The sequence below is a fragment of the Triticum urartu genome, chromosome 3A, assembly GCF_056163025.1.
Source record: "Triticum urartu cultivar PI428250 chromosome 3A, HENAU_Tu73, whole genome shotgun sequence".
NCBI lineage: Eukaryota > Viridiplantae > Streptophyta > Magnoliopsida > Poales > Poaceae > Triticum > Triticum urartu.
Genome location: NC_141875.1, coordinates 133,667,476 through 133,780,242, shown reverse-complemented (window position 1 = coordinate 133,780,242; position 112,767 = coordinate 133,667,476). Strand labels below are relative to the sequence as shown.

The 112,767-nt window shown below is 46.0% G+C and overlaps 3 protein-coding genes across 3 annotated transcripts; 2 read left to right on the top strand and 1 right to left on the bottom strand.

The window, feature by feature from the left end:
* Nucleotides 1–32,239: 32,239 nt before the first annotated feature.
* On the bottom strand, nucleotides 32,240–33,479 carry LOC147978940 (uncharacterized). The gene is made up of 2 exons (XM_087546611.1): nucleotides 32,510–33,479; nucleotides 32,240–32,274 (listed from the first exon to the last, which is right to left on the bottom strand). Exons 1-2 carry the CDS (start codon nucleotides 33,417–33,419, stop codon nucleotides 32,240–32,242), a joined length of 945 nt encoding a protein of 314 aa, XP_087402737.1. The 5' UTR covers nucleotides 33,420–33,479.
* Nucleotides 33,480–55,958: 22,479 nt separating this feature from the next.
* Nucleotides 55,959–60,304, top strand: LOC125543277 (uncharacterized). The gene is made up of 3 exons (XM_048706575.2): nucleotides 55,959–56,130; nucleotides 56,228–56,379; nucleotides 59,966–60,304. The coding sequence occupies exons 1-3, from the start codon at nucleotides 56,034–56,036 to the stop codon at nucleotides 60,044–60,046; spliced, it is 330 nt and encodes a 109-aa protein (XP_048562532.1). The 5' UTR covers nucleotides 55,959–56,033; the 3' UTR covers nucleotides 60,047–60,304.
* A 2,512-nt stretch (nucleotides 60,305–62,816) lies between these two features.
* On the top strand, nucleotides 62,817–66,069 carry LOC125543276 (uncharacterized). The gene is made up of 2 exons (XM_048706574.2): nucleotides 62,817–64,109; nucleotides 64,816–66,069. The coding sequence occupies exons 1-2, from the start codon at nucleotides 63,010–63,012 to the stop codon at nucleotides 64,994–64,996; spliced, it is 1,281 nt and encodes a 426-aa protein (XP_048562531.2). The 5' UTR covers nucleotides 62,817–63,009; the 3' UTR covers nucleotides 64,997–66,069.
* The last annotated feature ends 46,698 nt before the right edge of the window (nucleotides 66,070–112,767 follow it).

The following is a 112,767-nucleotide window of genomic DNA, read 5'->3' as shown; positions in this document are numbered from 1 at the left end:
TAAGAAAATGTGGAATAGTTTCACAACTCACGCCGCCTGGAACACCTTAGCGTAATGGTGTGTCCGAATGTCATAATCGCACTCTATTAGATATGGTGCGATCTATGATGTCTCTTACCGATTTACCGCTGTCATTTTGGGGCTATGCTTTCGAGACTGCCGCATTCACTTTAAATAGGGCTCCATCGAAATCCGTTGAGATGACACCATATGAATTATGGTTGGGGAAGAAACCTAAGCTGTCGTTTCTAAAAGTTTGGGGATGCGATGCTTATGTCAAGAAACTTCAACCTGAAAAGCTCGAACCCAAATCGGAAAAATGCGTCTTCATAGGATACCCTAAAGAAACTATTGGGTATACCTTCTACCTCAGATCCGAAGGCAAGATCTTTGTTGCCAAGAATGGGTCCTTTCTAGAGAAAGAGTTTCTCTCAAAAGAAATAAGTGGGAGGAAAGTAGAACTTGATGAGGTATTACCTCTTGAACCGGTAAGTGGCGCAGCTCAAGAAAATGTTCCTGAGATGCCTGCACCGACTAGAGAGGAAGTTAATGATGATGATCATGAAACTTCAGATCAAGTTGCTACTGAACTTTGTAGGTCCACAAGGACACGTTCTGCACCAGAGTGGTACGGCAACCCTGTCCTGGAAATCATGTTGTTAGACAACGGTGAACCTTCGAACTATGAAGAAGCGATGGCGGGCCCGGATTCCGACAAATGGCTGGAAGCCATGAAATCCGAGATAGGATCCATGTGTGAAAGGGAAGTATGGACTTTGACTGACTTGCCCGATGATCGGCGAGCCATAGAAAATAAATGGATCTTTAAGAAGAAGACAGACGCGGATGGTAACGTAACCATCTATAAAGCTCGGCTTGTCGCTAAGGGTTATCGACAAGTTCAAGGGGTTGACTATGATGAGACTTTCTCACCTGTAGCGAAGCTAAAGTCCGTCCGAATCATGTTAGCAATTGCCGCATTCTATGATTATGAGATATGGCAAATGGACGTCACAATGGCATTCCTTAATGGTTTCCTTAAGGAAGAATTGTATATGATGCAGCCGGAAGGTTTTGTCGATCCTAAGAATGCTGACAAGGTGTGCAAGCTCCAACGCTCGATTTATGGGCTGGTGCAAGCATCTCGGAGTTGGAACATTCGTTTTGATGAGATGATCAAAGCGTTTGGGTTTACGCGGACTTATGGAGAAGCCTGCATTTACAAGAAAGTGAGTGGGAGCTCTGTAGCATTTCTCATATTGTATGTGGATGACATACTGTTGATGGGAAATGATATAGAATTCTTGGAAAGCATAAAGGCCTACTTGAACAAGTGTTTTTCAATGAAGGATCTTGGAGAAGCTGCTTATATATTAGGCATCAAGATCTATAGAGATAGATCGAGACGCCTCATTGGTCTTTCGCAGAGTACGTAGCTTGACAAGATATTGAAGAAGTTCAAAATGGATCAGTCAAAGAAGGGGTTCTTGCCTGTATTGCAAGGTACGAGATTGAGCACGACTCAATGCCCGACCACGGCAGAAGATAGAGAAAAGATGAGTGTCGTCCCCTATGCCTCGGCCATAGGGTCTATCATGTATGCTATGCTGTGTACCAGACCTGATGTAAACCTTGCCGTAAGTTTGGTAGGAAGGTACCAAAGTAATCCCGGCATGGAACACTGGACAACGGTCAAGAATATCCTGAAGTACCTGAAAAGTACTAAGGATATGTTTCTCGTTTATGGAGGTGACGAAGAGCTCGTCGTAAAGGGTTACGTCGATGCTAGCTTCGACATAGATCTGTATGACTCTAAGTCACAAACCGGATACGTGTATATTTTGAATGGTGGGGCAGTAAGCTGGTGCAGTTGCAAGCAGAGCGTTATGGCGGGATCTACATGTGAAGCGGAGTACATGGCAGCCTCGGAGGCAGCACAAGAAGCAGTCTAGGTGAAGGAGTTCATTACCGACCTAGGAGTCATACCCAATGCGTCGGGCCCGATGACTCTCTTCTGTGACAACACTGGAGCTATTGCCCTTGCCAAGGAGCCCAGGTTTCACAGGAAGACCAGGCATATCAAGCGTCACTTCAACTCCATTCGTGAAAGTGTTCAAAATGGAGACATAGAGATTTGTAAAGTACATACGGACCTGAATGTGGCAGATCCGTTGACTAAACCTCTCCCTAGAGCAAAACATGATCAACACCAGAACTGCATGGGTGTCCGATTCATCACAATATAACTAGACTATTGACTCTAGTGCAAGTGTGAGACTGTTGGAAATATGCCCTAGAGGCAATAATAAAATGGTTATTATTATATTTCTTTGTTCATGATAATTGTCTATTGTTCATGCTATAATTGTGTTATCCGGAAATCGTAATACATGTGTGAATACATAGATCACAACACGTCCCTAGTGAGCCTCTAGTTAACTAGCTTGTTGATCAAAAGATAGTCATGGTTTCCTGACTATGGACATTGGATGTCATTGATAACGGGATCACATCATTAGGAGAATGATGTGATGTACAAGACCCAATCCTAAGCATAGCTCAAAGATCGTGTAGTTCGTTTGCTGTAGCTTTTCCGAATGTCAATTATCATTTCCTTAGACCATGAGATTGTGCAACTCCCGGATACCGTAGGAGTGCTTTGGGTGTGCCAAACGTCACAACGTAACTGGGTGACTATAAAGGTACACTACAGGTATCTCCGAAAGTGTCTGTTGGGTTGGCACGAATCGAGACTGGGATTTGTCACTCCGTATGATGGAGAGGTATCTCTGGGCCCACTCGGTAATGCATCATCATAATGAGCTCAATGTGACCAAGTTTTTGATCACGGGATCATGCATTACGGTACGAGTAAAGTGACTTGCCGGTAACGAGATTGAACGAGGTATTGGGATACCGACGATCGAGTCTCGGGCAAGTAATGTACCGATTAACAAAGGGAATTGTATACGGATTGATTGAATCCTCGACATCGTGGTTCATCCGATGAGATCATCGTGGAGCATGTGGGAGCCAACATGGGTATCCAGATCCCGCTGTTGGTTATTGACCGGAGAGTCGTCTCGGTCATGTCTGCATGTCTCCCGAACCCGTAGGGTCTACACACTTAAGGTTCGGTGACGCTAGGGTTGTAGAGATATTAGTATGCAGTAACCTGAAAGTTGTTCGGAGTCCCGGATGAGATCCCGGACGTCACGAGGAGTTCCGGAATGGTCCGGAGGTAAAGATATATATAGGAAGTCCAGTTTTGGCCATCGGGAAGGTTTCGGGGGTCGCCGGTATTGTACCGGGACCACCGGAAGGGTCCCGGGGGTCCACCGGGTGGGTCCACCTATCCCGGAGGGCCCCATGGGCTGAATTGGGATGGGAACCAGCCCCTAGTGGGATGGTGCGCCCCCCCCTTGGGCCTCCCTGTGGCGCCCCCGATTCAATCGTACACTAATCATACACGCAAACGTGTACGATCAAGATCAGGGACTCACGAGAAGATATCACAACACAACTCTACAAATAAAATAAGTCATACAAGCATCATATTACAAGCCAGGGGCTTCGAGGGCTCGAATACAAGAGCTCGATCATAGACGAGTCAGCGGAAGCAACAATATCTGAGTACAGACATAAGTTAAACAAGTTTTCCTTAAGAAGGCTAGCACAAACTGGGATACAGATCGAAAGAGGCGCAGGACTCCTGCCTGGGATCCTCCTAAACTACTCCTGGTCGTCGTCAGCGGGCTGCACGTAGTAGTAGGCACCTCCCGAGTAGTAGTAGTTGTCGTCGACGGTGGTGGCTGGCTCCTGGACTCCATCGTCTGGTCGCAACAATCGATTATAGAAAAGGGGAAAAGAGGGAGCAAAGCAACCGTGAGTACTCATCCAAAGTACTCGCAAGCAAGGAGCTACACTACATATGTATGCATTGGTATCAAATGGAAAAGGCTATCATATGTGGACTGAACTGCAGAATGCCGGAATAAGAGGGGGATAGCTAGTCCTATCGAAGACTACGCTTCTGGCCACCTCCATCTTGCAGCAGGAGAAGAGAGTAGATGGTAAGTTCACCAAGTAGCATCGTATAGCATAATCCTAATCGATGATCCTCCCCTTGTCGCCCTGTGAGAGAGCGATCACCGGTTGTATCTGGCACTTGGAAGGGTGTGTTTTATTAAGTATCCGGTTCTAGTTGTCATAAGGTCAAGGTACAACTCCAAGTCGTCCTATTACCGAAGATCATGGCTATTCAAATAGATTAACTTCCCTGCAGGGGTGCACCACATAACCCAACACGCTCGATCCCATTTGGCCGGACACACTTTTCTGGGTCATGCCCGGCCTCGGAAGATCAACACGTCGCAGCCCTACCTAGGCACAACAGAGAGGTCAACACGCCGGTCTAAATCCTATGGCGCAGGGGTCTGGGCCCATCGCCCATTACACACCTGCACATTACGTACGCGGCCGGTGAGCAGACCTAGCAACCTCCATTACAAAGGAAGTTGCGTTACGCGGTCCAACCTGGCGCGCGCCGCTCAGTCGCTGACGTCACGAAGGCTTCGGCTGATACCACGACGTCGAGTGCCCATAACCGTCCCCGCGTAGATGGTTAGTGTGTATAGGCCAGTAGCCAGACTCAGATCAAATACCAAGATCTCGTTAAGCGTGTTAAGTATTCGCGAACTCCGACCAGGGCCAGGCCCACCTCTCTCCTAGGTGGTCTCAACCTGCCCTGTCGCTTCGCCTCAAAGTAACAGTCGGGGGCCGTCGGGAACTCAGGCCCACCACTACCTAGATGGAGCCACCTGCCCCTTCAGCCCCCATCTCCAAACAGTATCACCAGGAATGTAACAGTGTAAAGTATATAGTATATGCCCGTGATCACCTCCCGAAGTGATCACGGCCCAGTAGTATAGCATGGCAGACGGACAAGAGTGTAGGGCCACTGATGGAACACTAGCATCCTATACTAAGCATTTAGGATTGCAGGTAAAGATAACAACAGTAGTAGCAAGGACAGGCTATGAATCAGGATAGGATAACGGAAAGCAGTAACATGCTACACTATAATGCAAGCAGTAGAGAGAAGAATAGGCGATATCTGGTGATCAAAGGGGGGGCTTGCCTGGTTGCTCTGGCAAGAGAGAGGGGTCGTCAACACCGTAGTCGTACTGGGTAGCAGCGGCGTCGGTCTTGGTGTCTAGCGAGAGAAGAGGGGGAAGAAACAATAAATATAATGCAAACAAATGCATGACGATGCATGACATGACAAAGCAAGATGCTAGGTGTGCCCTAAGGCGGTATGAGGTGGTACCGGTGAAGGGGGGAAACATCCGGGAAAGTATCCCCGGTGTTTCGCGTTTTCGGACAAAGGAGCCGGAGGGGGAAAGTTGCGAGTTTGATATGTTAGGGGTGTGTGGCGGACGAACGGGCCGCGTATCCGGATGCGTCTCGTCGTTCTGAGCAACTTTCATGTTGAAAATAATTTAATCCGAGTTACGGATTAAAAGATATGATTTTCTAAAGATTTTATTAATTTTCTGAAATTTAATTAATTATTTAAATTAATTCGAAAATGATTAATGACCTCAGCATGATGTCATGCTGACGTGAGCAGTCAAAAGAGTTGACTGGTCAACCTGATGTGTGGGTCCCACCTGTCAGTTTTAATTAACCTAAACATAATTAATTAGGGGTGGGCCCCACCTGTCATTGACTGTTTAATTATTTAACTAACAGTTTAATTAGTTTTAGTTAGCTATTAGATTAATCTAATTATGATTAGTTAGTTTAATTAATTTTTTTAGTTTATTTAAACAAAATTAATTAAGTTAATTAATTCTTTAATTAATTAATTAATATTTATTATTTATTCATTTATTATTTAATTATTATTATTATTTTCATTTTTGTTCTTACTGGGGCTGGGCCCCAGCAGTCAGTGGCCCAGAGGCCTAGCGGGTGTGCGGGCAACGAGTGTGGGTGCCGGGCGAAGGCCGTAGCCCACCCGGTTGCGGGGCGCGGCCGTGGCCATCTGGCTGCGGGGTCGCCGGCGTGGGGCTCCGACGGAAGCAGGCAGGCCGCAACGATGGTGAACTCCGACGGGCAGCAGTTGGGCGACGCGGGCGCGGCACGGACGGCGGCGAGCGGGGCCATGCGGACGAAGATGGGGCGCGCGGCGGCACAAGAGACGGTGGGGCGGCGAGCAGCGGCGGCACGACGAGGCCACAAGCGCGCGTCGCGGGCGAGCACGGGGCGTGCGCGGTGCGCGGGCGGCGTGCGCGAGGGGCGGGAGCGGTTGCAGGGCGCGGTGAGCAGGGGAGCGGAGGGAGGCGCGGGCGCGACGCGGGGATGGGCGTGGCCGCGGGGGGAGAGGAGCCGCAGGGGGTGTGCTAGGTGAGCCGAAGCGGGGAAGAGGGCGTGGCCACAGCGCCTGCACGGGCACGGGACGGCGCGGGCGCGCGATGACCGGACGAGGAGAGGGGGAGCTCACGGGGTAGCGTAGGAGTTCGAGGGCAGCGTTGCTTGGGGAGGAGGCCGGGGATGTTGCGCGCAAAGAGGTAGCAGGCCGGCGAGGACGCGCCCCGGGCGGCGACGGACGAAGACAAGGCGGCGGCGCACAGCGGCGTCGTGGGCGACGCGGCAGGCGCGGCAAGGGGCGCCGCTGAGGGAGAGGGGACGGGGGCGCGTGGATGAGGGAGGGGGCCGGCGAGGCGGCGACGGGCGTCGGCGTCGGGCCTCTTCCCGATCCAGATGGGATCGAGAGGAGAGGGGGGAGAGGGAGTGGCGTCGTGGGGAGGAGTGGGAGAGCGGTAGTGGGTTAGGGTTTCCCCTAGTGGGGTTATGGGGGAGTGGGGGTGGCCGGCTTGGGCCTGGCCTGGCTAGCAGCTGGGCCGGTTGGCCCAGTGGGGGGTTATGTTTTATTTTATCCTTTTGTTTTGTATTTCTTTTTCTTTTATTTATTTTCTTGGTTTCCTTTTTTCTGTTTTTCAAAAATGTTTAGACCTAATTGATTTTTATAAAATATGGGAGCTAGCTCATAAATTGTAGTGCATTATATCCTAGCACCAAAAACTAGTTTGGGTGAAATACTATTTCATATTAGATTTAGATTAGTTAAAAGGTTATTAAATAATGTATTCAGCCACTGTTTGAGATTGTTTAAATGACTTATCATATTTCAATAATGTTGTTTACAATTTTATCCTAGCCTCTGATTTATCTACTATTTATTAAACATTTTAGTTTTTAAGTTTGAAAACTTTTGTTGTTTGCCTGATTTTGAATTTGAATTTGAATCGGTTTTAAACTAACGCGAGTTTATCGACAGAAACCGAGGTGACATGGCATCATTAGCAGAGGTTCATTGTAGCTTAATTACCCGGGCGTCACACTCCCCTGCGCCTAGGGTTGGGAAACCCTAGGGGTGGGGGCGCCCCCCACTTGGCTTGGGGGGAAGCCACCCCTTGGCCGCCGCCCCCTTGGAGATCCATCTCCCTAGGGCCGGCGCCCCCCCAAGGCCCCTATATAAAGAGGGGGGAGGGAGGGCAGCCGCACCCCTTGCTCTTGGCGCCTCCCTCTCCCTCCGTAACACCTCTCCTCCCGAGCGAAGCCTTGCCGGGATCCTGCTGCATCCACCAGCAAGCCGTCATGCTGCTAGATCTTCATCAACCTCTCCTTCCCCCTTGCTGGATCAAGAAGGAGGAGACGTCTTCCAACCGTACGTGTGTTGAACGCGGAGGTGCTGTCCGTTCGGCACTTGGTCATCGGTGATTTGGATCACGACGACTACGACTCCATCAACTCCGTTCTCTTGAACGCTTCCGCGCGCGATCTACAAGGGTATGTAGATGCACTCCTCTCTCCCTCGTTGCTAGATGACTCCATAGATTGATCTTGGTGATGCGTAGAAAATTTTAAAATTCTGCTACGTTCCCCAACAGACCGGTGATGGAGATCGGACGCGCCGGCAGCACGGGCGACGCGCCGCTGTCAGGTGCCGGTGGAAGCACGAGCAGCGCAGGAGGCCGGACGATGAGCGGGGTCTGCGGGGTAGAGGGTACTGTTGGAAATATGCCCTAGAGGCAATAATAAATTAGTTATTATTATATTTCCTTGTTCATGATAATCGTTTATTATCCATGCTAGAATTGTATTGATAGGAAACTTAGATACATGTGTGGATACATAGACAACACCATGTCCCTAGTAAGCCTCTAGTTGACTAGCTCGTTGATCAATAGATGGTTACGGTTTCCTGACCATGGACATTGGATGTCGTTGATAACGGGATCACATCATTAGGAGAATGATGTGATGGACAAGACCCAATCCTAAGCCTAGCACAAAGATCGTGTAGTTCGTTCGCTAAAGCTTTTCTAATGTCAAGTATCATTTCCTTAGACCATGAGATTGTGCAACTCCCGGATACTGTAGGAGTGCTTTGGGTGTGCCAAACGTCACAACGTAACTGGGTGGCTATAAAGGTGCACTACGAGTATCTCCGAAAGTGTCTGTTGGGTTGGCACGAATCAAGAATGGGATTTGTCACTCCGTGTGATGGAGAGGTATCTCTGGGCCCACTCGGTAGGACATCATCATAATGTGCACAATGTGATCAAGTAGTTGATCACGGGATGATGTGTTACGGAACGAGTAAAGAGACTTGCCGATAACGAGATTGAACAAGGTATCGGGATACCGACGATCGAATCTCGGGCAAGTATCGTACCGATAGACAAAGGGAATTGTATACAGGATTGATTAAGTCCTTGACATCGTGGTTCATCCGATGAGATCATCATGGAACATGTGGGAGCCAACATGGGTATCCAGATCCCGCTGTTGGTTATTGACCGGAGAACGTCTCGGTCATGTCTGCATGTCTCCCGAACCCGTAGGGTCTACACACTTAAGGTTCGATGACGCTAGGGTTATAAAGGAAGTTTGTATGTGGTTACCGAATGTTGTTCGGAGTTCCGGATGAGACCTCGGACGTCACGAGGAGTTTCGGAATGGTCCGGAGGTAAAGATTTATATATGGGAAGTCCTGTTTTGGTCACCGGAAAAGTTTCAGGGTTTATCGGTGACGTACCGGGACCACCGGGAGGGTCCCGGGGGTCCACCAAGTGGGGCCACCAGTCCCAGAGGCTTGCGTGGGCCAAGAGTGGTGAGGGACCAGCCCTTGAGTGGGCTGGTGCGCCTCCCACAAGGCACAAGGCGCAGCAAAGGAGGAGAAGGGGAAACCCTAGGCTTAGATGGGCCCTAAGGCCCACCCTAGGGGGCGCCCCTCCTCTCCCCCTCTTGGCCGCCACCCCAAGACCCATCTAGGGCTGCCGCCCCTCTAGGGGTGGGAACCCTAGAGGGGGCGCACCCTCCTCCCCTTCCCCTATATATATGAGGCCTAGGGGCTGCCAAATACACGCGATTTGATCTCTCTCGTTGGTGCAACCCTCCCTCTCTTTCTCCTCATATCCCGTGGTGCTTGGCGAAGCCCTGCAGGATTGCCACACTCCTCCACCACCACCACGCCGTTGTGTTGCTGCTGGATGGAGTCTTCCTCAACCTCTCCCTCTCTCCTTGCTGGATCAAGGCGTGGGAGACATCATCGGGCTGTACGTGTGTTGAACGTGGAGGTGCCGTCCGTTCGGCACTAGGATCATCGGTGATTTGGATCACGACGAGTACGACTCCATCAACCCCGTTCTCTTGATCGCTTCCGCTTAGCGATCTACAAGGGTATGTAGATGCACTCTCCCTCCCCTCGTTGCTGGTTTCTCCATAGATAGATCTTGGTGACACGTAGGAAAATATTGAATTTCTGCTACGTTCCCCAACAGTGGCATCATGAGCTAGGTCTATTGCGTAGATTCTATGCATGAGTAGAACACAAAGTAGTTGTGGGCGTTGATATTGTTCAATATGCTTACCATTACTAGTCCAATCTTGTTTTCGACGGCATCGTGGGATGAAGCGGCCCGGACCAACCTTACACGTACGCTTACGTGAGACCGGTTCCACCGACTGACATGCACTAGTTGCATAAGGTGGCTGGCGGCTGTCTGTCTCTCCCACTTTAGTCGGAACGGATTCGATGAAAAGGGTCCTTATGAAGGGTAAATAGCAATTGGCATATCACGTTGTGGTTTTGCGTAGGTAAGAAACGTTCTTGCTAGAAACCCATAGCAGCCACGTAAAACATGCAAACAACAATTAGAGGACGTCTAACTTGTTTTTGCAGGGTATGCTATGTGATGTGATATGGCCAAAAGGATGGGATGAATGATATATGTGATTGATGAGATTGATCATGTTCTTGTAATAGGAATCACGACTTGCATGTCGATGAGTATGATAACCGGCAGGAGCCATAGGAGTTGTCTTTACTTATTTATGACCTGCGTGTCAATATAAATGTCATGTAATTACTTTACTTTATTGCTAAAGCGTTAGCCATAGTAGTAGAAGTAATAGATGACGTGACAACTTCATGAAGACACGATGATGGAGATCATGATGATGGAGATCATGGTGTCATGCCGGTGACGATGATGATCATGGAGCCCCGAAGATGGAGATCAAAAGGAGCAATATGATATTGGCCATATCATGTCACTATTTGATTGCATGTGATGTTTATCATGTTTATACATCTTATTTGCTTAGAACGACAGTAGTAAATAAGATGATCCCTCGTTAAAATTTCAAGAAAGTGTTTCCCCTAACTGTGCACCGTTGCGACAGTTCGTGTTTCGAAGCACCACGTGATGATCGGGTGTTAGATTCTTACGTTCACATACAACGGGTGTAAGCCAGATTTACACACGTGAAACACTTAGGTTGACTTGACGAGCTTAGCATGTGTACAGACATGGCCTCGGAACACAGAAGACCGAAAGGTCGAGCATGAGTCGTATGGTAGATACGATCAGCATGAAGATGTTCACCGATGTTGACTAGTCCGTCTCACGTGATGATCGGACACGGCCTAGTTGACTCGGATCATGTAATCACTTAGATGACTAGAGGGATGTCTATCTGAGTGGGAGTTCATAAGATGAACTTAATTATCCTAAACATAGTCAAAAGGTCTTCGCAAATTATGTCGTAGCTCGCGCTTCAGTTCTACTGTTTAGATATGTTCCTAGAGAAAATTTAGTTGAAAGTTGATAGTAGTAATTATGCGGACTAGGTCCGTAAACTGAGGATTGTCCTCATTGCTTCATAGAAGGCTTATGTCCTTAATGCACCGCTCAGTGTGCCGAACCTCGAACGTTGTCTGTGGATGTTGCGAACATCTGACATTCACATTTTGATAACTATGTGATAGTTCAGTTAAACGGTTTAGAGTTGAGGCACCGAAGACATTTTGAAACATCGCGAAACATATGAGATGTTTCGAGGGCTGAAATTGGGATTTCAGGCTCGTGCCCACGTCAAGAGGTATAAGACCTCCAACGATTTTCTTAGCCTGCAAACTAAGGAGAAAAGCTCAATTGTTGTGCTTGTGCTCAGATTTTCTGAGTACAACAATCGCTTGAATCGAGCGGGAGTTGATCTTCCAGATGAAATAGTGATGTTTCTCCGAAGTCATTACCACCAAGCTGCTAGAGCTTCGTGATGAACTATAATGTATCGGGGACATATATGATGATCCTTGAGATATTCACGATATTTGACACCACAAAAGTAGAAATCAAGAAGGAGCATCAATTGTTGATGGTTGGTGAAACCACTAGTTTCAAGAAGGGCAAGGGCACGAAGGGATACTTCATGAAACGGCAATTCAGCTGCTGCTCTAGTGAAGAAACCCAAGGTTGAACCCAAACCCGAGACTAAGTGCTTCTGTAATAAGGGGAACAGCCACTGGAGCAGAATTACCCTAGATACTTGGTAGATGAGAAGGCTGGCAAGGTCGATAGAAGTATATTGGATATACATTGTGTTGATGTGTACTTTACTAGTACTCCTAGTAGCACCAGGGTATTAGATACCGGTTCGGTTGCTAAGTGTTAGTAACTCGAAATAAAAGCTACGGAATAAACGGAGACTAGCTAAAGGTGAGCTAACGATATGTGTTGGAAATGTTTCCAAGGTTGATATGATCAAGCATCGCACGCTCCTTCTACCATCGTGATTGGTATTAAAACCTAAATAATTGTTATTTGGTGTTTGCGTTGAGCATAGACATGATTGGATTATGTCTATCGCGATACAGTTATTCATTTAAGGAGAATAATGGTTACTCTGTTTATTTGAATAATACCTTCAATGGTCTTACGCCTAAAATGAATGGTTTATTGAATCTCGATCGTAGTAATACACATGTTCATGCCAAAAGATATAGGATAGTAATGATAGTACCACCTACTTGTGGCACTGCCACTTAAGTCATATCGGTATAAAACGCATGAAGAAGCTCCATGTTGATGGATCTTTGGACTCACTCATTTTTGAAAGGATTGAGACATGCGAACCGTGTTTGTTGGTGTATATGCATGAAGAAACTCCATGCAAATGGACCGTTTGGACTCACTTGATTTTGAATCACTTGAGACATGCAAATCATACCACATGGGCAAGATGACTGAAAGCCTCGTTTTTTCAGTAAAATGGAACTAGAAGGCAACTTGTTGGAAGTAATACATTTTGATGTGTGCAGTCCAATAAGTGCTGAGGCATGTAGTGGATATCATTATGTTCTTACTTCACAGATGATTTGAGTAGATGTTGAGTATATTTACTTGATGAATCACGAGTCTGAATTATTGAAAGGTTCAAGTAATTTCAGGGTGAAGTTGAAAGATCGTCGTGACAAGAGGATAAAAGATCTATGATATGATCATAGAGATGAATATCTGAATTACGAGTTTGGCACAGAATTAAGACATTGTGGAAATTGTTTCACAACTAATACAGCCTGGAACACCATAGTGTGATGGTGTGTCCGAACATCATAACTGCACCTTATTGGGTATGATGCATACCATGATGTCTCTTATCGAATTACCACGATAGTTTATGGGTTAGGCATTAGAGACAACCACATTCACTTTAATAGGGAACCACGTAATTCCGATGAGATGACACCGTATGAACTATGGTTTAGAGCAACCTAAGCTGTCATTTCTTAAAAGTTTGGGGCTGCGACGCTTATGTGAAAAAAGTTTCAGGCTGATAAGCTCGAACCCAAAGCAGATAAATGCATCTTCATAGGACACCTAAAACAATTGGGTATACCTCCTGTCTCAGATCCGAAAGCAATAAGGGATTGTTTCTAGAATCGGGTCCTTTCTCGAGGAAAAGTTTCTCTCGAAAGAATTGAGTGGGAGGATGGTGGAGACTTGATGAGGTTATTGAACCGTCTCTTCAACTAGTGTGTGGCAGGGCACAGGAAGTTGTTCCTGTGGCACCTACACCAATTGAAGTGGAAGCTTATGATAGTGATCATGAAACTTCAGATCAAGTCACTACCAAACCTCGTAGGATGACAAGGATGCGTACTACTTCAGAGTGGTACGTAATCCTATCTTGGAAGTCATGTTGCTAGACAACAATGAACCTACGAGCTATGGAGAAGCGATGATGGGCCCGGATTCCGATAAATGGCTCGAGGCCATAAAATCCGAGAGAGGATCCATGTATGAAAACAAAGTGTAGACTTTGGAAGAACTACTTGATGGTCGTAAGGCTGTTAGGTACATATGGATTTTAAAAGGAAGACGGACAATGATGGTAAGTATCACCATTAAGAAAGCTCGACTTGTCGTTAAGATGTTTTCCGACAAGTTCAAGGAGTTGACTACGATGAGACTTTCTCACTCGTAACGATGCTAAGAGTCTGTTGGAATTATATTAGCGATTACTGCATTATTTATGAAATCTTGCAGATAGGATGTCAAAACATTGTTTCCTTGACGATTTTCTTGAGGAAAGGTTGTATGTGATACAACCGGAAGATTTTGTCAATCCTGAAAGATGCTAATAAGTATGCAAAGCTCCAGTAATCCTTCCAAGGACTGGAGTAAGCATCTCGGAGTTGGAATGTATGCTTTGATGAGATGATCAAAGATTTTGGGTGTATACAAAGTTTATGAGAAACTTGTATTTCCAAAGAAGTGAGTGGGAGCACTATAGAATTTCTGATGAGTATATGTTGTTGACATATTGTGGATCAGAAATGACGTAGATTTTCTGGAAAGCATATAGGGTCATTTGAAAGGTGTTTTTCAATGGAAAACCTGGATTAAGCTACTTGAACATTAAGCATCAAGATCTATACGAATAGATCAAAAAAACGCTTAATGGTACTTTCAAATGAGCACATACCTTGACATGATCTTGAAGGTGTTCAAGATGGATCAGCCAAAGAAGGAGTTCTTGCCTGAGTTGTAAGGTATGAAGTTAAGACTTAAAGCTCGACCACGGCAGAATAGAGAGAAAGGATGAAGGTCGTCCCCTATGCTTAAGACATAGGCTCTACAGTATGCTATGCTGTGTACCGCACCTGAAATGTGCCTTGCCATGAGTCAGTCAAGGGGTACAAGAGTGATCCAAGAATGGATCACAGGACAGCGGTCAAAGTTATCCTTGGTAACTAGTGGACTAAGGAATTTTCTCGATTATGGAGGTGATAAAGAGTTCGACGTAAAGAGTTACGTCGATGCAAGCTTAACACCTATCCGGATAGCTCTGAGTAGAGATACCGGATACGTATAATGGAGCAACAATTTAGAATATCTCCAAGTAGAACAGTTATTTGGAATAGCTCCAAATGTAGCGTAGTAGTTGCATCTACAAGATGACATAGAAATTTGCGAAGTACATACGGATCTGAATGTTGCAGACCCGTTGACTAAAGCCTCTCTCACAAGCAACATGATCAAACCCAGAACTCTTTGAGTGTTAATCACATAGTGATGTGAACTAGATTATTGACTCTAGTAAACTCTTTGGATGTTGGTCACATGGCGATGTGACCTGTGAGTGTTAATCACATGTGAAAGTGCGTTATATCGACTAGAGGGGGGTGAATAGGCGATTTTTATGAAAGTCTTCAAAACGTGAGAGTTGTGAAGACAAACAATCAAGATCATGCCTATTACTATGCAGTGGAAGTTAGATTACACCAGGCCAGCCATGGTCATGTATTCAATAGAGTGAAAGCGCAATGACAAACAGCTTCAGTGTAATAAGGATCAGGTAGGAAGAAGTTATGAAGCCGAACAGATCATACATTCATGTTGTGAAGACAAAAGATAAAGCAAGCATGCAATGGCTTCACAATGAATAACTGTAAGTGAAAGGAAGTGAAGATGAAACCAGTGACACGTTGAAAACAATGATTTGTTGGACCAGTTCCAGTTGCTGTGACAACTGTACGTCTGGTTGGAGCGGCTAGGTATTTAAACCAAAGGACACACAGTCCCGGACACCCAGTCAAGGACACTTAGTCCAAGACACCCAGTCCTCACCGTTTTCTCCTTGAGCTAAGGTCACACAGACCTCGCCCAATCACTCAGGTAAGTCTTCAAGGTAGACTCCCAAACCTTCACAGACTTCGTTCACTGACAATCCACAATTTCTCTTGGATGCTCAGAACGCGACGCCTAACCGTCTGGAGGATGCACAGTCCTCAAGCGTAATAAGTCTTCAAATCACACAGACACGAAGACTTAAGTGATGCCCAATTTACTCTGGCTCTGGGTGGTTAGGGCTTTTCTCCTCACTGGGAATTTTTCTTTCAAAGGCTTCGAGGTGGGTTGCTCTCAAACGACAAAAGCCGTGCACTGAAATCTGAGCAGCCAACCGTTTATGGTTGTGGGGGGTGGACTATTTATAGCCACTTGGCAACCCGACCTGATCTGTCCGAAATGACCCTGGGTCACTAAGGAACTGACACGTGTACCAACGGTCGAATTTTGAACTCACACGGCAACTTTACTTGGGCGACAAGTAAAGCTGACTTGTCTGACTCTGGACAAGATTTTCTCTCAAAGTCTTCGCTCGAAGACATAGGATTTGAATTAGGCATCACTTCAGTCATTCTGACTGGTTCTCTTCGACCCCACTTAACAGTACGGTGGTTCCTATGACACAACATGAATGAAATAAAACTACGAAGGATCTAGGTCTTCGAGTTCCAAAAGCTTCATAGGGAGTCTTCTCATGTCATTGTCTTCAATATGAATATCTTCATAAACCACCATTGTCTTCAATGTCTTCGTACATTTTTAGGGGTCATCTCTGGTAGTAAAACCGAATCAATGAGGGACTTCTACCTGTGTTTTCCTGCAATTCTCACAAACACATTAGTCCCTCAGCTAGGTTTGTCGTCAATACTCCAAAACCAACTAGGGGTGGCACTAGATGCACTTACAATCTCCCCCTTTTTGGTGATTGATGACAAACTAGTTGAAGTTTTCAACGGGAAACATAATTTGTGAAATTGTAAAAGAATTGTCTTCATAAGTTGCAAGGGCTCCCCCTGAAGATGTGCATATAAGTAATTTGCTTCTTGAATGCAAATGCACATGGCAGGTTGTACTTGTGGAGATCCACTTCAACTTATGACAATCCACTATGCATGTGAAAGTATATGAAGATAATGACATGCATAATGGAAAATGGACGTCTGCAGAATGAGATGAGTGCGGAATTTATCGTCGCACATGCGGAATTTATCTTCGCAAAATGGAGTGACAAACAGGTAGCAGACGACCATCAAGGCTAAGTGTTACAACTCAATGAAGCAAATGTAGCAAAAAAACGGGAGTTGTAAGCACGAAGCAAAATGTAGCAAAAGATGAAGGCACCCGCCCATAGTGACCCGCTTGAAGACTATAACCATCATATGCTTCTCCCCCTTTTGTCAGTGATGACCAAAAAGGTTTTAAGACATAGAGGTTTCTACGTGTTCCCAGGCGCAGCAGGGTCGGTGGAGTTGTTTGGCGGCGGTGCAGACGAGCTTGGTGCAGATTCGACGCGCGTTGAAGCAGGTGGAGATGATGTCGCGTCGTCTTCTTCTTCAATAATCCGGGCAGACACGGTGGCAGCAGAAGAAGAGAACTCTGACTCTTCAAGTGATGGTGTGCTGCGCATCACCGCTCTTCTTGGAGGCGTGGAGTCAAATTTGAAGTGCTCTGTGAAGCCATCCTCATGCAGTTCAGCTTCAGGGCACATCATGGTGAGGCCCTTCCAAGTGCGGCGATAGGTCTCGTGTGTGACAAATGCATTCTTGGTTGCCAGATTTCTGATGCGATTGACGTCTTGCATGATGCTTCTCATCTGCCTCTTGAGCCAGTCGTGATGCCTATCTTGCTTTTGGTGAAGAGCCACAAGAAGCTCTCTGTCATTGAGTGCACGAGCGCGCTTCTTGGGTCTCTTTGCAGCTGTGCTGTTGGTGGCTTCAGTTGATGCAGGGGCACGTGTGGTGCCAGCCATTGGATACACTCGGGAGAGAGCTTCAACACCTTCAATATTTTGAGTGAAGCTCTGGTGTTCTGCATTCTGAAGACTTAGTGGTTGCTTGGCCGGCTCTGGATATATTGCTTCAGCAGATGTGTCCACATCTGGCAAAAATATCCTATGATTGCGGGCTGAGGGTTGATAGGAGATTGCAGAGTGAAGCTTGATCAGCCTCATAACCCAAGGAGCATAAAACTTTAATCCAAACAGTTCTGAAGCAGACGCTGCAAATTGACGGATGAAGAGATCCTGTGCATTGAAGCATTTGCCATGAAGAATGCAGAAGATGAGAGTCTTCATTGCACCATCAATTGTCGCATATCGAGAGTGTCCCTTTACAGGCCATAGAGTCCGCCTTATGATATGATATATTGTTCTGGGCAAGTACTCTAAGTCTTCAACGAAGAACCTAGTTGGATAGGGTGCATTCGGAGGCAATGGCTTCATCATTGAGAGCATCTGACTCATATCTGGCTCAGGATGCTGAAATATGCTCTCAATTGCTTCAGCATGGAGTTGGCACCCTTCTTCAAAAAATTCGCCAGGAGTGGGAAGGCCGGTAAGCTCAATTAGGTCGAAAGCATTGGCTTCATGATGGATATTGCCTGTCATCCACTCTAGAATCCATGTCTTCGGATCTCTGTTATAGCCTTTGATATGCACAGTGGCATAGAACTGGAGCAGAAGCTCTTCGTTCCAGTGCTCTTCATCGGTGATAAATGGCAGCAAACCCACTTGCTTGAAGCAATCCAGTGCTTCTTCCAGACCAGGCAGACCAGCAACAGCTTCAACCTCAAGGCGCTTGTGAGGAAAGATGCGACCTTGGTTGTAAAGGATGCATGAATAATAGCTGCGTTGTTGATGGCTCCAGAACCTATCTGATACAATCCGTTCCCTTGAATAAGGGTTCTTGGAGCGGTCGAAAAACGTGTTATCTGCCCTGAAGCCGTTGATGTTGAAGGAACCAGGAGCTGATGCAGGACCTGGGAACCTTGGTAGTCGTGGGATCGGCTTCTGGACCTGGGGCCTGTGCGCAATATGATAGTTGAATTGTGGTCCGGCAGCAGACTCAGGCACAGAATGTTCAGGAGCAGTAGCTTCGGTGTCTTCTGAAGCTGTTGTTGGGGAGGGCTCCACACTTGCTTCGGCGTTGTTTGTGGCAGCCTCAACATTTTCAGCTTCAGGCACGTTCTCCTTGAGAACTGCTTCTTGTTGGTGCGGGGGAGTTGGAGCTTGTGGTATTTCTGCTTGCTCTTCGGCTGATGCAGCCGGAATGTCTTCAGCAGCCTGAGCCCTTGGCCCTTTGCGAAGCCTACGGAGTGTAGGCGCCGGTGGAGTTGCAGTGGGTTGGGGCTCATCTTCCTCCTGTGGGCGATCTGCCCACGACGCATCTTGTGTGATTGGCGTCAATGGGCGACCAATACTGATCTGTTCGCTTGTCTCAAGCTGAGGAAGGGCTGCATCACCTTGCACATTGTCTTGGAGACCAATGTCTTCAGCAGCGTAAGGTTCGTCTGCTGGAATGTCTTCAGTGTTGGGTTCATGCACAGTCAACTGACGATCTGTGTCAGGATAGCGGACGCAGAGGGGTTCAACTATCAGGGGCTCTGTGGGAGCAGCCCGAGATTTCTTGGTCTTGCGCTTCTTGATGATGGGTTCAGAAGGAGAGGCTTCAGAATGTTTTCTCTTCTTAGCTTCAGCCTCTGCAGTCCGTGTCTTCTTGTGCTGTGAGGCGGTTGATCGACTCTTTGGCTTCGAGCCAGTCGTTGCAGCGGGGAAGACAAGCGGAGCAGTTTCTGACCTTGGCGCTTCAGGTTCGGGCACAGCCGCCTTCTTTTTCTTCTTCGCGGCCATCCTGGGGTCAATGCTGGGACGCCCAAGTGCCTTGCGCTTTTCTGCCTCATTGTAGGCTTGCACGCAGCGATCAGCCAAAGTCTTCATGCGTTCTCGCGAGCCTTGAGCTTCGGCACGCGTCTTCAGGAAGTTCTCTTTCAGCTCGTGCAACATGATCTTGAAGTTTTTCACTTCTTGCACACTGAGCTTGGCCACGTGCTTCTTGAACTGAGCCTTTTCATGATCAATTTTCTGCTTCAGTTCTACAATTCGCTGGGCTATTGCAAGTTCTGAAGCAATTGCACCTTGAAAGGCAACGCTGAGGCCTATGGGTAGCTGCAGATCATTGAAGCTTATGTCTGGTGTGTCAAACCATTCATCGATGAAGTTGTGGATGATGGCGACATCAAACAGAGGCAGATTGTTGAAGATTTCAGCCTCCTCCTTGCTCTTGATGAGCTGCTCAAGAGCATCATCTCCAAGATCTTCATCGCTTGAGGGATCAATGGCTTCGCAGCGCAGAATGTCAGCAGCTGTGAGCTCTTTGCCTGTGTGTGGCTGAGGCTTCTTGGCTTCTTGGGGCTTGGACACTCGTGATAAGCCTTCTGACTGCACACTGGCTTCAGGAGGTGCAGTTGCTAAAGGCTTCACTCTTGCGATCTTGGGAGAAGCGGCTGGCTTTGAAGATTTTGGAGCTTTTGGCTTCTTCTGCTTTGGCTTCGGAGCAGCAGGGGCGTCATCTGACTCAGTATCTGCTGGAGGGTCATTCACAGCAGTCCCTTGGACTAGGATGCGAGTGATGAGGCCTGCAAGATTGGCATACGGCCCGATGATATTGGGATCGGCGTTGCGTGTGCCATCTGCCCTTGGTGAGGAGGGACCAGGGTTGAAGTCAAGCCCAAATTTCTTCTTGTTTATCTTCGCTGACTGTTGTGCAAACTGAAAGTTGCGCTTGAAGAGATTATCATCGCGGCACCAGAGAAGTGATGATGGATGTGCCTCAGCTGGCTGTGGTCCTCTCACCATGCATGGATAGAAGCCTTGAGCAATGGCTTCGTCTCTAGACCTGGGTATGAGATTTTTGTATAATACATCTCCCCACGGTCTCTTGATGGCGCACTTCTCCGCATATTCCTGAGTGACGAAGCGGTAGTGGAACCATTGCTCTGCCCAATATCTTCGAATCCATTGGATTCGTGTCTTGCGCTGACCATAGCTTTCTTCAGGATCAGTTTTGTACATCTCTGCCAATTCATCAGGCAGATCTTTGGACGTTTCACCACGTCGCTGTCTGCCTCCCTTCCTTGCTGCTGTTTCTGAAGCCATGAATAACTTGGAAGGCTTCAAGATGTTCAAAGGCTTCAAAGGCTTCCTTTTGCAAGAACTGGCTTCAGGCGAGTTGATGTGATGCTGCAAGTACTCTGCAAATGAATGCAGACTATGAGAACCAAAGGATTCTCCCACGGACATGTACCTGTGACAGCATTAAGGTGCGAGGGAAGGGGAAGAGGTCATATGCATTCTCAGAAGATTTTGAAGATAAATCGATTTAGAAGACATTGACCTCATTATGCGAAGACATTCACTTATAGATAAGAAGTTGGTTCCAGATTTGTACGAACCCATAGATCAGTACAAGTGAGGAATCTAACTACTTTATGAAGCACAAGTGAATATACTAGGCATGTTATGAGATGCAGCGAGAGATTTAACTGGTGTGAAGAGAAACTTCTTATGGCAGAAAGTGACTGAACTGTAGGATCAAAAGAGGCTGTAAAAAGAGGTTTTATTTACCACACTTGGAACTGCTAGACGAAGTGAGAGTTGAGGTCGAGCAGTTCAATCCTCCGTGCCCTAACTTGGCAACGGAAGACACCTACGGCGACGGCGGAGAGAGCGATGTCCGTTGTCGGCGTGAAAACGGCGTCGGAGAGGTTGCAGCAGTGAAGCGCTTCGTCGCCGGCGTCGTCGAGTGCTAGCGGTGGCGCTAGGGTTCGTGCGAGGGTGGAAGAAGGAGATAATGACCGCAGTGAATCGTGTATTTATAGGGATAGAGGCGGCACTGCGCTATTACGCAGGTACCCCTGGCGGTTCGCATTTGAGGCACGCGTGGCCAGTTAGAGGAAGATTGGGATTTGTTCCATGTCCCACGCACGCCTAAATTGTCGGGCGGTCGTTCCTTCTTCTCCGGATCTTATGTGGAGGAATGAGCATTAAAAACGGACTTTTATGGTTGTCACTATGTCTTCAGCTGACAAGGACACAGTGAAGACATTTGACAGTTTCAACAGAATGCATATGACTTGGAGAGATAGAGTTTGAGATAGAAAGCATAGAGAGGTTAGGGTCCGATCACATTCACTTAGTTCAAAAGATTCAACCAGGAAGACATAGCTATAAGTGAATGCTGTAGAGGACAGAACATCAGTACATATATATCCATATAATCAACGCAGTGAAGATAATCATGAAGACATATTGAGAATGAAACCAAACCAATTTTGAAGACATTGAGAGGTAACGCCATGAGAGAAACACTTCAAAATGGAACGTTTGGTGGTGGCGTTACCCACCGTATAGGAAGTATTAGACCCAGACACGGCGCACAATTATCGTGGCGCTCCGAAGTCAAATTCCACATTAATGTATTCACACTTAGAATGTATGTCTTCATTGTTTGAAGATATACGCTACTTCGTGTGTTGCACATCTAAGTCATCAATATGCTTAAGTGTTAGGATGTGTGCCTGATCACAGGACATTTGAGGATTCCAAGATATTTAGCTCACACCGTAACTTGCAAAATCTCTTCTCATCCAAGGGCTTTGTGAATATATCTGCCAATTGCTCTTCAGTGTTGACGTGTATGATATCAATGTCTTCCTTCACAACATGATCTCTGAGAAAGTGATGACGAATTTCAATGTGCTTTGTCTTCGAGTGCTGAACTGGGTTGTTGGCAATCTTGATGGCGCTTTCGTTGTCGCAGTAAAGTGGCACTTGCTTCAGATGAATGCCATAATCCTTGAGTGTTTGCTTCATCCACAGAAGCTGAGCGCAGCAAGATCCAGCAGCAATGTATTCAGATTCAGCAGTGGAGAGTGATACACAGTTCTGCTTCTTTGAAGACCAACATACAAGTGATCGTCCCAGAAAGTGACATGTGCCTGATGTAGACTTGCGATCAACTTTGTCACCAGCATAATCAGCATCCGAAAATCCAACTAAATCAAACTCTGAGCCCTTTGGATACCATAATCCTAGAGTTGGGGTGTGAGCCAAATATCGAAGAATTCGCTTCACAGCTAAGTGATGCGACTCCTTTGGTGTCACTTGAAATCGAGCACACATGCAAACACTAAGCATGATATCTGGCCTAGATGCACATAAATAAAGCAAAGACCCAATCATGGAGCGGTATACCTTTTGATCGAACTCTTTACCATTGTCGTCGGGACCCAGATGATGCTTGGCTGGCATTGGTGTTGTGAAGCCTTTGCAGTCTTGCATACCGAACTTCTTCAGGCACTCTTTAAGATATTTCTCTTGAGATATGAAGATGCCGTTGCGTTGTTGCCGTATTTGAAGACCGAGAAAGAACTTCAGCTCCCCCATCATGGACATCTGATATTGCTCTTGCATCATGTATCCAAACTCTTCACTATACTTCTGATTGGTGCAGCCGAAGATAATGTCATCCACATATATTTGGCACACAAACAGTTCACCATCATATGTCTTCGTGAAAAGAGTGGGATCCAGGGAACCAGGTATGAAGCCTTTGCTTTTCATAAAGTACTTGAGTGTATCATACCAGGCCCTAGGGGCTTGTTTGAGGCCATACAGTGCCTTGTTGAGCTTGTATACCATATCAGGATGTTTTGGATTTTCAAAGCCAGGTGGTTGGGCAACATACACTTCTTCTTCAATCTTGCCATTGAGAAAGGCACTTTTCACATCCATCTGATAGAGAAGTATGTTATGATGATTTGCATAGGCCAGCAGTATGCGTATGGCTTCAAGCCTAGCCACAGGAGCAAATGTTTCATCGAAGTCAATGCCCTCCACTTGAGTATATCCTTGAGCAACTAGACGAGCTTTGTTTCTGACAACTTGACCATGCTCATCTTGCTTGTTGCGGTATATCCATTTGGTGCCTATTATGTTGTGCTTCCGTGGATCAGGACGCTTAACCAGTTCCCATACATTATTCAGCTCAAACTGTTGAAGCTCTTCTTGCATAGCTTGAATCCATTCAGGTTCCATGAAGGCTTCTTCAACTTTCTTGGGTTCTGATATTGAGACGAATGCGAAATGCCCACAGAAGTTTGTTAGCTGAGTTGCCCTTGAACGAGTGAGTGGACCAGGTGCATTGATGCTATCCAGTATTTTGTCAATTTGTACTTCATTTGCAACACGAGGGTGTGTGGGGCGAAGACTTTGCTCTTGCTGATCTATGTGGTCATTTGAAGGTATATCTTCAGGCTAAGCATTGTCTTCATGTGGATCAGGTGCTGAGATGATAAGTTCTTCTTCAGGTTGAGCTTCAGAAGGTACAATTTCTCCAGTTCCCATAAGCTTGATTGATTCATTTGCTGGAACTTCATCTAGCACATTTGGCAATAGCTCTCTTTGTGATCCATTGGTTTCATCAAATCGCACATCCAGTGTTTCAATCACTTTGTAGTGGAAGAGATTGAAGACTCTGTAGGAGTGCGAATCCTTTCCATATCCAAGCATGAAGCCTTCATGTGCTTTTGGTGCAAACTTTGAGGTGTGGTGTGGGTCCTTGATCCAGCATTTTGCGCCAAATACTCTGAAATAACTGACATTTGGCTTCTTGCCAGTTAGGAGTTCATAGGATGTCTTGTTCAGAAGCTTGTGAAGATAAACACGATTGATTGTATGGCATGCAGTATCAATGGCTTCAGTCCAGAATTTTCTTGGAGTCTTGTATTCATCTAGCATTGTTCTGGCCATCTCAATGAGTGTTCTGTTCTTGCGTTCGACGACGCCATTCTGCTGTGGCGTGTATGGAGCTGAGAATTCATGTGTGATGCCCAAGGTATCCAGATATGTATCAAGGCCAGTATTCTTGAATTCAGTGCCATTATCACTTCTGATGTGCTTTATCTTGGCGCCAAAATTGTTCATAGCTCGATTTGCGAAGCGTCTGAAGACATCCTGCACTTCAGTCTTGTAAAGGATTATGTGCACCCAAGTATATCTAGAATAATCATCAACAATTACGAAGCCATAGAGGCATGCAGAAGTAGTAAAAGTTGAGTAGTGAGTGGGACCGAAAAGATCCATGTGAAGCAATTCGAAGGGTTGAGTAGTGGTCATGATTGTCTTCGAAGGATGTTTTGCCCTTGTCATCTTCCCTGCTTCACAGGCACCGCATAAGTGATCTTTCTTGAACTTGACGCCTTCGATGCCTATGACGTGCTTTTTCTTCGCAAGGGTGTGGAGGTTCCTCATGCCAGCATGCCCAAGCCTTCGATGCCAAAGCCAGCATTCTGAAGCTTTTGCAAGAAGACATACTGCAAGTTGTGGTCCTGCTGAGAAATCTACCACATACAAATCACCTTTCCTATACCCTTCAAACACTAGAGATTTGTCAGATTCCATTAGCACCAGGCAGCGATATTTGCCAAACATTACAATCATATTCAAATCGCAAAGCATTGAGACAGACATTAAGTTGAAGCCAAGGGATTCAACAAGCATGACTTTATCCATGTGTTGATCCTTTGAGATTGCAACTACCTAGACCCAATACCTTACTTTTACCAGTGTCAGCGAATGTAATGTGGCTCTTGTCGGATGGACGTAAAGTTGAGTCCATAAGAAGGCTTCTTCTGCCAGTCATGTGATTTGTACACCCACTGTCAATAATCCATTCTGAAGACTTTGAAGTCGCTGGTATCGTACCCTACAGTGCAGTTAGGGGGATAGGCTTCACGAAGAGTGTTGTGAAGCATAAACATTTGACGAACCAGTGGGTTATGAAAACTTAGATCCAGATTAGGACTAATGGGGAGAGTAGCATGCGATTCAGGAACGAAGTACATAATGATGCCATTTGGGCAGTTTATCTTGCGCCCCACAAGATTTTTATGGTCCCCAGCAATAGCATCAGAAGATTTTGTTTTTGTGCTGGAGACCTTTCCCTGCAAAAAAAAAGTTAAGCTTTCTTAACCACCCACATCTTCAAGGGTGGCTTAGAAGCTATGAGTCTAAGAGCAGCATCTGAGAATTTTGGCTTTGAAGCCTTAGCAAACAGTCTAGCAGGGGGACAATAATACTCATAGGCATAAGCAGAATAATTTTTGGTCATATGAATATGACGGTTCGATGAACCGCTCTCATATTCATATGCCTGAGTATGGTTTCCCTGCAAAACATTTGCGTTAGTGTGACTCAGGTGAGTCCTCTGTCTGTATGAAGCCTTTGGACCGAGGTTTGTCTTCTTCAAGTGAGGTGTCATGAAGACATTCACAGGAAGATTTTCCAGACATGTTTTCGGAACCCAGATCTTCTTCATAGCCGGTCCATTCCTGCAGTTAGTACCAATGTACCTGGCAAACACTTCACCATTCTGATTCTTAAACAGTTTATAGTTTGCATCAAAGGATTCATCAATGATAATTGGGTTAGCACAAGTGAAGCCAGATAAATTGGATGGATCTGCTGAAAGTTCCTTTGCAGCAACCCATGTAGTTTTGGGGTACTGCTCAGGTTTCCAGTAAGAGCCATCTGCATTGATTTTCCTCACGAACCCAACACACTCTTTCCTAGGGTTTCGGTTCAGAATCTGCTTCTTAAGGACATCACATAATGTTTGATGCCCTTTCAGACTTCTGTACATCTCTGTTTCAAGCAATGTCTTCAACCTAGCATTCTCATCAGCAATAGCAGTGGTATCCTCAGCAGAGGGGTTAGTTGCCACATCAACAGTTGAAGATATTGGAACAGTAGTAGCAGTGGAACGTTCAGCAACAGAATTAGCATTATTACGCTCAATGCATTTAAGACATGGTGGTTCAAATCCTTGCTGAGCGGGACTGATCTGTTCGGTGCGAAGTGACTCGTTTTCCTTTTGAAGATCTTCATGAGCCACCCTCAATTTCTCGAGTTCTTGCTTCCTTTGAAGATAGTCATAGGAAAGCTTTTCATGAGTTGTTGAGAGAGTATCATGACGATCTTCAAGTTCCTGATACTTAATGTGAAGGTTTTTTATGTCTTCAATTAAGGATTCAGATCGAGTCATTTCAGCACCCAACAGATCATCGCTTCTGTCTAACAGTTTTTGAATATGTTCCATAGCTTTCTGTTGTTCAGTTGCAATTTTAGCAAGTGTTTTGTAGCTAGGTTTTGAATCACATTCAGAGTCATCGTCACTGGATGTTTCATAGCGAGTGGTGCGTGTGTTTACCTTGGCACCGCGTGCCATGAAGCAGTAGGTAGGAGTGGAGTCGTTCTTGTCATTTGCGTCGATGTCGGTGATGCAATTATTGACTTCAGTGTTGAAGATGGACTTGGCGACGTATGCTGTAGCCAGACTCGCAGTGCCAGAATCAGACTCCTCCTCAGATTCCACCTCTGCCTCCTCAGATGCGGATTCCTCCTCTGAATCCATCTCCTTGCCTACAAACGCACGCGCCTTGCCAGATGAGCTCTTCTTGTGTGATGAAGACTTTGATGAAGACTTGGAAGAAGACTTTGAGTGTTTCTTCTTCTTCTTGTCGTCAGAATCATATTCCTTGCTCTTCTTCTTCCTTCTGTTCTCATTGTCCCACTGTGGACACTCAGAGATGAAGTGCCCAGTTTTCTTGCACTTGTGACATGTTTTCTTCTTGTAGTCATGAGCAGAGGCTTCATCATTCCTTGAGCTTGATCGTGAAGATTTTCTAAAGCCTTTCTTCTTGGTGAATTTTTGAAACTTCTTCACTAGCATTGCAAGTTCTCTTCCAATGTCTTTAGGATCATCAGAACTGTAGTCAGATTCTTCTTCAGATGAGGAGACAGCTTTTGCCTTCAAGGCACGAGTTCGCCCATAGTTTGGACCGTAGATATCTCTTTTCTCAGAAAGCTGAAAATCATGTGTGTTGAGCCTCTCAAGTATGTCAGACGGATCGAGTGTCTTGAAATCAGGACGTTCTTGAATCATCAGGGCCAGAATGTCAAACGAACTATCAAGTGATCTCAGCAACGTCTTGACGATTTCATGTTTGGTGATCTCAGTAGCGCCGAGGGCTTGAAGCTCATTTGTGATGTCAGTGAGCCGATCAAAGGTGTGCTGGACATTCTCATTATCATTTCGTTTGAAGCGGTTGAAGAGATTGCGAAGGACACTGATTCTTTGATCTCTCTGGGTTGATATGCCTTCATTAACTTTGGAGAGCCAATCCCAGACCAGTTTGGATGTCTTCAAGGCACTCACACGGCCATACTGTCCTTTGGTCAGATGACCACAGATGATATTCTTGGCAGTAGAGTCCAGTTGAACGAACTTCTTGACATCAGCAGCAGTGACACCTTCTCCAGCCTTGGGAACGCCGTTTTCGACGACATACCATAGGTCGACGTCAATGGCTTCAAGATGCATGCGCATCTTATTCTTCCAGTAGGGATATTCAGTTCCATCGAAGACGGGACAAGCAGCGGAGACTTTGATTATCCCTGCAGTCGACATAGCTAAAACTCCAGGTGGTTAAACCGAATCACACAGAACAAGGGAGCACCAAGCTCTGATACCAATTTAAAGTGCGTTATATCGACTAGAGGGGGGTGAATAGGCGATTTTTATGAAAGTCTTCAAAACGTGAGAGTTGTGAAGACAAACAATCAAGATCATGCCTATTACTATGCAGCGGAAGTTAGATTACACTAGGCCAGCCATGGTCATGTATTCAATAGAGTGAAGGCGCAATGACAAACAGCTTCAGTGTAATAAGGATCAGGTAGGAAGAAGTTATGAAGCCGAACAGATCATACATTCATGTTGTGAAGACAAAATATAAAGCAAGCATGCAATGGCTTCACAATGAATAACTGTAAGTGAAAGGAAGTGAAGATGAAACCAGTGACACGTTGAAGACAATGATTTGTTGGACCAGTTCCAGTTGCTGTGACAACTGTACGTCTGGTTGGAGCGGCTAGGTATTTAAACCAAAGGACACACAGTCCTGGACACCCAGTCAAGGACACTTAGTCCAAGACACCCAGTCCTCACCGTTTTCTCCTTGAGCTAAGGTCACACAGACCTCGCCCAATCACTCAGGTAAGTCTTCAAGGTAGACTCCCAAACCTTCACAGACTTCGTTCACTGACAATCCACAATTTCTCTTGGATGCTCAGAACACGACGCCTAACCGTCTGGAGGATGCACAGTCCTCAAGCGTAATAAGTCTTCAAATCACACAGACACGAAGACTTAAGTGATGCCCAATTTACTCTGGCTCTGGGTGGTTAGGGCTTTTCTCCTCACTGGGAATTTTTCTTTCAAAGGCTTCGAGGTGGGTTGCTCTCAAACGACAAAAGCCGTGCACTGAAATCTGAGCAGCCAACCGTTTATGGTTGTGGGGGGTGGACTATTTATAGCCACTTGGCAACCCGACCTGATCTGTCCGAAATGACCCTGGGTCACTAAGGAACTGACACGTGTACCAACGGTCGAATTTTGAACTCACACGGCAACTTTACTTGGGCGACAAGTAAAGCTGACTTGTGTGACTCTGGACAAGATTTTCTCTCAAAGTCTTCGCTCGAAGACATAGGATTTGAATTAGGCATCACTTCAGTCATTCTGACTGGTTCTCTTCGACCCCACTTAACAGTACGGTGGTTCCTATGACACAACATGAATGAAATAAAACTACGAAGGATCTAGGTCTTCGAGTTCCAAAAGCTTCATAGGGAGTCTTCTCATGTCATTGTCTTCAATATGAATATCTTCATAAACCACCATTGTCTTCAATGTCTTCGTACATTTTTAGGGGTCATCTCTGGTAGTAAAACCGAATCAATGAGGGACTTCTACCTGTGTTTTCCTGCAATTCTCACAAACACATTAGTCCCTCAGCTAGGTTTGTCGTCAATACTCCAAAACCAACTAGGGGTGGCACTAGATGCACTTACAACATGGCGATGTGAACTAGATTATTGACTCTAGTGAAAGTGGGAGACTGTTGGAAATATGACCTAGAGGCAATAATAAATTAGTTATTATTATATTTCCTTGTTCATGATAATCGTTTATTATCCATGCTAGAATTGTATTGATAGGAAACTCAGATACATGTGTGGATACATAGACAACACCATGTCCCTAGTAAGCCTCTAGTTGACTAGCTCGTTGATCAATAGATGGTTACGGTTTCCTGACCATGGACATTGGATGTCGTTGATAATGGGATCACATCATTAGGAGAATGATGTGATGGACAAGACCCAATCCTAAGCCTAGCACAAAGATCGTGTAGTTCGTTCGCTAAAGCTTTTCTAATGTCAAGTATCATTTCCTTAGACCATGAGATTGTGCAACTCCCGGATACCGTAGGAGTGCTTTGGGTGTGCCAAACGTCACAACGTAACTGGGTGACTATAAAGGTGCACTACGGGTATCTCCGAAAGTGTCTGTTGGGTTGGCACGAATCAAGAATGGGATTTGTCACTCCGTGTGACGGAGAGGTATCTCTGGGCCCACTCGGTAGGACATCATCATAATGTGCACAATGTGATCAAGGAGTTGATCACGGGATGATGTGTTACGGAACGAGTAAAGAGACTTGCCGGTAACGAGATTGAACAAGGTATCGGGATACCGACGATCGAATCTCGGGCAAGTATCGTACCGATAGACAAAGGGAATTGTATACAGGACTGATTAAGTCCTTGACATCGTGGTTCATCCGATGAGATCATCGTGGAACATGTGGGAGCCAACATGGGTATCCAGATCCCGCTGTTGGTTATTGACCAGAGAACGTCTCGGTCATGTCTGCATGTCTCCCGAACCCGTAGGGTCTACACACTTAAGGTTCGATGACGCTAGGGTTATAAAGGAAGTTTGTATGTGGTTACCGAATGTTGTTCGGAGTTCCGGATGAGATCTCGGACGTCACGAGGAGTTTCGGAATGGTCCGGAGGTAAAGATTTATATATGGGAAGTCCTGTTTTGGTCACCGGAAAAGTTTCGGGGTTTATCGGTGACGTACCGGGACCACCGGGAGGGTCCCGGGGGTCCACCAAGTGGGGCCACCAGTCCCGAAGGCTTGCGTGGGCCAAGAGTGGTGAGGGACCAGCCCTTGAGTGGGCTGGTGCGCCTCCCACAAGGCCCAAGGCGCAGCAAAGGAGGAGAAGGGGAAACCCTAGGCTTAGATGGGCCCTAAGGCCCATCCTAGGGGGCGCCCCCCCTCTCCCCCTCTTGGCCGCCACCCCAAGACCCATCTAGGGCTGCCGCCCCTCTAGGGGTGGGAACCCTAGAGGGGGCGCACCCTCCTCCCCTTCCCCTATATATATGAGGCCTAGGGGCTGCCCAATACACGCGATTTGATCTCTCTCGTTGGTGCAGCCCTCCCTCTCTTTCTCCTCATATCCCGTGGTGCTTGGCGAAGCCCTGCAAGATTGCCACACTCCTCCACCACCACCACGCCGTTGTGCTGCTGCTGGATGGAGTCCTCCTCAACCTCTCCCTCTCTCCTTGCTGGATCAAGGCGTGGGAGACATCGTTGGGCTGTACGTGTGTTGAACGCGGAGGTGCCGTCCGTTCGGCACTAGGATCATCGATGATTTGGATCACGACGAGTACGACTCCATCAACCCCGTTCTCTTGAACGCTTCCGCTTAGCGATCTACAAGGGTATGTAGATGCACTCTCCCTCCCCTCGTTGCTGGTTTCTCCATAGATAGATCTTGGTGACACGTAGGAAAATTTTGAATTTCTGCTACGTTCCCCAACGGGTACGACGGGCGTCGTAGGCGACGGAGAATAGGATGCGAACGGGAAAACGTGTTCGTGGAAGAGGACGTGGCGAGACGTGAGGACACGGCGAGAGGCTAGGTCAAAGCAGCGAAAACCACGATGATTGGGAGGGTACCCGAGGAAGACGCAGGCGACAGAACGTGGCTCGAGCTTATGGCGGGTGGTGGCGGTGACTTTCGGGTAGCAGAGGCATCCAAAGACGCGGAGCTGCGAGTAATCTGGGGCGACGCCGAGCAAAAGTTCATGCGGAATGCAGGGCGCCGAGGCATGGCAGGGCCGGCGATTGAGCAGGTAGGTCGAGGTGTTGAGGGCCTATGCCCAGAAGCGAGCGGGCATGTGCGCATGATAGAGAAGCGCACAAACGCCATCGTTGATCGTGCGGATAACTCGCTCAGCCTTGCCGTTCTGCTGACTGGTGTATGGGCAGGTGAGATGAAAGTGTGTGTTGTGGCGAGCAAGCAGGGAGCGCACGGGTACTCTGTCAAATTCACGACCATTATCCGTTTGCAGTGCAAGTATGGGTAACTGAAACTGAGTCTGGACATAGGCAAAGAAATCAACAAGTATGGGAAGAACTTCATACTTGTGTTTCAGAGGGAAAGTCCAAACATAGTGACTAAAATCATCAAGCACAATGAAGTAAAACTGATAGCCGGATATGCTTACAACGGGAGCAGTCCATACATCAAGATGTAAAAGCTGGAAAGGAAAGAAACTAGCAGTGGTGGATGTCTGAAACGGGAGCCGGGTGTGTTTGCCAACACGACAGGCGGATCACGGCAGAACTCCAAGGACTGATCGGCAGCAACGGTACGGAGTGCGGCAGCCCCTGGGTGGCCGAGACGTTGATGCCACAGGTCGGTCGTGGCGGCGCCGACGAAGGTGCTCGGGGAATGGAGAGACGACCGCATCACGGGATAAAGATCGCCGTCGGAGTCACAGCGGAGAATCACCACCCTGGTTCGTAGGTTCTTGACAAAGAAACCACGAGCGTCAAATTCAACAGAAACGGGTAGGAACGGCAAAGCTGGCGAACTGAAAGAAGGTTTTTGACTAGCGAGGGAGAGACGAGAACGTTGCGGAGAGGAATGGGGGAAGTGCTGGTGATCAGCGCGCCCGTGCCAACATGGGTGATGGGCAGGCGCTCACCACTGCCTACGATGATAGATGCAGCAGTAGAGGACGAGCGAGTGGAGAGGAGATTACCAGGGGAGGATGTCATGTGCGCCGCGGCGCCGGAGTCGAGGTACCACTCCGGTGCGCTTCTAGAAGAGGAAGGGCCGGCCGAGGCGCTGTGGAGGGCGGCCTGGAGCGAGGCCATGTCCCACGGTTGGTGGGTTGTAGTCGACGAGCTGGCACCGGGGTGGCCGTAGCCTGACAGAACCCCGGAGACAGGTGGAGGGACGCCGTAGCCGGGGAGGGGAGTGTTGTAGCCGTATCTTGGGGGCGCAGCCGGCGACGGGGCGGCGAACATGGCCTGCTGGTGCGGCGTACCTGGGCGGGGGCCGAGCACTCCAGCTCCAGGCGCGCGCCAAGGCATCGGCCAAGCCTGGACCATGCCGGTCCATGCGTTGGTGCCGGGTGCAGCGGTGGGGTACGCCGGGGAAGGGCGGGGAGCCGAGGAGGACGGTGCATGCGGGCCACCACTGCCGTTGCCACGCCCGCGGCGGCGTCCGCGCCCACGCCCCTGGTTGGTGTTGCTGGGCGGGGGTGTGGGTGGTGTAGGAGAGCCACCACGCCCGGTGACGAGCGCGTGCGCGGACTGCTGGCGAGCGGACTGCTCTGCTCGGTGTTCCTTAAGCAGAAGGAAGGAGCGCACCTGCAGGAACGAGGGGAGCGGAACCTGCGAGGTGATGTGGGGGATGGCGGAGTGGAACTGCCGGTTCAGGCCGCGGAGCAGGTTGAAGACCTGCCGCGAGTCGGTCATCGGCTGCCCGAGGTCGCGGAGTTGGTCAATGAACGACTTGAGCTTGGTGCAGTACACCATGATCGACATGTCGCCCTGAACGATGGCGTGGTACCCGGCGTCGAGGTAGACAGCGCGAGCAAGGTGGTTGTCGTGGAAGATTCCATCGACCACAGTCCAGACGGCCAGAGCAGTGTCGTTCGGCTGCATGACGGCGTCGAGCAGCTCCGGCGATATGGTGGTGTAGAGCCAGTGGACGATGACGTGGTCAGCCATGCCCCACACGTGGCGCCGTCTGCAGGATCGAGGAGGCGACCGAGGCGGGAGGAGCAGGAGGTGGGACGACGGGCACCGCGGGCGCGACAGGTGCTGCAGCCAGCGGTGCGTTGGCTAGGGGGACAGTGTTGAGGAGGTCGTCGGCGCCGTGCTGCGAGGAGCGAGGGGACACGACGGGGTTGTCGTCCATGGAGGCGGAAGCAGGACCGACGACCTGCGCGAAGGGATTGAGCAGGTCGGGGGAGTCTGATACCATGTAGAAGAAAAGGATTAGGAGGAATGATTCACCACACTTTGATTAAGCTCTCGGCTGGGTCTTATGTACAGGTTACAGGGCCAGCTAGGGAGATCATGGGGTGATCCACTACCTCGGATCGTGCGCCACAATCACTACATGTGTGCGCCACGATCATATACACACACGCTACACCTGATATCTACACAACTACGATATAGCAGTACAGTACAGTCCAACACACTGCAGCGTGGGGATTGACCACGTGGCCTCGGAGCAGCAGGAGGAGGCCGTTGCGGCAGTCCTGTGTCAGGCAGCCGCCGTGCTCGTGTCCTCTCTCTCGCTCTCAATGAACTCACAGGAGACAGTGGATTTTTGCGCAGCGCACAACTTGCTGCTTTTCAGTTTACTCGCTTCCTCTTATTCAATAAGAAAACCAACAGACCTGACCGATTCGCACGCCACAACCCCGTTCCTTCAAACGTGTCATCCCACGTTCACGAAGAGGGCGTGCTCACCGCGGTCGCCTCCTACTCCTAGTCGCGCACTGCACGCACAAACCACGGCCATGCACCTTATTACATGCAAAGCAAAGCTAAAGAACCGGGGAAACCGGCCCAACTACGATCAGTTCAGGGTTTAACTAACATTGCCTCCCTAAACCCTGAACCACTACTGGATTTGAACCACACCAATTTCTTCTCGGAGTTCCTGAAACTTGACACGCCCGAGTGCCTTCGTCAGAATGTCGGCGAGCTGTCCACTGGTGCTGATGAACTCAACCTCAACACGCCCGTCTTCAACACATTCGCGCAGGAAGTGAAACCTTGTGTCAATATGCTTACTGCGATCATGGAAGACGGGGTTCTTGCTGAGGGAGATAGCTGCCTTGTTGTCGATCTTCAGCATGACCTGTTCGGCCTCTTCGTTTTTGATGTCACCGAGCAGCCGAGCGAGCCAGACGCCCTGGCAGGCCGCCGTTGTGGCGGCGATGTACTCTGCCTCACAGGTGGACAGGGCCACCACCCGTTGCTTGTGTGACTGCCAGCTGATCAGGCTCCTCTCGAAGAACAAGAGGACGCCGGTCGTGCTCTTGCGAGTGTCGATGTCACCGGCCATGTCGCTGTCGCTGAACCCGACCAGGGATGCCCCAGTCACTCCCCTTGCGTAGTAGCAGCCGTGATGCTACGTTCCGGCCACATACCTGATAATCTGCTTGACAGCTGCAAGATGCTCCATCGGCGGTGCCTCCATAAACCGGCTCACGTAGCCCACGAAGTAGGCCAGGTCCGGGCGCGTGTGCAGCAGGTAGCGCAATGTGCCCATGACGCTCCTGTACTCCGTCTCGTCTGTGGCCGGAGCTGTGCTCACCCTGCTAAGCTTGAATCGTGGCTCCATAGGAGTGTGACACGAATTGCAGCCTAGCAGGCCGACCTTCTCGATGATTTTGCCAGCATACGCTGCCTGGTTGAGGGAGATGTCGTTCACCGTCTACTTCACTTCAATGCCGAGATAGAAGCTTAGCAGACCCAGATCGCTCATGCGAAAGAGCTTCTGCATCTCCATCTTGAACTTGCCAATCTCGACGTGGTCGTTGCCGGTGATGATCAGGTCATCCACGTACACGCCGACGAGCAGGCGCGTCGCACTCGTTCCCCGTCCGTAGACGGCGTGCTCCGCTGGGCTTCTGCTGAAACCAAGATCCACCAGGCAGCGGTCGAGCTTCGTGTTCCACGCGCGCGGCGCTTGCCGCAGTCCGTAGAGGGACTTGTCGAGGCATAGCACCTTGTGCTCCTGGCCCTCGACGACGTAACCCGGCGGCTGCGCGACGTAGACCTCCTCCTTCAGATCGCCGTTGAGGAAGGCGCTTTTGACGTCCATGTGGTGGACTTGCCACCCCTCGTACGCGGCCAGAGCGATCAACAGCCGCACAGATTCAAGCCTCGCCACGGGGGCAAACACTTCCTCGAAGTCGACTCCTTGCCTCTGGACGCAGCCCTTAGCCACCAGACGCGCCTTGTGTTTCTGGATGTCGCCGTTCGCATCGCGCTTGAGCTTGTACACCCATTTGAGCCCGATCGCCTTGTGGCCTGGGGGGAGATCAACGAGGCGCCAAGTGTTGTTGGAGACGATCGAGGCCATCTCATCCATGGCGCGGCGCCAGGTTCCCTCCCCCTTGGCTTCAGCGAACGTCTTGGGCTCGTCGATCTCACCAAGGTACAACTCGTCGTCGTGGGCGAGCATGACGTAGTCCTCGTACTGCCGGTTTGGCTGTACAACTCCGTCTCGTGCACGCGTCGTCATAGGATGCCGTGGACGTGGAGCCTCGTCGTCGTTGGCGTGGGAGGTGCCAGTGGCCTCTCCCTGCTCCGAGGCGGCCCCTGGGCTCGGTGGCGGCGTTTCCGCTTGCCCTGGCGAGGTCGTCCCAGGGGCAGCGCTTTCGCCGCGCGCGTTCGCCGCGGTTGGGGCGCCTGTGCTTGGTGAAGACGGTGCCGCCGGTCGTGTCACCGTGTAGGAGTAGGAGTCAACGGTGAACTCCACGGCCACCGGAGCTGCTGCATTGCTCTCCCAGTCCCATCGTGCGGCCTCATCGAAGACGACGTCGCGAGACACCTGTACACGATTACGGACTGGGTCGTAGACTCGATACCCCGTCGTTCCAGGCTCATATCCCAGGAACACCATGGGAGTGCTCCGGTCGTCGAGCTTGGCGGTATGTGGTTTCACCACCTTGACATGCGCCACACAGCCGAACACGCGCAGGTGATCCACACTAGGTTTATGCCCATGCCATACCTCGTAGGGGGTCTTGCCATCCATGCTCTTCGTAGGTGATCGGTTGAGGAGATAGATGGCGGTCGCCACCGCCTCCCCCCCCAGAATCTTGCCGGCACCCCCTTCGCCTTCATAAGGCACCTCGCCGCCGCGACGATGGTTTGGTTGCGTCGTTCCACGACGCCGTTCTGTTGTGGGGAATAGGGTGCCATTAGCTGGCGCCCCACCCCCTCATCGGCGCAGTAGGTGGCGAACGTGGCGGCGTGAACTCTCCACCGCGATCCGTGCGAAGAAGGCGAAGCTTGCGGCCGGTCTCGACCTCGACGCCGGCCTTGAAGCGCCTTATCTCCGCGGCCGCCTCGTCCTTCGTAGTGAGCAGCCTCATCCACATGTAGCAGCTCAGATCATCGACAAGGAGGAGGAAGTACCACCTCCCTCCCGCAGTGGCCGGAGCGATCGGCCCGCAGAGGTCACCGTGCACGAGGTCCAGGAGCCCCTCCGCGCGGCGCGTGGCAGCCTGCGGGAACGGCGCCCGCCTCTGCTTGCCCACCAGGCAGCTCTCGCAGAGCTGTTGTGCGTGCTCGATCGTTGGGAGTCCGCGCACCATGCCGTGGCGTGCGAGCTTCCGGAGTGCGTCGAAGTTCAGGTGCCCATAGCGATCATGCCATGTCCAGGCCACCTCACCCGCGTGCGCGGCGAGGCACACCGGCTGCGTGACAGCCAGCGTGACCACGTACAGTCGGTTCCTGGTGCGCTCCACCTTGACCAGGAGCTGTCGCTGCTGGTCATGCAGGCGGAGGACGCCATGCTCGATGAGAGTCTGACAGCCTGTTTCGTTGAGCTGCCCGAGACTGACAATGTTGCTGCGTAGCCGAGGAATGTAGTAAACATTAGTCAGAGCGCGGTGCTCACCATTGCGGTAGGCGAAGAGAATCGTGCCACGCCCCTAGATTTCCACCAACGAGCCGTCCCCGAACTTGACCGTGCCCGTGACGCCGGTGTCGAGCTCGGCGAAGACTCCCCTCACGCCAGTCATGTGGTTGCTGGCTCCTGTGTCGAGGAACCAGACGTTGTCGCCACATCCCTCCTTGGACAGGTGCACCTGGTCCTCGACCAGCTCAACGTGGGTGGGCGCGCCGATGGCAGGCCCGTGCGCCATGGCGGCGCCCTCCTCCTCCTTGTGGGTGCTGGACAGGGGAACCGTGGCCATCAGGAGCGCGGGCTCCCACTCGTGGAGAGTACAAGACTGCGCCAGCAGGAGGCCAGCCTCGTCGTCGTCGATCCGGGCCAGATTGGCCCTTTGCTGGGGCTGGGCCGCCGGCAGCTGGCCCGGCGCGCCCTGTCCTTGTCCTCGCCGTTCACGGCGTGGCTCCTTGCAGTCCCTGGAGAAGTGCCTTGGTTTATTGCAGTTATAACACTTCACCTTTGTCATGTCACGGTCGTGCCGCTGCCCGCTGTTGCCGGGCGGCTTGCCTTGCCGTTGCCCGCCGTTGCTGCTTCCGCCACCATTCGAGCCAGAGCCTTGCCCGAGTTCGCGCTGGTTCCTGCGCGCCTCCCACTCCTGCTCTGTGAACAGAAGTTGGCCGCTCTGGTTCTTCGTGTCGCTGGCGTAACGTTCCTCCGCGGATCGGAGGCGACCAACTAGCTCCTCTACCGTCAGAGTCGACAGGTCAAGGAGCGTCTCGATGGCGCAGGCGGTCTGCGCATAACGCGCCGGCACCACGCGCAGAATCTTCCGGACCACGCGGACCTCCTCCACGTTGTCGCCCAGCGATCGGAGGTTGTTGGCGAGACCGGTGATGCGCATGGCGAAGGCGTCCAAGGTTTCGCCATCCCTGAACGTGATCTGCTCGAAGTCGCTGTGGAGGCGTTGGGCCGTCGCCTCCCTGACACGGGTCGCTCCTAGCCGCATCGTACGCACGACCTCCCAGGCTTCGTACGCGGAGTTCTTGACGGCGAGGATGCCGTGCATCTCAGGAGGCACGGCGCGGATGAGCGCGGCGAGCGCCGCCATGTCCTCCCGATCGGTGACCATGCTCTCGTCGAGCATGGCCTCCCATAGGCCCTGTGCGCGCAGGTTGATCTGCATGATCCGGGCCCACTCGATGTAGTTGGTTGGTGTCAGCGTGGGGTAGACGATCGCGCCGCCGTGCCCGGTTGCCTCCCGGATCACACGCTCGTGGACGATCACCTCGCCCTGGTTTCTCCTGACACGATTGCGTCCGCGGCTCCGTCCCCGCGTCTCCGTGTGCGCCCTTGGCGTCGCCTCCCCGCCGAGTCCCTGGGCAGCTGTGTCCGACACCTCGCCGGTGCCGGCCTCCCTGCTGCCCGCCATGGCCCCTCGTTGCCGGTGGCTCTGATACCAATTGTCAGGCAGCCGCCGCGCTCGTGTCCTCTCTCTCGCTCTCGCTCTCGATGAACTCACATGAGACAGTGGATTTTTGCGCAGCGCACAACTTGCTACTTTTCAGTTTACTCGCTTCCTCTTATTCAGTAAGAAAACCAACAGACCTGATCGATTCGCACGCCACAACCCCGTTCCTTCGAACGTGCCATCCCACGTTCACGAAGAGGGCGTGCTCACCGCGGTCACCTCCTACTCCTAGTCGCGCACTGCACGCACAAACCACGCCCATGCACCTTATTACATGCAAAGCAAAGCTAAAGAACCGGGAAAACCGGCCCAACTACGATCAGTTCAGGGTTTAACTAACATCCTGCACGCCGCAGTCGAACACGCAGGGGGGCGTCCGGGTAGCCGAGGCTGGCGGCGATCCGGCGCGCCGTGGCGTGGCGCGAGAAGAGCGCGGGCATGCATGGGGTGCTCCATCCGCTCGAGGGGCAGGTCCGGGTCGCGCAGCTCGAGGAAGACGCTGTCGAGCGAGAGCGGGAGAAGGTCCGTGCGCAGTAGGCGGTGGCCGTCGACGGTGGCGCGCCATTCCTTGCGGACGCAGCGGCACGCTGCGAGGCTGCAGGGAGGGAGGCGGGCGGCGCAGGACGTCCAGGAGCATGTCCTCGGGTAGCTGCCCGGTCATGTCATGTGCATGTCGATCGATCTGAATTAGGCCGGCCGGCGGCGGGTAGGAATACTGTACCTATATCTGCCTACTACTTACTCGCTATATTACCACATGACGGTTTACGTTACGTGCAGGCCGAGCCGGACAAACTCTTCCGTGTCGGAGTGGAGCGCGACTGCACGTAGACATGGCGCGTCGCCGTGTCGCTCCGTCAGCTCGTCGATCGTAACGTTATGTTTTATTTTATTTTTCGGGTGGTAACGTTATTTCCTTGCTAAACTTACATGCTGCAGATTTTACAAGGACGCCATCATCGAGTCCTGTTTTTTTAACACAGTACAGACGCAAACACTCATACATACGCGCATATGTACACTCGTCCATATGAATGCACACACGCACGTCCTACCCTTATGAGCACCTTCGAGAGACTGAGCTGACATATCATCTTAGTATTTACGAAGTCATCATAAGCGCCTCGTCGTCGACGAAAACGTCTCCTCCCACTGAACCGTCACCTCCCACTGAAAACGCATCGCCGGAAATCCTGAAATAAATACAAAAATAATGCGAGCACCAGGACTTAAACCCTAGTGGGCTGAAATATTACTGTCCCTCTAACCATCCAACCACATGTTGGTTCGCATCATCGAGTCATCTTACAATGTTCTTATTGCAGAAGTCTTGGCCCTCAAATTTGGTCTTCAACTTCTGCATCGGCTGGAAGTAACAGGATTATCGTCAATTCGGACAGCCAGGAACTTATGGATACTAGTAGAATGCCCATGCGTTGCCACGGGCTTTTTTAAAAACTTACTTATTGCATATATAAACATAATGCATGTATACAAAATTGAATTCCACTTTAATTGCAATGTATAAAAAAATGTAATTCAATGACCTATACTGACTCATCTGATGCACAAAATAAAAGAAAGTGGTTTAAGAATATAGAACAGTTTTGCACTGCATCACAAATGATAGATGACACCTGAAAGCGTTTTTATACAGGTGCTATCTAATCCCTCCATTCCTAAATATAAGTCGTTTTCGAGATTCTAACGCAAACTACATACAGAGCAAATAGTTTAACATGTTCATATATTTGGAGTGTTAAATACTTCAAACAAAAGGCAAACAAGCCATCATGTTTGACCACGTAGATTAAAATATCTGAACCATAAATTTCACATATTAAGAGATGAGATTTAAAAATGTGGCGTTACTTATAAATATTACCATGTACAAATAGTTTAACATGTCACATATCATTCTCAAAAAAAAGTATAGATAGATCAATGCCTTTCTATTAAAAAACTTAGCTGCGTAACACGACAACCACAAGGTTTTCGGTAGCCATCTTATGGTAGACTAAAAAAAGAATCCAAATAAAAAAAGAAGACCCTAAGGAAGAGTCCAATCAAAATACATGTGATTATGTTCAATACCAAAAGGAGAAGTCGGACTCCTGCTTCTTTCTTATAACTTACTCAGCTCTTTAAAAGAAAACTTTGTGTACTTAGATTGGAAAATAAATTTGTAGTATACATATCAAAAAAAGCTTGGCAAAGATCAATTGATCTAGATTATAATGGTTGAGATCTAAAGTCTACTAATAGTTATGTACCATGTAATTTTTTGGAAGTTAAAAACAAAGAATTTAGTTTTGGGTCTTCGCCTTCTGGGCAAAGGCCGTGACGCAAGACCCTTAGGTCCTTGTCGCTAGTCCTGGCCTTCTCCTCCCTGAGCCAAGCAAAGGAAGCAAGCAAACGAACCGAGCGATGCAGCGTTGAGCTACACAGGAAGAGCAAGTCAGCGGAGGAAATCCAAACCAGATTAAAGCACAAAATCAGTAAATAAGCCATCCATCTCACTGGTCCTGTCTACAAAAGCAATTTTCCTCATGTCCCAGGTTGGCAACCAATTTGTTCCACATACCAACACGAACCTCGAGCCAGAGCCACATACCAACAGGAAGAGCACGTAAGATCTCTGAAATAATTAGAGGAAATGGACATTGTAGGTTTTAAATAATGCTAAATTGCACGGGTAAACTCAGGAGCGTGTATTATTTCTTCTTGATATTCCTCAAAATTAAATTCACCTGTTGTACTTTCAAAATAGGTGTGTCCCTGAACTAAGAGATACAAAATAATGCATCAATTTGAGAAATCCAAACGATGAGGATGAGCCATCTAGCATAACACAAACACGCACACACACACAAGCACACACGCACACACACACAAGCGCGCGCGCGCACACACACACAGAGAGAGAAGAAAAGCAAAGCATGAAGGAAGAAAAGTGAATATAAATCACACATCCAGTTATGTTTATTATACTGCAATAAATCATACACCCAAATAAGACCCAAAAAAGCCTACACTGTAAGCAACAATGCTAGATACAAAATAAAATGGATATACTGCATAATTTCTCATGTTTGAAGGTGCCACCTCCATTAGTAATGACAGATATGAACTTTACATGAATTAAACAGGATAATTATTTATTTGCTTCACTTCAACCCATGTAGAAATATAATGACTACTTCTTGTAATTAATCTAAATGGTTCCAATAAATTAATATTCAAGGTTGACTACATGGGAAAGTTGTATTTGAAATACATCCATAAGGAAGTTGACTAAAAGGTGAACAATGTACTAAAAAATATCATTAAAAGTTAAGACTTGCAGGTCAATACATATCATTAAAATCTCTAAGATTTATGTTATAACCTACTGGTAGATTTTGAGATTAAAGGTGAGATTAAGAGCATATGCCCTTCTGTTTCAATACCAGTAAATTTTGATAATGGCTTACAATCCAGTCGGGATATACATGCATAGGAAGGCATCTACTTGCTGAACAAGATGTTGTCTGCAAGACTGCAATCAAAACATTGTGTCTCTCACTTAGTCTTTGCATATTACTGACGAATATACAATCTGCAATCAAAATATTGTGTCTCAGTCTTTTGTAGGCAGCATCTAAGATTTTGTAAGCTCCGAGAGTAAAAGACCAACGAGTGCCAGAATTGGAACATAGAAGAATCTTACCTGGGCATGATGCCATCAGGTTCTATGCCAAGATCGAGGTAGTAGAGCTCCCTCAATCTCTCTTGCCAAGCCCTCCCTCTGACCATCAATAGAACAGTCACTCTCGCTTGCCCTGCTTTTGAAATTTCCTTCTGCGCCGCCGCAGATCAGTTGGCAGCATAGGCCGAGCTCTCCCGTGTATCATCACATTGAACAAAATACGCATCTATGCTTACTTCCCTTGTATCATCACAACGGATGCTATAAATTTTCTTGTGTCCTTGTCATAAATCTGAATCCTGCACAATATGAAAAAGAAAGAAAGTCAGATTTGTTAATACAGTACAACATAATGATAGTTCCAAGGAAACAGGTACTACGTCGAAACTGGCCATGATAGTACGGATGTCATGTGGATGGACGTATTTGTGCAGGAATAACCGGGAAGAGTACTCAGAGCTCGATAACCCACCAGAGAGATCAGTGCACCCTACTTTAAACGTAGTTTCGTGGTTATGGCCGAGGCACATGTCGCCACGGTGGTCGATGTTGCAGCAGTACCTGAGTCTGACCTCGAACTTCAAAGAACATGGCGCCGTCGACAACACCCAAGGATGCAGTGAGAGCACGGAGACCGCTCGGCCAAACGGGTTCAACACCACGTTCAGCGGGAACAGGTACTGCCGGCCTTGGGCACGGGTCGAGAAGGCTTTGAAGCCGTCACAGAGCTGGACCTCGACGCACACCCAGGCCCGAAGTTCAGTCGTGCACGGCCACCCTTGCGCGTCGGCGAAGTGGTCCAGGAGCGCCGCCGTGGAGCGAGCGAAACCGCAGTCCGCCTGCGGGCAGTAGCACGGGCAACAGTGGGCGCACGGCACCCGGATGGACTCCATTAGCCTTTCCAATGCGATGTTCCGGCGATAGCCGCCGGTCAACCGGACGTGACACACATGGCACCTCCTTGCCACCATCATCTTGTCGCGGCACCGCGAGCATATGGTATGACCGAAGCCACACTGCACCCGAGCAGAAATGACGTTCCAGTGTTATTGGTACACAAACTTGTGATGGATCGGCCTAGCATGGACGACGAGCGTATGCACTTGGAAGACTGGTGCTTGAGAGGGAGGTAGCAGATGCCGCAGTTGAGGGTATCGGCGTCATCCACTATCACAGTATCATGTTTGCAAGCGCCATGCGCTTCGCCGCCGGCTCCATCGTACCTGGAACCCGAGATGGGCGTCGTTCTTGTTCTTCTTCTCTTGTTTTTTTCCTCTGGAAATACTAACCTCATCTCCTCCCTCTTTGATGGTCTCGGGCCAACACCTTAAATCTGGAGGTGCTGCGGGCGCTCCTCTTGATGCCACAAACTCTCACCGCCGAGTGCCTCACACGGATAGCCGTCCCGTCCCGCATCTTGACCTTGTACCGCACCGCACCGCCGACACCAGCACCACCGATTCCCGTTTCTGACGCCACCCTGCCATCGCAAATTAAATAGGTACATAAATGCTTTCATGATGAGGTTTATTTGTCATGATGGGTATATGCTCGTGCGTTGCATCGCGCGTTGATTTTTTTAAGCGACAGGGGAACATATGGGAACACATCATGATGCAAATCACATAACAAAAAGAAGATTATGTTTTGGTTATGAAGCATAGAACTTCTAACAATTTGTCCTAAGATATACTAAAGCCAAAGAATATCATAGAGGGAAATCAAATTATCTGAACGACATGATGTTATTTCACAAAATAAGTTAAATGTACATTTAAAATTTACAATTGGTTATCTTTGCATGTAAATAAAAAGGTGGGAGTCAATATTACAATACGCTTACCAAAAATGTTCCTCTATGAAAAATTGTCATGAAGAATCACCTACCAAGAATAAAAACTGAGAGCAAGTCTGCAAAATAACAAATTGTTAACAATATGTTCAGTAATATAAATCTCACTGTTCTTGCACACCCTTGAGAGCATACCATTTTTCCCCTTCAGACTATACTCTCGTCTATGAACAGAAAAAGAAAACCATAGAAACTAAATTCAAGTCTGCAGAATAACACAAAGCATCACTAACAGTTCAGTACCATGTGAATGGAGACATACCATACCATCCTTTTTACCTTCTGACTGCACTTCTATTTGTGAGAATTCCAGTAAGTAGATGGGCAATTTAGCAAAATACAACCATTGGAATATGGGAAGCCGTATAAACTGAATAATGTAGATAATATCACATGTGCATTATTGGCCTCTAAGATGGAACAAAACTGAATACTACCCAAAACAACACACAAATCTGACTGACACTTTCAAAATTTCATATCTCTCCTATACTACCTAATAAATTCAAGTTGTATACACCTTTTTCAATTGCACAAAAATTTAATTCAGCTTCTAAAGTTTGCAATACCCCCATAATTCAAAACAGTCTACAATACCCCCATTACTAACTCTAGTTCAGCAAATCCATGAGGAAGAGTCATTGGTGAGGATGGGCTAACTCCGCTATATACCATAACTATTCTCAACTACCATATCCAGAAAAAGTATTGTTAATTTGAGAGGATACCAAAATTGAGTTACAAATAAAAATAACGAAAGTAAAATGTCAAGCATAAGTAGTCTATTCAGAGGAATCATTCCCAAAAGCAATTTTGAGCCAAACACCAGAGCACAGCAAGTTGTGACAACTCACATCCCAAATGATAGCAGATTTATTTAAACTGCCAGTGGCATCACAGTACAAACGTTAAAACCAGTAGCATCACACAGGAACACTGTACAGTCAGTTCCTGCATGCATACCTGCCGGTAACCTTGCTGCCATCACCGCTCACACTCCTCTGTGTGTCCTTCATCGTCATCTTTCCTTCGACCTAATGCTTCTGCAACTCCAACAACACGTTGTTGCTCCAAGAAATCAGTGAACACCACGGAGAGGGGCGTACTTGGATCCTAAACTCCAAGCAAACAATTAATTTAAGATCCCTTGCACGCACGCGCGCGCGCACACACACACAGAGAGAGAAAGAGAGAGAGAGAGAGATCAGGGTATCCCAGGGTGAGGGATGAGAGAAAAAAAAGCTGACCTACGGAGCGCGGCGCCAGCTGTGTGTCGCCGCTGCCGCTGCAGAGATAACATGATCATCGCCGCAAGACGCAGAATCTGTCGGAGCTCGCTCGCTCGGAACCGGCGAGGAACGCCGCCGCCATGAACTTGGAGTTCAAAACCCCGCCGCTGGACCTCCTCCCGTGCTTCCTAGATCGTCTCCACACCGTCCCCAGAACAGGATCCGACCCCTACTTGCCTCCTCAGCCGGATCTGGCCGGAGATCGCCGCCGCCGCGCCTGCCGGCACGCAGCAGCGTGGCGGTGGGTGGCGGGGCACTGGAGGCGGCGCACTGGAGGTGGGGGTGGCACGCAGCAACGTGGTGGCGGGTGGCGGCGCACTGGAGGCGTGGGAGGGGTCGTGCGGGTGGAGGTTCTTTTTTTATTTTCTTTCTTAATTAGGAATGTAATGCGTGCTTTATTAGGATGGAAGGAGATCAATGGGAGAAATAAATCGGAGAGGGAGGTGATTTGTTTGGAAAGAGATCTCCTGTATATGGTATTATTTATGAATTCTTAATTACCAAATATTTACATGATTGATTGAATCGACACCTGCCAAAGCAAGCATGAATAAATGGAAGAAGTATCAGACACGATTCGGTTTTAAGTGTGAAGAAGAAAAAATTAACATGGGAATGGTGGTGGGAGGTGAGACGAAAAAAAACCAGACGAAAGTGGTGGGACTATTCAACCAACTCGTCCATTAGGAGTAGAGATTATAAACAAGGGGGACACTATGCAAATAATGCAGCCGCCATCATTAACGATTGCTACCATTCGGCATGTGATTTCAGTTCAATTCAGTTTGAGTTCTGCCCTAGAAAAGTAAATGGTGTTGCCCATGAACTAGCCCGTGCGGCTAGATTTAGTTTCCGTAATGAGTGGATTGATGATGCCCCGATTGTTTTACTTCCTCTTTGCTACTAAAAAATGTAACTGCTATCACATATCAATAAAAGAGAGAGTTTTAGTTGTAAAAGAGGATGCCGATATAGAGTTGACGTCCACTTACGGAGGCAACATATGCGAACAATCCTTCCCATCGGGTGCGAGCTATGCCTCACTCATATCGAGTCCTAAGAGCAACTCTAACCGGCCCCCCTATAACCGGTTAGAGAAGTAAAATTTGTGGTTTACTTCTTTAAACCGGAACTAGCCGAACTCATATAACTGTTAGGTGAGTACAAATTTTACTTCGAGCGGCCGTGAGGAGTAAATATACTTGACCTATCGGTTGCCGAGTAAAATTTTCCACGCCCATGCACCTCACCTCACCAACCAGTGAAAAGGTCAAATAAAAAATAAAAAATAAAATAAACCTGGAAAAATGAAAGACACTAAGAAACATAAAAATATGAAGAAAAAACAAAAAAAACAATGAAAATACAAAGAGAAAAATAAAAAGAAAAGAAAACCAGAAAACACCTTGAAAAAACCATACGGAAGCTTCACACCAGCGTGGAAGGTTCCTAGAACGTTTCCATCACATAACACTTCACGATTTTGTGATGAGCCGGTTCATTTTATCTAGTATACCTAAATAGTTGATCGTCACTACCTTGAATTCTCTTAACATCCAAGCATTCCGCCTCATCAAGTATGCCACGTCAACATCCACTAACATTATTTTTTAGCCCATGCAAACCGTATCTCATACTTCTAATCTATAATACCTAAATAGCTCATCCCCACTACCTTATTTCTCTTGACATGCATACTATCCACATTAACAGCATGCCACCTCAGCAATTTTTCTCACAAATCATGTGATCAAACTCTGGTAATTAGTCTTTTTTTAGGGGAACTCTGGTAATTAGTCGAAGTGGGCATGTTTTGTCTTCCATTGCCGCTGAATTGGTGTAAAAACTGATAAAATAAGCCCATCGGCCCATCTCCCGTATCTATATACTTTTCCATCTTGGTAGAGCAGGCGACGCCCTCAACCCGCACCCACACACCACCGGACGGCGCCCCAGCCAGATGTTGTGCATGAACACCGCCGCCTCCGACGGACAAGGATTGAGCTTCTCTGTTTGCTCGCCACGAATCCAGGTGCCCGGTCAGATCCGCCGCCAGGAGGTGTAGCCCGGCAGCCACGACGCGCTCAACCTCGGCGACCTCCTCAAGAGCGGCTGCCACCACCGCCCGGTTACCCAGAAGTATGCGGATCCGCCCATCTACGCCACAGAAGAGTAGGCATATCGCTATCCCCATTGAGAAGTGGAGCAGCTCCGCTCCCATTGGCCGTCATCTAAGGTATTTGGTGCCAACGCCCCTGATTGAGTTTCCCTCCTCCTCATCTTCTCCATTCCCTTCATCCTCACCACATCAAGCTGTTCGTGTCCTTCTCGAGATTTGTTCATTTCCGGCCCTAAAAATCATCGCCGTCCATGTGTATCTCCTGCTCGTATTACATGTATCGAACATGGTGAATTTCAAGTCCTCTCGGTCGCCACTGCACCATCATGGCCACCTGCTCGGCTAATCTGAAATTAGCTCATCTTGATCGGCCACCTCTGTCAGGTTTTATATAAATTCAGATAGCTATGTTTATGATCTTCCATCTACACATAGTTGGTTGAAAGTGTCAGATCTGTACTACTACATTTTTTAATGGATCATGTCCTATAAGGGGCTATCTGGAGCTAGATTATGGCAATACTGCTCCATGTACTCTTATTTAGGATCAATATATCTCTATGTAATAATTGTGACATTATGCCCCACTGAGATTAAACAAGAACTGACAATTATGGCATTTTTCCTGTATTATGCTCTTTTGATGTGCTAAAATGTTATGCAGCTGCTAGATTTGACTGATTCTATTACATTGTGCATGCATCCATTGTTACATATGTCCCAGGTTAACAAGAAACACTGTATTCGCATTTGTTTTTAACTAGGATGTGCCCTCCTATGGCATGATCTGTAAGTAACCTCTATGTTTTCGATCATTTTTTGTTAGAAATCTTGATGTATACACAAAAAGGGGTACTGAAGTCACCTCAATTATGTCATTTTTTATGAAGGTAATGCAAGATGACTGGATGTTTATTTTTCTGCATAGTTCTAGTCCATAATACTATAGATATGTTTAGAAGTTGAAACCTCAGATATGTTTAGAAGCAGGAACCTTATGATTCTATCTAGACTAATGACATTTATTTACCTACTTTTTGAGATGAGTCAAAGTAAATGCTATAAGTATATTCCAATGATGGGCTTCCTGAAATTGCCCTAGGTCTTCATGAGCAAGCGAGTTGGATGCACACCCACTTAGTTTTTTTTTGAACTTTCATATACTTATAGCTCTAGTGCATCCGTTGCATGGCAATCTATACTCACTCACATTGATATCTATTAATGGGCATCTCCATAGCCCGTTGATACGCCTAGTTGATGTGAGACTATCTTCTCCCTTTTTGTCTTGTCCACAACCACCATTCTATTCCACCTATAGTGCTATATCCATGGCTCACGCTCATGTATTGCATGAAGATTGAAAAAGTTTGAGAATGTCAAAAGTATGAAACAATTGATTGGCTTGTCATCGGGGTTGTGCATGATTTAAATACTTTGTGTGGTGAAGATAGAGCATAGCCAGAATATATGATTTTATAGGGATAACTTTCTTTGGCCATGTTATTTTGAGAAGACATGATTGCTTTGTTAGTATGCTTGAAGTATTATTATTTTTATGTCAATATTAAGCTTTTATCTTGAATCTTTCGGATCTTAATATTCATACCACAATTAAGAAAAATTACATTAAAATTATGCCAAGTAGCACTTCACATCAAAAATCATCTTTTTTATCATTTACCTACTCGAGGACGAGCAAGAATTAAGCTTGGGGATGCTTGATACATCTCCAACGTATCTATAATTTTTGATTGCTCCATGATATATTATCTACTGTCTTGGACATTATTGGTCTTTATTATCCACTTTTATATTATTTTTGGGACTAACCTATTAACCGGAGGCCCAGCCCAGAATTGTTGTTTTTGCCTATTTTAGGGTTTCGAAGAAAAGGAATATCAAACGGAGTCCAAACGGAATGAAACCTTTGGGAACGTGATTTTTGGAACAAACAAGATCCAGGAGACTTGGACCCTATGTCAAGCAACCAACAGGGAAGCCACGAGGTAGGAGGCGCGCCTACCCCCTTAGGCACGCCCTCCACCCTCATGGGCCCCCTGTTGCTCGACCGACATACTCCTTCCTCTTATATATACCTACGTACCCCCAAACGATTAGAAACGGAGCCAAAAACCTAATTCCACCGCCGCAACCTTCTGTATCCACGAGATCCCATCTTGGGGCTTGTTCTGGAGCTCCGCCGGAGGGGGCATCCATCACGGAGGGCTTCTACATCAACACCATAGCCTCTCCGATGAAGTGTGAGTAGTTTACTTCAGACCTTCGGGTCCATAGTTATTAGCTAGATGGCTTCTTCTCTCTTTTTGGATCTCAATACAATGTTCTCCCCCTCTCTTGTGGAGATCTATTCGATGTAATCTTCTTTTTGCGGTGTGTTTGTTGAGACCGATGAATTGTAGGTTTATGATCAAGATTATCTATGAACAATATTTGAATCTTCTCTGAGTTCTTTTATGTATGATTGGTTATCTTTGCAAGTCTCTTCGAATTATCAGTTTGGTTTGGCCTACTAGATTGATCTTTGTTGCAATGGGAGAAGTGCTTAGCTTTGGGTTCAATCTTGCGGTGTCCTTTCCCAGTGACAGTAGGGGCAGTAAGGCACGTATTGTATTGTTGCCATCGAGGATAACAAGATGGTTTTTTTATCATATTGCATGAATTTATCCCTCTACATCATGTTATCTTGCTTAAGGCATTACTCTGTTTTCATGAACTTAATACTCTAGATGCATGCTGGATAGCGGTCGATGAGTGGAGTAATAGTAGTAGATGCAGGCAGGAGTCGGTCTACTTGTCTCGGACGTGATGCCTATACACATGATCATACCTAGATATTCTCATAACTATGCTTAATTCTGTAAATCACCTCACCTTTTCAGTGGCACTCTTGGATTTCCAAGTTGAGGCCAGGTTCAATCATTCCTTTCCAAATCATGCATATGCATCACATACCGCATCCCGCATATCATACCATGTTCATGTGTGGTTTGTTTACTATGTTGTGTACTTCTTTCCGGTGTTGCTTCTTCGGGTTGGTTCCGGTAACGTCGCGTTTGTGAGGACCCGTTCGACTACGTCCGTTTGTCTTCTTCATGGACTCGTTCTTCCTCCTTGCGGAATTTCAGGCAAGATGACCATACCCTCGAAATCACTTCTATCTTTGCTTGCTAGTTGCTCGCTCTTTTGCTATGCCTATGCTGCGATACCTACCACTTGCTTATCATGCCTCCCATGTTGTTAAACCAAGCCTCTAACCCACCTTGTCCTAGCAAACCGTTGTTTGGCTATGTTACCGCTTTGCTCAGCCCCTCTTATAGCGTTGTTAGTTGCAGGTGAAGATTGGAGCTTGTTACCGCTTTGCTCAGCCCCTCTTATAGCGTTGTTAGTTGCAGGTGAAGATCCTCAGCCGGATCTGGCCGGAGATCGCCGCCGCCGCGCCCGGCGGCACGCAACAACGTGGCGGTGGGTGGCGGGGCACTGGAGGCGGCGCACTGGAGGGGGGGTGGCACGCAGCAACGTGGTGGCGGGTGGCGGCGCACTGGAGGCGTGGGAGGGGTCGTGTGGGTGGAGGTTCTTTTTTTATTTTCTTTCTTAATTAGGAATGTAATGCGTGCTTTATTAGGATGGAAGGAGATCAATGGGAGAAATAAATCGGAGAGGGAGGTGATTTGTTTGGAAAGTGATCTCCTGTATATGATATTATTTATGAATTCTTAATTACCAAATATTTACATGATTGATTGAATCGACACCTGCCAAAGCAAGCATGAATAAATGGAAGAAGTATCAGACACGATTCGGTTTTAAGTGTGAAGAAGAAAAAATTAACGTGGGAGTGGTGGTGGGAGGTGAGACGAAAATAAACCGGACGAAAAAAACCCAGACGAAAGTGATAGGACTATTCAACCAACTCGTCCATTAGGAGTAGAGATTATGAACAAGGGGGACACTATGCAAATAATGCAGCCGCCATCATTAACGATTGCTACCATTCGGCATGTGATTTCAGTTCAATTCGGTTTGAGTCCTGCCCTAGAAAAGTAAATGGTGTTGCCCATGAACTAGCCCGTGCGGCTAGATTTAGTTTTCGTAATGAGTGAATTGATGATGCCCCGATTGTTTTACTTCCTCTTTGCTACTAAAAGATGTAACTGGTATCACATATCAATAAAAGAGGGAGTTTTAGTTGTAAAAGAGGATGCCAATATAGAGTTGACGTCCACTCACGGAGGCAACATATGCGAACAATCCTTCCCATCGGGTGCGAGCTATGCCTCACCCATATCGAGTCCTAAGAGCAACTCTAACCAGCCCTCCTATAACCAGTTAGAGAAGTAAAATTTGTGGTTTACTTCTTTAAACTGGAACTAGCCGAACTCATATAATCGTTAGGTGAGTACAAATTTTACTTCGAGCGGCCGTGAGGAGTAAATATACTCGACCTCTCGGTCGCCGAGTAAAATTTTCCACGCTCATGCACCTCACCTCACCAACCAGTGAAAATGTCAAATAAAAAATAAAAAATAAAATAAACCTGGAAAAATGAAAGACACTAAGAAACATAAAAATATGAAGAAAAAACAAAAAAACAGTGAAAATACAAAGAGAAAAAAAAAGAAAAGAAAACCGGAAAACACCTTGTAAAAACCATACGGAAGCTTCACACCGGCGTGGAAGGTTCCTAGAACGTTTCCATCACATAACACTTCACGATTTTGTGATGAGCCGGTTCATTTTATCTAGTATACCTAAATAGTTGATCGTCACTACCTTGAATTCTCTTAACATCCAAGCATTCCGCCTCATCAAGTATGCCACGTCAACATCCACTAACATTATTTTTTAGCCCATGCAAACCGTATCTCATACTTCTAATCTATAATACCTAAATAGCTCATCCCCACTACCTTATTTCTCTTGACATGCATACTATCCACATCAACAGCATGCCACCTCAGCAATTTTTCTCACAAATCATGTGATCAAACTCTGGTAATTAGTCTTTTTTTAGGGGAACTCTGGTAATAGTCGAAGCGGGCATGTTTTGTCTTCCATTGCCGCTGAATTGGTGTAAAAACTGATAAAATAAGCCCATCGGCCCATCTCCCGTATCTATATACTTTTCCATCTTGGTAGAGTAGGCGACGCCCTCAACCCGCACCCACACACCACCGGACGGCGCCCCAGCCAGATGTTGTGCATGAACACCGCCGCCTCCGACGGACAAGGATTGAGCTTCTTTGTTTGCTCTCCACGGATCCAGGTGCCCGGTCAGATCCGCCGCCAGGAGGTGTAGCCCGGCAGCCACGACGCGCTCAACCTCGGCGACCTCCTCAAGAGCGGCTGCCACCACCGCCCGGTTACCCAGAAGCATGCGGATCCGCCCATCTACGCCACAGAAGAGTAGGCATATCGCTATCCCCGTTGAGAAGTGGAGCAGCTCCGCTCCCATTGGCCGTCATCTAAGGTATTTGGTGCCAACGCCCCTGATTGAGTTTCCCTCCTCCTCATCTTCTCCATTCCCTTCATCCTCACCACATCAAGCTGTTCGTGTCCTTCTCGAGATTTGTTCATTTCCGGCCCTAAAAATCATCGCCGTCCATGTGTATCTCCTGCTCGTATTACATGTATCGAACATGGTGAATTTCAAGTCCTCTCGGTCGCCACTGCACCGTCATGGCCACCTGCTCGGCTAATCTGAAATTAGCTCATCTTGATCGGCCACCTCTGTCAGGTTTTATATAAATCCAGATAGCTATGTTTATGATCTTCCATCTACACATAGTTGGTTGAAAGTGTCAGATCTGTACTACTACATTTTTTAATGGATCATGTTCTATAAGGGGCTATCTGGAGCTAGATTATGGCAATACTGCTCCATGTACTCTTATTTAGGATCAATATATCTCTATGTAATAATTGTGACATTATGCCCCGCTGAGATTAAACAAGAACTGATAATTATGGCGTTTTTCCTGTATTATGCTCTTTTGATGTGCTAAAATGTTATGCAGCTGCTAGATTTGACTGATTCTATTACATTGTGCATGCGTCCATTGTTACATATGTCCCAGGTTAACAAGAAACACTGTATTCGCATTTGTTTTTAACTAGGATGTGCCCTCCTATGGCATGATCTGTAAGTAACCTCTATGTTTTCGATCATTTTTGTTAGAAATCTTGATGTATACACAAAAAGGGGTATTGAAGTCACCTCAATTATGTCATTTTTTATGAAGGTAATGCAAGATGACTGGATGTTTATTTTTCTGCATAGTTCTAGTCCATAATACTATAGATATGTTTAGAAGTTGAAACCTCAGATATGTTTAGAAGCAGGAACCTTATGATTCTATCTGGACTAATGACATTTGTTTACCTACTTTTTGAGATGAGTCAAAGTAAATGTCATTAGTCTAGACAGAATAATAAATAAACGATTCTCTTTTGACGCCAAACACATGTCTATCTGGACCACATTCTAATGTATGGCGTCAAAAGAGAATCGTTTATTTATTATTCTGCTAATCCTTTTTAAGAGACAGCTAGTTTGTGGAGTAAAACATCAATTTTAGGCAATAGTTTCCGCAGCAATGCGCGGGGAATCATATCTAGTTCTCTCAACATGCAAGCCTCTCACTAAGCATGCCACATCTCCCTCCACTAACATTATTTTTCAGCCCATGCAAACCATATCGACATGTTTATTTTTTGTTACTAGATATATGTAGTACATCAGACAATTATTTAATTTGTTTAGTTTTCAAAGATTGTGAAATGCCCCAATTTAATTGTTGCAACTGTACATGCATACCTCTTTACTCACATATAGTGCAAGTATGGAATATTTCTACATTAAAAATATTAGCTTTTGATTTATGTATTTTTCTTCATACATAATTTATTTGTAATTAATTTTTATATTCCCACAACAACGCGCGGGGAAATTACCTAGTTCTACATAGCGGGCGAGTGCAACAATGAGTATCACAGCGAGCGATACATATCAATCACGATCCCCACATTGCAGGATGGGAGGCTAGCAAAGGCGTACCCCATTTCTGATGGGTCGGCCTAATGCAGGGGCGTGAGCCTTTTTTTCCTTGACTAGTAATAATGTACGTGCAATGCACGTTTATATTAGGTAAGATATTAGTTGCATGTTATATTAGGTAAGACATATCTGTTGCATGTTGGTATTTGATAAGATATGAATTAATTTTTTGCGGGAATAGTAGGATATTAATTACATGGCAGATTTCATGGGATAGCGTTGAGTCAAAACGTGTTTATAACCAATGACAGTGATGGGTAACTAGAGCGTTAAACGTGTTTGGTGCTCAACATTGGAACGATTTGAACCGCTAGATAACATGATTTGACGGTCGAGATGGTTTGGATCTGTCCCTTTGAGTCTTTTTATATTGGTACAGATACATTTCCCTTCTCAGTTTTTTTAAAATTTCCTTCATTTTTCATTCTTAACAAAATTCAAAACTATGTTTTGAAATTTGAAGAAATATTCACAAAGATAAAAAATGTAATTTAAAATATTCATGAGTTCAAAAAATGTTAATTTTTTTGAAATAATAATCATGATTTTGGGAAATGGTCGCAAATTTGAAAACAAATTCAATACTAAAAATTTTCAAATTCAAAAAGAATCATGAATTTATAATCAACGTGAATTTTAAAATATTTGCAATTGTGAAACAAAAATTACGAATTTGGAAAAACATGATTTTTTTGCAGATTTGTAAAAGTTTCATGTCATTTAAAATGTTTTATGAATTCATAAAATGTTCACTAACTTAAAAAATGTTCTGATATGGAAAAATGTTCATGATTTGAAAAAATGTTCGTTAATTCAAAAATGTTCGTATTTTTCTAAAAATTTCGTAAATTTGAAAAAATCATTTATTCAAAAAGGTTTGTGAATTCGAAAAATTCTCGCGAATTAGAAAAATAATCGTAAATATATAAATAAAAGAGAAAAAATAAAGTCAGGAGAAACTGGATGAAAAAACGGAAAAAAAAAGATCGGCATAACTAGGCCGGCCTAATAGGCATTCGCAAGCGCCGCTGGAGGGTGCGCGTTTGAGGAGTATCCAGCGCGAATGCGCGATACGCGTGGCTATCCACCCCTCAGTAGATTGTAAAAAAAAAAAAGGATCCAGTCCTCAGTCTCCCCTATGGCGGCCTTGGCCTGTGCATCTAATGTGCGCCGCCTCCTCCTCCACCCCGGCGCCGGAGCTCCGGCGAGATCCTTCTACGCCCAGCCCTACCAAGGTACACCCGCTTAGTTACTTCCCTCCTGATCCGTAAACTTTGTGGTTCTTTCTTCGCCGTTCGTTGCGGTGAAGTGGATTGGGATTCCTGTGCGCAGCCAAGGTAGGCGTGGTGGAGTTCTTGAATGGGGTCGGGAAGGGGGTGGAGACGCACGCCGCGAAGCTGGAGGAGGCCGTAGGAGGCGATCTCCAGAGGCTGCTCGAGACCCGCACGCTACGGCTCAAGAAGCTCGGCGTCCCCTGCAAGCATGTATGTGTCCTCCCTGTTCAAGACATTCCTTTGATTTAGTTTATTGTGTCCTTTGTAGTTTCACAGAAGGCTTGATGTGGTTTTGCTGGCTGCGCCCGGTTTCTTCGGGCATTTTCGTTGTGTAAATGTATAGTTTGGATAGGTTTTGTTCTCCAATGTTGTGATGCTTGGATAAGAGCCATCGGGTTAGTTTGGTATTAGATGGTTCATGTGCAGGAACACAAAGGCCCCACCCTTCTTGATGAAGTAATTTGAGGAAGTCTGGCAAATTTGTTCAAAATGTCTTGACCTGTCGAATGTTCTAGGCATATGATTGCATATAAATTGGCACACACATATCCAGAAAGAACCAATTAAGATGTTCAATAGCATGATTTAGGATAGCATACAAATGCCAGAGTAAACCGAGGTTCGACATCACATTGTTGACTCAGTGTCATACCTGTGTGGAACTCATTAGCATGTGATGGGTCCTTGGAAGACGTTTCCACCAGGTAAGACCTCTCCGGGGTTTAAAATCAGAGTTATCATAACAGAAGTCCCTCGCAAATGACATATCCTATAGCGATGTCCTAATAACCAGCATTTATGAACAATTGCCACAAAATTAGGAAAAACTTTGGGACTGCAATGTCAAAATTCTTTGTTAACTTAAGACTGAGAAAAAGGTGATTCAAAGACGACCCTACAGAAATGTGATAACTGAAGGAAATGCAGAAGTAAACTAAACGAAATTAATCTGAATATCGTATTCAGCTTTTGATAGCATTTTATTAAACCAGACATCTAATAGAAACATCCCAGCTCTATTTAGTGAGGTCCAGTTTGCTTCCAAAGCTTTGAGAAATAGCCTAGTTGATATGTTCATCCACACGCTAATTACAACAATAGGTAAGCATAAAGATTTACCAAGTATGGAATGTTAAATCAACCATATGCAAAAGTTTGAATGGAAAAGAAATGGTTGCTGATTCAGTTGAGTATCTAAGCTGAGCACATTGTCCCATAACATGAAACAAGTTTATAAAGAAATTCTGAGAACATCTTTAGGAGCAGAAACCTGATAGGCTAAGATGAGGAGGAAACTACTTGTTTCATTGTGTATTATTATTCTTAAGCTGCAGAATGGCTCAATGATTCTAATATTTTGAGAAAATAAGTATCATATCTCGAAAACAATTGTTCATACTACTACATCTAGGGAAGTGCATGGATGAACCTGGGTACATATGAACCCACTTTGAAAAACACATTTCTAAATGCTAAAAAAATCCGAAAAACGTGGCATGGGTACGTCTTCATGTTCTATGTGCGTGCATAAAGTTTCACGGAAAAATAACTTTTTTGTGGCCTGTGCAAAAAAGACAAAAAATTGTGTTGTGAAATGCTATTTAGAAGCACTGAAATTTGTCTTTTTTGCGGAGACAAAACGAAAAGACATTTTTTCACAAAACTTTGCGCCGCGCACACACATTTGTGAACATGTATGCTTTTAAAACGTGCTTAAAATGCATATTTTGAAAAGTGGGTGCAGATGCCCCTGGGTTCAGATCGTGCCCACTCACTACATCTATCAGTATAAATGCATTGAACGGCTCTGATCAAGAACTTAATTACTTGGCATTAAATAAAAATTGCAGGCTCCACATAGCAAGAACTGCGAAAACTCCCTGAATCTGTACAAATAAACCCTTAGACAATGTACATGTTATCTAGACAGCATTTTTTTATACAAGCATACAACCAGAGCAGTTGCCATTAGTAAGAAAAACAGAGCATTTGCTGAACTATAGCTTTTCTTGTCAAGCTATAATTGACCATGTTTATTCATTTAAAAACCATAACACCCAACTTCTACTAATTTGAAATCCAAATGACCGCATCCTAGAGTACAGACTGTTTATTGAAGGGCAGCCCGGTGCACGTAGCTCCCGCTTGCGCAGGGTCCAGGGAAGGGTCCGACCACTTTGGGTCTATAGTACGCAGCCTTTCCGTACATTTCTGCAAGAGGCTGTTTCCAGACTGTTTATTCTTCTAAACAAATGTGAGTATAAACTGGAGGGAAAAGAACTAAAACTAAGCTCACATAGATCACTGAATGCAAATGCATGCTAAATAAGTACTGAAGGAACCAAATAATTGTAGCTTCCATCCTACCTGTCTAAATAATCATTTATCAGCACCCTTACTTCAGGCACGGACTCAAGAAAATTGCGGAAATTGTAGCTATCAGTAAGACAGTAACTTTGCTCTGTAACAAATGATGGGTTTTCTCTTGGCTTTTAAGTATGAGATTTTCATCCATTTGTAACCATATAGAAGGTCCCCCCCCCCCCCCCCCCCCCCCAACCATGTCCTGGTGTACCCTTTTCGAACCTTCAGTTCTGAGCAATCAAAAGAACCAAGCGCACATAGTGCACCACCATAGACAGCAACAATTTGTCCTTATAGCATGATCCTGTCTATAAACTTCAGAAGAGAGCATACTTTTGATTTGGGCAGACAGTTTAGCAACTGTATTAACATTATCATCACGTGGATTAATAGCATACAGAGCTACATATTTGTTATAGCATACAGAGTTATAACTGACAATATAGTAGGTGTGCCATGGACTGATAAAATTACAGGATCCTTCCATTGGTTTCATTTCTCCACATTTGACAAAAGCATAGTTTACAGTAATGTCACTGCCGGACCAGGAGTACAACAGGCACTATTTTAGCATATGGGTTATTCAGGCCAATACAGAGGACACTACCAAATTCCAACAGATTTATCAAACGTGCTCCATGAATCCCCGATAATCTGGTAGAATGGAATCTGTAGGTAAAAATGGTAACCAGGAAGGAAGATTCGAGTGCACTAACATTCAGGTAGCAAGTTTGTACTTGTTTGTTTCACCTAGTTACTATAGTCAACATGAAATGGCAGCACCAACGGACAAAGGTTGGACGTCAGTGGAGGCTTGGTCGGAGGACATGACACCCACAAAATATAAGTTGTGCCATATGGTGGGCTGGTGAAGGCACGTTGTGGTGCTGTGGTGGCCCGGCGGAGGAGGAGGAGGCTGGCATATGTTGAAATCTGATTTGGACTTGGAAAATTTTGAGTTGAATGCATTTGCAGTTCAATAACTTCATTGAGGCTGCAAATTTTGATAGAACTACAGTATCTATAATTTCTGAATGTGAATGCATTTGAGGTAATTTCTTCTGTCAATTAACGGCTAGCATACTAACATGTGTGAAGTGTTACTTAGTCGATTGTGATATTTCCTAGGAAGTAGGTGGCTTGTAAATGTGTGGGTAACATTTGGTGGATGTTCCAATTGCTTGTAAAATACCGTGAGCGGTGTTCTAAATAACAGCAGTGCATGAGAAGCATTTCAGATATTCCACATATCCAGGTTGCTAATCCACACAAATTTTAAAGATAGTTCACAGCTTGCTAGCCGCTAATTTCCATCATCAACGTTTACCGTGATATGTTTCTTCTGTTTAATTTCCTTTCTTTCCCAGGCGGTTAATTTATGATTAAATTATGCGAATTAAATTACTAACTTCGTTTCTTTGCCATGGTGCAGAGGAAGTTGATTTTGAGTTTTGCCCACAAGTACCGCCTTGGTCTTTGGAAGCCCCCAGCAGAAGCCAGGAAAGTGCAATAAAGTTCGTTTGTTTTCAAAGTGCCCACTTGGAGAAATTTATGTGATGTTAATGTTATTGGGCCGAAGCATGCTTGGGACATCGAATAGTTGTGTTGTATGGATGCCGCAATTAGAATGTCATCTGATAACTGATAAACTCTCATGCACATCCAACCAATAACTGGCCCACTAGATGGTACTCTTTTGTAGGATTTCTCTTTGTTAGGTTTGGCATCATCACTCTTATTGTTCTGATGATTATACCAGAATGTTACTGTATTATGCATATGTGCGATCATTATTTTATTTTCTTCTTTAAAGCAATAGCATTGGTGGGTCCAATTGTTCTCAACAAAACATGGAATAATCCAGCAGCAGTAGTGGCATAGCCCTACCATCAGCTCATCGCAAATGTGGCTTTGAGGATGCACTGCACGGCAAGCAGCACAGCAACAAATGGAACAAAACAGGAAAAACAACAGCAACGAAGACCAAAAAAAGCTTCCCAAAATAGCCACATGTCTCGAGAGCTGCGGGGTCCTACAAGACCAGCAATTTAGCATGCAGGTAGGCAAGGCAAAAAAATCTGCGGACATGTCTCCGCTTACGGTAGGCAAGGCACCGATCATCTAAGTGTCTGCTCCTGTGTTTTTCGTATACCTAGAGATACGATCGGTAGCAGGTCCGGTTGCACGGCGCGGCGGCGCGCCTCAACTCCCCGTGGGGGATGACACCCATCGAGCTCGTCCTGCCGCTGCTGCCGAGGATGGTGAGTGTGGGATGGCTAGGGAGGACTGGGAGGCGAGTGAGTTCATCGAAGCCGCTGACGAGGAGTACATGGCGGACCTCTGCTGTCAGTCCCCTGAGCTTGTGGAGGCAGAGCGGTCGATCTTCTCAAAGTGTGCGGTCGACAAGGAGGTCATCGTCCTCTCCGACGACAAGGAGCACGGCGTCGATGACGGTGGCAAGAACGAGGAGCAGTTTGACGTTGAAGAGTGGCGACGCATCTTCCCCGACTCCCAGCTACGACGACACATGGCGGGGCCCATGGGCGGTGGGATGCCGCGGGTGGATTGGCTTGCCCTCTACAAGGGTGACGATGACGATGATGTTTAGTTTTGGTTTAAATTTTATGATTAGTTTTTAGTTCTATGTTCATGTTTAGGTTTAAATCGAATGATAGCAGACCCCTTAAAACCACGCGGGCCGTAAAATTTCGGCGACTAATACAGGTTTGGCCCCTTTTTTGGGCCAAGCCAGAGCTTGTATAGTCGCCTCGGCCCGTAAATCTTTTACAGTGGCCCGGAAACCGCCCCCTTGTGCAGTATAACTAAGGGTCTGCGGCTGATATACGGGCCGAACCCTATCCCCGCGCCGCCGCAATCCCTCCTCTCCCCTCTCGATTTTCTCGCCGCCAACGACTCCAATCCGCCGCCCAACTCCACCATGTGGCGCGGGATGTGGTCCTCGTACCGCGGCGCCCGTGGTGGCGACGACCCCGAGTGGGCAGCTCCTCTGCCGATGCGTCGAGCTCCCGTACGGCGCCCACGCCGGTGAAAACAGAGCCGGAGCCTGAGCCGGAGCGGCGGGGCGGTGGCGTCGTCGAGCCGGAGGATTTCCTCCCCCGGCGGAGGCAGACGCCTTCAAGGCCGCCATCCTCGCGAGCAGTGCGTGGGAGGAGGAGGCGGAGCAGCGCCGTCGACAAAGTCCTCCTCGAGCAGGGGCTCTCTAAGGCGCAGGAGTTCGACGACAACTTGGCAGGATGGTACCGCGAAGCCAAGGCGCAGGACAACATCTACATCAACCTCGGCCCCAACGATGAGGATTGAGCTCCTCTGCTGCCGCACCCGGATGGCTCCGCTGAGCCAAATTTTGGCATTAGGGTTAGGGTGGCCGTTACGCCTCCGATCTAGTTTGTAAAAAATGACCATGTATGACTTTTGTATGATGATCAATTAACTATGAATGCTAGTAGTCCTGCTGGAGTAGTTCGATTTCTCACGCCAAGTTTTGGTTTCAAAATTTACAGATTTATTTTAAAGTTTCTGTTTTGCCGCAACTGTTTTCGGTCCGTATCCGAGGCATTGCTGTTAACTCACTCTGTGCATTTAAAAACCGAACCGAAAAACTATACCGAAAATAAACCGAACCGAACTAATTTTATGGTTTTTATGGTTTCTGGTTTTGGTATGATATGAACTTTTCATACCGATTTGAACTTGATTTTTATGGTATATACCGGAAAATCGAACGATTAACCGAATAAACTGAAGTAAAAAAATAAATTTATATTTCTTGAAATGAACAATCATACAAGTTGTTATTTTTCTTGTACATGAGTCAAATGCACTACTAAGCACGCAATTTTTTCTTGTAACATAGTCATTTTTTTATTTTTAAAATGCTAAGCACGTCCATAACCATCAACAGATGAATCAATGCATGCATATATACTTATATATATAGTCATATACTATTTGTGTAGAATAGTATATGTTTTGAGTCATAAATTTGCTAATTATTGTTACGTCATTTCCAAATTCGCGTCAACTTTGGTTTTTATGCTATATACCGAACCATACCGAAATAATTTGGTATATACCGAAACCGAACCGTATTTTAATTTCATATCATATTTACCGACATATTAATACCATACAAACTGAAAAATCGTATAAATCGAACTATGTAAACCGAATAAACCGAACACACAGGATGACTTTAACTATAAACACACCTTTTAGGTCGGCGACATAAGGTGTCCCCTACAGATACTTAGATTTGGCAAAAACAGAGGGAATCACGTAACAAAATTTTTGCAACGAGCCAACGAGCGGGGAGTTCCCAAGATTCCGTGCAAATCCTCTCCTCATTTCTCCGAGACCCCTCCCGCACCTTTTAGGACGAGCAGCCGACTATCCTCCACAGCCAATCCGACGCTAGGGTTCTGCCGCCACGGCCCACCGGCGCCGCGGCCGCCAGAGATGGACGCCGCGGAGATCGCGGAGAAGGTCCGCGCCCTCGAGGCCGCGCTCGCCGCCAAGGCCTCCCGCATCTCTGACCTGGAGGCTAGGGTCTCCCTCCTCGAAGCCGAGAACACGCGCTTCAGGAAGGCCGCGCCCAATGTACAGGCAATGGATCATTCAGGCGACCAGGGCCCAACCTTCGGCCGATTGGACGAGGGTTTCGGCGGAAACAAGCAAAACTCAGCGGGAGGCCATCTGGTAAATGGTTCTACAGAGGTCAGTGACCGCGGGCCAGAGGGGATGGCTGTTGGCGTCGCCATTAGGAGTAGCGCGGAGGAGAGCCTTCTTGCTGTCCCGGCTCCTTGGGAGCGCACAGTGCCGCCGGTGATTGGCGAGAGCGGCGGCGAAGACGAGATCGAGGATGCTGATGTGGGTCTTGAAGACGATGATGTTCCGATTATGCCACGAGGCAACAAGCGTAAAGCGATGATTGCCAGCGATAGCGACGACGAGGACTGGAATGACAAGGATGGTAAAGTGCAGGAGGGGTTGGGTGTTACACCCGGTGGAAAGCGTTTGTTAAGTGGACTCAGTGATGATGAAGATGATGCTGAGGATGTTTGTGTGGTTAGGCCAGAGCATGTGCCATGTGCAGCTGAGACACGGATTGAAGATGAGGAGGACGAGGACGGGGATGATAGAATCGTCATTCGTGAAGTGGTTCAGACGACGAAGGACGAGAGGGGCAGTAGAGATGATGGTGAATTGGGTGAAGAGTATGTGGAGAGTGAGGATGATTCAGCAGAAGCCAGTAGTATGGATGGATTTATAGATGATGAGGATTGTTCAGAAAATTATAATGAAGAGCCTGTTGAGCCAGAAGAGTCTGACGGTGACATGAACTATAAAGATGTTATGGATGCGATACGTCGCAAAAGGAATGCTAATGGTAAGGGGTGGGACAACGAGGCAGAGATGCTCTCAGCATTTGCTGAACAGGATGAACTTTGCTTGAAAGCCGTATGCGCTCTCTACCGAAAGCAAACTGAGGAAGAACAGTCAATAAAAGCCAGCATGGTGCATAACGGACAAGGATTTAGCCAGATGGATGCTGTTAGGTATGCCTTGGTGCAGTTAATTTGCGTGTATGCAGCGCTATTATAAACTGTTACTAACAGCTCTATCTCCATTTTACAATTTTTCATGCTTCATTTGCGATTTAGCTTTACCTCAAAATAATTTGCGCCGCTAATTGCCTGCAAAATGTAGACTTCAGAAGGAGATTTGCCTTATTTGTAATGATAACTTATTAACTTGCATCTACATCTTATCAATTCCAAAAGTAGAGTTGTAGGTAAGAAGAAATTCCCTGAGTGGATTAACAAACATCCCTCATGCCGGCTGATGTGTTGATCATGCCTTACACTGATTTTGATGTTCAGTTGTATTTGGAAAGTGCCTTGGTTTTCATGTGCATTGTAGGGCCCTGTCAGACTACATTGGTGTCAAAATTGAGCTACCTTGATTACTGTTAAGGATCCTCGTAATCAGGTGTACAGGATGTCCTAACTAGTGCTCATTGGTGGTGTATTTATTCTGGTTCTCAAATTTAATTTTTGGTGTATTTGGTGTAGTGGATTAACAAATACCTAACATGATTTCCTTTGTAACGATTGAATAATAATAATACACATCAAGTATATGTAGTATTTACTTCTGTCTTCATTTTTCAACGTATCGCTCCAATCATAAGAGAAGATCAAGTGCTAGAATTCAATAAGAGTTTCTGTTTGTCTCATGATGCAAATTGTTTTCTTTGTTTAGGGGATCTCACATAGCAGAGTTTCTTCTGGATGGTGATGCTCTTGGACCACCTAGGAAAACTGTCGATGATTTGGAAAAATACGACAAATATGCTCTCAAGTTCTGTCAGAAGATCGCTAGGCATTACTCAAAACAGCTTTTTGCGATATATCAGAACAAGGAGGACCCCTACTTTCCCTGAATGGTAATGCTAACTCCAGATGGTGACCTTTGTGTGGCCGTTGTAATGTTTTGCATGCTCAAGCCTGTCCCTCTCATTTTTGTGTATATATACGTTCAGTTCTCGTTTCTTCTGATGCAGTTAGGGCATGCTAAAGTTAGTTTTGGGGGATGGCAACCATCCTATGTAAATCACTAGGATGCATGTTTCTAAGAAAAGTGGTTGTCTGATCTCTGATGCGGTTTCCGCTGTGGTACCAGTGCCTCTTTTGGAGATGCTGCTCAACTGCCGATTCACACACAAAACTGCATATTTATATTTATGTAAAGGTAGTACTTCTTAGTGCAAAACAGGAAAGCGAAAGCGAAAGCGAAAGGAAGAGCAACAACAATGACCCGAACTGAACTCGCAGGAGCATGGGTTAGTTTGCAAAATCCATGTTCACGTTGATTAGCGTCGGTGATGGTCCAACGGCAAGATTTTTGGCATGCTCCATGGCTTGAGGCGAAAACCGGAAGACATTGTCCCTTCCAGTTTTGCAATCTCCAAAGCCACCAATGGTAATGCGAAGAAGGCCTTCGTGGGTGATGCCTGGATTAAGCAAGAGCAACATCAACACCTCAGGAGGTATTAATATGAATCATGTGTAAGAGTTCTCTCCCTTTGGACTATGCTTTAGCATGTGACCCTATACGAAGGGAGGATGGCCGACACTATCACTTGGAAGTTCCAGCAACTACTTGGCATCCTCGGCTTACCATACGTAGTTCGAAGGTATCACTTCGACGGTCATGAGACATATCATTTGGAATAACTTAGGAATGCAATTTCTCTGTGTAGTTAAACTATCAAAATAGAGTGTGGATGGTGATCGCCTACAAAGAAAAGGTTGGCCAAATAGTGGTCTTTGCAAGCTGTGCGGGCAGGAACCGGAGATCACCTCCCACATTCTCTTTAAGTGCCAATTTTTCATTCACTTTTGGCCCATGGTTTGGGTTGGCGCAATTAATTCTATGGTTGGGCAGATTTAATTTATGTTAAGGGTTTGGCCTTCGTTTATTCATGTCGGCCGGAGTAGGGCCATGCTTGTTTCTCAGGAGATATGGAATGTAAGAAGTGTAAGGATTTTTCGGAATCACTCTTTAATGCCTCAAATCGTCATTGCCAAAATTAAAAGGGTGGCCAAAAATTGGTGTGGGCCGGTGCTAAGCATTTGAGATATATGCCGCGAGAGTAAGGTTTTGTTGCCTGCGGGTGTATATTCATATTGATGCTATTTTGAATTTTGGTACACGAGAATAATTACATTATATTGATTCACTAGATAAAAATTCATATAAGAAAAGCAAGATATGAGTGTAAATTTTATATCATACTCCCTCCGTTCTTTTATCTAATGTGTATTTTTATCGGCACAGTGACCAAGGCACGGAATTGTAAAGAATTTAGGATGAAATTACCCTTGGCTAATTTGTTGGTTTACGACAAGTAAATCAATTATTTTAGAAAAAAAAAGATACATGCAATCGGGAGAGAGATACTTTTCATATTTTTCCTAGAAGGAGGGATGTGTGCAATCGGGAGGGAGATACTTTGCTTTTTTCTGGAAGGCTAAAAAAGAAATCATGAGCAATTCAAAGAAATGCACCTTACATTTTGAAGTTTTATGAAAAAACAGATACACCTCATGTAAAGGAATGGAGGGAGTATTTTCTTTTGCAAAAAAAAATCTTGTATATTACTCAAAACTTAGGGATTACAATCAAGTTCACATTACTCCTCTAAAAGGGTGCTAAAGTATGTGCCTCATGAGGCATCTTCGCTCGTGCCTGCCCTCCACGTTGTCTGACCGGCGCATGCCTCAGGTTGTTGCCTGCCTGGCGGCTTTACCCCTGTTTGATCGTGTCGGGGTGTTTTTCACGGCGCCGACGACATCAGTGATCCATGATGTGCGGGACGTGGGCGTGGTCGGTGTAACGCCCACGATGCGGCTATATCTCCCACGTGTCGGAGCACGACTTAGAGGCATAACCGCATTGTAGGCATGTCGCAAGAGGGGTAATCTTTACACATCCCATGTACTGAATAAGAAAGAGGTACATAGTTGGCTTACAATCACCACTTCACACAATACATAAATATAGCATTACATCATCCAGATACAATCAAGGTCCGACTACGGAACCAAAATAAAGACAACCCCAAATGCATAAGATCCCCGATCGCCCCAACTGGGCTCCAATACTGATCGACTGGAAAGGAAACGTAGTAACGTCCTGAATCCTCATCGAACTCCCATTTGAGTTCAGTCGCATCCCCTAGAGTGGCATCATCGACACCTGCATCTTGTTTTTGAAGTAATCTGTGAGTCACGGGGACTCAGCAATCTCACACCCTCGCGATCAAGACTATTTAAGCTTATGGGAAGGAAAAGGTAGTGAGGTGGAGCTGCAGCAAGCACTAGCATATATGGTGGCTAACATACGCAAATGAGAGCGAGAAGAGGAGGCAAAGCACGATCGAGAAGCTACAAAGATCAAGAAGTGATCATAAAACTACTTACGTTCAAGCATAACACGAGACCGTGTTCTCTTCCCGGACTCCGCCGAAAAGAGACCATCACGGTTACACACGCTGTTGATTCATTTTAATTAAGTTAAGTTTCAAGTTCTCTACAACCGGATATTAACAAATTCCCATCTTCCCATAACCGCGGGCACGGCTTTCAAAAGTTCAAAACCCTGTAGGGGTGTCCCAACTTAGCCCATCACAAGCTCTCACGGTCAACGAAGGATATTCCTTCTCCCAGGACGACCCGATCAGACTCGGAATCCCGATTACAAGACATTTCGACAATGGTAAAACAAGACCAGCAAAGCCGCCCGATGTGCCGACAAATCCCGATAGGAGTCGCATGTATCTCGTTCTCAGGGCACACCAGATGAGACATCCTACGAGTAAAACCAACCCTCAAGTTGCCCCGAGGTGGCCCCGCAGTCTACTCGTTTCGGACCAACACTCAGAGGAGCACTGGCCGGGGGGGGGGGGGGGGGTTAAAATAAAGATGACCCTCGGGCTCGCGAAAACCCAAGGGAAGGTTATAGGTTGTTAGGAAAATGTAAAACCAAGGTTGGGCCTTGCTGGAGGAGTTTTATTCAAGGCAAACTGTCAAGGGGTTCCCATTATAACCCAACTGTGTAAGGAACGCAAAATCAAGGAACATAACACCGGTATGACAGAAACTAGGGCGACAAGAGTGGAACAAAACACCAGGCATAAGGCCGAGCCTTCCACCCTTTACCAAATATATAGATGCATTAAAGTAAACAAGATATAATAATGATCTCCCAACAATAAGCATGTTCCAATAAGGAACAAACTCCAATCTTCACCGGCAACTAGCAACGCTGTAATAGGGGCTGAGCAAAGCGGTAACATAGCCAAACAACGATTTATTAGGACAAGGTGGGTTAGAGGTTTGACATGGCAATATGGGAGGCATGATATAGCAAGTGGTAGGTATCACAGCATAGGCATAGCAATAGAGCGAGCAACTAGCAAGCAAAGGTAGAAGTGATTTCGAGGGTATGGTCATCTTGCCTGCAAAGTTCTTCGAATTGACGTAAGCTTGATCCTCGTAAGCGTACTCAACGGGTTCCTCGAACATGTACTCGTCTCCCGGCTCTACCCAAGGAAAGAACACAAGCAAAGGCAAACACAATCAACCACGGTGCAATGCGCAAGCAACATGATGCAAAACATGGCATGATATGTGGGATGTAAAATGCAATGCATATGCGTGCTCCGGAAGGAAAAGATTGAACCAGGCCTCAACTTGGCAAACCAAGTGCGCCGCTAGAAAGATGAGTTGATTTCAGTCGAAATCGATATAAAGATCACCGGAATCGGATGCACGGTTTGCAAATGGCAAGCAAAACAATAATGGCACTATTCTGCGATTAACAGCACGATGCCATCTAAAATGCAACAAGAAACTAAGCTACTGCACTCTAACATAACAACAAAGCACATGGCAGTGATCCACTCAAGATGCTTGACAAAAGATGAACACTGAGCTACGGCTAAATCACACAATAGCAGGTTAAAACAAGCATGGCAAAAGTGCAAAAAAAATATCAGGTTCACAGACTTAGTGAAAATAACAACATGTCAGGATTTAACATCAGGAAGCAATGTTTAGAGCAAGATAACAACATGCTACAGGAACATATCATGGCAAGGCAAGGCATGGCATGAAACTACTCAAAGCATATAACAAAAGTCCCTTACTGATCATAAGCCAAAAAGGATCAGAAGATATGATGGCACCCATGTAAACATAGCAAGTTTCATTAACAGATTCAGACTTAGCAGGAAACTGGACATGGCATAAACAGAGTTATGTAGGCATGTTTGCGAGCTCGATGCACTCACCACAAGGCATTGCATGACTGACTAAGCATACACCCAGTAAGAAGACATGTTCAAGAAGCTAACCATGGCAAGAACCATCTCATAGCATGCATGGATCAACTACAACAACCTTGGCAAAATTGATTAACACGTAAACAATCTACCAGGAACAATTTATAGCAAAAGTAGAGCAAGATTGAGTCATGCTATAATTGCAAACAAAGACATGGGTGGGTAGAACATAACAATATCTCAAAATCATCCTTACCGAACATGCTCAAAAGAGGCATGGATCACTCTGTAGCAACATGAATACAAGGCATAAAAATAACATCAGGGAAAAGACTTAGAAGAATTCTAAGTCCCTGAAATCAGCAACATCATGAGAGCTACTTTGCATGTTTGTGCTATTCACCACATTGATCACAAAAATACATGGCATACATCCCTGTAAAGATGGCATGGCATAGTCCAAAACACATGTAGGGCTCAAGTCTATAGGAGGCACACAACAATCATGGCAAAAATGACAAATGTCCATAATCTGTTAAGGAACAGAAACTAACATTTTATAGCACTCTTGCAACAGCATTTTAGGAATCAAGATGGACTCAAACAAGCATGGTGCAATTAACAAAATGAAGAGCACATCCTAACGAACATTTTGATATATTTGAAGGAAATATGCCCTAGAGGCAATAATAAAGTTATTATTTATTTCCTTATACCATGATAAATGTTTATTATTCATGCTAGAATTGTATTAACCGGAAACATAATACATGTGTGAATACATAGACAAACAGAGTGTCACTAGTATGCCTCTACTTGACTAGCTCGTTGATCAAAGATGGTTATGTTTCCTAACCATAGACATGACTTGTCATTTGATTAACGGGATCACATCATTAGGAGAATGATGTGATTGACTTGACCCATTCCGTTAGCTTAGCACTTGATCGTTTAGTTTGTTGCTATTGCTTTCTTCATGACTTATACATGTTCCTATGACTATGAGATTATGCAACTCCCGTTTACCGGAGGAACACTTTGTGTGCCACCAAACGTCACAACGTAACTGGGTGATTATAAAGGTGCTCTACAGGTGTCTTCGAAGGTACTTGTTGGGTTGGCGTATTTCGAGATTAGGATTTGTCACTCCGATTGTCGGAGAGGTATCTTTGGGCCCACTCGGTAATGCACATCACTTAAGCCTTGCAAGCATTGCAACTAATGAGTTAATTGCGGGATGATGTATTACGGAACGAGTAAAGAGACTAGCCAGTAACGAGATTGAACTAGGTATTGAGATACCGATGATCGAATCTCGGGCAAGTAACATACCGATGACAAAGGGAACAACGTATGTTGTTATGCGGTTTGACCGATAAAGATCTTTGTAGAATATGTAGGAGCCAATATGAGCATCGAGGTTCCGCTATTGGTTATTGACCGGAGACGTGTCTCGGTCATGTCTAATAGTTCTCGAACCCATAGGGTCCGCACGCTTAAAGTTCGATGACGGTTATATTATGAGTTTATGTGTTTTGATGTACCGAAGGAGTTCGGAGTCCCGGATGAGATCGGGGACAATGACGAGGAGTCTCGAAATGGTCGAGACGTAAAGATCGATACATTGGACGACTATATTCGGACATCGGAAAGGTTCCGAGTGATTCGGGTATTTTCGGGAGTACCGGGAAGTTACGGGAATTCGTATTGGGCCTTAATGGGCCATACGGGAAAGGAGAGAAAGGCCTCAAAGGGTGGCCGCACCCCTCCCCATGGGCTGGTCCGAATTGGACTAGGGTGGGGGCCGCCCCTTCCTTCCTTCTCCTTTTCCCTTCCCTTCCCTTTCCTTCCCTCCTACTCCTACTACTTGGAAGGGCTCCTAGTTCTACTAGGGAAGGGGGAATCCTACTCCCGGTGGGAGTAGGACTCCCCTAGGGTGCGCCATAGAGAGGGCCGACCCCTCCCCTCCTCCACTCCTTTATATACGTGGCCAGGGGGCACCCCATAGAGACAAAAATTGATCTCTTGATCTCTTAGCCGTGTGCGGTGCCCCCCTCCACCATAATCCACCTCGATCATATCGTAGTGGTGCTTAGGCGAAGCCCTGCATCGGTAGAACATCATCATCGTCACCATGCCGTCGTGCTGGCGAAACTCTCCCTCAACACTCGGCTGGATCGGAGTTCGAGGGACGTCATCGAGTTGAACGTGTGCAGAACTCGGAGGTGCCGTGCGTTCGGTACTTGATCGGTCGGATCGTGAAGACGTACAACTACATCAACCGCGTTGTGCTAACGCTTCCGATTTCGGTCTACGAGGGTACGTGGACAACACTCTCCCCTCTCATTGCTATGCATCACCATGATCTTGCATGTGCGTAGGAAATTTTGAAATTACTACATTCCCCAACAGTGGCATCCGAGCCTAGGTTTTATGCGTTGATGTAATATGCACGAGTAGAACACAAGTGATTTGTGGGCGATATAAGTCATACTGCTTACCAGCATGTCACACTTTCGTTCGGCGGTATTGTTGGATGAAGCGGCTCGGACCGACATTACGCGTACGCTTACGCGAGACTGGTTTTACCGCCGTGCTATGCACACAGGTGACTAGCGGGTGTCAGTTTCTCCAACTTTAGTCGAACCGAGTGTGGCTACGCCCGGTCCTTGCGAAGGTTAAAACAGCACCAACTTGACAAACTATTGTTGTGGTTTTGATGCGTAGGTAAGAACGGTTCTTGCTTAAGCCCGTAGCAGCCACGTAAAACTTGCAACAACAAAGTAGAGGACGTCTAACTTGTTTTTGCAGGTCATGTTGTGATGTGATATGGTCAAGACGTGATGAGATATAAGTTGTTGTATAAGATGATCATGTTTTGTTGAAGTTATCGGCAACTGGCAGAAGCCTTATGGTTGTCTCTTTATTGCATAAGATGCAAGCACCAAATAATTGCTTTACTTTATCGCTATGCGATAGCAATAGTTGGCGAGACAACCATGTGACGACACATTGATATAGATCAAGATGATGGAGATCATGGTGTCATGCCGGTGACGATGGAAATCATGACGATGCTTTGGAGATGGAGATCAAAGGCACAAGATGATGATGGCCATATCATGTCACACATTTTGATTGCATGTGATGTTTATCTTTTATGCATCTTATCTTGCTTTGATTGATGGTAGCATTATAAGATGATCTCTCACTAAATTTCAAGATAAAAAGTGTTCTCCCTGAGTATGCACAGTTGCCAAAGTTCATCGTGCCCAGACACCACGTGATGATCAGGTGTGATAAGCTCTACGTCCATCTACAACGGGTGCAAGCCAGTTTTGCACACGCAGAATACTCAGGTTAAACTTGACGAGCCTAGCATATGCAGATATGGCCTCGGAACACTGAGACCGAAAGGTCGAGCGTGAATCATATAGTAGATATGATCAACATAGTGATGTTCACCATTGAAAACTACTCCATTTCACGTGATGATCGGTTATGGTTTAGTTGATTTGGATCACGTGATCACTTAGAAGATTAGAGGGATGTCTTTCTAAGTGGGAGTTCTTAAGTAATATGATTAATTGAAATTTAATTTATCATGAACTTAGTCCTGGTAGTATTAGCATATCTATGTTGTAGATCAATAGCTTGCGTTTAGCTCCCCTGTTTTATTTTTGATATGTTCCTAGAGAAAACTGAGTTGAAAGATGATAGTAGCAATGATGCGGACTGGGTCTGTGATCTGAGGTTTATCCTCATTGCTGCACAGAAGAATTATGTCCTTGATGCACCGCTAGGTGACTGACCTATTGCAGGAGCAGATGCAGACGTTATGAACGTTTATAACGTCTGGCTAGCTCAATATGATGAATACTTGATAGTTTAGTGCACCATGCTTAACAACTTAGAATCGGGATTTCAAAGACGTTTTGAACGTCATGGACCATATGAGATGTTCCAGGAGTTGAAATTAATATTTCAAGCAAATACCCGAGTTGAGAGATATGAAGTCTCCAACAAGTTCTATAGCTAAAAGATGGAGGAGAATAGCTCAAGCAGTAAGCATGTGCTCAGATTGTCTGGGTACTACAATCGCTTGAATCAAGTGGGAGTTAATCTTCCAGATAAAATAGTGATTGACAGAATTCTCTAGTCACCATCACCAAGTTAGTAGAACTTAGTGATGAACTATAATATGCAAGGGATGACGAAAACAATTCCCAAGCTCTTCGCGATGCAAAAATCGGCGAAGGTAGAAATCAAGAAAAACATCAAGTGTTGATGGTTGACAAGACCACTAGTTTCAAGAGAAAGGGCAAAGGGAAGATGGGGAACTTCAAGAAGAACGGAAAACAAGTTGCTGCTCTAATGAAGAAACCCAAGTCTGGACCTAAGCCTGAGACTAAGTGCTTCTACTGCAAAGGGACTGGTCACTAGAAGCGGAACTACCCCAAGTGTTTGGTGGATAAGAAGGATGGCAAAGTGAACAAAGCTATATTTGATATACATGTTATTGATGTGTACTTTACTAGTGTTTATAGCAACCCCTCGGTATTTGATACTGGTTCAGTTGCTAAGAGTAGTAACTCGAAATGGGAGTTGCAAAATAAACAGAGACTAGTTAAGGGTGAAGTGACGATGTGTGTTGGAAGTGGTTCCAAGATTCATATGATCATCATCGCACACTCCCTATACTTTCGGGATTAGTGTTGAACCTAAATAAATGTTATTTGGTGTTTGCGTTGAGCATAAATATGATTGGAACATGTTTATTGCAATACGGTTATTCATGTAAGTTAGAGAATAATTGTTGTTCTGTTTACATGAATAAAACCTTCTATGGTCATACACCCAATGAAAATGGTTTGTTGGATCTCGATCGTGGTGATACACATTTTCATAATATTGAATCCAAAAGATGCAAAGTTAATAATGATAGTGCAACTTATTTGTGGCATTGCCGTTTAGGTCATATTGGTGTAAAGCGCATGAAGAAAATCCATGCTGATGGGCTTTTGGAATCACTTGATTATGAATCAGTTGATGCTTGCGAACCATGCCTCATGGGCAAGATGAATAAGACTCCGTTCTCCAGAACAATGGAGCAAGCAACAGATTTGTTGGAAATCATACATACTGATGTATGTGGTTCGATGAATATTGAGGCTCGCAGCAAGTATCATTATTTTCTGATCTTCATAGATGATTTGAGCAGATATGAGTATATCTACTTGATGAAACACAAGTCTGAAATATTTGAAAAGTTTAAAGAATTTCAAAGTGAAGTGGAGAATAATCGTAACAAAAATAAAAGTTTCTATGATATGATCGCAGAAGTAAAATATTTGAGTTACGAGTTTGGCCTTCAGTTAAAACAATGTAAAATAGTTTCACTACTCACGCCACCTGGAACACCACAGTGTAATGGTGTGTCCGAACATCGTAACCGTGCTTTATTAGATATGGTGCAATCTATGATGTCTCTTACCGATTACCACTATCATTTTGGGGTTATGCACTAGAGACAGCTACATTCACGTTAAATAGGGCACCATCTAAATCCATTGAGATGACACCGTATGAACTATGGTTTGGCAAGAAACCTAAGCTGTCGTTTCTTAAAGTTTGAGGTTGCAATGCTTATGTGAAAAAGTTTCAACCTGATAAGCTCAAACCCAAATCGGAGAAGTGCGTCTTCATAGGATACCCAAAAGAAAATGTTGGGTACACCTTCTATCACAGATCCGAAGGCAAGTTATTCATTGCTGAGAATGGATCCTTTCTAGAGAAGGAGTTTCTCTCGAAAGAAGTGAGTGGGAGGAAAGTAGAACTTGATGAGGTAACTGTACCTGCTCCCTTATTGGAAAGTAGTTCATCACAAAAATCTGTTCCTGTGACTACTACACCAATTAGTGAGGAAGCTAATGATGATGATCATGTAACTTCGGATCAAGTTACTACCGAACCTCGTAGGTAAACCATAGTGAGATCCGCACCAGAGTGGTACGGTAATCCTGTTCTGGAGGTCATGTTACTTGACCATGACGAACCTATGAACTATGAGGAAACAATGATGAGCCCAGATTCCGCGAAATGGCTTGAGGCCATGAAATCTGAGATGAGATCCATCTATAAGAACAAAGTATGGAATTTGATTGACTTGCCCAAAAGATCGGCGAGCCATTGAGATTAAATGGATCTTCAAGAGGAAGACGGATGCTGATAGTAGTGTTACTATCTACAAAGCTAGAATTGTCGCAAAAGGTTTTCGACAAGTTCAAAGTGTTGACTACGATGAGAGTTTCTCACTCGTATCTATGCTTAAGTCTGTCCGAATCATGTTAGCAATTGCCACATTTTATGAAATCTGGCAAATGGATAAACAAAACTGCATTCCTTAATGGATTTATTAAAGAAGAGTTGTATATGATGCAACAAGAAAGTTTTGTCAATCCTAAAGGTGCTAACAAAATATGCAAGCTCCAACGATCCATCTATGGACTGGTGCAAGCATCTCGGAGTTGGAATATACGCTTTGATAAGTTGATCAAAGCATATAGTTTTATACAGACTTGCAGTGAAGCCTGTATTTACAAGAAAGTGAGTGGGAGCGCTACAACATTTCTGATAAGTATATGTGAATGACATATTGTTGATCGGAGATAATGTAGAATTATTCTGCAAAGCATAAATGAGTGTTTGAAAGGAGTTTTTCAGAGAAAGACCTCGGTGAAGCTGCTTACATATTGAGCATCAAGATCTATAGAGATAGATCAAGACGCTTGATAAGTTTTTTCAATGAGTACATACCTTGACAAGATTTTAAAGTAGTTCAAAATGGAACAGTTAAAGAAAGAGTTCTTACATGTGTTACAAGGTGTGAAACTGAGTAAGACTCAAAGCCCGACCACGGCAGAAGATAGAAAGAGAATGAAAGTCATTCCCTATGCCTTGGCCATAGGTTCTATAAAATATGCCATGTTGTGTACCAGATCTATTGTATACCCTACACTGTTTTTGGCAAGGGAGTACAATAGTGATCTAGGAGTAGATCACTGGACAGCGTCAAAATTATCCTTAATGGAATAAGGATATGTTTCTCGATTATGGAGGTGACAAAAAGGTTCATCGTAAAGGGTTACGTCGATGCAAATTTTGAAACTGATCCAGATGACTCTAAATATCAATCTGGATACATATTGAAAGTGGGAGCAATTATCTAGAGTAGCTCCGTGCAGATCATTGTTGACATAGAAATTTGCAAAATACTTACGTATCTGAATGTGGCAGACCCGTTGACTAAACTTCTCTCACAAGCAAAACATGATCACACCTTAGTACTCTTTGGGTGTTAATCACATAGTGATGCGAACTGGATTATTGACTCTAGTAAACCCTTTGGGTTTTGGTCACATGTCAATGTGAACTATGGGTGTTAATCACATGGTGATGTGAACTATTGATATTAAATCACATGGCAATGTGAACTATGGGTGTTAATCACATGGTGATGTGAACTATTGATATTAAATCACATGGCAATGTGAACTAGATTATTGACTCTAGTGCAAGTGGGAGACTGAAGGAAATATGCCCTAGAGGCAATAATAAAGTTATTATTTATTTCCTTATATCATGATAATTGTTTATTATTCATGCTAGAATTGTATTAACCGGAAACATAATACATGTGTGAATACATAGACAAACAGAGTGTCACTAGTATGCCTCTACTTGACTAGCTCGTTGATCAAAGATGGTTATGTTTCCTAGCCATAGACATGAGTTGTCATTTGATTAACGGGATCACATCATTAGGAGAATGATGTGATTGACTTGACCCATTCCGTTAGCTTAGCACTTGATCGTTTAGTTTGTTGCTATTGCTTTCTTCATGACTTATACATGTTCCTATGACTATGAGATTATGCAACTCCCGTTTACCGAAGGAACACTTTGTGTGCCACCAAACGTCAGAACGTAACTGGGTGATTATAAAGGTGCTCTACAGGTGTCTCCGAAGGTACTTGTTGGGTTGGCGTATTTCGAGATTAGGATTTGTCACTCCGATTGTCGGAGAAGTATCTCTGGGCCCACTCGGTAATGCACATCACTTAAGCCTTGCAAGCATTGCAACTAATGAGTTAGTTGCGGGATGATGTATTACGGAACGAGTAAAGAGACTTGTCGGTAACGAGATTGAACTAGGTATTGAGATACCGACAATTGAATCTCGGGCAATTAACATACCGATGACAAATGGAACAACATATGTTGTTATGCGGTTTGACCGATAAAGACCTTCGTAGAATATGTAGGAGCCAACATGAGCATCCAGGTTCCGCTTTTGGTTATTGACCGGAGACGTGTCTCGGTCATGTCTACATAGTTCTCGAACCCGTAGGGTCCGCACGCTTAAAGTTTGACGACGGTTATATTATGAGTTTATGTGTTTTGATGTACCGAAGTAGTTCGGAGTCCCGGATGAGATCGGGGACATGTCGAGGAGTCTCGAAATGGTCGAGACGTAAAGATCGATAGATTGGATGACTATATTCGGACATCGGAAAGGTTCCGAGTGATTCGGGTATTTTCGGGAGTACCGGGAAGTTACGGGAATTCGTATTGGGCCTTAATGGGCCATACGGGAAAGGAGAGAAAGGCCTCAAAGGGTGGCCGCACCCCTCCTCATGGGCTGGTCCGAATTGGACTAGGGAAGGGGGCGCCCCCTTCCTTCCTTCTCCTTTTCCCATCCCTTTCCTTCCATCCTACTCCTACTACTTGGAAGGGCTCCTAGTTCTACTAGGAAAGGGGGAATCCTACTCCCGGTGGGAGTAGGACTCCCCTAGGGCGCTCCATAGAGAGGGCCGGCCCCTCCCCTCCTCCACTCCTTTATATACATGGCTAGGGGGCACCCCGTAGAGACAACAATTGATCTCTTGATCTCTTAGCCGTGTGCGGTGCCCCCCTCCACCATAATCCACCTCGATCATATCGTAGCGGTGCTTAGGCAAAGCCCTGCGTCGGTAGAACATCATCATCGTCACCATGCCGTCGTGCTGACGAAACTCTCCCTCAACACTCGGCTGGATCGGAGTTCGAGGGACGTCATCGAGTTGAATGTGTGCAGAACTCGGAGGTGCCGTGCGTTCGGTACTTGATCGGTCGGATCGTGAAGACGTACGACTACATCAGCCGCGTTGTGCTAACGCTTCCGCTTTCAGTCTACGAGGGTACGTGGACAACACTCTCCCCTCTCGTTGCTATGCATCACCATGATCTTGCGTGTGCGTTGGAAATTTTGAAATTACTACGTTCCCCAACAATATTGCACGCGCAAAACGGACCTATAGATGCGGAGTTACGGCATGATGAAAAGTGCTAAGATAATTGCAAAAAGGGGACTTAGTGGAAAAAATGGACCTCGGGATCTAGGGTTACTGTAGCCCGCAGATCGAGGTTCACCGGATCTTGCCGGAGGAGACACGCGGCGGCTAGAGTCGGAGAAGTGTGTGCTCGCCGGAGCGCAGGGACGCCGGATTCAGGCCGGACCTGCCCGGATCTGGCCGGAAGGCGAGGCGGGGTCGCGCGGGCGGCGCTCGCAGGCGGCATCGACCGGCGGAGGCGAACTGCGATGAGGCGGCGGAGGTCACCGGAGACGGCCGGCGAGTGGAGGCAGCGAGGCGCGAGGCGGCGCGGTCGGCGGAGGAGGCGCGGGGCGGCGCGGCTGCGCGGGCGGGCCATGGGGGCCGTCCTCGGGCCTGAGCGGGCCGGCGGCGGCACGCGGTGGCCGGGACCACGTGGCGCGATGGGAGTGGCTGAGGGCGGCGGCGCGATTTCGTCCGGCATCTCCCGGACGTGTCCGGCGGCGCGGAGGGGAATTTTTTAGGGTTTCGTCTATGATTTTGAACGGGGGAGACCTATTTATAGCTAGAGGGCCGGGGGCTAGGAGAGTCCAAATGGAGTGATGTTTTTGGCCACGCGATCGTGATCGAACGACCGAGAGGATGGAGGGGGTTTAGCTGGGTTTTGGGCCACTTTGGAGGGGTGTTGGGCTGCAACACACACGAGGCCTTTACGGTTTCTCGGTTAACCGTTGGAATATCAGACGAACTCCAAATGACACGAAACTTGACAGGCAGTCTACCGGTAGTGAACCAAGGACGCTTGTCAAATCTCGGTCCAATCCGAGAACGTTTAACACCCGCACATGAAAAGAGGCAAAAGGGGGCGCTAGAGGACGTAGGAGTGCCGGAATGCAAAACGAACAACGGGGAAAATGCTCGGATGCATGAGACGAACATGTATGCAAATGCGATGCACATGATGACATGATATGAGATGCATGGCAAGGAAAAAAAGCAAAACTAAGACAAAACCCAACCACGAGGGAATAGCATAACTTAGAGCCAAAAATGGCAAGAGTTGGAATACAAATATGGCAAGTTACATACGGGGCGTTACAACACTCCACCACTACAAAAGGATCTCGTCCCGAGATCTAGGACTGGAAAAACTCCGGATATTCGGAATGGAGGTGGTCCTCGCGTTCCCAGGTGGCTTCACGGTCGGAATGATGTGACCACTTCACTTTCAGGAATTTGATAGACTTGTTGCAAGTCTTGCGCTCGGTTTCTTCAAGAATAGCAACGGGATGCTCATGATAAGACAGGTCTTTTGGAGATCAATCTCTTCGAAGTTGATGGTGCGGTCAGGAGTCTTGAAACACTTGCGAAGCTGAGACACGTGAAACACGTCATGCACATTTGCAAAGTTGGATGGAAGCTCAAGTTGATAGGCGAGGTCGCCTCTTTTTCCAATGATCTTGAAGGGACCCACATATCTAGGGGCAAGCTTCCCTTTGATACCGAAGCGACGAGTACCTTTCATTGGAGAGACACGGAGGTAGACATGGTCTTCGATCTCGAAAGCCAAGTCATGATGCTTGCTATCATAGTAACTCTTCTGGCGCGATTGCGCGGCTTTGAGATTTTCACGAATAACTTTGCACATTTCTTCAACCTCTGTGATCAAGTCATTGCCAAGAAGTTGGTGTTCACTAGTCTCTGACCAGTTAAGAGGAGTACGTCACTTTATGCCATAGAGAATCTCGAATGGGGCCTTGCCCGGACTCGCTTGGAAGCTGTTGTTGTAGGAGAACTCGGCATATGGAAGACAATCTTCCCACTTCATATCGAAGGAAATGACACAAACCCTGAGCATATCTTCAAGAATTTGATTTACTCGCTCGACTTGTCCACTAGTTTGAGGATGAAAGGATGTGTTGAACCGAATGTTGGTGCCCATGGCCTTCTGGAAGGAATCCCAAAACTTAGAGGTAAAGATGCTTCCACGATCTGAAGATATCAACTGTGGAATGCCGTGCAAGGAGACAATCCTGGAGGTATATAGATCTGCCAACTAAGCTGCTGTGATAGATTCTTTGATAGGAAGAAAATGAGCCACTTTAGTGAGCTTTTCGATGACAACGAAGATAGCATCATTGCCACGCTTGTACTTGGGAAATCCAGTCACGAAGTCCATCTCAATATGGTCAAACTTCCATTCTGGAATAGCAAGAGGTTGGAGGAGACCAGCTGGCCGTTGTTGTTCTGCTTTCACTCTTCTGCAGACATCACATTCATTCACGAACTAAGCAATCTCGCGCTTCATTCGAGTCCACCAATACGACTGCTTGAGGTCATGGTACATCTTTGTACTCCCATGATGAATATATAGGAGTGAATTGTGAGCCTCGTTCATAATGACTTTACTAAGGTCACCCTTAGTAACAACAATGCGATCCTCGAAGAATAGAGTATCCTTGTCATCAAGGCAATATCACTTGTATTTGGGTTGGCTCTTGGCAATACCAATCTTCACCTTCTTCACCATAGCATCAAGAAGTTGAGCCTCACGAATCTGATCTTCCAAAGTAGGAGAGACTTGAAGGTTGGCAAGGAATCCTTGAGGAACAACTTGAAGATTAAGTTTGCGGAAAGCTTCACAAAGGTTCGGTTGGAAGGGCTTAAGAATCAAACTGTTGCAGTAAGCCTTCCTGCTCAAAGCGTCAGCAATTACATTGGCCTTTCCTAGAGTATATTCGATACTCGGATTATACTCTTGAATCATTTCGACCCAACGAGTCTGCCTGAGGTTGAGGTTGGGCTGAGTGAAGATGTACTTGAGACTCTTATGATCAGTGAAGATGTCCACTTTCCTTCCCAATAAGAGATGTCTCCATGTTAAAAGAGCATGGACAACTGCCGCTAACTCGAGGTCATGAGTGGGGTAATTCTTTTCGTCGGGCTTCAACTGGCGAGAGGTATAGTCCACAACTTTCTTCTCTTGCATTAACACAGCACCGAGACCTTGCAGGGAAGCATCACAGAAAACCTCGAATGGTTTGGATTCATCAGGAGTAGTCAGAACTGGAGCTGTGACTAACTTCTCTTTGAGGGTGTTGAAAGCGATGTCACAATCAGGCATCCAGACATACTTCACATGCTTCTGGAGAAGGTTGGAAAGAGGATTTGCGATCTTAGAGAAATTCTCAACGAACCTTCGACAATAGCTTGCGAGCCCAAGAAAGCCGCGGAGCTGCTTCACATTCTGAGGTGGTTCCCAATTCACAATTGCAGACACCTTCTCAGGATTAACAGCTATGCCCTTGGCGGAGATGATATGCCTAAGGTAGAGAACCTCATCGAGCCAAAACTCGCACTTTGAAAACTTCGCATAGAACTGATGTTCTCTGAGTTTGTCCAGCACCAATCGCAAATGTTTGGCATGATCCTCTTTGTTCTTGGAAAAGACCAAAATGTCATCGAGATAGACCAAGACAAAGTCATTTGTGTAAGGGTTGAAGATGAAGTTCATCATGCGAGAGAATGTTGGAGGAGCGTTGACAAGGCCGAAAGACATGACATTGTATTCATAAGAACCATAGCTTGTTCTGAATGTTGTCTTGGGGATATCTTGTTCACGAATGCGAATCTGGTGATAGCCCATACGAAGGTCAAGCTTGGAGAATACTTGAGCACCTTTGAGTTGTTCGAATAGCTCATTGATGTTGGGAAGTGGGTACTTGTTCTTTATGGTCTTCTTGTTCAATGGACGGTAGTCGACACAAAGTCGGTCCGTGCCATCCTTCTTCTTGACAAAAAGAACACCACAACCCCATGGAGAAGAACTTGGTCGGATGAGACCCATACGCTCTTGTATATCGAGTTGTTTCTTCAGCTCCTTCAACTCTTCTGGTCCAAGCTTGTACGGACATTTGCAAACAGGTTCCGTGCCAGGCTCAAGATCGATGACGAATTCAACTAGCCGGTGAGGAGGCATTCCTGGAAGCTCTTCTGGAAAGACGTCTTGATATTCACAAACGACTAGAGTCTGAGAGATGGCATTCAACTCGCCCTTCTCATTGAGAGAAAACAGTCGAATGGTATCATCACGAGCGGCAAAGACGATCACATCCTCAGACGAGTGTGTCAATTGAATCTGCCTGGCAGCACAATCAAGTTGAGCTTTGTGCTTAGAAAGCCAGTCCATGCCGAGAATTAGATCAACATCCGAGTTACCAAGAACCATTGAAGAGGACAAAAATTTATAGTCTCCAAACTGAACAGACACATCGGGAGGAACCAAACTAGAAGTCATAAGCTTTTCGGGAGAAACAACTTGCATGACTTTGGACAAAAACTCTGTGTCAACATTGTGCTTCGATGCAAAAGGGAATGACATGAAAGAATACGATGCACCAGTATCAAAAAGAACTCTTGCAGGAATATCATTAACAAGAAGGTTACCCATGATCACTTCTGACGAGTCCTCTGCCTGAGCTGCGTTCATCATGTTGACCTTGGCATGCTTGGGATTATGCTTGACCACTTCATTGCTGGCAGATCTCACAGGAGGAGGAGGCATAAGACGCCTCTGGTTGAAGCATTTGTTTGCATAATGACCCTTCTGCTGACACTTGTTGCACGTTACCTCTGAGAGCGGATGGTGATAAGGAGCACTTGACCTTGGAGCATGATATGAAGCTTTGTTCTGAAATCCTGGGTTGGGTGGGTGGGAAGATCCATTGCCACCTTTGCTCTTCTGCTGAAAAGGCTGACGGAACGGAGGAGGAGGAGGAGGCAACCAGTACTTTTGCTGCTTAGCTGCCACTTGAGTTGAAGAAGAAGAAGGAGTTGCATCCCTGACTCTCTTCTTGGAAGCATCGCACTTGAGCTGAGTGGTCTCTTGCTTTAAAGTCATATTGTAAACTCATCATACTTTTTTTGGCTCAAAAAGCATGAGGGCTAGTTGCAAATATTCTCCGAGGCCACCTCTGAACTGATAAATCATGCTCTTCTTGTCAGGGACGTCTTGCTTGGCGAAGCGAGCGAGCCTCTGGAACAGGATGTTGTATTGGTAAACAGAAAAGCTTCCTTGCTTCAGATTACGGAACTCCTCACGCTTACTCTCAACAACACTGTGAGGAATGTGGTGAGCTTTGAAGTCTTGGCGGAAATCATCCCAGGTAATCACACGACCTCCTCTGAAATTTTTGTATTTTTGATACCACTCAGCAGCTTGGTCTTTGAGTTGGAACGAAGCAAACTTGACAAAGTCCTCAGGCTTGATGTTGCTACACTCAAAATGTTTGCAGATATCCACGAGCCAATCGTCAGCGTCTGTGGCCTTGACACAGTTACTGAAAGACTTCGGCTGGTTTGCAAGAAACTGGTTGAGGGTAGCAAACTGAGTTTGATTGTTGCCATGGCCTTGATTTTCTTGGTTGCGCTCTTGCAAGAGTTGCATAATCAACTGCGTGTTGGCCTTGGTAGCGGCCATCACAGCTTGCCATGCCTCCGGAGGTGGAGATGGTGGCGGTGGTTCCAGATTCAGACGCGTTGGAGGAGCCATCCTGAAGAGGGTGACATCCGTTAGCATCTTGAAAGACATATATTCAAGCTGAATCAATGGATCGAAATTGCAACATATAGCCTTAACATTCGAACAAGAATGAACGAATGAATTCCAAATTAAATGATCACACTTCCATAAATTAAGAAGCCACTTAGATAGAGGTAGATGAATAAAACAACAAGGTATGGATATGAACAAATACTTGGTAAGGATTACCCAATCACGAACCAAATATCTGCGGAAGAAATACTAGAGCTACATGAATTCCCACCTATGAAACTCCCGAAACTTTCTGGCTATGCAATCAGGTGTTGGGGATACAGGGGAAGCATAATATCTCACCCAAAACTAGCAAATCCTACATCCAGCTGTATCCATCCTTCAACACATAACCAAGAAACCTTCGAAAATCATTTACCTCAACCTTCGAAAAGCATCCATTATACGAGTTATGGCAATACTCCCGAACTCCCACCCCAGTACTGGGTGGCGTCGAGGTTATCTCACCAACAACTGCATAAAGGAGATTTTCGATGTCGGCGAAACTCAAGTATGCCAGAACTGCAACGATAAAATTGTGACGACAACACCTCAGAGCTCAACTCCCCAGGACACTGCCACAACCCCTAAATGTCAGGAGGCACCAAGAACAATGTTCTCGTCACAAAACCATCGGAACGATTCCAAGATACCCGCGTGATCCTAATTTTTTTTAGTGAAATTTGAGAAGAGAAGAGTCAAAACTCTACGTCAGGATGCCTCACCAGAGCGACGAAGGGACTGAGGAGTAAAAAGAATCCTACTCTCCGATATATATAATCCTATAAGACTCAAAACATTTTTCTAGACTCAACAACGCCAGCGATTCGATCAAGCAGGGGGCTCCTAAGTCGGGGCTGGCTCTGATTACCAACTTGTAACGCCCATGATGCGGCTATATCTCCCACGTGTCGGAGCACGACTTAGAGGCATAACCGCATTGTAGGCATGTCGCAAGAGGGGTAATCTTTACACATCCCATGTACTGAATAAGAAAGAGGTACAGAGTTGGATTACAATCGCCACTTCACACAATACATAGATATAGCATTACATCATCCAGATACAATCAAGGTCCGACTACGGAACCAAAATAAAGACAACCCCAAATGCATAAGATCCCCGATCGCCTCAACTGGGCTCCACTACTGATCGACTGGAAAGGAAACGTAGTAATGTCCTGAGTCCTCATCGAACTCCCACTCGAGTTCAATCGCATCCCCTGGAGTGGCATCATCGGCACCTGCATCTTGTTTTTGAAGTAATCTGTGAGTCACGGGGACTCAGCAATCTCACACCCTCGCGATCAAGACTATTTAAGCTTATGGGAAGGAAAAGGTAGTGAGGTGGAGCTGCAGCAAGCACTAGCATATATGGTGGCTAACATACGCAAATGAGAGCGAGAAGAGGAGGCAAATCACGATCGAGAAGCTACAAAGATCAAGAAGTGATCATAAAACTACTTACGTTCAAGCATAACACGAGACCGTGTTCTCTTCCCGGACTCCGCCGAAAAGAGACCATCACGGTTACACACGCTGTTGATTCATTTTAATTAGGTTAAGTTTCAAGTTCTCTACAACCGGATATTAACAAATTCCCATCTGCCCATAACCGCGGGCACGGCTTTCAAAAGTTCAAAACCCTGCAGGGGTGTCCCAACTTAGCCGATCACAAGCTCTCACGGTCAACAAAGGATATTCCTTCTCCCAGGATGACCCGATCAGACTCGGAATCCCGGTTACAAGTCATTTCGACAATGGTAAAACAAGACCAGCAAAGCCGCCCGATGTGCCGACAAATCCCGATAGGAGTCGCACGTATCTCGTTCTCAGGGCACACCGGATGAGACATCCTACGAGTAAAACCAACCTTGAAGTTGCCCCGAGGTGGCCCCGCAGTCTACTCGTTTCGGACCAACACTCAGAGGAGCACTGGCCCGGGTGGGGGGGGGGGTTAAAATAAAGATGACCCTCGGGCTCGCGAAAACCCAAGGGAAGGTTATAAGTTGTTAGGCAAATGTAAAACCAAGGTTGGGCCTTGCTGGAGGAGTTTTATTCAAGGCAAACTGTCAAGGGGTTCCCATTATAACCCAACCGCGTAAGGAATGCAAAATCAAGGAACATAACACCGGTATGACGGAAACTATGGCGGCAAGAGTGGAACAAAACACCAGGCATAAGGCCGAGCCTTCCACCCTTTACCAAGTATATAGATGCATTAAAGTAACAAGATATAATAATGATCTCCCAATAATAAGTATGTTCCAATAAGGAACAAACTCCAATCTTCACCTGCAACTAGCAACGCTATAAGAGGGGCTGAGCAAAGCGGTAACATAGCCAAACAACGGTTTGCTGGGACAAGGTGGGATAGAGGTTTGACATGGCAATATGGGAGGCATGATATAGCAAGTGGTAGGTATCGCAGCATAGGCATAGCAATAGAGCGAGCAACTAGCAAGCAAAGATAGAAGTGATTTCGAGGGTATGGTCATCTTGCCTGCAAAGTTCTCCGAGTTGACGTAAGCTTGATCCTCGTAAGCGTACTCAACGGGTTCCTCAAACACGTACTCATCTCCCGGATCTACCCAAGGCAATAACACAAGCAAAGGCAAACACAATCAACCATGGTGCAATGCGCAAGCAACATGATGCAAAACATGGCATGATATGCGGGATGTAAAATGCAATGCATATGCGTGCTCCGGAAGGAAAAGATTGAACCAGGCCTCAACTTGGCAAACCAAGTGCACTGCTGGAAAGATGAGTTGATTTCGGTCGAAATCAATATAAAGATCACCGGAATCGGATGCACGGTTTGCAAATGGCAAGCAAAACAATAATGGCACTATTCTGCGATTAACAGCACGATGCCATCTAAAATGCAACAAGAAACTAAGCTACTGCACTCTAAGATAACAACAAACCACATGGCAGTGATCCACTCAAGATGCTTGACAAAAGATGAACACTGAGCTACGGCTAAATCACACAATAGCAGGTTCAAACAAGCATGGCAAAAGTGCAAAAAAATATCAGGTTCACAGACTTAGTGAAAATAACAACATGTCAGGATTTAACATCAGGAAGCAATGTTTAGAGCAAGATAACAACATGCTACAGGAACATATTGATGACCCACAAGTATAGGGGATCTATCATAGTCCTTCCGATAAGTAAGAGTGTCGAACCCAACGAGGAGCAGAAGGAAATGATAAGCGGTTTTCAGCAAGGTATTCTCTGCAAGTATTGAAATAAGTGATAACAGATAGTTTTGTGATAAGATAAATTGTAACGAGCAACAAGTAACAAAAGTAAATAAAGTGCAGCAAGGTGGCCCAATCCTTTTTGTAGCAAAGGACAAGCCGGAACAAACTCTTATAATAGGAAAAGCGCTCCCGAGGACACATGGGAATATCGTCAAGCTAGTTTTCATCACGTTCATATGATTCGCGTTCGATACTTTGATAATTTGATATGTGGGTGGACCGGTGCTTGGGTGCTGTTCTTACTTGAACAAGCATCCCACTTATGATTAACCTCTATTGCAAGCATCCGCAACTACAACAAAAGTATTAAGGTAAACCTAACCATAGCATGAAACATATGGATCCAAATCAGCCCCTTACGAAGCAACGCATAAACTAGGGTTTAAGCTTCTGTCACTCTAGCAACCCATCATCTACTTATTACTTCCCAATGCCTTCCTCTAGGCCCAAATAATGGTGAAGTGTTATGTAGTCGACGTTCACATAACACCACTAGAGGCTAGACAACATACATCTTATCAAAATATCAATCGAATACCAAATTCACATGATTACTAATAGCAAGACTTCTCCCTTGTCCTCAGGAAAAAGCGTAATTACTCACAAAACATATTCATGTTCATAATCAGAGGGGTAATAATATGCATATAGGATCTGAACATATGATCTTCCACCAAATAAACCAACTAGCATCAACTACAAGGAGTAATCAACACTACTAGCAACCTACTAGTACCAATCCCGGACTTTGAGACAAGAATTGGATACAAGAGATGAACTAGGGTTTGGAGATGAGATGGTGCTGGTGAAGATGTTGATGGAGATTGCCCTCTCCCGATGAGAGGAGCGTTGGTGGTGACGATGGTGATGATTTCCCCCTCCCGGAGGGAAGTATCCCCATCCGAACAGCTCTGCCGGAGCTCTAGATTGGTTCCGCCAAGGTTCCGCCTCGTGGCGGCGGAGTCTCGTCCTGAAAAGTTCCTTTTGATTTTTTTCTCATCGAAAGACTTCATATAGGAGAAGATGGACGTCGGAGAGCCACCAGGGGGCCCACGAGGTAGGGGGGGCGCGCCCCCACCCTCGCGAGAAGGGTGTGGGCCCCCTGGCCTTCATCTTTGGCGAGGATTTTTCTTTATTTATTTTAAGATGTTCCGTGGAGTTTCAGGACTTTTGGAGTTGCGCAGAATAGGTCTCTAACATTTGGTCCTTTTCCAGCCTAGAATTCCAGCTGCCGGCATTCTCCCTCCTTATGTAAACCTTGTAAAATAAGAGAGAATAGCCGTAACTATTGTGACATAAAGTGAAATAACAGTCCATAATGCAATAAATATCGATATAAAAGCATGATGCAAAATGGACGTATCAACTCCCCCAAGCTTAGACCTTGCTTTTCCTCAAGCGAAAAGCCGATAACAATAAATATGTCCTCATGTTTAGAGGTAGAGGCGTCGATAAAAATAAAATACGGACATGAAGGCATCATGATTATTCTCATAACAGCAACATATATAGATTTTGTCATATGATTACTTATGTTCAAGTGATGATCTATTCACAATGCAAAAGTATAAATCATAAACCTTATTGGGCTCCAACAAACTATAATCTCAGTCATTGAAGCAATTGCAATTTATCATGACATCGGAAAGAGTCTATGTCAGAGCTAAAAAGCAAGTCCACATACTCAACTATCATTTAGTCTTCCATAATTGCTAACACTCACGCAATACTTGTGGTTACGGAGTTTTAATCGGACACAGAGAAATATAGGGGCTTATAGTTGTGCCCCACAACCTTTTACCTCAAGGTTAATGTCAACCATAATGGTTCATGCTCCCCTACATCCAATTATATATATATATATATATATATATATATATATATATCATGTCCTTTCCAACATGCTGAGCTTGCCAAAGGATAAAATGAAAAAGAAAAGGTGAAGATCACCATGACTCTTGCATAAGGTAGAAGATAACAATAAAGGATAGGCGCTTCGTAGAGGGAAGCAGAGGTTTCCATGCGCTTTTATGGTTGGATGCATAAAATCTCAATGCGAAAGAACATCACTTTATATTGCCCCTTGTGATATGAACCTTTATTATGCAGTCTGTCGCTCTTATTACTTCCACATCACAAGATCGTATAAAGCTTATTTCTCCCACACCAATCAATCATACACATTCAGAGCAATTTTTATTGCTTTGCACCGATGACAACTTACTTGAAGGATCTTACTCGATCCATAGGTAGATATGGTGGACTCTCATGCAAAACTGGTTTAAGGGTATTTGGAAGCACAAGTAGTATTTCTACTTGGTGCTGAGAATTTGGCTAGCGTGAGGGGGAAAGGCAAGCTCAACAAGTTAGAGGATCCATGACAACATACTTTATCTCAGATATAAGAAAGACATAACTCATTACGTTGTCTTCCTTGTCCAACATCAACTCTTTAGCATGTCATATTTTAATGAGTGCTCCCAATCATAAAAGATGTCAATGATAATATATCTATATGTGAAAACCTCTCTTTCCTTATTACTTCCTATTAATTGCAACAATGACCAAAGCTATGTCTGCCAACTCCCAACAACTTTTGATCATCATACTTGTTGGGGATATTACTACTGGGCGTAAACCGGCCTATCCGGGCCGGGTTAACTTCGTCAGTAGTTAAGTAAGTTAAAGCCCAAGAAGACAGAGGAGGGCTCAAGGCCCATGGTCGGCTCAAGGCCTGCAGCCGTAAACCGGCGTTAGTAGTTAACCTGTATTGTAAGTTAGGAATAAGAAGAGACCAAACCGGACACATCTATGAGCCGGTATTGGGACTCCGTAAGCCGACGAGAGTCACCCGTGTATATAAGGGGACGACCCGGCGGCGATTCAAGGACAACAGACAACAACTGGAGACATAGGCGAAGCTTGTTTGCTCCCTAGTCATCGAAACCCCATCAATTCCATCATAACTAGACGTAGGCTTTTACCTTCGTCGAAGGGGCCGAACTAGTATAAACTCTCTTGCGTCCTTGTGTCCGCTTTAACCCCTTCAAGCTAACCCGTCGCGATGGCTCCATGACTAAGTCCTTTCTCTAGGACATCTGCCGTGACAAAACCACGACAGTTGGCACCCACCGTGGGGCTATCGCACGATGGTTTCCGGTTCTTGGAGGGCCGCTTTGAAGGACTCGAGGGCTACGCTGTAGGCCGGATGACTAAGAGTCGTCACGGCAAGCTCTACATCGACGACACAGGCTGGGGCCCCGAGGCCGGCTCAATTGAGTACGGGTACCGGGTCCCCTTTGGTAGCATTCACGTTTTCATTGGCAAGATCGGTGGACCGGGCCCTAAGCCGGACATCTGCACCGACCTCGTCGAGACGGCTCAGCGTGCGCAATCCGCCCAGGTTAAACCGGCCATGAAGCGTGCCTTCGTGGGAGTCATCCATGGAGGAAGTTATGAGGACAGATCAGAATTTTGCGGGGAGACTGTCGTTTGTTTCGGTGACGAATCTTCGACCGGAGAAACCGAATCTCTTTATCAGCTACAAGATGGCCGGATTGGGAGCTGTTCCGATGGCGACAGTATTCCGGACCCCTCTGATCTGCCCAACCGGGTTGGAATATTCATGGCCGGAACACAAGCAGCGCTTCATTCTTCGACAGCTGCGGCAACGATCTCCGGTTCAGCAGCGGCGACGGCTGCCGGGGCAGGAGGCCCTATGCGCCCGCCGGCTCAGGTTCTATCAGAACTATTTGATGCGTTGGCTGTGCTTATGGCGGAAGTTAATCCGCCAGATCAGGATATTCACAACACGGAGATTGCAAAGGTAAAGGAACAGATCACCCAGGCCAAGGCGGATCTGGCGGCTAAGGACACCAGGATGGCCGCAGAGCGGGCCGCTTTAGACGCACAGGCCTACAGGCTTATGTTGGACCAGAGCGCGTCGCATGAAGTCATGAGGAGGAAGCACCGATCCCGCTTACCTCCGGTTTTCGAGGCCAGAGACCTTTTCAACACTCCAGGACCAAGAGCCGGCAATCCGCTGGAGGGGAACCGGGCAGAAGCCCCTGGGACCGGTGCACCGGTTCAGCCTCGTCAGATGGACCCGCCTCGTTAAAACACCATTATACCTCAGGATGCTTTAACACCTCCGGGTCACTACTCCAACCCAATGGACAATCTTGTTGCCGCTGCTGCACGGCTGGAGGCCATTCCAATTGAAGGTGACTCGCCGCAGGCAGTAGAGACGCGACGGGTCAAGGAACTTCTAAGGACAGCTTTGGCCCAACAGGAAGCGTACTCGTACAGCCGCGACCGGATCCACTCGACCCCCCGTCCAAGCCGGAGCTATAGCAGACATATGGATGAACCAGCAGTGTCGAGTAATGAACGATGTGGAGCACCCCGTGGCAACAACCCGACAGGTGGTGCTGATGACACTCAGGAAGTGGTGGACCGGGCCCGAGCGCGCAGGGAGGCCGAGTTAGCCGCATAGCATCAGGCTCGGCAGCTCATGCCGGTTCGTCCAACCATCTCGATCGAACCTGGTGTTACTTCTAGTTCTTTGGGGGTGCCTTTCCTTATTCCCGCTTTACGCAACGTGCGCCTGCCCAAGGATTTCAAAGGCCCGCGCAAGGTACCAAATTACATGGCGGATCAACCTCCAGAGACATGGGTGGAGAGCTATGAGATGGCCATGGAGATGCTTGATATGGATGACACGGCGTGTGCGAAATACTTCACCATGATGCTTGAAGGAACGGCCCGTACTTGGTTAAAAAGCTTGCCAGCTAATTCTATCAGTTCATGGGCCCAATTACGAGCCCGGTTTATCAGCAATTTCAAGGATACCTGTAAACAGCCTATGTCGATAGTGGACTTAGCTGCACGCGTCCAGGAGGAAGGAGAATCAATGACTCATTGGGTGCGCCGGGTTTCACAAGTGTTGCACTCCTCAGACCGCATCAACGCTGACACCGCAGTATTAACCCTAGAAGGCAACTGCCGGTTTGGGCCCCTGAAGTTGAAATTGGGACGGATGAAGCGTCATTGCACCGACATGGGGACCCTCATGGCCGCTTTGGTGAAATATGCTGATTCTGATAGTACCAAGGATCCCGAATCTGATGATGACAAGACAGGGAAAGGGAAGAAGAACAACAGCTCCAAAGGTCAGTAGCATCACTGGGTAGGCAATGGCGGAGGAGGCAAGCGTAAAGCGGATGGTAACATGGACTTTGTGGCTAATACCAACACACAGGACAATGGCCAGCGACGCAAGGGTAGGCCAAAAAATCATAATGGAGCACCCAACCCTAACCCAAACCGCCTAAACTATCTGCTAAGCCAGCCCTGTCCAAGACATGGGACGAAGGAGGCGCCAGCAAACCACCTTTGGAAGGATTGCTTTATTATGCAGGAGTTCAAGAATTCTAATAATTTCTGGTATGATCATGAATCTGGCGGTGGCTCAGGATCCGGGCCGGGTTACGGTGGAGGAAGTTCCGGTTCAGGATTTAATGGTAATCTGGGCGGACATGATGGTCAAAATAGTCAGAACAACCAGGGTGGTTACAACCAACAGCAGCAACAGTCAGGTTACCAGAGCAACCCAAAGCAGTTGAGTAGTGGGCAGTACCATGTCTTCACCACTAGCTTGGACAAGTGAGACCGGAAGGTTCAGAGGCGGGCAATCAACTCTGTTGAACCGGCCATACCCCGTTATCTACATTGGTCTGAACAGCCAATCATATGGAGCAGAGAGGATCACCCACCCCAGGTCGATAATCCGGGTCAGTTGGCTCTGGTGGTGGCGCTTCAGGTGGGAGGTTATAAGTTCACCAAGGTGCTCATGGATGGAGGGAGCAGCATTAACATCCTGTACTATGAGACCTTCCGTCGTATGGGACTAACAGATAAGAATCTCAAACCGTCTAATACAGTATTCCACTGTGTAGTGCCTGGCAGATCAGCATATCCCGTTGGTAAGATAGCTCTGGAAGTGGCCTTTGGGGATGATCATGATTCCAGGTCGGAGACATTGACGTTTGAAGTGGTGAAAATCCAAAGTCCATATCATGCCCTGTTTGGGCGATCGGCCTATGCCAAGTTTATGGCTCGGCCCTGTTATGTGTATTTGCAGCTCAAGATGCCGGGTCACAAGGGGACAATAATGGTTCACGGAAGCCGCAAAATCGCTTTGGAATGCGAGGAAGGAGATGCGGCTTATGCAGAGTCGGTTTGTGCCACCGAGGAGTTGAAGTACTATAAAGACAATGTTGATCCGGCGGACATGACTCCATTGAAGAAGCCAACTACGGAGCATGATCCGGCCCTGAAGTTCAAATCGGCAGCAGAAACTAAGCTTGTTGACTTCGTACCTGGCGATTCGTCCAAGCAGTTCAGCATCAGTGCCAACTTGAATCCGAAATAGGAAAGCGCGCTCATCGAGTTCATCCGTGAGAATCGGGACATTTTCGCATGGAAGCCCTTCGACATGCCAGGTGTACCGAGGCAACTCGCTGAGCACACACTTAATGTGGATCCTAAATATAAACCGGTGAAACAGTTCCTCCACCGGTTTAACGAAGAAAGACGCAAGGCGATTGGAGAAGAGGTAGCCAGGCTCTTAGCAGCTGGCTTTATTGTTGAAGTTTTTCACCCTGAGTGGCTTGCCAATCCGGTGCTGGTCCTCAAGAAAAACGGCACCTGGTGCATGTGTGTGGATTACACAGATCTTAATAAAGCTTGTCCAGCAGATCCTTTTGCCCTCCCCCGTATTGATCAAATTATTGATGCTACAGCGGGTTGTGAGCGTTTAAGTTTTTTGGATGCGTATTCTGGCTATCATCAGATCAAAATGGCAGTTAAGGACCAGGAGAAGACAGCATTTATAACTCCCTTTGGAGCCTTCTGCTATGTGTCTATGCCCTTCGGGCTCAAGAGTGCCCAGGCAACTTACCAACGGTGTGTACAAAATTGTCTTCACAAGCAGATTGGCCGTAATGTACATGCTTACGTGGATGATATCGTGGTTAAATCCGGGGAGAAGGAGACTCTGATTGATGATTTGAAGGAAACCTTTGATAACCTGAGAACATACAAGATGATGCTTAATCCGGACAAGTGTGTCTTTGGTGTACCGGCGGGCAAGCTATTGGGTTTTCTAGTGTCCAACAGGGGAATTGAGGCTAATCCGGAGAAGATCATGGCTATCACCTCCCTGGCTAAACCGAAGTGTATCAACGATGTTCAACGCCTGGCAGGCCGGATTGCTGCGCTAAGCCGGTTTATCAGTCGCCTGGGTGAGAAGGCAATCCCTTTGTATCAGATGTTGAAAAAGACGGATCAGTTTGTCTGGAATTCTGCTGCTGATGAAGCATTTGAGGACTTAAAGCGGCAATTGGCCAATCCGCCTGTGCTCGCCGCTCCCATTGACAAGGAGCCGTTACTGCTATATGTTGCTGCTAATGTTCGGGCGGCCAGGAAGCATACAAGCAGGAAGGAGCATATGGAAGTTACCTCATATTTATCTTTCATCATATTAACCAGACCGGCTTTGTAGTCACGGCTGGTATACAGCCGGTTCAGATAGCCAAAATGGATATCTTGGGCGGTCAGCGTAGCTATTGTGGTGGAGCGAAAGGAGGCAGGTAAGGAGCATCTGGTTCAACGTCCGGTCTATTATATCAGCGAGGTGCTCATTGAGTACAAGCAAAGGTATCCGCATTGGCAGAAGCTGGTGTATGGAGTTTTTATGGCAAGCCAGAAGCTTAAACAATATTTCCAAGGGCACTCAATTACGGTGGTCAGTTCTGCTCCTTTGGGAGATATCATCCAGAACCGGGAAGCAACTGGCCGGATTGCAAAGTGGGCCATAGAGCTGGGGCCGTACGGTTTGAAGTATGTGCCTCGGACAGCGGTTAAGTCTCAAGCACTTGTTGATTTCATCAATGATTGGACGGAAATGCAAGCACCTGAAGAAAAGTCGGATCATACGTATTGGACCATCCATTTTGACGGATCCAGGCAATTGGAAGGCTCGGGGGCTGGAGTCGTATTAAATTCCCCACGAGGTGATAAGTTTTGTTATGTTCTCCGTTTAATGTTCCCTTGTACTAACAATGCAGCTAAGTATGAAGCCTTGCTCCATGGTCTCCGGATGGCTAAGGAGATGAATCTAAGTCGAGTTAAGTGCTTCGGTGACTCGGACCTTGTGGCTCAGCAAGTGTTTGGCACTTGGGACTCCAAGGACCCACTCATGGCAGCATATCGTCGTGAGGTGGATACTGTCGCAGGTTATTTCAAAGGCTATCAGGTGGACCACGTGGATCAGCGGAAAAATGAAACGGCAGACACTTTAAGCCAGCTGGGCTCTCAGCGCAAATCGGTCCCACCCAAGGTTTTTCTGGATGTGCTGCACAACCCGTCGGTCAAGATCCCGGGTGAAGAGGATTTGGCTATTCCTGATCCGGAGGCTCAATTGGTGGCGGCTCTTCATGTTATTCCAGATTGGATGCTTCCTTGCCTGGCGTACAAGAACCGGGGTGAGTTGCCAGAGGATGAGATTCTAGCTCGGCAGATAATCCGGCGATCCAAGTCCATGGCTATCATCAACGGCGAGTTGCATCATTGCAGTATATCAGGAGCTTTTCAACGCTGCGTGTCTCCTGAAGGAGATTGTGGTCACCACGCCGGTTCAAAGTCTCTGGTGGCTAAAGCATTTCGCCATGGTTTTTATTGGTTAACTGCTCATGCTGATGCGGAGGATCTGGTCAGACGATGTGATGGTTGCCAAAGGTTTTCAAGGCGTGCTCATGTACCGGCTCAAGAATTGAGAATGATTCCAATTACTTGGCCATTTGCGACTTGGGGGCTGGATATGGTTGGGCCTTTCAAAAGGTCCAAAGATAAGAAGACCCACCTCCTGGTGGCGGTTGACAAGTTTACAAAGTGGGTGGAGGCAGAACATGTTAGCAAGTGTGATGCGGCCACGACGGTTCAGTTCATCAAAAAGATGATTTTCCGGTTTGGCTTTCCGCACAGTATTATCACAGATAATGGTACCAATTTGTCCAAAGGTGCTATGAAGGAGTTCTGCGAACGGGAGCACATCCGGCTCGACGTTTCATCAATGGCACATCCACAGTCCAATGGTCAAGCAGAAAGAGCTAATCAAGAGATCTTGAGAGGCATCAAGCCCCGGCTCATGGTTCCTTTGCAGAGAACGCCGGGTTGTTGGGTAGAAGAATTACCATCTGTGTTATGAAGCATCAATACAACACCCAATAGATCAACAGGATACACACCGTTCTTCATGGTTTATGGAGCGGAGGCGGTTCTCCCCAGTGATATCCGTCATGATTCACCTCGTGTCACGGCTTATATTGAAGCGGACAACGAGACAGCACGGCAAGATGCTTTGGACCGGTTGGAGGAAGAGCGTGACATCGCAGCCGCCCGATCGGCGATTTACCAGTTCGTCGTTATCACAGTCGCCGGGTCAGAACTAGAACCTTTCAGGAAGGAGATTTGGTGCTTCGGCTCATCCAAGATCAGACTGATATGCATAAGTTATCCCCACCTTGGGAGGGGCCTTTCGCGGTCAGCAAGAATCTGCACAACGGGTCGTACTATCTGATCGATATTCGAGAGCACAAGGACTCATGTACATCAGAGGAGGAGACTAACAGGCCGTGGAATATAGCTCATCTTCGGCCTTACTATACCTGAGCCATTGGCTATACTTATGTACATATTACGACAATGTATATATTATGATTAAATATAATAAACCGGAACCTCAGCTAAAGCGGGGTATCTGTTCTTTTACATCATGTGAGGTTACACGGAGTTGCTCTAAAGCGGCCTCCGGTTTACCCCTTGAGTTCGCTTTGCTAAAAGCTTCGTGTTATATCACTTGGAGGATTGGTCATGTCCGAACCAATACCATGCCTCTTGATAGGCGAGAGCCACCAGATCACTTGGGGACTTGGTCATGTCTGAACCAGTCATGCCTCTTGATCGGCCTAAGGCCACAGAATCACTTGGGGGCTTGGTCGAACCCGAACCATGACCATGCCATTTGGTCAGCATAAATGCCAGGTTTCATTTGGGGACCTAGCTGACTAGAACCATAGTTACACCTAACGGGAGCTTGGTCGTGTTTGGCCATGGTAACGCCATTTGATCAGCTTAAATAAACCTTTTTTGGCAAATGGTTTTGTCGTTGCTTTTGCTTCACACTTTTCTTTGAAGGGGGGTTTTTGCTTTTCATTGTGTTTTTTAAACCGACAAAGTTTTTTAACCAATCAATTGACGGAACACAGTTCACGTCAATCCGGAGACTATTTGTCCGGTTTGATCCTTGTTGTTAACATCCTCTTATGGAGTAACACGGTGTTTATTATAACCCGGCACGGTTTACATGGTAAACCAGCGTCATATATATATACAGGAGCTGTTATCTCCTCCAACAGTGTGGGTTTGCAAAACTCCGCTTCAAGATTGGCCAAGCCAACTTCACACTCAACGATGGCAGGTATTATGTATCTCAAAAATTTGATCATATACTTAAAATTTTGTTTTGGATGTTTTGATTTCATATATACAGACATCATATTCCGCCTGACGGTACAACCGCGGTGGCACTTGACAAATTTCTCATTTCAGAAAGTGTTTTGGAAAGTTCATTACCACAGGAAGAACAAGTTGTGCACGAAGGCATATCAACATCAAAGGTATCAGCTAGCCTATTACAAGGCAACATGGTGCCCATAATAATATAATTGTTTTTCACAAAGGAGAGGCAGTTTTAAAACCGGCTTCCGGTTCAAGCTTGGTCACCAGCCTGGCCTGATGGTTGTGGGTCATCCTGCGCCGCTTCAGCTTCCGTTTCTCTACCCAGTGGCTGGAAATCCACAGTTGTCCAGTCGATTCCCATTAATGCTTGAAAAACAGCTTCATCATGGATCAGCAATGACGGGTCAATATCGGGAGCGTAAGTATGCTTACGGATTGGAGGGATCAGATTTTCCGATTCATGGATTGGTGCAGCTATTCGCTTGTTCTGACTGTCATATTGTGCTTGATAATGAGACAAGTCTGCTTCCTCAGCCAACTGACAAGCTAGTGGACGTACCTCCCGGTTTATTGCTCGCAGATCTGCTTCACCAAATTCTGACCCGTCTTCCTTCAAGCTGGGATAGCCCTGAGCCGCTTCAATAGGATCAAAATCCGGCACCCAGGCTTTTGCCTGGATTAAGGCATTGATTGCACCGGTTCGAGCAGCAGATTTCTTCAGCTCTTCAACCCGGGCAGGAAGCACTGACAGTTTCATCAGAGTATCTTGAATCAAAGTGGGAGCCGGTTTGTTATGAGACGCGGTACAGATGATCCGCTGGGCACCAGTATACAATTGTTCAACCAATGTATAGGCGGCTTTCAATTTCTTCCGCACATCTGACCCCAAGTGACCAATGCGTGTCCCTGAAATACCATAAAGGGTTAATAAACCAGCGACTCTGTAAGAAGGCAGAGCCAATTCAGAAGGCAAGCTGGCTTACCAAATATAGCAATGGTCATGGCATGAACGTGCCGCTTTATGCTGGTCAGTTCATCCGTCACTGGATTTAGTGCAGCCTCGGCATCCTCTGCTCGTTTGATCAAAGCGGACTTTTCAGTGGCCCAATCCGCCTGTTTCTTCTTGAAGTTCTCCTTAAGTTGTTCCATGGCGCTTAAAGCACTGGCCAATTCCTCTTTTGCTTTGGAGGTTTCAGCCTGTTGGGTTTTCAGGTTTTCTTGAAGATCGATGACTTGGTTTTCTTTCGTCTTCAGCTCCGCCTGCATGCATACAGATATATGTTTCAACAAATCGGTAGAAGGATTCAAGTACCAACCACATAACAAGTTATGCGCTTAGCACTTGGGGGCTAATGCATATTCGATCTTCATCTTTCAATTGCTTACAAAGTCCCAAGATCAATACAAGTATTCAACTTGGCACTTGGGGGCTAATGGCTATTTGATCATATATACTCTGATGCGGCAGTTTCAATTACTTAAAGTACCGGTTTAACTACGCTAAGTTGAACCAGCCCTTGGGGGCTACATCAGCAAATTTCAAAGCATCAAGATTTATATTATTAAGTCCGGGTTTGAAAGAATATTTCAAACCGGCCCTTGGGGGCTAGGAGAGTCAGCAAGAATGGAAGCATACAAGCAGGAAGGAGCATATGGAAGTTACCTCATATTTATCTTTAATCATATTAACCAGACCGGCTTCGTAGTCACGGCTGGTATACAGCCGGTTCAGATAGCCGGAACGGATATCTTGGGCGTTCAGAGCAGCGTAAGTCGTCAGATTAGCGTTCCACTTGCCTTTGCCAAAGGCAGCAAATTCTTCCTTGGCAGAATGTTTGGATAAAGCGACAGGATTGCTTGGCTCGGTATGGCCAGTGCCAGTAATGACAACCTCATCATCCTTGGTACCACCGGTTTGCACTGGAGCTGTTGGCTTGTCAGTAGGTTTTGCTGGACCGGTGGAGCTTTCAATCCGGATGGAACCTGTGGGCTGATAGATAGGACCTAAGGTATCAGTAGGTCTCTCTTCAGCAATAAGATCATCATCTTGCTACGGTGGATCGTTGGGAATATCCTCAGGAATAGCCGCTTCAGCATTGGGTGTCTTGTCTGCTTCAAGAACGACATCTTCTTCGGCCGCTTTGTCCAGGCAGGCTTTCTTGCTTGGCCTAGGTTTGGCCCTGAGAAGAATAATAAAATCAAATACAGCATATGTTCTAAGGCGATGTACTGCAAACATCACAATAAGTATAGCTTACCCAAGCACCGTTTTAAGCGGTGGGAGCTGAGTAGCCAAGGACTCGCCAGAAGATGAGTGGGAAGTAACCTGGTAATCGGAGTCAGACGGATTAAGAGGTTGACGAAAGCAGCCGGCTTTAGGACAAGCACTGACAAGCAAATTAGAGACCTCTAAATGGCGTTTCCGAACCAGACTATTCGGTAAACCGGCGGAGGTAACTACCTAGCCGTTGTGCCGGGTTGTGCGACGAGCTTCGTGTTGTTGGGTCTTCATAAGAAATTTAGGATCCAAATAAGCAAGAGGATGAGAAAATTTAACTTTCCGGTTTTCCTGGCGGATTTTTTGTGAAGGCAAAGTTTCTGAATTGGAAGAGAGAATAATTACCTCTGCAACATCCGCGTGGCTGGCTTCGGCATCATCCTGAAAAATATCATCATCAATAAGATGCATGAAAAATAAACCAAGTGGGTCAAGCTCTACCTCAAAGTCTGGATTATCCACATCATCATCAGCGGACGGATTAGAAGATGCAGTGGTTCTTTTCCTGTGGGCAGTCTTCTTCACAGCTTTAGTCTTTTGCCGGGTTGCTCTTTCCGGTTTGTCTGGTTTTTCTGGTTTCTCCTGCGGCAGTTTTTTACTCCAAAACGAATCATTGCCCTGATTATGCAGACACTGATATTAAAAACAATGACCAGACATATCAATAATAGATTCATCAAAGAGAAAAATCAAAGTCTTACAGCTGGCGGTTTGTTGGTGGCACAGAAGGGAAGCAGGCCGGTTCTAGCGCAGACGTGTTCCGGTTCATTCAGTATCTTATGCACAGCCTCTGTGATTTCTTCATCGGAGAGCTGGAGTTTTGAATGTCGCAGTGGGTCATCAACACTGTCAATATACTCGCACATCAAACCGGAGCGCTGACTAAGGGGCAGTATGCTCCATGATATCCAACAGTGAGCGAGATCAACCCCTGTTAAACCATTGGCCATAAAGGCTCTGAGCTTTGACAGTTGAGGAGCATATTTACTTCTCTCCTGTGCATTCAATCTTTGTGGAAAAGGGTGTGTGTTGCTGAGCCACTCCGGTCGAAAGCCAGGCAAGGGATTCTCACCAGCAAGGGAGGTGTCTTTGCAGTAGAACCATGTTTGATTCCATTCTTTGGGGTGGCTATGCAGTTTGGCGTGAGGGTATGTGACCTCTTTCCTTTTCTGAATCGCCACGCCACCCAACTCCGTATTGGAGCCGTCAGTAAACTCAGTACGACGGTTTAGATGGAAAAGGTCTCTGAACAATTCCACTGTGGGCTCCTCTTGAAAGAACGCTTCACAGAGCACTTGGAAGTGACACATATTTGTAACAGAGTTGGGGCCAGTATCTTGTGGATGGAGCTGGAAATCGGCTAAAACATCCTGGTAAAATTTAGAACCGGGCGGCTTAAAGCCCCGGGCTAAGTGATCTACGAAAACAACAACCTCTCCTTCTCGAGGTGTGGGAGGGCATTCTTTGCCAGGAACCCTCCAATGGATGGTATCTTTGCTGCCTAAAGCGCCAATCAGGACTAAATCGTCCAGTTCAGCCTTTGTGACGCGAGAAGGAACCCAATTGCACTCATACACTTGCTTGGCCATGATGGAATCTACAAGGTAGAAGATCCCAGTTCAAAAATACATTTGATCAAGATACATTTGTATAGGCACTGTTAAACCGGAGGTAGAACTATCAGAACCGGAGTTTTATGAAGCAACAAGCATCTGGCGGTTCAACAAGGGGACTAATGGCATATACCGGTTTGGAAAAAAATTCTATAAGGTTAAACCGCCTGATCTAAGCATTTTGGATAGACAAGTACGCAGAAACAGGTTTTACAAGATTTCCTTATGGCATTGGATCTAAAGCAAGTTCAGAAAAGAGATAAATACTTAGAGGTTCAAAGGAGCAATACCGAACCAATGAGCAAAACGTTCATATAGATCTATGGTTTTGAGATGCATAAGTGAAGGCGAAGATCAAACAACTATCATTGCACAGAGTAAAGATTTGCGGATTCAGCTAAAGATCTGTCGTATGAGCAAGAAGTAGACGATGAACGCTGAAGAACTGTGAAACCCTAGGTCAGATCTGCGGGGGAAAAGATAGAAGATTTACCGAAGCTGAGGAAGATGTGAAAGGTTGCCGCGATGTTCTGGTGCGCTCAGGTTGATGCAGCGGCCAAGGATGAGGCAGAGGTCGATGGCGGCGGCGGAGCTCCGAGGCTGGCGACGCGAGGAAGATGAAGAAGGCATGGAAGGAGAAAAGAAATGACCCTTCGGTCCTATTTATAAGGCGAAAGAACATGAGTCAGGCGCGACAATCAAGGGGCCACAAAACGGAGCTGTCGCCTCGATTTCCGCCGATCTATTAAACAAAGAAGCATAATGGATAGCTTCGTTATGACAGGTGACGTCACTCTGGTTTACAACAGTCAGAGAAGATGACATCATGGCGGTTTACCAATTTATAAGAAGATGTTGAAGATGAAGCTTTTATTAAAGGATTGACATGAACCCGTTCAAATCAATCTGGGGCCTAATGTTGGGGATATTACTACTGGGCGTAAACCGGCCTATCTGGGTCGGGTTAACTTCGTCAGTAGTTAAGTAAGTTAAAGCCCAAGAAGACAGAGGAGGGCTCAAGGCCCATGGTCGGCTCAAGGCCTGCAGTCGTAAACCGGCGTTAGTAGTTAACCTGTATTGTAAGTTAGGAATAAGAAGAGACCAAACCGGACACATCTATGAGCCGGTATTGGGACTCCGTAAGCCGATGAGAGTCACCTGTGTATATAAGGGGACGACCCGGCGGTGGTTCAAGGACAACAGACAACAACTGGAGACATAGGCGAAGCTTGTTTGCTCCTTAGTCATCGAAACCCCATCAATTCCATCACAACTAGACGTAGGCTTTTACCTTCATCGAAGGGGCTGAACTAGTATAAACTCTCTTGCGTCCTTGTGTCCGCTTTAACCCCTTCAAGCTAACCCGTCGCGATGGCTCCATGACTAAGTCCTTTCTCTAGGACATCTGCCGTGACAAAACCACGACAATACTCTTTCTATGTGAAGTCATTACTCTCAATAAGATCAATATGAACTTTTTGTTTCTTTTTATTCCTTTTCTCTTTTCTTTTATTCACCCAAGATCATGGAAAAATAATCAAGCCCTTGACTCAACACTAATCTTTATTATATATAGCTCACGGACTCGATTACAAAGAGAGATCATAAAGCAAAACTCAAAACTAGATCATGCCATAAACTTTATTCTACTAGATCAAGATACTACTAATAGGATCGAAGTAAGAAAAACGGTAAAGGTAGGAGTTGTGATGGTGATACGATACCGGGGCACCTCCCCCAAGCTTGGCAGTTGCCAAGGGGAGTGCCCATACCCATGTGATTATATCTCCTTTGTCGGTGAAGAAGGTGGAGGTGTTGTTGATGATGCGGGCTTGTCATCCATCTTCCAAGGCATAGGTTCACCATCATAGAAGGATGATCGAGACTTCGGAATCCTCGAATCTGCAGCCAAACTCATTCTTTTGAATCTATATTCATACTCACAGTTTTGGTTTTGCAGGTCATAGATTTGGGCTTGGAGGTGCTCGATCTTCTCATATAGCTTGAAGATGGCCTCCTCGGTGTTCTTGGCATCCGGCTTGTAGTTGTTAGTGAACTCCACGAGCATCGTGTGGCTAGCGTTGATTCCACGCTCCACCATCCCCTGGCACTTGAAAACTTGTTGCTCCATTGCTTCGAGCCTCGTCTCCACGCTTCTGGTTCCCTTTGGTCCCTCAACATCGCGGATGTGCAACAACCCAGCACGCATCTCGATGGTTTGAGGGTGTCGCAGCACCTCCGCGAGGTAAGGGTTGATGACCTTCTCGAAGAACTTGTCATTGGAAGCACTTGGGCACGTCATGATAATCTAGATCTGTCAGAAAAACAGCTCGAAACAAGAACAGAGAATAATTGCGTGATACGGGAGTCAAAACCTTCGGGAGAATATATAATGAATTTTTACCGACCAAAATACGTATCATGCAAGAAAACGGAGTCCGGAAGGCACACGAGGTGCTCACGAGGTAGGGGGCGCGCCCAGGGGGGTAGGGCGCACCCACCACCCTCGTGGGGCCCTCGTGTCCTTGCCGGACCGCTACTTATTTTTCTATTTTTCTAAATATTTCAAAACGGAGAGATATTGACTTAAAAATTGTTTTGGAGTCGGTTTACTTACCGTACCACATACATATTCCTTTTCGGAGTCTGAAACGTTCCGAAAAGTGTCCCTTATGTATTCCTCCGGGGTTACGGTTTCAATAATATTGGTTTCAACATTTATGGGATTACCTGAGATATACTGTTTGATTCTTTGACCGTTTACCACCTTCGGATTTGTGTCCTCGAAGTTGTTGATTTTTATGGCACCGGAATGATAGACCTCTTCGATAACATAGGGGCCTTCCCATTTAGAGAGAAGTTTTCCTGCAAAAAATCTTAAACGAGAGTTGTATAGCAATACATAATCACCTACATTAAACTCACGCTTTTGTATCCTTTTGTCATGCCATCTTTTAACCTTTTCTTTAAACAACTTGGCATTTTCATAAGCTTGGGTTCTCCATTCATCAAGTGAGCTAATATCAAATAACCTCTTCTCACCGGCAAGTTTAAAATCATAGTTGAGTTCTTTAATAGCCCAATATGCCTTATGTTCTAGTTCGAGAGGTAAGTGACATGCTTTTCCATAAACCATTTTATACGGAGACATACCCATAGGATTTTTATATGCAGTTCTATAAGCCCATAATGCATCATCAAGTTTCTTAGACCAATTCTTTCTAGACCTATTAACAGTCTTTTGCAAAATTAATTTGAGCTCTCTATTGCTCAACTCTACTTGACCACTAGACTGTGGGTGATAAGGAGATGCAATTCTATGATTAACATCATATTTAGCAAGCATTTTACGGAAGGCACCATGAATAAAGTGCGAACCACCATCAGTCATTAAATATCTAGGGACTCCAAACCTCGGAAAAATAACTTCTTTAAGCATTTTAATAGAAGTGTTATGATCAGCACTACTAGTTGGAATAGCTTCTACCCACTTAGTAATGTAATCAACAACAACTAGAATATGTGTGTATCCATTGGAGGCAGGAAAAGGTCCCATATAATCAAAGCCCCAAACATCAAACGGTTCAATAACAAGAGAATAATTCATGGGCATTTCTTGACGTCTACTAATATTACTAATTCTTTGACATTCATCACAAGACAAGACAAACGTACGGGCATCCTTGAAGAGAGTAGGCCAATAAAAACTGGATTGTAATACCTTATGTGCAGTTCTATCTCTAGCGTGGTGTCCTCCATAAGTCTTAGAATGACACTTGTGTAGGATCTGTTCCTGTTCATGCTCAGGTACACAACGTCTAATAACACCATCTACTCCTTTATAAAGATGTGGGTCATCCCAAAAGTAATGTCTCAAGTCATAGAAAAACTTTTTCTTTTGCTGGTATGTGAAGCTAGGTGGTATAAACTTAGCAACAATATAATTAGCATAATCAGCATACCATGGAGTACTACGAGAAGTACTTATAACATTTAATTGTTCATCAGGAAAGCTATCATTAATAGGTAGTGGGTCATCAAGAACATTCTCTAACCTAGACAAGTTGTCTGCACCGGGGTTCTCAGCTCCCTTTCTATCAACAATATGCAAATCAAATTCTTGTAGCAAGAGAACCCATCTAATAAGTCTAGGTTTAGCATCTTTCTTTTCCATAAGATATTTAATAGCAACATGATCAGTGTGAATAGTTACTTTAGAATCAACAATATAAGATCTGAACTTATCACAAGCAAATACAACTGCTAAAAGCTCTTTTTCAGTAGTAGCATAATTTCTTTGAGCATTGTCTAGAGTCTTACCAGCATAATGAATAACATTTAATTTCTTATCAACTCTTTGCCCTAGAACAACACCTACAGCATAATCACTAGCATCACACATAATTTCAAAGGGTAAATTCCAATCAGGTGCCTGAACAACAGGTGCAGAGACTAATGCTTTCTTAAGTATTTCAAATGCTTATACACAATCATCATCAAAGACAAATGGTATATCTTTTTGCAATAAATTAGTTAGAGGCCGAGAAATTTTTGAGAAGTACTTAATGAACCTCCTGTAAAATCCGGCGTGACCAAGGAAACTTCTTATACCTTTGATGTCCTTGGGACAAGGCATCTTTTCAATAGCATCAACCTTGGCTTTATCAACTTCAATACCTCTTTCAGAAACTTTATGCCCCAAGACAATACCTTCATTAACCATAAAGTGGCACTTTTCCCAATTCAAGACAAGATTAGTTTCTTCACATCTCTGCAAAACTCGATCAAGATTGCTCAAGCAATCATCAAAAGAGGAACCATAGACGGAAAAGTCGTCCATGAAAACCTCACAAATCTTTTCACAAAAGTTAGAGAATATAGCCATCATGCATCTTTGAAAGGTAGAAGGTGCATTACATGCATAAACCAAAAGGCATACGTCTATAAGCAAAAGTACCAAAAGGGCATGTAAAAGTAGTCTTTGATTGATCTTTAGCCGGCACAGGTATTTGAGAGAAACCAGAATAACCATCTAGAAAGAAGTAATGTGTATGTTCGCATAATCTTTCTAGCATTTGATCGATAAAAGTTAAGGGGTAATGATCTTTCTTAGTAGCCTTATTTAATTTGCGAAAATCAATTACCATCATATAACCGGTCATAATTCTTTGTGGAATCAATTCATCTTTATCATTAGGAACAACAGTAATACCTCCCTTCTTAGGGACACAATGGACAGGACTTACCCACTCACTATTAGCAACGGGATAAATTATACCTGCCTCCAGAAGCTTGAGTATTTCTTTTCTTACCACTTCTTTCATTTTAGGATTCAGACGTTGTTGAGGATCACGAACTGGTTTGGCATCTGCTTCCAAATTTATTTTATGTTGACATAGAGTGGGACTAATGCCCTTAAGATCATCAAGAGTATATCCAATAGCAGCATGATGTTTCTTCAGAGTTTTCAATAATCTTTCTTCTTCATGCTCTGAAAGGTTAGCACTAATAATAACAGGATATATCTTCTTTTCATCAAGATAAACATATTTAAGATTATCAGGCAACAGTTTAAGCTCAAACACGGGATCACCCTTGGGTGGAGGAGGATCCCCTAAAATTTCAACAGGCAAATTGTGTTGCAGAATAGGTTCCTGTTTAAAGAATACTTCATCTATTTCCCTTCTTTCATTCATGAACATATCATTTTCATGGTCTAGCAAATAGTGTTCTAAAGGATCACTAGGAGGTACGGCAATAGAAGCAAGACCAATAATTTCATCCTTACTAGGTAATTCTTCCTCACGATGTTGTTTACTAAATTTAGAGAAATTAAACTCATGAACCATATCATCCAAGCCAATAGTAACAACATTCTTTTCGCAATCTATCCTAGCATTAACAGTGTTCAAGAAGGGTCTACCAAATATAATGGGACAAAAGCTATCTTGTGGAGAAGTAAGAACAAGAAAATCAGCAGGATATTTAGTTTTCCCACACAAGACTTCAACATCTCTAACAATTCCCATCGCTGAAATAGTATCTCTATTGGCAAGTTTAGTTGTGACATCAATATCTTCTAATTCAGCAGGTGCAATTTCATGCTTGATTTCTTTATACAAGTCATAAGGTATAACACTAGCACTAGCACCCATATCACATAAGCCATGATAACAATGATCTCCTATTTTAACAGAAATAACAGGCACGCCTACCACAGGTCTATGTTTATCTTTATCACAAGGTTTAGCAATTCTAGCAGTTTCACCTTAGAACTGAATAACATGCCCATCAATATTATCAGACAAGAGATCTTTAATAATAGCAATATTAGGTTCTACTTTAACTTGCTCAGGGGGTGTATAAGTTCTAATATTGCTTTTATGAACAACAGTTGAAGCTTTAGCATGATCCTTTACTCTAACAGGGAAAGGTGGTTTCTCAACATAAGAAGTAGGAACAATAGGATCATTATAAGTGACAATCTTTTCTTCAACTTTAATAGGTGCAGCTACTTTTACTTCTATGGGAGGATGATATTTAAACCACTTCTCCTTAGGGAGATCAACATAAGTAGCAAAAGATTCACAGAAAGAAGCTACTATCTCAGAGTCAAGTCCATATTTAGTGCTAAACTTACGGAAAATATCGGTGTCCATAAAAGATTTAACACAATCAAACTTAGGTGTCATACCTGACTCCTTACCTTCGTCGAGGTCCCAATCTTCAGAGTTGCGTTTAATTCTATCCAATAAATTCCATCTGAATTCAATAGTCTTCATCATAAAAGAGCCAGCACAAGAAGTATCGAGCATGGTGCGATTGTTATCAGAAAGCCGAGCATATAAATTTTGAATAATCATTTCTCTTGAGAGCTCATGATTGGGGCATGAATATAACATTGATTTAAGCCTCCCCCAAGCTTGAGCGATGCTTTCTCCTTCGTGAGGCCAGAAATTATATATATAATTGCGATCACGATGAACAACATGCATAGGGTAATACTTTTGACGAAATTCCAACTTCAATCTTTTTATAGTCCCATGATCTCATATCATCACATAGCCTATACCATATCAATGTGTCTCCCTTCAAAGATAAAGGGAAGACCTTCTTGTTAGCAACATCATCGAGTATACCTGCAAGCTTAAATAGTCCACAAACTTCATCCACATATATTAAGTGCTCATCGGGATGCTTTGTTCCGTCTCCTGTAAAAGGGTTAGCTAGCAGTTTTTCCATCATACCCGAAGGAAATTCATAACGAGTTCCATTTTCAATAGGTTCAGTAGGTTAAGGAGCAACTCTTTGCTCTACTGGACGGGGTGAAGATACCCCGAACAAGCCCCTCAGAGAATTACTTTCCATAGTAACAAGTGACAGTAAATTTCAGCACACTATATAAATTTTTCCTTACCAAATTCCACCTACCAAAGGCGCTACACTCCCCGACAACGGCGCCAGAAAAGAGTCTTGATGACCCACAAGTATAGGGGATCTATCATAGTCCTTTCGATAAGTAAGAGTGTCGAACCCAACGAGGAGCAGAAGGAAATGATAAGCGGTTTTCAGCAAGGTACTCTCTGCAAGTACTGAAATAAGTGATAACAGATAGTTTTGTGATAAGATAAATTGTAACGAGCAACAAGTAACAAAAGTAAATAAAGTGCAGCAAGGTGGCCCAATCCTTTTTGTAGCAAAGGACAAGCCGGAACAAACTCTTATAATAGGAAAAGCGCTCCCAAGGACACATGGGAATATCGTCAAGCTAGTTCTCATCACGTTCATATGATTCGCGTTCGATACTTTGATAATTTGATATGTGGGTGGACCGGTGCTTGGGTGCTGTTCTTACTTGAACAAGCATCCCACTTATGATTAACCTCTATTGCAAGCATCCGCAACTACAACAAAAGTATTAAGGTAAACATAACCATAGCATGAAACATATGGATCCAAATCAGCCCCTTACGAAGCAACGCATAAACTAGGGTTTAAGCTTCTGTCACTCTAGCAACCCATCATCTACTTATTACTTCCCAATGCCTTCCTCTAGGCCCAAATAATGGTGAAGTGTTATGTAGTCGACGTTCACATAACACCACTAGAGGCTAGACAACATACATCTTATCAAAATATCAAACGAATACCAAATTCACATGATTACTAATAGCAAGACTTCTCCCTTGTCCTCGGGAACAAACGTAATTACTCACAAAGCATATTCATGTTCATAATCAGAGGGGTAATAATATGCATATAGGATTGAACATATGATCTTCCACAAAATAAACCAACTAGCATCAACTACAAGGAGTAATCAACACTACTAGCAACCTACTAGCACCAATCCCGGACTTTGAGACAAGAATTGGATACAAGAGATGAACTAGGGTTTGGAGATGAGATGGTGCTGGTGAAGATGTTGATGGAGATTGCCCTCTCCCGATGAGAGGAGCGTTGGTGATGACGATGGTGATGATTTCCCCCTCCCGGAGGGAAGTATCCCCAGCAGAACAGCTCTGCCGGAGCTCTAGATTGGTTCTGCCAAGGTTCTGCCTCGTGGCAGCGGAGTCTCGTCCCGAAAAGTTCCTTCTGATTTTTTTCTCATCGAAATACTTCATATAGGAGAAGATGGTCGTCGGAGAGCCACCAGGGGGCCCACGAGGTAGGGGGGCGCGCCCCCACCCTCGTGAGAAGGGTGTGGGCCCCCTGGCCTTCATCTTTGGCGAGGATTTTTCTTTATTTATTTTAAGATGTTCCGTGGAGTTTCAGGACTTTTGGAGTTGCACAGAATAGGTCTCTAATATTTGCTCCTTTTCCAGCCCAGAATTCCAGCTGCCGGCATTCTCCCTCCTTATGTAAACCTTGTAAAATAAGAGAGAATAGCCGTAAGTATTATGACATAAAGTGAAATAACAATCCATAATGCAATAAATATCGATATAAAAGCATGATGCAAAATGGACGTATCACATATCATGGCAAGGCAATGCATGGCATGAAACTACTCAAAGCATATAACAAAAGTCCCTTACTGACCATAAGCCAAAAAGGATCAGAGATATGATGGCACCCATGTAAACATAGCAAGTTTCATTAACAGATTCAGACTTAGCAGAAAACTGGACATGGCATAAACAGAGTTACGTAGGCATTTTTGCGAGCTCGATGCACTCACCACAAGGCATTTCATGACTAACTAAGCATACAACCAGTAAGAAGACATGTTCAAGAATCTAACCATGGCAAGAACCATCTCATAGCATGCATGGATCAACTACAACAACCTTGGCAAAATTGATTAACACGTAAACAATCTGCCAGGAACAATTTATAGCAAAAATAGAGCAAGATTGAGTCATGCTAGGGTACTCCATAATTGCAAAAAAAGACATGGATGGGTAGAACATAACAATATCTCAAAATCATCCTTACCGAACATGCTCAAAAGAGGCATGGATCACTCTGTAGCAACATGAATACAAGGCATAAAAATAACATCAGGGAAAAGACTTAGAAGAATTCTAAGTCCCTGAAATTAGCAACATCACGAGAGCTACTTTGCATGCTTGTGCTAGTCACCACATTGATCACAAAAATACATGGTATACATCCCTGTAAAGATGGCATGGCATAGCCCAAAACACATGTAGGCCTCAAGTCCATAGGAGGCACACAACAATCATGGCAAAAATGACAAATGTCCATAATGTGTTAAGGAACAGAAACTAACATTTTATAGCACTCTTGCAACAGCATTTTAGGAATCAAGATGGACTCAAACAAGCATGGTGCAATGTAACAAAATGAAGAGCACATCCTAATGAACATTTTGATATATTGCACGCGCAAAACGGAGCTACAGATGCGGAGTTATGGCATGATGAAAAGTGCTAAAATAATTGCAGAAAAGGGGACTTAATGGAAAAAATGGACCTCGGGATCTAGGGTTACTGTAGCCCGCAGATCGAGGTTCGCCGGATCTCGCCGGAGGAGACACGCGGCGACCGGAGTCGGAGAAGGGTGTGCTCGCCGGAGCACGGGGACGCCGGATCCGGGCCGGACCTGCCCGGATCTGGCCGGAAGGCGAGGCGGGGTCGCGCGGGCGGCGCTCACAGGCGGCGGCGGCTGACGGAGGCGAACGGCGATGAGGCGACGGAGGTCACCGGAGACGACCGACGGGTGGAGGCGGCGAGGCGCGGGGCGGCGCGGTCGGCGGAGGAGGCGCGGGGCGGCGCGGCTGCGTGGGCGGGCCGCGGGGGCCGGCCTCGGGCCCGAGCGGGCCGGCGGCGGCGCGCGGTGGCCGGGACCACGTGGCACGACGGGAGTGGCTAAGGGCGGCAGCGCGATTTCGTCCGGCGTCGCCCGGACGTGTCCGGCGGCGCGGAGGGGAATTTTTTAGGGTTTCGTCTGCGATTTTGAACGGAGGAGACCTATTTATAGCTAGAGGGGCTAGGAGAGTCCAAATGGAGTGCGCTTTTCGGCCACGCGATCGTGATCGAATGACCGAGAGGATGGAGGGGGATTAGCTGGGTTTTGGGCCACTTTGGAGGGGTGTTGGGCTGCAACACACACGAGGCCTTTACGGTTCCTCGGTTAACCGTTGGAATATCAGACGAACTCCAAATGACACAAAACTTGACATGCGGTCCACCGG

What these genes read in the sequence shown, in the direction of transcription:
- LOC147978940 (XM_087546611.1), bottom strand. Translation starts at nt 33,419, where the DNA reads ATGCAGCCGAACGACACTGCTCTGGCCGTCTGGACTGTGGTCGATGGA. An exon ending in GCACATGACATCCTCCCCTG is followed by an intron (nt 32,275 to 32,509) that starts GTAATCTCCTCT and finishes TTCTTTGTCAAG; the next exon opens with AACCTACGAACCAGGGTGGT.
- LOC125543277 (XM_048706575.2), top strand. Translation starts at nt 56,034, where the DNA reads ATGGCGGCCTTGGCCTGTGCATCTAATGTGCGCCGCCTCCTCCTCCAC. An exon ending in CTACGCCCAGCCCTACCAAG is followed by an intron (nt 56,131 to 56,227) that starts GTACACCCGCTT and finishes TCCTGTGCGCAG; the next exon opens with CCAAGGTAGGCGTGGTGGAG. An exon ending in TCGGCGTCCCCTGCAAGCAT is followed by an intron (nt 56,380 to 59,965) that starts GTATGTGTCCTC and finishes GCCATGGTGCAG; the next exon opens with AGGAAGTTGATTTTGAGTTT.
- LOC125543276 (XM_048706574.2), top strand. Translation starts at nt 63,010, where the DNA reads ATGGACGCCGCGGAGATCGCGGAGAAGGTCCGCGCCCTCGAGGCCGCG. An exon ending in AGCCAGATGGATGCTGTTAG is followed by an intron (nt 64,110 to 64,815) that starts GTATGCCTTGGT and finishes TTCTTTGTTTAG; the next exon opens with GGGATCTCACATAGCAGAGT.